This window comes from Panicum hallii, chromosome 8 (genome assembly GCF_002211085.1).
Source record: "Panicum hallii strain FIL2 chromosome 8, PHallii_v3.1, whole genome shotgun sequence".
NCBI classification, from domain to species: domain Eukaryota; kingdom Viridiplantae; phylum Streptophyta; class Magnoliopsida; order Poales; family Poaceae; genus Panicum; species Panicum hallii.
In genome coordinates this window covers 38,563,912-38,684,387 of record NC_038049.1, presented here as the reverse complement: position 1 = coordinate 38,684,387, position 120,476 = coordinate 38,563,912, and the positions used below count along the sequence as shown (strand labels likewise).

The window sequence follows — 120,476 nt, the reverse complement described above, 5'->3', positions numbered from 1 at the left end:
CAGCTCAGGGCTTGTAAGCAAGGTAATACTTTAAGTCTTTACCTTTGGCACAAAGGCTTGGGATGGTAGAGACGAAGATTTCTAGGCGAATTCTATTTTTGCTAGACAATTAGAAGTTTGCAAATTGCATGTTAATATGGCAAAAAAATTGCCCCGTTGATTTTGCATTAAGCGTGGTGGCACCACCATCTGCTTCTGTTTGGCGGAGCTTCGAAACTAGCATATCAAATAACTTGCAACTTTTGTTTGGCCTCTTATTGAGAGTATCATTAGAAATATATGTCAATCTAGAAGTGTACATCTAGATTAAGGTATCTGTCTAACAAAATTAGAGAAAAAAGTAGAAGCTCTACTGAAGACAGTACTATAATTAATTCAGAAGTGCCGGAAATTTTAAAGGTCGATGCATAGTAAATAGGCACTGAAAATTTCCATGAACGTGTGATCCGCCTCCAACTCAGTGTTCAGTTAACAGAGCAAATGTGTCAAAGAAAAGAATCTTATGACAGTAAAGATGAGTATGAAGAATCACCATACTAAGATGAAGAATCATAGATTATGTAAAAGAGAAATGTGATCCTGGATTCTTAAGATACCCAAAATCTTCATGTCCGTATATGTTGTAGCAAAGCAGACTATAGAAAAGCAGATCTGAAAATTCATCTGCGCAAAACAACAAGCAGGTGCAGGACATGGTCTGAGTCTCTGGACCTCTAGATGATCTCACCTTCGGTAGGTTTCAGACTTGCTTCCTGACAACTCTTTCACGTAAATGGCTCGCAATCATACATTGAGACAACAGGCTCGTCCATGCCACGCAAATGACACTTGTCAACACTGAACTAGAGAAGAGAGCAAACTAATGAACAGGCAGGCACACTCCATGAGTCTACCTCTACCGCCCAAATCCTCACGACTTTAGTTTCTTCTCTCCCTTGTGCATCCATTTGAGGGCTTTCCATCTTGAAAACTTCACGGTGTCAATTGGAGTAGGGCGCCGCCGGTCTCCACCATTGTCACCGCTGGCTAAGCACCGGTCGGAGCATCGGCTAAGAAGCATCAGCATGAGATCCCCTCATTTGCTAGAGTTGTTGCTGCCGTTCTCCAATTTGGACAATTCAATTCAGATATCTCTGGAAAAGAGTGATCCCGTGAAGAGAAATTAGGCACGGAAATTTGAAAATGCATCTAGATCCCTAGTAGATTTTGATGAATTGAATGACACCACGATTAAACAACTGATCATCTTATTGAGCATATGAGCAGGAATTGATTATCATATCAACAGAATATTTGTGGTAAAAGATATTGAAAAGTAAAAATAAAAAGACTCATATGACAAGACTTATGACTAGACTATGATTAAAGCGATGATACTGATAAGCAATGAATACTATATGGATTGAGTCACGTATTTTATGATAACTATTTATTCTCATATCCAAATAAAACTTGTTGACAAGATCATAGTACTAGAAGGAAATTTCTTGTGAAGAAATGGACAATCTATCAATAGAAGATATAAGTTGTAAAGAATTATAAAGAATGGATTTCATGGATGGTTTAATCGTGATACAAACTTCTATGGAGCTCTATGTGATGCAAGGATGAAGGGTTGGAATCTGGAATAGTATTTCGAGGGACTAAGCTTGAAGAAGAGCAATAGATTTGTGCCGAGGAACCAACGCTAGAGTGAAGAAATTTTCTTTGGATTCAACTTGAAAAATATTGGTCATATATGGTGTTCATATTAGCAAATACAAATCTTTTGTAAATTGCTTTGTGAAGGTGGTGATTTGAATTAGAAATGTAATTCATTCAAAGATGAAGGTTCAAGTCATTGGCTCAAGAAAGATGTGCTCAAAGTAAAAGAACAGAGTTGTTTGCACTCTTCTGGTTGAGTTTGATTAAGGCACGGGTTGGTACACTTTTGAGAAGCTCAAGTGTGGTTGAAATGTAATTCTACCTTGATCTTAAGTATAGGTAGCCGTACTATCAAGAGGGATGTATCATATTGTGTTTTGGTTTAGCCTTAGTGCTCAAGTAACGAAGTGAGTTGAGAGAGACACGAAAACCTCAAGTGCACATTGGTTAGAACTAACAGGGGCAATTCGGAAGTTCCGGGTTTTGCTACGTGGCATTAACAGCTAGTTGGTTTGAAAACTCGAAAGTTCTGGGTTGGTGAATCCGGAAGTTCCGAGTTCTAACGGTTACTAACGGCTAGTTTCTTGGACCCAGCTATTTATACCCTTAAACCCCCTCCTTGGTGGACTATTGTTCCAGGCACTGTTTAGTGCTTGCTGGTCGTTCTAAGAAAGTTTGGTAGCCTTGTTGAGCTCTCCCAACCTCTCTTTGTGAGATTGTGTGATTCTTGTAATATTCTTGAGTTGGGTTTGAGAGAGTGAATGCTTGAGAGCACTAAAGAGCACATCAAACCTTTAGCACTTGAGTTTGGTCGAAATCGTATGTTTCGCATTTGTTACTCTTGGAGCTTTGGCTCCTAGACGGCTAGCTGTTGCCCGATGAGCACAGTGAGCTTGTGTAGCACATGCAGTGAATCTCAGCTTCGGTAAAAGTCCTTGTGTTAATTGTCTTCGATATTATTTTATGGATTTGAGGAGCTCTTCATTGGACACTTGTGTTCTTGGAGAGATTGTTATAAGTGCAAGGACTGTGTGGATATGCTCCAGAAACTCCATTGAGCCTACTCTACATCTGGGATTTTAACTTGTATTCATCTACTCGCACTAGATTTATTGTGTTCACTTTACTCTGTGTAAATTCGGAAGTTCCGATTTGCAAAATTCGGAAGTTGCAAGTTCATCTACTATCCTGTTCTGTTCAGATTCGGATGTTTCGAATTTATAAACCCGGAAATTCCGTGTTTGGCAGACAGTGAATTTTATCCACTGCTTTGGAAGTAAAAGTTTGTAGATATGTGTATTCACCTCCTCTCTAGATGACATTACTTTCCTTTCAAAACTAAGGAGAGGAACGTAGGAAACAATCATACTTGTGGCGGAGCTCTTGTTGGGACGCGAAGAGGCCACAGATGCCGAGTTTTGGAGAGGAAGCTGAGTAGCCGATCCGGTCGCCGAGATCTTGCAAGTTGCGTTGCCGCCGGCGCCCAGCGACGCTCGCGCGTCTTTCGTGGCATTGATGGAGAAACGGTGAGGGGTGGTCCGTGGCATTAATGGAGGCGTAATTCTCCCTTGCCCGAGGAGCCCCGAAGCGTCACGAAAACTAGGACGGAAGCTTGTGCGGACGGCTTAGATTGACGTTGCCCGAGATCCAACGGACGTTGTTGCTTGGTGACGTGGTCCAATAAAGGTTGAGAAAGTTCACCGAATTTAGGTCTTTGAAGATTGGAATATGAAAACAGTGTCCCACTTCTGCATGTAAGTTTGTGACAGGGCAAAATATGTACCATGATTTGAGATCAGATAGAGAGTTGATCGGATAATCTCCAACAAAACAAAATAAAACAGGATGCAATTAAGTCCCAAAACCCAAATCCAAAGAGGCCCAATTCCTTATTGCCGAGTTCCCATAGTCCCATTTCGCAGCCCGCCAGCGGGGTAGTCGAACGGCAGCGGCCGCACGGTGTCGTTGAGCGGCGCGACGTGGCGGAACCCGTACGCGCGGAGCACCTGGTCGTCGGCGAACCCCAGCGCGCGGCGCATCCCGTCGTCGCAGCTCTCCCTCGAGTACATAGGGTTCCGCCCGCCGCTGCAGGGCTGGCAGCCCACGAAGTGCGTGATGAGCGGCCGCCGCCACCCCTCCTCCCCGCCGCCCGCGGGGCCCGGGACGGCGCCCCTCACCGCCGCGTTCCGCGCCGCCGCGTACCGCAGGTGCTCCCGCTCCGCGTGGCGCCGCCGGAGCCCCGGTGGCGCGCGCCGCTCCACGGCCTCGTACCGCGCCGCGACGCCGTCGAGCCGGCCCACGACGTCCATCCAGTAGCCCTGGAAGAAGTACTCGGTCTCGATGTAGGCCTTCTTCCCCAGCCCCTCCCAGTTGCTGAGCAGCAGCAGGTAGACGAGCGCCGACTGGTCGTCGCACCACGCGTCGTCGCCCTTGTCGCTGAGCGCGCCCCGGACCACCTCGCCCCACCGGGCGTGCTCCGGGTAGGCTGGCCCCATGCGCGCCCACTCGTCCATGAAGTCAAGCGACCACTGGCAGTTGCGGATGAGGAACACGCCGGCGTTGATGCCCAGCCACGACCTCCTCGCGATCTTGTCCGGCCAGCCGTAGGCGACGAAGTTGTGGCCGTCGTACCTGGTGGCGAGCGGGAGGGAGAAGTCCATGTCGGTGAAGACGGCGTCGGAGTCCACCCACCAGACCCACTCCGCTTCCGGGTGCGCGAGCATGGCGGCGCGCACGACGGGGATTTTGGCCCAGTAGCCCGTCATGGCCGGCTGCAGGACGTCCCGGTTGTACAGGAGCTCGATCCCGTGGAGGCGGCAGTAGTCGAGCTTGTTCTTGAGGAACCGCAGGAGGAGGTGGTCGCCCGCGTCGCCGGGGCACGGCTCCGGCTGCGACCCGGACACCATCACCACGCGCTCGGGAGCGCGCGAGAGCCTGCGCGACCGCAGCCACTCCGCGCGCTTGGCGTCCCACCCGGCGAGCCGGCGGCCGCCCACGGCCTCGTACGAGAGCTCCGGGTGGTCGTAGAACGTGCGCGGCCCGTCCTCCGGCCCGGGGACGGGGAAGGCCACCAGCAGGCTGCTGCTCCCGGGCGCGAGGACGGACGCCGAGCCCAGGAGCGCGAGCACGGCCGCGGCCGCCGCCACGCCGGCCGCGAACACGACCGCGTCGCGCGCGCGGCCCGCCAGCATCGGCGGCGGCGCGGGAAACGCGGAGACGCGGAGAGGCACGGCCATTACGCCGTGCCTGTCACCGTTCGCGGGGCGTGGGGCTTGCGCTCGACCGGCTCGCCGGTGTAGGGTGCGGGCAGGCCGCGCGCGCTCTTGCCCTGGGTACAAAGCTGGCGCCTTTCGCTGCACTCAGGGAGGAAAGTGACGCGGGCTGCGGGCAAGCTTGAGATCGGCGAAACCTGCCCGAGTCATTAGTTTTCTTCCTTTTTTTTGGTCTTCCTTTTCGGGGCTCGTACTGTGCAATGTGCAGCAGATGGTACGGCGGCAGTCAGTACTCAGCAGCCGACATCTCACACGACAAAAATAGCTATGAGGGCCCCGTTTAGATGCACTCCAAATTCTAAATTTTTACACTCTCTCTCCATCACATCAATTTTGGTACATATGCATGAAGCAGTAAATGTATGTAAAAAAATAACTAATTGCACAGTTTAATTGTACATCACGAGACGAATCTTTTGAGCCTAATTAGTCCATAATTAGATAAAATTTGTCAAATACAAACGAAAACGCTACAGTATCACTATTGCAACTTTGTTGCAATCTAAACAAGGCCGAGGTTACTCAAGAATACCGAGCCGAACTAATAAAGCAACGAACAAAGCCAGCGGTCTGCAAAGACGAAGACGAACCATGATGCTCGAGAGGACCTCTTGTGGCTACCCCCCCCAACTAAGGCCTCCACCATTGCAGTAGTTCAAGTAGCTAAACATCCATTTGAGCTTATCGAACCTACATACAATTCAACTAAAACCTAAATAAATTCATTTACATTGATATTATTTCTTTCACAGCTGGAAAAAACATAAAACCCGACAAAATTCTATAGCTGCCCATATGACTCACTCCTTTAATTTCACAGAAAGAATGAAGTGGCAATATGTACTTTTCATATAGTACGACTTTTCTTTCATATGGTGTGTCGGAGAAAGACGGTAGTCCGACGTCTAGGACGGATCTAGAGGTGGGTTGGATAAGCCATGGCCCACTCTAAGATTTTATCCAAAGACCATCACCTCTGGTTTCATATCTGTCTATATTTATTACTACTTGCACTAATTATTTTTCTATTTACATCAATTAATAATCGAATTAAGAGGGTGAAAAATGAGAAAATGCATTTTATAAAATTAGATTGACTTACTCACTAAAATACTAAAAAGTTATTCTATTTGATCATATAATTTGAAATCTTAGATTCGCCCGCTGCTCGCCTCCATCGCCACCCACCCACTCGCTCTCCGTGCAACGGTAAGCGTGCAATATTGTACAGGCCTAGGTAGGTCTCATAATATTCAGTCTGGTAAGCTCATCTCGCATCTGGAGCCTGACTAAACTAGCTGAACCGAGCGTTAGCTCACGTGCCCAGCCAGCGTTTGGTAAGCTAATTTTCTACCAAGCTTCTAGCTCGATATCCGCCCCAAAACGAGCGAGCATGGCGTGCAGTACACTCTTGCGACTGCCTGGGTGCACGCCGGTGTCGGCGCACGCAAGACGCGCCGAGGCCACCGCACGTTTTCGCTGCAGATTTGCAGGCTGGGTTAGCAGCCAGCAATTCAGAGAATAATCCTCTAGGACTCCGAAATATTTTTGTGCTTGCTTGGCCATTGAAACGAAGCAGCACCTACGCGGGTTTTGCGCTTGCTTATTTTTAATTTTTCCTGATAACTGGATTCCGGTAGACCAGGCGAAAGAAGCAGCCGGAGACGCGCATATTTTTGGTTTGAAGCGGGTTATTCTGAAGTAGTGGCGGATCTAAAGAGGGGCAAGAGCTCACTACTAGCGTGAATCAGTAAACGAAGTTGTACCGGAAGCATGAGAGCGAGACCCGTAACAGAAAGTACCAGTAATATGAGCGTTACTAGAAGTATGGGAGCGAGGTCCCTTCAGTAAACTTGCACGGATACCAGTCGTGAACCAGTACACGGAGTTGTACTGGAAGTATAGGAGCGAGGCCCTTCTAGTAACATAGAGTATTAGTCAGAAACTAGTAATACGAGCGTTACCCCTTCAGTAACGTAGAAGCCCCAGAGTACTAGTCGTAAACTAGTAATACGAGTGTTACTGTAAGTATGGGAGTGAGCCCCCTTCAGTAATATAGAGTACTAGTCATAAACCAGTAGTCCGAGCACTACTGGAAGGATAGGAGCGAGATCCCTTCAGTAAACTTGCACGTAGTACCAGTCGTGAACCTGTAAAACGAAGTAGTACTGGAAGTGTTGATCTTCAGGCGCCTACAGGAGACGATTCCTTGGGCGGGTCATGAGAATTCACATGTTGCCATACGAAAAGTCATGGTTGGCCCGAAGGAAGTGACGACGAGATCCTGCACATGGGGTTGAGCAGTTCCGTATATGACGCCACGTGAAGATGCCTTGATTGGCTAAGAATGAAAATGTCGTAGATGCTCGATATTCCAAGAGCTTGGGACCTCCTGGCCATCAGGGTAGTGTAAGCGGTACAACCTTGGTCCTGTAACCTTGTGCACGATGAAGGGTCCCTCCCATCGCGAATTAAACTTGTGCAGCCCGGTTTCATCCTGGATACGTCGAAGAACCATATCTCCAACGTTGAAAAAGCGTCATTGAACGTTCCGATCATGGTAACGACAGACTCCTTGTAAGTAGTGGGCCGACTGGAGCAAAATATTGTATCTGACTTCTTCTGCCGGGTCGAGTTCGAGTGTCTTGCGTCACCAGCCTCGCCTTCTTCGTACTGACGAGGTTGCCACATGACATCAGCCGGTAATATAGCTTCAGACCCGTAGATGAGAAAAAAAGGTGACTGTCCTATGGCTTTGCTTGATTGTGTGCGAAGGCCCCAGATTACTGACGAGATCCCGTTGATCCACTTGCCGCCCTTTTTGCTATGCTCGTCATAGAGTCTTTTCTTCAAGCCATCAAGAACTAAGCCGTTGGCGCGCTCAACCCGGCCGTTGGCCTGCAGGTGAGCCACGGAAACGTACTTGATCTTGATAGCACTATGTTCATAGAAATCTTAGAACTGATGCGAGTGGAAATTGGATCCCAGGTCCGTGATGATAGTGTTGGGGAAGCCGAATCGATGCAAGATGTCATAGATGAAGCTAACCACTCGATCTACAGAGAGTGTTGTGATTGGCTTGTACTTGATCCACTTCGTAAACTTGTCGATGGCCACCAACATGTGAGTAAAACCACCTGGTGCAGTTGTCAAAGGCCCTATCATATCCAGGCCCCTAGCATGCGAACGGCCATGAAGATGGTATGGTGATAAGGTTGTGAGCCAGGACATGGGGCTGTTTGCGGAAGAACTGGCAGTTTGTGCATCGGCGAACGAGTGCTTTGGCGTCTGCCAAAGCAGTCGGCCAGTAGAAACCAGATCTAAAAGCCTTGCCAACTAGTGTGCGAGAAGCAGCATGGTTCCCGCTCACGCCTTCATGAATTTACTGGAGTATTTCTCTACCTTCCTCCGTACGGACACACTTCATGAGTATGCCTGATGCTGATTCACACTTGCACAAATTATCCCCGACTAGAACGTACCCTTTGCTACACCTTAGGATGCATGTGGCCTCAGCACTTTTTGGGTCGACGCCGAGTGGTAGTTTGTGCTTCTGGATGTAGTTGATAAACGTCACCCACCAGTTGACCTCGATCATCAAGATCTCTCGGTCGGGTTCCATTGGACCCTGAGCGATGGTACTTGAATCTGGTGTCTTGATGGATGGGTGATGCAACTCGTGAACAAAAACTCCCGATGGGACGTTAGCTCGATTATAACCCAGTTTGGAGAGCACATCCGCTCCCACATTATTATCACGAATCACATGATGAATTTCCAGCCCTGAGAACTTGTTCTCGTCCCTGTCCGCCCTTATATAGTCTGGAGGGACAGGTTTACATGGAAGTCCTAGTCGGGTACAAGCCCAAGAGTCCTACCCGAGTACTTCTCGGATAGTTTCCTACCGTGTGCGACTAGTTTCACTACTGCACTATGAGTAGTTACAATAGATGTAGGGCATGGGCCATGTCCCATCCCGTATCCTAGGAGAAATATGCCATGTGTACAGTCCCTTGTACCTGGGTCTGACAATCCCCCGAGCTCTTCGTAGCCGAGCACTGCAAGTGTCCGAATACTTCTGAAGGCGTCTTCGAGTTCTCCCAAACTCCATCTTGAAGGTGTCCTCCGAGTACTTCCTTAACTGCGTCAAGGCTGTGGGGTGCTCATATCCCGAGTAGTCGTCCAGTCTTCTTTATATGGGGTGCAATTAAACTCGCACTCCATATGGAGTAGCCCCCGAGGCTTAGATTGACTCATAGAATCAGGCTGAGGGTCAATTTAATCTCGGGTCTTCTATCCTTATCTTCCAGCAGATTTGAAAAATAAGTCACTGATGACACTTGTCCCGCAGCCCCCGAGCCTTGAATCCAAATCCCCAAGTTTTGGAATAAAGGATCCAAAGAATCGTGGCATGCAATATATAACAGTAAAGATGTGATGGTGAACACGAGCAAATTGGTGTAGTAAATTTGAAAGACCTTTTTTTCAGGATGAATTCCCTGAAAAAATGGTTAAACAAATAACATCCCCAAAAAACACTCAAAGTTACCTCTCAAATCAAATTTTGTGCCCTGACCAATGACTAAATAAGTCCTCTAGGTAATAATTTGAACAAATCCCTTATTTCGGAATAAAATCCCTAAAATAATGGTTAATAAACATCTATCCAAGATAAATCTTAAAAAGCTTCTTGGATCGGTTATTGTCGAGTAGTTGTACAAAATCCAACATGTAAGCATGAGCGCTGTCCCTTGAGACACGCTGAGTGCCTTGTCCTATCAAGCCCCTGAGCCAAGAGCCAGATGATAGGCATAAAGTAGTCGTAGCAGAATGGTGGCGCTAGCCCCCGAGTCCAGTTATTGGGCAAGTAGCCGCTGAGTCTTGAATAGTCGATGAAGCCATCTAGTCGGAGTCGATCCCGTCTAGGATTGTAATCAAGATGAGTAGTTGAAGTAGTCGAACAGGTGTAGAACTAGTCGTAAACTATAGAACTAGTCGTAAACTAGTAATCCTCTTGCCGTGGGAGTGAGGCGCCTTCAATAACATAGTGTACAAGTCGAAAACAAGTAATATGTTACTGGAAATAAGGGAGCGAGGCCCTGAGCTTAGAAATCTTCGTCTCTACCATCCTAAGCCTTTGTGCCAAAGGTAAAGACTTAAAGTATTACCTTGCTTACAAGCCCTAAGCTGATTAATTATGTAGCCCAATCTCAACGAGAGTCGTAGAATGTTCTTTAATACCTATCTACCTTATTTGTACATCAATCAATCATGCGCTCCATCTGCACTTACATGAACTTACATTAGTCATCAGTTATGTCTAGAGAATAGCATGCAGCTGACAGGCGGCAGAGACTTTGGATGGATGATGGAGCCAAGTATCGGTGTTTTACCGCCACGCCCATCGAGAGATACTTCTGAGGTGGTGAGTTTATAGGTAGGGTGTTGCCGAGATCAGAAACTTGAAGGTTCAAAGGAACACAAGTTTTAGATTGGTTCGGGCCGCCGAGAGTGTAATACCCTACGTCCTGTGTGGTTTGTATTACCTTTGATGGTGATTGTCCCCGAGGGATCCCTGTTCGCCCTTATATAGTCTGGAGGGACAGGTTTACATGGAAGTCCTAGTCGGGTACAAGCCCAAGAGTCCTACCCGAATACTTCTTGGGTAGTTTCTTATCATGTCCGACTAGTTTCACTACTACACGAGTAGTCCTACTGCACTATGAGTAGTTACAACAGATGTACCGCGTGGACCATGTCCCATCCCGTATCCTAGGAAAAATATGCCACATGCACAGTTCCGTGTACCCGGATCTGACAAGCCCCAAGCTCTTCGAAGTCGAGTACTGTAGGCGTCCGAGTACTTCTGGAGGCGTCTTCGAGTTCTCCCGAACTTCATCCTAAAGGTGTCCTTCGAGTGCTTCCTTGGCTGCGTCAAGGCTGTGAGGTGTTCGTACCCCTAATAGTTGTCAAGTCTTCTTTTATATGGGGTGCGACAAAACTCGCACTCCATATGGAGTAGCCCCCGAGGCTTAGGTTGACTTGTAGAATCAGACTGAGGGTCAATTTAATTTTGAGTCTTCTCTCCTTATCTTCCAACAGATTTGAAAAATCAGTCGTTGATGACACGTGCCCCGCAGCCCCCAAGTCTTGAATCCAAATCCCCAAGGTTTGGAATAAAGGATCCAAAGAATCGTGGCAAGCAATATATGACAGTAAAGATTTGATGGTTAATATGGGCAAATCGGTTCAGTACTTTTGAAAACCTGTTGTTTTGGGATAAATTCCCTGAAAAAATAGTTAAACAAATAACTTCTCCAACAAATGCCTGAAATTACCTCTCAAATCAGTCTTTGTTCCCTGAGTCAATGACTAAATAGGACCTCTGGGCAATAATCTAAAAAAGCCCTTATTTCGGAAAAAAGAATCCCTGAAATAATGGTTAGCAATCATCTACCTAAGATAATTCTTAAAAAGCCTCTTCAATTGAGTATTTTCGAGTAGTTTTGCAGCGTCTATCGGTAAAGCATGAGAGCTGTCCCTAGCAGTCAGTGGCGCCAACCCCTGAGCCCAGGCATCGGCCAAGTAGCCGCTGAATCTTGAACGGTCAATGAAGCCATCAAGTCGGAGTCTATCCCGACTAGGGTTGTAGGCGAGATGAGTAGTCGAAATAGTCGAACTGGTGTAGAACTAGTTGTAAACTAGAAAACCCCTTACCATGGGAGCGAGGCCCCTTCAGCAAACTTGCGCGTAATACCAGTCGTAAACCAGTAAAACAGAGTTACATTGGAAGTATGAGCGCAAGAACCCTTCAGTAACATAAAATACTAGTCAGAAACTGGCTATCTATTACTAGAAGTATGAGAGCGAGGCCCTTTCAGCGAACTTGTGCATTTTACCAGTCAAAAACCGCTAAAACAGAGTTGTACTGAAAGTAGTGATCTCCAGGCACCGTCAGAAGATGCCTTGGTCGATTAAGGATAAAAACGATGTAGATGCTCAATATTCTAGGAATTAGGAACCTTCTGGCCAGCAGGGTACTGTAAATGATACGACCCAGGGCCGGTAGCCTTGTGCACGATGAAAGGTCCTTCCCATCGCAAGTTAAGCTTGTGTAACCCGATATCATCCTGGATTCATTAAAGAACCATATCTTCAACATTGAAAGAGCGTCGTTGAACGTTCTGATCATATGGTGATAATGTTATGAGCTGGGACATGAGGCTATTTGCCAAAGAACTGGCAGTCGGTACACCGGTGAATGAGTGCTTCGGCATCTGCCAAAGCAGTCGGCTAGTAGAAACCAGATCGAAAAGCCTTGCCGACCAGTGTGCGAGAAGCCGCGTGGTTCCCGCACACGCCTTCGTGAATCTCTTGGAGTATCTCTCTGCCCTCCTCCGTGCTGACAAACTTCATGAGTATGCCTGATGCTGATCCACGCTTGTATAGGTTACCCCCAACTAGAACGTACCCTTTACTGCACCTTAGGATGCGAGTAGCTTCAGTGCTTTTTGGGTCGACGCCAGGGGGTAGTTTGTGCTCCTGGATGTAGTCGATAAAGGCCACCCTCCAGTCGTCCTCGATCATCAAGACCTCTCCGTCAGGTTCCTTTGGACCCTAAGTGATGGAACTTGAGTCTGGTTCCTTTATGGAAGGGTGGTGCAACTCGTGAACGAAAACTCCCAGTGGGATGTTAGCTCAATCAGAACCCAGTTTGGAGAGCACATCCGCGCCCACATTGTTGTCGCGAATCACATGGTGGATATTCAACCCCCGAGAACTTGTTCTCGAGCTTGTGTATTTCCGTAACATACGCGTCCATGGTGTCCTTGTTGACGTCCCACTCCTTGTTGACTTGTTGAACCACTAGTAAGGAGTCACCATAGATAAGTAGTCGCTTAATGCCTAGGGAGACTGCCAGGCATAGCCCGTGCAATAATGCCTCGTACTCGGCTTCATTGTTGGAGACCTCGAATAGTATTTAGAACACGTATTTGAGTTGTTCTCATCTCGGACTGATCAAAAGTACTCCTGCACCACCGTCGCCGAGCTTGAGTGAACCATCTAAATACATGACCCAATGGTTTGGCTGGTTGGCTAGGGCTTCCACTTGGTTTTCTCGCTACTCCGCCATGGAATCGACTAGTGCCTATGACTTGATGACTGTTCGGGGCTTCAAGTTGAGGGTGAGGGCTCCCAGCTCCACGGCCCACTTGGAGATGTGCCTGGTGGTATCCCGATTATGGAGGATATCCGCTAATGGGAAGTCAGAGACCACCAAGATGTTGTATGCGTAAAAATAATGGTGAAGTTTCCTGGATGTGATGAGTACACCGTAGTTTAATTTTTGAATTTTCGAGTAACAAATCTTGGATTAAGAAAGGACTTCGCTGATGAAGTAGACTGGTCGCTGCACCCCAAAGGTGTGGCCTTCCTCCTGGCGTTCCACCACAATTGACGTACTTACAATGTTAGTAGTCGCGACGATGTAGAGTAGCAGGTTCTCGCCTGGTTGGACGGCCGTTAGGATAGGAGGCAACTATAGATGGTGCTTGAGGTCATGCGGCGCCTGCTTTGCCTCCTTGGTCCACTAGAACTTGTCGTGGCACTTGAGCAACTTGAAGAAGGGTAGTCCCCGTTCTCCGAGTCGGGAGATGAATCTGTTCAAGGCTGCCATGCAGCCTGTGAGCTTCTGGACATCCTTGATCATCTTTGGAGCATCTATGGCTATGATGGTGTTGATATTCTATGGGTTTGCTTCAATCCCTCGGTGACTAACAATGAAACCGAGTAGTTTTCCTTGTGGCAAGCCGAAGTCACACTTTGTAGGGTTAAGTTTCCATCAAAACTTCCGCAAGCTATTGAATTCTTCCTCGACATCAGTGATGAACTCATCGTGGGATCTGGTTTTGATGACCATGTCATCCATGTAAGCTTCAATGTTATGGTGTAGCTGGTCCACAAAGCACAGTTGGATGGCCCGTTGATAGGTGGCTCCTGCGTTCTTCAACCCAAATGATATTATAGTGTATGCTCCAAAGGGGGTGATGAACGCCATTTTGATATGATCTTCTTCCTTGAGGGCTATCTCATGGTAGCCCGAGTAGCAGTCAAGGAAGGAGATCAAGACGCAGCCAGCCGTAGAGTCGATGACTTGATCGATGCATGGGAGCGCGAAGGAGTCCTTCGGGCAGTGTTTATTGAGATTACTATAATCCACACACATCCTCCATTCATTATTTTTGTTTTCAAGACTAGTTCAGGGTTAGCTAACCACTCGGGGTAGTATACTTCTTTAATAAAACCAGACGCGAGTAGTTTTGCTAGCTCTTTCTTGATGGCCTCCTTCTTGTCGGGGGTGAAGCGTGGTAGTCGTTGCTTCTTCGGAGATCTCCATCTCTGAGTTGGTTAGCTTCTGCGCGACCGCGAGTACTTCTGCAGACGGCTCTGGCATGCGTGATGTCGTGGCGTTCTCAATCGCTTCCTGGATGCAGTCGTACGACTTCTTCAGATCGCCATGGAGTTTGAGTACGCCTGTCTTGCCTGGCATTTTAAGTAGCAGGTAGACATAGTGGGGCATGACCATGAATTTGGCTAGTGGCGGTCTGGCAAGGATGGCATGATATGACGAGTCGAAGTTCGCCACCTCAAACTTGATGTACTCGGTGTGGTAGTTATCTTTCATCCCAAAGGTGACTGGCAGGACTACTAACCCGAGTGTTGTAGCCGCGTTACCCGGGACAATGCCGTAGAAAGGAGCTCGGCTAGGAGTGAGCATCTTGAAGATGTCCAGGCCCATCTTCTTCAGAGTACTCGTGAAAAGCAGGTTGAGGCCGCTCCCATGATCGATAAGTACTCAGGTTAGCTGTTAGCCTGTCACGACAGGATCTAGAACGAGCGGAAATTTTCCCGACTCAGAGAAGCTGGTCCATTGATCATCCCTGGAGAAGGAGATCAGGACCTCACTGTATCTCAAAGGTCTTGACGTGGTTGTCGGTGTTTTACCAGCTGCCCACCGAGGGGTATACCCAAGGTGGTAAGTTTAGGTGAGGAGACGCCGAGATCAGGAGGAAAAAGAGGGGGTTAGGAAGACTGTCTTCTCGGGAAGAGAGTCTTTTCTCTAGTGAATGGCAGTCTTATTGACTATTCTTTTCTCTGCCTATGCTACAACCCCTACTACATTCTATTTGATTCTAGGGAATCCACCGCCAAGCTTCAACAGCTTGATACCCTCTAACAGAACTTCGCCCCCACTGTGGCAGAACCAACCTGAATTATACTGGCTCAAGTACGCTAGTCCTCCCTGTAGGGCTAACTCGTACTTCAAACAGTATAATACTATTGGTCTGTCGGGTAACGTCCCGATAAACCACCGAACTCAGGATCCAACAAGGTACCTCACACGAAGGTGAGTCCAGAGATACAATGCTAAAATAATTTACATCACAGGCAGTTTATATTACAAAAATATACAAAGTAACATTTGCTCTCACAGCGGAGAGATTATTACAAACACAAGTTCAGGTTTTTAGTCGAAGCAGCGGATTTAAAAAGCGTAGTCATTTAAACACGTCGTTGTTACAAATATTATGCCAGCCCTTAGCATAATATTACTCGGCGGAGTCTGTGTTGGCCGGGGACGGATCCCATTCCACGGACCAACCATCAGGCAAAGGATAAGGCCATGGTGTAATGAATGCTGGCTCATCAGAAGGGTTACCTGAAGTAAATCAACACAAGCAAGGCTGAGTATACTAATACTCAGCAAGACTTACCCGGAATTGGGTATATCTTAGCCCATGACTAAACTCATGCTGGCTTTTAGCTGTGGGTAGGGTTTTTAGCTGAAAAGCAATAAAGAGTAGATCCTTATTTTCAATTTTTTTAGCTTTCAGGTTCTAGTTGAATTAACCATTCTAGGTAAGCACCTATAACTATCCAAACATGGTAGAAACTTTACACAAACATCATCTTTGATAATCAAATAATTGCTCTTGTTACTCTATGTGATAAAGGGGATAAGCAGTCTCATACATCGTGAGAGGCGGACGATTCTGAATCGAGATTCAACCCTTGCAAGGTAAACCTAACACACACGCTTGGAATACCACAGGGTAATTCCGAAGCAACCGTTTGCCTTTCATTCCGACTCGTGGATCAGTGCCACCACAAGCGACTGCAGGTCATATGCACTACAAAAGTGCAGGACGTACGTCTGTAGCGCGACTACAAAACCCGTACTCCTGGTTGCCCAGCAACACATATGCCTACACGTCGAACAAAGTAACCAAAAGAAGCAAATACATGTGGTGGGTGGTATGTCCACTCCTCGGGCCGATCGGTTACTAGGCTTACCGCTTACCATATTTCACGGCATGTGGCTAGTACTTTCAAACGCTTAGCCACCGCTACCACACACTGCGACCTTAACAAATTCATCAACACAGACGGGGTATCATCTTGATCATGATACCTCATAAAACTCCCGTCCGGCATCCTTATAGTGATAACAGGAACGTAAATCATTACAATTCCTAAGTCGCGCGAGTGACAGGAAATCACTCGTCTTCTACCGGTCCTGTAAGCAGAGCAGCTAGTCGGACTCTATTTCTAGTGTTCAATACATTGGTTCCTAGAGTAATGCAACTATGTTTCCAAACAACTCCTAAGGACGTAATGCATAAAATGATACATAAATAGTATAGGTTGCAGTGTAATAAAGTAGGGGTTATGTCCGGGGCTTGCCTTCGCTGGTAGGGTTGAGGTTAGTCAAATTAGATTCTTCCGAACCTTGGTTCGGGGCTTCAGAGAAATCCGTAACAAAAGTCCCGGGGTCTCCCAAACAAACTTCTTCTTGTTCTGGGATCAGTTGATAATCCCCGTCAGCGAGAGTGGTCGAGTCTACATGAGATGCAAATTACAAGTTATAAAATGCCTTTACCTTTAGTTTACTTCCCGATAAAGTTGCAATCCAATATAAATAATCTTTTATTTTGATATATTTCCTAATTACTTTGTACTGGGCAGTCATTTATTGAGTACTAATAAATTTACTTAGATTCATTAAACAATAAATTTAGCTAGGTTAATTGTTCAATGAGTAGCATGGAGCAGCAAGTGGTGTGGTTCCCATTAACAATTATATTAAAAGTTCTATATATTATCTTTTCAAGTTATATGATTTTTAAGTTATCATCACCTCCAAAATCAAATATATAATATATAATTTAATTAACATCTAATTAAACAGAACATTAATATATTTTTCATGATTTTTGAATATATGAAAGTGTGTGCATTAATTATATTATGTAAACTACACATTATTTCTAACAATATTTATACAACAAGAAAATGTTACTGGAGTACAAGATTAATTATTTTTCTTCAATTCTACATGTTAAAAGAAAATTATTGGCACTGGTTTTACTATTTTATCATTTTTCTATGAATTACTATGTAATTCTTAAGTCTACAAACAATCAACTTTGACATTTAAATTAAGTCATTAATCCTTCAAAAACTGAAGTCGACCCTTAAAGCAAAGTTACAGATCTTTGTCTAAAGATTCCAACAAAATTTAGTTTACCATTTTATGATTTTTCCTTAAAGAGATATGTCATTTCTAAGTTGACAGCAAAAATTACATAAGGAAGTCCTTGGCTACTATTCCACTGAGTCTAGGGCTTTGCAAGAAACCCCCTGGGTTTCTTTTCCTTCTAACCCGAGGTCCTTGGCCGGGAACTCGAACAGAGCAAAGCGGTGACGGCCGTGTTCCGGCGACGGTGGTCGCCGGCGGCGAGGTCCAAGGGCAGGAATCGGGTCAGGAGCTTACTGCGGTCGTGTTGGGCTACGTGTCGTGGACGGGGATGGCCGGAACAGTGAAGTTCGACTTGAGCCCGAGGTGATGGCGGAGGGGTCACCGTCGACGGCGGAGCTCCGGTGGCGAACGTTGGCAACCGACCTGTGCAAAAGCTTCAGTGAGACACGGGGAAGGTGTGGGTACTGTCAATTGGATGAAGTCGTGCTGGATTAGAAGAGACCGTCGGAGACCGAGGCGGCGGCGGCGAAGAAGAACGCCGGCGAGCGTCGGGAAAGCACTGTGATGCACCAGAGGGTCAATGGATAGGTCGGACAGCTTCAGGGGGATGATGTGGTTCTGTTAAGGGTGATGTGGTGGCTCGGGAGGACCTGCAACGGGCTGCCCACGGTGGAGGCCGACGGCGGCGGCGGCGGCGGCGCTCGTCGAGGACCGGGCTCCAGTGGAAATTGGGGAGGATCAGGGGGTCGGCGAGCACGGGCAGGTCACGGGGAAGCTGATGCGAGCGTTGGCTGAGGCGGAGGAAGTCCGGTGTGAGCTGTCCACGGGCGGGTGGTGCACGGCCGGAGAGGAACGGGACGACGGCGACGGAATGCAACTCGGTCACTGGAAATTGGATGCTGGGGTTAGCAAAACAGCAAGTGGGTGTGGGTGTGGTGCTGCTGCGCGCGAGAGAGAGGGAGTTAAGGCACTGCAGCGAGCTGGCCACGACGGCGAGGAGGTGGCGGCCGGAGAGGGCTCGGGAACGTCGTGGCGTGCGGGGGAGAAGCCACCAGGGGAGAGGAAAGAAGTCGAGGCTGGGAGGGGAGGACGCGTGGGGAGTTGTGGCAGCTGGAGGTGGCGCTCGGGGCGCGGGATCGACGGCGAGCGGCGGTGGCAGGAGCGGCGCAGAGAGGGAAGCGGCGCGCGCCAGAGGAAGACGAAGCAGGGGCTGTCAGGAGGACTAGTTCGTAAATTCCAAGGAATTCAGGGACCCCACTGTAATCTAAATTTTTCCTACTGCTACAAAGGTCAAATGGAAAAGTGCTCAACATGAAAGTTGTAGAGAATTTTAAATCCTACAAGATTGCTTTAGGGTTCAAGTTCAGAATCTAAAAGAATATAGCTTTATTTTAAACTTTAGAGTGTCATTCAATTTGTTTTGTAATTCAAACCAATTGCTCTAATGCTTAGGGTCTTTTTGCAAATTTTCCTGCAGTAATCATGACTACTTCTTTTTGCACTTTAGTCCTTAGGTAAAACTGAGTTTTACTTTTATCTTTTACCACTTCACATGTAAATCCTTATATGTTTGTAATAATTACACAAAGGTCCTTAATTTTATATAAAGTCTATTTCCCTTAGTGTTTATTTAACTTTTGCTCTTTTCTTTTTGATAGTCAACTGAAATTTTGACACTTATGCACATTTTCACACATTTGCATATAAGAACTTATAAAATTCATAATTTACAAATATACCCCTATGCTTTGTACAACTTGTATACATTATCCTGCTTACATATATTGCACCTAAACTTAGTATCTAGTTATCTAACTACCTGGATATCACACCCACCATGCTCCGGTTCAACAACTATACAACTAGAGAATTGATTAAAATCGTACGTCTATCCCGTGCCTTTGAATTGCTTTCGAGGAACTACATCCGATGCCAGGCACCGCCATCCATTCTAGCTAGGATATCAAGGAACCCTATCTTCTTAATACCTTTTTTGAGAAAACCTAAAAGATACTAAACCTCAATTCCAAGAAATTATATCTTCTAGCAAGACATTCACCGAGCAAGCAGAAACCCTTTTGAAGGAAGCTATTAAGGAACAGCTTGAAAATACCTAATATGGAGTGACGATAAAGAGACCCTGCTATCTACAAATTCTATTTGTTCAATAGACCTTTGTCAATGGAAATACAATGCAATTAGATACAAAAAGGAAATAAAATGAGGACTTTTGTTGGATTGGCACGACATAAATGCAGCAAAAAAAATAGAACTCGAAGGTGCAAGGAACATAAGATTTAGACAGGTTCGGGCCGCGAGATGTGTAATACCCTACGTCCTGTATGGTGGTTTGTATTCCCTTAGGTGTTGATGTTGTGTTTTGGATGGGTCCCTGCTCCCCCTTATATATCCGGGAGGTCAGGGTTACAAGAATCCTAGTCCAATATTAGATAAGGAATCGTAACCGAATACAACTCAAATAGATTCCTTCTGTACCGACTAGTTTTATCTCCTATTCATATGGGATAAATAAGAGATAAATGAGGTAAATAAGAGATAAAATGGGCTTTATCTCTTAAGCCTGTTTAAACTACGTTATGTACACAGTCACGTGGCCCCGGGTCTGACAAGCCCCCGAGCTCTTCATAGCTGAGTACTGCAGGCTTCTCGAGTACTTTTGAAGTAGTCTTCGGCTTCTTTTGAAGTTCCATCTTGAAGTTCTTCTTCGAGTACTTACTTGGCTGCATCGAAGCTATGAGGTGCTCATGCCCCAAATTACTTCTTTGTATGGTGTTCGATTGAAAAATCGCACTCCATATGGAGTAGCCCTCGAGCTTTAGGTTGAATCGGAGAATCAAGCTGAGGGTCACATTAGTCTTGAATCTTCCTTACTTAATTTTTCAAATAAATTCAAAAAAATAAGTAGTCAATGCCACGTACCCCGCAGCCCCCGAGCCTTGAATCCAAATCTCTCAGGTTTGGAAAAAAGGATCCAAGAATTGTGGCATTGGAGTTACTCTGAAATCCCGAGAAAAACTCTTCGCCTTCTGCATAGTGAAATTAAGCCTCCCGCTGGTTTATTTAACCGCGCGGTGACTTAGGATTTATTTTGCACTCTCAGTCTTCATATAAGTCGTCTTCAAGTAGTTTTGTGGCGTCCAGCCCCCAAGCTTACAAGCCAGGAGAGCCGAAGGAGCCATGTCGAGTAGTGTGCACTGCCCAGCCCCGAGCCTGGGAACTAGCGGAACTGTGATGGCACGCCGTGCTGCTTGGAGGGTTGTTGCCGAAGCTTGATCTGAAAAAAGACAATGCATATATTATGTAGCATAATACAAAGATACCGAGTAGTACTCAGTAATAATGTGAAGACACCAAAATTTATTCGGTGTAAAAATTGCTGTGGTGAGCTCTTTTTTAGGCCATTTAAATCTCCTGAGCTGTCCACCTGTTACGTTTAAGCACCTGGTCCTATTTTAGCCGTTGCTCATAGCGTGTATGAGATCTTTGTCTCGTGTACGCGTAGAGGTGTTAGGCGTGACAAAAGATCCGAGGTTTCAAGGATTAAGGTATGTGCTACTCAAGTAGATTAGCGACCGTTAAGAGGAGACAATGAGCAGAAAGTAGTCGTCATGCGACAAAGAAGATGCGCAGTGCGCAAAAGTAGTAGAGATGTACACAGATAGGTAGTCGGTGAAGTGTAGCTTTGGAGGGATTCATGCCCGTCGAGAGGCGTACCCAAAAAGGTAGCCGATCCTGTGAAGAACAAGTCGTAAAAGGTATAAGTCACTTAGCTTGATTCGTGGACGCATGTCGATGAAGCTGTGGAGCTTGTTGATGGAGCTGTGATGATTTGTTCATGAAGCTCGACTAGTTGGAGTCGATTCCGACTAGTTTTCCAGTTGAGGCGAGTAGTCGAAGTAGTCGTTGGCGGGCCGCCGGTCGTCCTCGCGAAGTCGAGGTGCCCCACGGTGGGCGCCAGCACGGCCTTTTGGTGAACTGGAAAGATGCCATCGAGTTCGCCGGTGGATCTTCGATGCGCTTCCCTACCTAGCACGCCAACTGTCATTGTTTTACCGGCTGCCCACCGAGGGGTATACCCAAGGTGGTAAGTTTAGGTGAGGAGATGCGGAGATCAGGAACTCGAAGGTGCAAGGAACACAAGATTTAGACAGGTTCGGGCCGCGAGGTGCGTAATACCTGTCGGTACATACAGGCAGGGGTACCTCCTGCTAGGGTGTCCAGGCCCTTAGCGTATCACCATACGTGATCTCCCCCTCGCCCTCTGGGTGACGTGGCATACGGCCCGGACTGACAGCTGGGACCGTGGTCTCCGGACCCTCCCCGAGCTCTCTGAGGTCCGGGGCCTCCGCATGCCACGGAAGGCAAGGGAGCTCTCGGGTAGCCCCCGCAGACCCGGACTCCCCAGGGAGGTCCGGGGCCGCCGCGTGTGATGGCCGGACCATCACGGGCCTGACCGCTCCGACCGGCCTCGGGGGCCCGGACCCCCTCCCTCCGGGGAGGGGTCCGGTGCCGCCACGCGCCACCCCTGCGTAGGGAGCGGGGCTGGCCCTGCCACGTACGTGTGGCACGAGGCCCTTCGCGGGTCTCCAGCCCGCCTACCAGCATTTAATGCGGTACCTGGGCCGGGTGCCCCCAAGTCAAAAGGTGTGGCCTGCCCCTGACACACGGGGCAGGTAGGCTGAAACCAAGGTAAGCCCGCCTGTTTCCAAGGCGGTGCGTCGTATCACCGTTACTGTGCACAAGCGGCGTGCAGTCCCGTCACGGCGCGGCGCGCAGCGTGAAGATGGCCTGTAACAGGTGAGCTGAGGCGTGCGCTGCTACAGTGCGCGCGGAGGCAACGGTGCAGTGGGTCAGCACTGCCCCCACGCCTGTCACAATCGCACCCAACAGTGGCAGCACAGCACCACTGTTGGGTAACGCTGACAACGGTCACTGTGCCTGCAGGACAGCACACAACCACATCCAGGTTGTAGATACGCACGTTATCTTCCCAACCGTGAAGGCAGCGACAAGGGATTGGAGAGGGAGATCTCCATATCACATAGGGTAGGTCCCTGTAGGCCGGGCCCCACCTGTCGGGGTCCCGCACAGTGTAAGCACCTCCCTTGAACTATAAAAGGGAGAGTGTACTCGTTAGAAGACAAGTTTTTACATACACAAGCTCATGCAGCTTTCCATTCAGGCTTACACAGTCAATACAAGACCAAAGTGGACGTAGGGTTTTACGCTCCGGCGGCCCGAACCACTCTAAATCCTTGCGTCCTTCCTGCATTCATCCGCATATTGATCGAGCGCTCCTAAGTCTCCTCCAAACCCATCTTTAACTAGGATTAGGCGGGTGCTTTCCGCCACCCGGCTGGAGATTTCCTCCGACAATACCCTACGTCTTGTATGGTGGTTTGTATTCCCTTAGGTGTTGATGTTGTGTTTTGGATGGGTCCCTGCTCCCCCTTATATATCCGGGAGGTCAGGGTTACAAGAATCCTAGTCCAATATTAGATAAGGAATCGTAACCGAATACAACTCGAATAGATTCCTTCTGTACCGACTAGTTTTATCTCCTATTCATACGGGATAAATAAGAGATAAATGAGGTAAATAAGAGATAAAATGGGCTTCATCTCTTAAGCCTATTTAAACTACGTTATGTACACAGTCCCGTGGCCCCGGGTCTGATAGTGGCCGGCTCAACAGAGAGTATTTCATGCAGGGCCAACTTCTGCGCGCACTTGGAGGGGAATCTGCCGTCTCTGCCGAAGATGACATTAACGATGTTCTTCGGATCCTAAAAGTCTTGAGCCCCCGATTTGTCACCCTCCTCCCCGTCCTTCTGGTCCTTTCGCTTTCCTGCTTGAGGGAGGGGTGGTGCATTGAGCGCCTTGCGGATGGTGATGCACTCGAAGAGCGTGTGTCATGACTTCGGGTGTATCGGGCATTTTTTGTGCATGACTTTCTCGAATTGTGTGTCGTTGTTCCCCGACTTCTTGCCATGTGGATTGCGCTCAACATCCGCGACTTCTTGGTCTGGCTTGCACTTTTGGGTGTTCCCCGAGTGGTTCCGCTGGCTCTTGTCGAAGTGGCCGTTGCCATTGCCTTGCTAATCGTGGTTGTGCTTGGGGCAGTGGTCATTCTCCTCATCCTTCTGGTTAGCGCATGGTGCCATCATGTCACGGAGCTCCATGGTAGTAGTCGGGCGATTGTGTTCGAAGTCGTGGTGCGTGTGCTTCGAGATGAGCCCTTCTTGAAGCAGCGGATGACGTCTTCGTTGATGATGTTGGTGATGATGGCGCGCGTCTCAAAGAAACATCAGGTGTAAGACCTTAGGGTCTTGTTCATCTCTTGCTTCACATGGGATAGATCGTGGCGAGTACCCGCTCTGATCATGGATACTTGGAAGTTGTCGATGAAGGCCCGCTTGAGGTTCTCCCATGAGCCGATGGAGTTTGGCTTGAGGCTTTCAAGCCAAGTGAGAGGTGCGGACTCCAGAGCCACCGGCAAGTAGAGAGCTTTAGCGGAGTTGGATTCCCCTGAAACTTCAATAGCAATGGAGTAGCATCGAATCCACTGGCACGGGTCCTGCTTACCGTTGTACTTGGGGATTCCGACTGGTTTGAACTCCTTTGGATAGGACTTGTCGGTGATGTTGGAGGTGAAGGTGGGGAAGCGGTCGCTGTCGTCATCGTCGTGCCACCTGCTAGTACGGTCCCTTCTTCTTGCTTTGATAATATGCTGCACGTCATGGCCGTCGTTGAACTTCTGCCTGAGGTTGATCGTGGGAGCGTCGTGTAGGCTGGCCTTGAGTGGAGCTTAGCCTTGAGGCCTTGTGCCATGCTAGTTCCGAGGTTGACGACTAGATTGCTGTACTTCTTGTTCATTGTTGCCACACGTGGACAGGTGGCCCTCATTGTGCTGGCGGCTGTCGTTCCTCCGGTTCGCGGGGTTTCCTCCGAGGGTGCGACTGATCTACGTGATTTCACCATGGCGCTCAGACCTCGATGGCAGATTTCGAGTGGAAGACATTGGATGTTGCCCATCGAGTTGTACAAACGCACGCTGGGTCAGATACTGCAGCCATTGTATCTGAGGGTTGTGTGATAGTTGTTGAGGTAGTAGGGCTGCTTTTGTGATGGCACCAATCGGCGTATGGTACTCCCGATCCGCGACTGCTGCGAAAGCGTTGTTGAGATCCCTTTTGGTACATTGGGTCACGAGCGTGATTCTCCGTGTTCCGCCTGTGCTGGGCGCGCTTGGCATTCTTCACTCGCCAGATCCTTCGGTGCTCCTCATTCTCATCCTGGGGGGGCGTCAGCTGTGGGCTCGTCGGTGGAGACATCCGCGAGTTGCTCATTGTCGTACCCGGGGCCCAGCTCGTCATCCTCCGCGTTGCGAAGGGAGGCCATGTAGACTTGACGATCCAACGGGTTGTTAGCCGTAGGGCTGTACTCGAGTAGCGCTGTGCTACTATCTCCCTCTTCTGCGATTGGAGAGAGAGGTTTGCCCTCCTGGAAGGACAACTCCTGTGTGAAGACCACAAGGCGGGACTTGTAATCGAGTAGTTCGGTGGGCTCAAAGCCCTTCCAGTACACGAAACGGCTTTACGACATTGATGTTATGGTTAAAACCAGATGGCTGCCCAAAAATGATTCCGTGTGGCCATCGGGTTGCGAGTGGTTTTCAAGAGCGGGGGCCACCCGACGGGCGATGGCTCCCTCATCTCTAAGTCCTCCTCGGGACTGGCTTGAAGGTGTAGTATTGAACGACAAGTACTCTTCGTTGGAGTCCGAGTAGGTGTCAAAAACGCCCCCCCCCCCGACGAGCGGTGGCTCCCACATCCTTGGGCTTGAGTAGCAGATCTAAGTCTTCTTCCAAGTAGGAGAGGGACTTAGATTGTGTGGTCCCCTCAGATCGGTTTGAGTCCGATCCGACTAGTTTTGGGGCATCAAGAGTGGAAGTCGCGTCAAAAACGAACATCTTTTTGATCTGCAGGGCCAGATTAGGGAGCAGCAACTCGTCGAGGCCGCTGCTTCGAGTTGATGTAGAGGCCTTCGGTTCCCTGGAGTCGACTAGGTGGCTGTTGAAAGGACCCAAGCCGTTGGCGATGCAGATCCAGGAATCGAAGATGAAAGTTGTGCCCTTGTCGAGCATGGTGCTGGTGAAGTTGAACGATGCCATCGAATTCTACGGTGGATGCCCGATGAACACCCCTACCTGGTGCGCCAGCAGTCGGTGTTTTACCGCCACGCTCACCGAGGGATACCCCCGAGGTGGTGAGTTTGTATGTAGGGTGTCGCCAAGATCAGGAATTTGAAGGTGCAAGGAACACAAGGTTTAGACAGGTTCAAGCCGTCGAGAGTGTAATACACTACATCCTATGTGGTTTGTATTTCCTTAGGTGGTGATCGGGTGATCTCCTCTGTTTGGAGGGGGTCCCTATCCGCCCTTATATAGTTTTGGGGGCCAGGTTTACATGGAAGTCCTAGTCGGGTATAAGCCTAGGAGTCCTACCCGAGTACTTCTTAGGTAGTTTCCTACCGTGTCCAACTAGTTTCACTACTGCACGAGTAGTCCTACTGCACTAGGAGTAGTTACAACAAATATACGGCGTGGGCCATGTCTCATCCTGTATCCTATGAAAAGTATGCCACATGCACAGTCCCGTGTACCCGGGTCTGACAGGATGGCTTGAAAAAAAGACTCTATGATGAGAAAAGCAAAACGGGTGGCAAGTGGATCAACGAGATCTCGTCAGTAATCTGGGAGCTTCACACACAACCAAGCAAAGCCACAGGACAGTCACCTTTCTTCCTCATACACGGGTCTGAAGCTATACTACCTACTGACATCATGTGGAAGTCTCCTCGACCGGAGATGTATGAAGAAGGCAAGGCTGATAGTGCAAGACATCTCGAACTTTGACTCGGTAGAGGAAATCAGATGCAACGTCTTGCTCTAGTCAGCCCGCTACTTTCAATAACTCCATCGTTACCATGACCGGAATGTTCAACAACATTCTTTCAACGTTGGAGATATTGTCCTTCATCGCATCCAAGACAAAACCGGGCTGCACAAGCTTAATTCTCGATGGGAGGGACCCTTTCTCATGCACAAGGTTACAGGATCTGGATCGTATCACGTATAGTACCTTGATATCCAGGAGGTTCCAAACTCCTGGAATATCGAGCACCTACGGCGTTTATACCCTTAGCCAACTTGTATCCTAAGTTGTCAGTTGCGGCGTAGCATGGTCTACTGGAGGGGCATCACTCTCACACTTCTCGTACTACTCCGTTTACTAGTTCATGACTAGTACTACATAGAGTTTACTGAAGAGGCATCACTTCCATACTGCCAGTACTACTCCATCTACTGGTTTACGACTGGTACTACGTCGAGTTTACTGCATGAGCCTTACTCCCATACTCCCAGTACTACTCCGTCTACTAGTTTATGACTGGTACTACGTCGAGTTTACTGCATGGACCTTGCTCCCATACTCCTAGTACTACTCTGTCTACCAGTTCACAACTCGTACTACGTTGGCTTTACTGCATGGGCCTTGCTCCCATACTCCCAGTACTACTCCATCAACCGGTTCACGACTGGTACTACGTCGAGTTTACTGCATGAGCCTTGCTCCCATACTCTCAGTATTACTCCGTCTACTGGTTCACGACTCGTACTACGTTGAGTTTACTGCATGGGCTTTGCTCCCATACTCTCAGTACTACTCCCTCTACTGGTTCATGATTGGTACTACATAGAGTTTGCTGCATGCGCATCACTTCCATACAGCCAGTACTACTCCGTCTACTGGTTCACGACTGGTACTGTGTGGAGTCTACTATATGAGTCTTGCTCCCACGCTTCCAGTAACGGTCAACTTACTAGTTCTCGACTGGTACTCTATGTTACTGAATGGGCCACGGTCCCATGACACTGCTTTTATTAGTTTCTGACTATTTTTACGCGTGTTCGACTACTTCGACTACTCGACTCGCCTACAAAACTAGTCGGAATCGACTCCAACTAGTCGGCTTCATCGACAATTCAAGATCCAGCGGCAACTTGGCCAATGCCTAGGCTCAGGGGCTGGTGCCATTGACTACTAGGTGTAACTTGTGCGACTCATCTAGCTCCGAGGCTCGGGGGCTGGATACGACACGGCTCTCAGCGATGAAGATTTAATTTGAGCGGTAATTTAGGATGCTTTTTTGAGAAATTATTTATTTAACCATTTTTTCAGGGAACTTATCCCGAAAAAAGTGGTTTTCGAATTTCTGAACCAATTTGCTCATCTTAACCATCAAATTCTTACCGTCATATATTGCATGCCACGATCCTTTGGATCCTTTATTCCAAACCTTCGGGATTTAGATTCAAGGCTTGGGGGCTGCGGGATATGTGTCATTATCGACTTATTTTTCAAATCTTTTGGAAGATAAGGACAGACTGTCAGGGATAGATCCCCTGGGTACCGCAAGAAAGCTACCCGAGAGCTAAAAGAAGTCTGATTCCTACTAGGATTCCGCTGTAATCCTATTAGGACTCGTATGCTGTAATCCAATTGGGACTCCTACCTTGTAATCCTACTAGGAATCCCGCCCCCCGGGATATATAAAGAAGGGCAGGGGTACCTAGATAGGCAGAGCAACTAGAAGAGCAATTAGAGCCACCAAGAGGGAGAGATCCAACAGAGAGCCGCCTACAGGCAGCTCAACGCCCAAGCGCAGGGCGCAATATTCAACACCCCCAAACAGGACGTAGGGTATTACGCTACTCTAGCGGCCCGAACCTGTCTAAATCTGTGTCTTGTGTCCTTGCGTTCACCTTCAAGTTCCAGATCCGGTGATCCCTCACCAAATAAACACCTACCTTAGGGTATCCCTAGGTAGGCCGACGGTAAAAACACCGACAGTTGGCGCCCACCGTGGGGCCGATCGTCATGATCATTGGGCGAATTTGAAGGACTTCTTCATCAACATCAATCTACTCAAGGTGGCGGATTGCTACTTCGTGCATATGCATTGGCGGATCGATTCATCGAGTTCGAGATCGGATCCTTCGACGAACGGCAACATCGACGTTGACTACTCGGCTCGACTTCGCCTCGCGCTACAACGTTGATGCGCCGCGGCTGCCAACCTCGATGACCCGGTTCAGCTTCGGCTTGTGCCGCAATGTCCGCGCGCAGCAGCGACGAGTTCGACTGCTTCGACTCCGCCGACGACTACTTCGACTACTCGTCTCGACTAGAAACTAGTCGAGGGCGAGCATCACAGCAACGACTACATCAACTACTCGTTTCGACTTGAAAACTAGTCAGAATCGACTCCGGCTAGTCGAGCTTCATCAACAAACCGTCGCAGCTCCATCAACAAGCTCCACGGTTTCGTCGACATTCGTCCACGAATCAAGCTAAGTCACTTATACCTTTTCCGACTTGTTCTTCACAAGATCGGCTACCTTTGGGGGTACGCCTCTCAACGGGCATGAAAACCCTCAGGGGCTACACCATGATCGACTACTTGTCCGTGTACTACTCTCGATGGGCAATAAAACCCTCCAGAGCTACACTTCGTCGACTACTTTTGCGCACGGCGCATCCTCTTTGTCGCATGACGACCACTTTCTGCTCGTTGTCTCCTCTTAACGGTCGCTAATCTACTCGAGTAGCAAATGCCTTAATCCGTGAAGCCTCGAGTCCCCAGTCATGACCTAAGCGACCCGTCCTGTATGAGCGAAGGCAGGAGACCTAAGCGACTCTACATGATATGAGCGAAGGCAAGAGACCTAAGCGACTCGTACATGATATGAGCGAAGGCCATAAGACCTAAGCGACTCGTACATGCTATGGGCGAAGTCTAAACTGGGACCGGGTGAACCTAAAGGGTGGACTGCTCGGGAGATTTAAATGGCCTTCGCTCATACAGTAATAATGTGAAAAGACACCAAAATTTATTCGGTGTAAAATTTGCTGTGTCGAGCTACATAATGTATGCATTGTCTTTTTTCAGATCGAGCTTCGGCAACAACCCTTCAGGCAGCAAGGCGTGCCATCACGGTTCCGCCAGTTCCCAGGCTCGGGGGCTGGACGATGCACACTACTCGACATGGCTCCTTCGGCTCTCCTGGCTTGTAAGCTCGGGGGCTGGACGCCGCAAAACTACTCGAAGATGACTCATATGAAGACTGAGAGTGCAGAAGAAACCTTAAGTCACCACGCGGTTAAATAAACCAGCAGGAGGCGAAGAGTTTCACTGTGCAGAAGGCGAAGAGTAACACCAAAGCCACGATTCTTGGATCCTTTTTCCAAAGTTTAGATTTGGATTCAAGGCTCGGGGGCTGTGGGATATGTGGCATCGACTACTTATTTTTTCGAAAGTACTCGAAGAGTAAGCAAAGAAGACTCAAGACTAATTTGACCCTCAGCCTGATTCTTCGATTCAACCTAAGGCTCGATGGCTACTCCATATGGAGTGCGATTATTCATCGCACCCCATACAAAAGAAGGAATTCGAGGCATGAGCACCTCATAGCTTCGATGCAGCTAAAAGGGTACTCGAAGAGGAATTTCAAGATGGAGCTTCGAAAGAAGTCGAAGACTGCTTCAGAAGTACTCGAAGAGCCTGCAGTACTCAGCTACGAAGAGCTCGGGGGCTTGTCAGGGATAGATCCCCTGGGTACCGCAAGAAAGCTACCCGAGAGCTAAAAGAAGTCTGATTCCTACTAGGATTCCACTATAATCCTATTAGGACTCGTATGCTGTAATCCAATTGGGACTCCTACCTTGTAATCCTACTAGGAATCCCGCCCCCTGGGATATATAAAGAAGGGCAGGGGTACCTAGATAGGCAGAGCAACTAGAAGAGCAATTAGAGCCACCAAGAGGGAGAGATCCAACAGAGAGCCGCCTACAGGCAGCTCAACGCCCAAGCGCAGGGCGCAATATTCAACACCCCCAAACAGGACGTAGGGTATTACGCTACTCTAGCGGCCCGAACCTGTCTAAATCTGTGTCTTGTGTCCTTGCGTTCACCTTCAAGTTCCAGATCCGGTGATCCCTCACCAAATAAACACCTATCTTAGGGTATCCCTAGGTAGGCCGACGGTAAAAACACCGACACAGACGACTCAAGACTAAATTGACCCTCAGCCTGATCCTACAAGTCAATCTAAGGCTCGGAGGCTCCTCCACATGGAGTGTGAATTCAATCGCACCGCATATAAAAGAAGACTTGACAACTACTCGGAGCATGAGCACCTAACAGCCTCGATGCAGTCAAGGAAGTACTCGGAAGACACCTTGAAGATGGAGTTTGGGAGAACTTGAAGACGCATTCAGAAGTATTCGGAAGCCTACAGTACTCGACTATGAAGAGCTCGGAGGCTTATCAGACCCGGGCCCACGAGTCTACGCTCATGGCCTACATCTTATAGGATAAGGGGTGGGACATCGCTCATGCTCTACACTAGTTGTAACTACTTGTATAGTAGTAAAACTAGTCGGAGACAGTAGGAAACTAATTAAAAAGTACTCTGGTAGGACTCCTAGGCTCGTATCCGACTAGGACTTCAATTTAACCTCTCCCCTCAAACAATATAAGGGCGGGCAGGAACCCCCTCCGATCATCCGATCACCACCTAAGGCCATACAAACCACACAGGACATAGGGTATTACGCTCTCGGCGGCCTGAACCTGTCTAAACTTTGTGTTCCTTGCACCTTTGAGTTTCTGATCTCGGCGACACCCTACCTACAAACTCACCATCTCAGGGTATCCCTCGGTGGGCGTGGCGGTAAAACACCGATAGAGGTGGGCGAGTGGTTTGCTGCACCTCTCGTTCGACGTTGCCACACACTAACTACTGGTCCTGGTTGCGCTTGCGATTGTCATTCCTCCGATATCCGGGGCCTCCTCCAGAGGTGCGGCTAATCTGCGCAGTGTCACCATGGCGCTCAAATCTCGAGGGGATGTTCCGAGTGGAGGATACTAGGTGTTGCCCATCAAGTTGCACAAGCGCGCGTTGGGTTAGATACTGCAGCCTTTGTATTTGAGGGTTGGGTGGAATTATTGAGCTAGGAGCGCTGCTTCTGCAATGGTGCCAATCGGTGTACGATACTCCCGATCCGCAGCTGTTGCAAAAGCGTTATTGAGGTTCCTTTGGTGCATTAGGTTGCGAGCAAGATTTTCTGTGTTCTGCCTGTGCTGGGTGCGCTTGGTGTTCTTTATCCGTCGGATCCTTCTATGCTCCTCATTCTCTTCCTGGGGGCGTCCGTCGTACGCTCGTCGGCAGACACATCTGCGAGTAGTTCAGCGTCGTACTCGGGACCTAGCTCGTCATCATCCGTATTGTGAAGGGAAGCCATGTAGACTTGATGATCCGGTGAGTTGTCAGCCATATGGCTGTACTCGAGTAGCTCTGTGCTACCCTCTCTCTCTTCCGAGATGGGAGAGAGAGATTTGCCCTCCTGGAAGGGCAGTTCCTACGCGAAGGCCTCAAGGTGGGAGTCGTATTCGAGTAGCTCAGAGGGCTCTAAGCCCTTCCAGTACACAAAATGGCCTTGCGGCATAGATGTTATGGTCAAACCCAGATGACTACCCGAAAAGGATTCGGAGTGGACATCAGGTTGCAAGTGGTTGTCGAGAACGGGGGTCTCCCGACAAGCGGTGGCTCCCTCGTCCTCGAGTCCTCCTCGGCTCTGGCTTGAAGGTGTAGTACTAGTCGATGAGCACTCTTCGTTGGAGTCCGAGCAGTTGTCAGAAACGGGTGGCCCCTAACAGGCGGTGCCTCCCACATCCTCAAGCTTGAGCAAATGATTTAAATTCTCCTGCAAGTCGGAGAGGGACTCAGATTGTGTAGTCTCCTCAGATCGGTTTGAATTCGATCCGACTAGTTCTGGTGCAGCACGAGTTGAAGTCGCGTTAAAAACGGACATCTTTTCGATCTGCCGAACTAGATCGGGGAGCAGCAACTCGTCGAGGTTGTCTATAAACTCGTCGAGGTCGCTGCGTCGAGTTGGTGTAGAGGCCTCCAGCTTCCTGGAGTCGGCTAGGCGGCTGTTGAAGCCACCCAAGCCGTTAGCGACGCAGATCCAGGAGCCAAAGACGAAAGTTGTGCCCTCATCGAGTATGGTGCTGGTGAAGCTGAGAGATGCCATCGAGTTCTCCAGTGGATGCTTGATAAACACCCTTACCTGACGCACCAGCTGTCGGTGTTTTACCGCCACGCCCACCGAGGGATATCCCCAAGGTGGTGAGTTTGTATATAGGGTGTCGCTGAGATCAGGAACTCAAAGGTGCAAGGAACATAAAGTTTAGATAGGTTCGGGCCGCCGAGAGCGTAATACCCTACGTCATGTGTGGTTTGTATTATCTTAGATGGTGATCGGGTGATCTGATGATTGGAGGAGGTCCCTGTCCGCCCTTATATAGTCTGGAAGGATAGGGTTACATGAAAGTCCTAGTCGGATACGAGCCTAGGAGTCTTATTCGAGTCCTTTTCGGGTAGTTTTCTACTTTTTCTGACTAATTTTACCACTGTATGAGTAATTCTACTACGCTACGAGTAGTTACAACTAGTGTAGGGCGTGGGCCATATCCCACCCTTTATCCTGTAAGATGTAAGTCATGTGCGCAGTCCCGTGGGGCTAGATCTGACAGTACTAATTTCATATTTTTTTGATTTAAAATGAATTAATTTTGATTTTTTTAAATCTAATTAGAATTTTTCATTTAAAAAATACAAAACCACATTCAAAATTATCCTAAAGGCCAAATTTGCCAAGTTTTAACAGTTGGATGTCCTCTCTTATCTGGTTTTGTAGTTGAAAATTGAAAATCGGACTTTTATGATAGTTCAATTGTGTAAATCAGACTTTCCCCCGATAAGAAAGAGTGATTTTAGTGAATTTTTAAGATCTCGGCTACCATGTACTAACCATGGTAGCGACTCTCTAAATTTTTGCATTTGAATTTGGGCTCAGCATTTGTAACGGTTCAGAACTTGGGGAGAGCAGATTGATTTTTTTTTGTTGCGCCAATTTGGTTTGCGGGTTGTCACAATTTTGAGACGAGAACTGCATTTTCATCCTGTGATTGTAAAAGCTACGGTTCGCAATCGCAAGCTGAGACGAACATGAACTTTTAAAAGCCTCGGTGACTGCAAAAGCCTTTCTAAAATTTCAGTCGTTGAACCACCACCATGCATGACGCGGGCCGTGGCCGGAGAGCCGGCGACAGGCATGTGCGGCCGCTCGGCAAAGCCGCATATCCCGGCGCCTGCGTGCGTGCGCGTCCCTGCCGCCGTCGGTCGCTCTCCGCCGGACACCGGTTTACTGCCGCCGGCCGGCAACGCGCGGATCGACCGACGACGAGTCGGTGGGCGCGCGCGCGCCCGCACTTGGCCTTGGCCGACGTCGCCGCCGGCCTGGCCCCATCGCGGTGGCGCGCGTAGTCGATCGTCACGGGAGACGGGAGGGCAGCACGCGCCCGCGCCGATTGCATTTGAACATGTGCTCATTTGTAACAATTCAAATGTTCGGGGAGAGCGGATTTGCACCAATTTGGTTTGTGGATTGATACAATTTGAGATGAAAGACTGCATTTTTCATCTTGTGATTGTAAAAGCTACAGTTCACAATCTTAAGCTGAAACGAACCTGCACTAAAAAAGCCTCTATATTTAAATTTTGAGAAAAATCGTCTTTTTTTTTGAAAAAATGGATTCCAATGAAATAGTATAATCACTGCTGGATTTTTGGATTTTCCTGGAGACCAAGATGATGGCAAAAGGTCGAAGAGACACGATACCATTAGGGCCCAAATTGGCCCAATTCCTTCACCGCGAGTCCGCGCCGGTCATCTGTTGCGCGCGGCGGGGTAGTCGAACGGCAGCGGCAGCACGGTGTCGTTGAGCGGTGCGGCGTGCCGGAACCCGTACGCCCGGAGCACCTGGTTGTCGGCGAACCCCAGCGCGCGGCGCATCCCGCCGTCGCAGAGCTCCCTGGAGTACATCGGGTTCCGCCTGCCGCCGCACGGGTTGCACCCCGTGAAGTGCGTGACGAACGGCCGGCGCCACCCGCGCTGCCCGCCGCCGTCGGGGCCCGGGACGGCGGCCCGCACGGCCGCATTCCGCGCCGCCGCGTACGCCAGGTGCTCCCGCTCGGCGTGCCGGCGCCGGAGCCCCGGGCCGGCTGCCCGCTCCGCCGCCTCGTACCGCGCCGCGACTCCGTGGAGCTTGCCCACGATCTCCGCGAAGTAGCCCTGGAAGTAGTATTCGGTGCCGAGGTAGGTCTTGTCCCCCCACCGCTCCCGGTTGGCGAGGAGCAGGTACGCGAGCGCCGACTGGTCGCACGCCACGTCGGAGTCCCGGTCGCTGAGCGCCGCCTTGATCGTCCTCCCCCACGCTGCGTGGTCCGGGTAGGCGGGGCCCATGCGCGCCCACTCGTCCAGGAAGTCGAGCGACCACTGGCAGTTGCGGATGAGGAACACGCCGGCGTTGAGCCCCAGCCACCGCCTCCTCTCGTACACCTCCTTGGGCCAGCCGTAGAGGACGAGGTTGTAGGCGGCGTACTTGGCGAGCGGGAGGGAGAAGTCCATGTCGGTGAAGACGGCGTCGGCGTCGACCCACCAGACCCACTCCGCCTCCGGGTGCGCGAGCATGGCGGCGCGCACGGCGGGGATCTTGGCCCAGTACGCCGCCATGGACGGCTCCAGCAGCGCGTTGTTGTACAGGAGCTCGACCCCGTGGAGGCGGCAGTAGTCGACCTTGTTCTTGAGGAACCGCAGGAGGAGGTGGTCGCCCCCAGGTCCCCGGCACGGCTCCGGCTGCGACCCGCTCACCATCACCACGCGCTCCGGCCGGCGGCGCCCGCCGCCGCCGCCGAGCCCGCGCGACCGCAGCCACGCCGCGCGCTTGGCGTCCCACCCGGTGAGGCGGCGGCCGCCCACGGCCTCGTACGACAGCTCCGGGTCGTCGTAGAACGTGTGCGGCCCGTCCGCCGGGCCCGGGACAGGGAACGCGACGAGGCCGCGGCCGGGCGCGAGCGCGGACGACGCCGGGCCCAGGAGCGCGAGCGCCAGCACGGCCGCCGCCACGCCGGCCGCGAACACGAGCGCGTCGCGCGAGCGGCCAGCCGGCCTCGGTGGGGCCGCGCCCTTCTTGCCCTCGGCGGCCTCCGACGACGCGCCGCCGGCCATAGGAGGGGAGGAGAGGAGAGGAGCTAGCGCGGCGTGCGAGGGTGCGTGGCTCGGGAGTCGCGAGGAGGGGGAGTGGAGTGCGCGCGGGGAAAGCGCGAGGGGTACGGTGCAAGGCAAGTACGCGATTCCCGGCGATCGGTCACGTGAGGTGCTCGGCGCCGGCTCCGGTCTCGGCGCGCGACGCGGCTCGGGATCGGCGAAACAGTTGGTTGGCCGGAATTCTTTTATGTCCAGGACTAGGAGGCGGCCGGGATGCGATCCAGGAGTCGGTGCTGCATGCTGCTGCCGTTGAGAGCGAGGGAACTGCAGATTCGAGAAGGCATCGTGCACCTCCTTATCGGAGACCGGAAGCACTTTCAGGCTTGATGTGTCTAGTTTACTCTGCATTTGGGTGCAGCATATGCCATATGGTGTTGGGGGAATACACAAAGGTACATGCTGCATTCTTGACTTGGTATATAAAACTAGCACTCCCAACTCATTAAGCCACACATGCAAGCTGTTTTTTCTATGTAAAACGTCTTGTTGTTTCATTAAAAATTATCTTCTAAAAACATTAAAGTACTGGAGCTTGACTCCATTGCGCTGACATTTATGGATACCTATATTCATGGAGCTTTTCCTATCTTTTAGCGAACATGCCTAGACACGTATTTCATTAAAAGAGAAGCAGTAATAGTGTAATAGTGTAATACAGGATACAAATATCATGAACCGCGGTTCATAGCAAGAGAGATCCAAAAGGAGAAAAAAATGGAGCTCTCCCTATCATGGGCAACTTGGCATGGCACCTGCTAACAAAGATGAAAATATTTAGAAGGACGCACATTAAAAAAAGTGAGCACAACAATTACGAGAAAACTATAGGAGAGGCATGTGGAGTAGTAGTAATTCAGAACGACTGCTTCAACTCTACATAGAAAATTTTGAGTCTGAACCCAAATATTCCTTTTACCTAGAACAAAATAACACCGCCTTCTCATTTTTATTCATACCATGAGTCGAAGATAGTTCACAATTACAATGGTAATAGTACCTCTTTGCCTCCTTATTATAATATTATCTATGAAACAATTTTGATCTTCGCAAAAATAGGGAACAATATTTCTAGTCTTACATAAAAGCAACTGCAGAAGGAATTGGAAGCAGGCGCTTTACCTCTTTATCAGTAAGTGTAATGTGCAAAATAACACCAAGATCATAGAAAGAAACAAATGTGAAACTAAAGCTCAGTATGTCGATGCTCTTAATTTTTTCCCATAGAGCCGAAGTCCTTGGAGATGGGCAAAAAGGGCAAAGATACAGGAGCGGGACGTGAGGCACATTTATCAAGGTAAAAAAATGATCAAATCGAATCACACGGCATATATCCATTTGACATTGTCATTGTCATTGCTTTGCTGAGCCCACCCATATACTAGTAGAACTGGTAGCTGCGCCAAAACATACATTTTAATCTAAAAGTTTTGAAAGTGGTCTGTTTATATAGCGATTTCATTTTGTGAAGCACGTAGAACAAAACAGATGCTCATATATACACATGCATGCTCATCTTTATGAATATATGCATGCAACTCCTACCTCCTATAAGCACCCGCCATATCTTAAAATTGACGAAGTCATGATGCAAATATCAGCAAGAAACCGAACCACGTGAACAACTCTTAATTTTTTTTATTTACTAAAACAACGCTTAATTCACTATATAACAAAATAGTATAGACACAAAAAAGGAAAAGAAATGATCCAAACTCTACACGGGTTCTTTTGTATACTGCCGGTTACGGCCCACTGTAGCCCATCACACACCATGGGCTCGTTCCGTTTCCGTTCCGCCTCTCTCTTTTCTCTCTCGGAAACGCCGTCAGTGAGAACGCTCTCGTCTCTTCTTGTCTCGTCGCCCACGTGGGCTCGCCGTCGCCGCGAGCTCCACCTTCCCTCCCTCCCCACTCCACCATTCCAGCCCGAGCGCGATGTGGCGAGCGGCGGTGAGGCGGTGGACACCGCCGCTGCTGCGGCGTCTCTCGTCGGACGCCGCCGCCGCCTCCAAGGCGCCGCGGCAGCGGGTGGCGGCGCTGTGGGGGAACGGGGACTACGGGCGGTTGGGGCTGGGCGCGCTGGAGTCGCGGTGGAGCCCCGCGGCCTGCCCCTTCTTCCTTGCCCGCGCCGCGGACCCGCCCGCCTCCCTCGCCTGCGGCGGCGCGCACACCCTCTTCCTCACGGGTACGCCCCCGCTCGCCTCCTGCCTCCTCCTCTTCTCTTAACATCATCATCTACTCGTCTAGTAATTCGAGAGATCATGCTTGAGCTGATTCAGCGGCTTGGTTCAAGTAGTTAACTAATTGTGTTTACCCACAAGACTAACATTACTAGATATGTTATGCGCTTGATTTTGACCTTCTTGCCCTAAGCAGGCGTCATTGTAGTTGTATTAGGAATACACAATGTCTTGGGACCCTAATGCCTTGCTCTTCCAGCCTGAAATTAGCTTTTATGACTTAACGATCAATATTTATATGCTTGGAAAATTACTATTTTTTTCCAGTTTGTGTTGTAATTGCATCGTAATGCAGGAGATATTTGCCCTTGTGTTTTGGTGCAGAGAGCGGGCGTGTGTTCTCCACGGGTCTGAACGACTTTGGGCAGCTCGGGATAGGATCCTCTGTTACACATAGGCTGGTATGGCTTCTTTCCTTTTTTATTTTCATATGTTTGCGTTTACGTTGCCAATTACACATACGCTGGCATGCTTTACCGCCATTTCTTTGCTGGCTCTGGCGGATGCTTTGCCGCCGTCGTCGCGTTGGTGCTTCTCTTCAGGCGGATGCTTGGCCGCCTTGGTTGCTCTGGTCGGGTGGATTTTTTGCCACCTTTGACGTGTTGTAACTTTGTGCACCCTTGACGTTGTTGTATGTTGTAGCAGGTTCAGAGGTGTGGTCGTGTCTAGGTTTGTGGGCTGGTGTGTGTTCCCTCCCTGCTGTTCTTGCCGTTCTTGCTCTGTTGGGGTCGCCTGCCACTTGCTTGGTGATGTTTTGTAACCGCCTTAATAGCCTCTGTCTATTAAGGTCTGTAATGGTCGTATTGCTTTCCTCTTAATAAAATACGTGCTTAGGCACGTTCGCGAAAAACATTGCCAATTAACATAGATCCTTCTAGCTCTGGAGGGAAGAAAACGTAAAAGCTGCATGCATACAAATATGAACTGGAGAGGGGGCAATTATATATCCTAATTCATGTAATGAAACCATTCTACCATATGGCTATGTATTCCAGTGAAGTAATTTCGTTATTACCTCGGAGACACAGATATCAATCCTTGGAAGTAGGCAATATTTATCTAATTGGTCCTTGTCAGAACCACATTTTCCACCAGATGTTGGATACATTGGTCTTAAGAAACAAAGCAGACATAATTGGTTATTCACAACATTTATTGACCTTTTATTTATGTGAAATTCAGTAAGCTTTGGTTTTCCTATCTGTAATTTGAATGAATTCGATAGTTTTCGTGATAAGCTATGAACCCTATGAATCTGATTATTCCACATATTGTGTTCTTTTTTTTGTCAGTAGTAAATCAGTTCTTCTATTTGTCATGTAGGAGCCTGTCGAAGTTTCTGGATTTCATGAGAGAGTTGTAGAAATTTCAGCTGGCAACCATCATTCTTGTGCAATTACTGGTAAGAGAAAATAATCAGATTCTGTTATCTGCATAGTTTTATTTGCCAGAATAAGGTGAATTTATGAAGTCATAATAGAAGACAGAAAAGGATCTTCTATGTTACTATAAACTATTAGTGGAGCAAAGGACAGTTCAAGCTTCTCGGGTTTTAAGGGTGCATAATTGAGTGTTTTATTACTTCCTATTTGTGTGGTGCACACAATAATCTAGGTCTTGAGTGTTACATTTGTGCTGAACAAGCTCCTTTTTTATTGAGGAGAACTAGAAGAAGCTATTATAAATATTAGTGGACTATCCAGACCGTAAACTCATTTACGTGAAAGTAGCCTAAACATAGAAGTATGGGATGAAGGTAATAAATCTTTTTGGTCTTTCTGGTTGTTATTATACTGATATAATGCGGGGCCTTCTTGATGTGAAGCATATTGCCAGTTATCATGTAGGAAGGTACATGTGGGTAAGTTGCTGTAATCCTTCATTATAAGATTGTTGCTATGGTCCTTATTACTCTATTAGATATTGAAAGTAGATTTGATAAAACCAAAATTACATATTAGGTAGGCTGCATTTTCAAACGTAAAAGGCTATATGGAATGGTGCCCTCTCCCTATGCCTAAATTTGTACACTCACACCTTAAATGACATAAATATTGTCCATTTGCTCATGGAGTTGTAATACAATGTTCTGTAAAAGGTTTTGAATTATTTAATGTTATTGTCACTGAATGCTGCACTGTAGCTGTGTAGCATACAACACATTGCTCTATAATAACCTTTTATAGATATTTGAGTAAGTATAACATTAAAGAAATGTGATTACCACATCTTATATTAATGTACCAAATTGCTTTGTGCTGCACATGTGTGCATCTTAATAATTGTATTACCAAGTGCTTGACTATCTTGAACAGTGGATGGTAAACTCTTTGTTTGGGGCAGAAACTCAGGTGGCCAGCTTGGCCTTGGAAAAGGTAATTACACCATCCCCAATTCCCATTATTTACTTTCTTAATGCCACCTTGTCATGAAGGATTGATAGTTGAGTGTTCTAGTATATATACTTTGACACTATCAACAGCAACTTATTGACACTGATGACTGTGGGGTCACTTGGTCCCACAAAAAAAATCTAATAAAATCTCTATGTGAGGTTAGGGAATGTATAGCTCTTAGATATTGCTCAAGCATGGTTTCAACTCACCGTACATGGCTTTACATTATTTTGCATGGAGCATAATCCTTCTTCTATTAAGGTTTTCCTATTAATATGGTACTCACTACTCAGTTGTTCCATTAAGTTATATATTAACATCAGCTTTTATTTCTGAGGTGGAATTGTTTTTTCTTGACTTGGTTTAGGGGCAGGAAAAGTAGTTTCTACCCCGACGAAGGTTGATTGTTTGACTGACTTCAGAGTGAAAATGGTTGCTTTGGGATCAGAGCATTCAATTGCTGTTACAGGTGACTAAGAAATTGGTGTTTTACAGCAATTATATTTAAATGTTGCTACCTTCAAGATTGTAAATCTCTGTCATTTGCTTCTCAAGATGAAGGTGAAGTCTTAAGTTGGGGAGCTGCTGGTTCCGGTAGGCTCGGACATGGCCATCAATCTAGCATACTGGGATTCTCTTTGTCCTCAAGGTATGGTAATATTTGTTTCACAAACACTTAATCTGCAAAATACTTTTGTCATGGCACTGAATTGTGTATATACTCTATGTCACGGAAGAATTTATTGTCTTCTAATTAGAAGATAAAAAAATTAACCATGAGAGATGAAAATCTCTACTAAACGTTGGCATGCCTAAGAACACATGAGAGTCATGGGTATGATTTTAATAGGGATGGGCCTTGCAAGTATCTTAAGCTTGTGGCATATGAATTTGATGTGGCATATATGGGCATTGTCTTTGCTTTTCTTAAAATGAACAAGGTTGCCAGATGATGTAGTGTGAGCTTTGAGTAAAATGTTTGGTGGCAAATAGAAAGTTTCAAACTTGGAAGGCTTATGTCGGCTTTTAGGCTAAAATAGGTATCACAATTCTGAGAGTGTTTGCATTATACTCCCTTCGTCCTGAAATATAAGGCATTTTGATTTGTCCTAAGTCAAACTAGTCTAAGTTTGACCAAATTTATAGAGAAAAATATTAACATATAACACATCAAATAAGTAAATTATGAAAATATATTTCATAATGAATTTAACTATTCTCATTTGACTTTCAAAATATCATTACTCCTTTCTATAAACTTGGTCAAACTTAGTACAGTTTGACTTAGGACAAACCAAAATGCCTTTTATTTCAGGACGGAGGGAGTATGTGCTAAATTGTTACAAGGATGATAAATTGATATCTATATCCTCATTTGTGCAGTGAATATACTCCAAGGTTGATCAAAAACCTTGAAGGTATCAAGGTATTTGCTTTGAAACTCAATATGCCTCTTAATCAATAGTATTCGCTTGTTGTCATGTAGTGATTCTCTTCTCTTTCTGTTTTTTATATGCATTTGCTAGATTAAAAAGATAGCTGCAGGAATGTTGCACTCTGCTTGCATTGATGGTAAGCTTACAGAAAAGCAATAATCAAATTGTAAAAATCACTATTTCCCCATCTTATGATTCCCCTATGTCAAAATTGCAGAAAAAGGTACTTTGTTCATATTTGGGCAGAAGGCTGAGAAGGTGGTATCCAATCAGGGCACATTTGCATTTTTTTTAAACTGCCCTTATCGAAATATTTTTTTTATTCCCTTCATTTCCTACGATTTAACTAAAATTTTTAGGGATTTGGAAGATCAAATGAAGCATTCAGACCAGCTGTTGTTGAAGAGATACTGTTTGCAGAAGAAGTTGCTTGTGGAGGTTACCATACTTGTGCTGTAACAGGTATTGGGGTTTGATGCAGTCTTTGTTTTGTATAATGCTAAACTGTCAGTTTTCTAGTTGTGATTTTCCATACAATTTTGAAAGATTTAATGTGATGTTTTACAGATAATGGTGATCTGTACTCTTGGGGTTCAAATGAAAATGGCTGCCTTGGTCTGGGGTATTTCATCTACCGCATTTTCGAGAACTTTCCTACTTCAACTTGTATCCTACCTATTTCAATGTATATCCAACATCAAAATTGTATTCTTACATAATTCTCTCTCACCAGAAGTACGGATATGGTTCGGGCTCCAGAAATTTTGGAAAGCTCACTATTTAAGCTTCCTGTATCTAAGGTTTGTACTTCTGGTCACTTATGTCAAGCTTTTCTTTATAGCGCATCACTTAAAGATAATTCTTGTATTGATGCATCACTTTAAAGTTTTTTTTGTATATAGCTTATGTTGGATATTGTCATATTGACTCCTTGACAATTTGCCCTCTGTAGGTGTCTTGTGGTTGGAAGCACACTGCTGTAATTTCAGGTATCATAATTAAACCCCCCCCCCCCCCCCCCCCTTCACCAGTATGTTGGTTCTAATTGGTAGCAAATGCTGGTAAACAGATTTCTTTTTCTCGAGTCTTGGCAACTGTTCTCAATCAAGGTTCAATACATCGTTCGGTTTTTTGATATCTTGTAATTTGAAAACTTTGTGTTAAACGTTCTAGCGACAAGGATATAGAACAGTAGGCCAGGCTATACTTTGAACTTTGAAGTGACAAATACTTTTGAGTTGAATTCTTAATATAGTATAAGATACAGTATATCAGGTGCTTCCATGCTTGTCATTGCAATGCTGAGACTAAGCTCTAGCTATCTGTGCATACACACAAGCAAATGGGAAAACCTTTATTCTGTATATCCGTGCGCATAACTCAGACAGAGTCAGAGTAGCAATGTGCTATCTCTTGGTCAGTTCCTTTCGATCTATTTCAGTTAGACAAACATACTAGGAGCTCCTTCGGAAGAGAAGAATTGATCTAGGAACCTCTCAGATTTAGATCAAATTTGAACTACATCCCAAAGATTTGGATCCCAATCCCACCTTTTCCAAACAAGTCTTAAAGGTCATTTGCAGGTTGAATCAGATTAGCTATGCATCTTTAAAAATCAGTACTGTATTTTCTGAAATCCATAGTTCTAGTTCTAAAAGAGAGTGTGCATTAATTAAAAAATAGGGCTCTGGCAGGACTCTGGGTAGTGGCCTAAAAAGGTTTTTGGGGCATGAGCATGGAGTGAAGTTGGTTTTCTTTTCTTTTGCTCTGGCTTTTTAAGCTGAAATGGAAGAGAACTAGACAAGAGTACTTGTGTTATATATTGGATAATTGGAGTACTTGTTGAAAGAAGTTTCTTCTGGTTATATTTCATTGCGTAGTGTTTCTGTGCTCTGAGCATCTCAAAACATCCAGGTGATGATATTTACACCTGGGGTTGGGGAGGCGCTAATGGTACTTTTTTCGAAGAGGGTCATTCTTCTGGTGGACAACTGGTGAGTTACTTGCTGTCACTACAACTGCTTGTTCTTCATGATGATGCTGCACAGCATGCGTAATCCCCACTGAACATCAGTCACTCATATGTTCACATTGCCTTTCTACCAGGGACATGGAAACGACGTAGACTATTTTGAACCTATGATGGTGCCATTCAGCAAGAATGCAAGAGCGGTCCATGTATCATGTGGCTTCAATCATACTGGTGCAATTTATGAGTACTCCGAGGACTGACTGACGTGCCATCTGCAGACTGCAGAATGACATGTTGCAGATTAATTATCCAATCATACTAAGCACAGGTGTACAGAGGAACAGCAGAAATAAGCTAAGGTAATGGCTCTGCATCTATGTGAAGAGAATATAGAACAAAATGATAACACCTCTTGAGCGAGGGGGATGTAAATTGAACAGAATAAGAGATAAACTGGATGCCTTTTGTGATGCATCAGGGTTACAGCAGGTCAGTGTATAGTGTTCATTTATTTTGTGGATATGTATTATTTTTCCGGCTAATAAGGAATCCATTGCCTGAGATCTCACCACGCTGGTGTTGTACATGATGAGTTCTTGTCTATGTTTGCTGTGTTTCTATGTAAATGATATCTGAATAAGAATAGATCATGTTTGTACAGTTAAATATGTATATGTCCAACCGTTATTACCAGATGATTTATTGCCCCTCCCTTAGTCATCCTATGTTTAGTGTGTGGTGGCACGGAGATTTTCTTATATGAAAACAATACAAGACAAACATCCCCAAAAAAGGTTGCCCACGATTAAGGATGGCAACGGGTACGAAATACCCGCGTACCCGCGGATACTAAACCCGATGGGCGCGGGTATGGGTTTAGATTTGTGCCCGCGGGTACGGGCGCGGGTACAGATCTAAACCCGACGGATAGTTTGTAACGGATTTGAAAAATTAATACCCGAACCCGCAAACCCGCCAGACCCGCTGACATGTGGGCCCCGCATGTTTATATATATACACACATTTTAGGGTTTCGTCCGGCCATCCCGATTCCCAGGCTCCCAGCGACCCAGCCGCCAGCCGCCCCCGTCAGCCGCCCGCAGCCCCCGTCCGCCCCGCCGCTGCCCGCCCCCGTCCGCGCCCCGCCGCCGGCCGCCCGCCCGCCCCGCCGCCGGCCCCCGCCCGCCCACGTTTGCCCCGCCGCCGCCGCCCGCCCGCCCTCGTCCGCCCCACCGCCGGCCGTCCGCGCCCGCCCGCCCACGTCCGCCCCGCCGCCGCCGCCCGCCCGCCCTCGTCCGCCCTCGTCCGCCCCGCCCACGTCTGCCCCGCCGCCGCCGCCCGCCCGCCCCCGTCCGCCCCGCCGCCGGCCGCCCGCGCCCGCCCGCCCACGTCCGCCCCGCCGCCGCCGCCCACCCGCCTTCGTCCGCCCCGCCGCCGGCCGCCCCCGTCCGCCCTCGTCCGCCCCGCCCCCGTCTGCCCCGCCGCCGCCGCCCGCCCGCCCTCGTCCGCCCCGCCGCCGGCCGCCCCCGTCCGCCCTCGTCCGCCCCGCCCCGTCTGCCCCGCCGCCGCCGCCCGCCCGGTTATTTTGCGGAGGTGTTGAGGTAATGCACATTTGCTCCTAGAAACATGAACATTGTGTTGGAAAATGTCCAAATTTGATCTGCAGTTCAGAGTTCTCTTCTTTGACATGAAGAATGGTGCCACATAATTCCACACATTATAAGTCTAGTGCAATGGAGAAGTTGATGCACAATGAGACTGCGCAAACTCGGAACTAGATGGTCTAGGTCGATTACCTTTGAATGAGTAGAATTTGTATAAATTTTCAATTGTATATCGATCAAAACATAAACTGGCCACTGGCGGTGATGGCCGTCGCGGACGTGCATGAGTTCCTCCTCTCCACCATCGCGCTTGCGTAGGAGAGGAAGCAATTGAGAGAGGCACACATGGTAGATTGAGATAGACAGCATGAGTGGTTTGGTGGGGTATTTCTATTGGATTTTTGAAAATTCAAATGTATTCTTTTTATCAATTCATGCATCCATTTTAAGAACCGATTGAAGTAGCATGATACTCACAACTAATTCAACAAAACGAGACTGAATATGCATTTTTTTTATTTTTTAGATCAATGTTTTCAAACAACTAGTTATTTTAAAATATTGAACCATATTTTTTACAATGTACACCTAGATTTTGTAAATGTGTTGATAGGTGCAAGGTTAATCATTTTTTTGATTGTATCATTTCAACAATTGGGATTTACAATGTCAACATTTTGACATTACAATTTCAACATTTTGAATATGAAATGTTGAACATATGTTAAAAATTGTTGAGATATTCTCCATAAATGTTGAATTAAGCACTTAATTGTTTTTGAAAGGTAAACATTATGAAATATGAATTACTGAAAGTATTAGGGAAATGTGTGCAAAAGAGAGATGGACTAAAAAGAAGAAAGTAAGCCTAGGCTGGCCTTTCTCGCGCGCTGGGCCAAACTGGGCCTTCTACTCCTGCTTGCGGTGCTGGCTGGGCTGCTCGACGTGGAACCAAAGAACATCCGGCATTCCGGCGGCTCTTTCTTTCCTCTCACACGCCTTATCTGTCTGTCGGCCTTCTTCTCTCCTAGCGGCGACGACAGACACGGCGAGTGGCGCCGCCCTTGTCCTTCGTCAGGAGCTTCGCCGGCCGACAAGGGTATGTCCGCCCATTCGCTTCCCTTCGTTTACTGCTGCATGAAATCGAACACCCAAGTCCCTATTTGTTACCTATACTGGGTCCGCCCTTGCCTGTGGGCGGCGATGGAGGAAGGGTCTGGCGGCGGCACAGAATAGATGAATGGGGGACTCGACCTGTGTGCTTGCAAAACACTGAAGGGTAACTTTGGGTATCACAAAATCGTAGCTTTGGGCCAAAAATGGAAAGGAAAGAGGAAAGATGAAAAGCCAGAGTGGCATATAAGTGCAGTGATATCTTGCGGTGATGTGTAGCTAAATGACTGTTCTACCCGAATGACCAATGCTGCCGAAAAGGGTATCACATAATCCCCATGGAGGTTGGTTCGGCCATGATCAGCTTAGTGCAAAATGTGCAATTGGACCATCTATTCTGATTGAAAGGGATGATAGGGTAGGTTTAACAAGTAGAAACATTGGTGATGTTTGAAGTTTACATGATTCTTCTGTTATCCTGAAACACTGTCAAAACTCAAGATTTTCGTTCTTGTTCACACAGGTTTTGACTGGCACAATAGATTGCGATTCACGGAAGGCGCATTGGCCACAATGGCTCTAATGCTCCTCCGAGGGATGAGTACACCGATCTCATTTAGATCAAGTACAGGTTTATTCTTTACTGTTCTACGACCTCGATTGGCCCGCTTCACAACCAGGGTGGAGAGTGCACAAGCAACTGAGGCCAAAGCAGCAGCCAAATCAATTCAACTGGCGACCAAGGAGGCGTCCGAGCAGAAGTTACAAGGGTTTGAAGCGATCATTGGAATTGAGACCCATGTCCAACTCTCGACTGTCACAAAAGCATTTTGTTCTTGCCCGTACAACTATGGCTCCCAGCCCAATAGCACTATCTGCCCCACCTGCATGGGCCACCCAGGGACGCTGCCAGTTCTGAATGAGAAGGTCGTTGAGTGTGCCGTGAAGTTGGGCCTTGCTCTCAACTGTGAGATCTCAATGACATCCAAGTTTGATCGGAAGCAATATTTCTACCCAGACCTCCCCAAGGGGTACCAGATTTCCCAGTTTGACATTCCAATTGCCAAGAAGGGCTACGTTGATTTGGATCTTCCAGTGGAATTTGGTGGTGGACATAGGAAGTTTGGGATCACAAGGGTTCACATGGAAGAAGATGCTGGCAAGCTGCTTCATTCTGAATCCGGCAGTTACTCGCAGGTTTGCCTTGACTATTTTCTGTCAGAGATCTATACTCTTATCAGTTTTCATGATATTCTGATATGCTTATCATATTAGTCTGGCATAACAGCTATGAAACTGCAAAAATCAGTTTTCACATTTACCACAGTGTAAATGTTAAACTTCTAGATTAATTCATAGAACCATAAAATATATATTAAACATTTGAAATCAGTAAACAGCATTTGGATCTTAGGCAAGTGGAATCATTGCGTTGCTGAGAAAGCATTAAAGTTTGTTAGGACAGGAAAAAGCTTGATTTTGAGGGCAATTTCTTGTGTTTTTGCGAATAAAATCTTGCTAGCTGAGGAGAGCCAAATTGGCTCACAGTCAAGAGCAAACAAGCTCTATGGTGAGAACACTGATGGTAACCACTACTCATAATACAGGCAAACAATAATCCTTGCTTTTCGGGCTGTAGCTCAGATGGGCTAGCTGGGCATAGCCTCGGTAGACAAGCTAAGCAGTAAATAGAGACATTACATTCTTCCTGCAGACAAGAATTATTTGAAATTTTCAATCCTCTGGCGATAAACACATGCAATGGAATAAGGAATTAGATTTCTTGTAAGTATGATACATGGAAGGACATACATTGATGCAAATAAATAAACCTTAAGCACTGCTCTGGTATTTAAGGAATGTCAAGAGATAGTCAAAAGAAAAGAAAGCTAATTTGTCATCAAAGAATTACACATCGGATCATCACTTCGGTAACAACAACTTCATTTATTAATCTGTGGCTTCTACTCTGGCTGTCTAGGTTGACCTAAACAGGGCTGGTGTACCTTTGCTTGAAATTGTCTCGGAGCCAGACATGAGAACAGGGATAGAGGCTGCTGAATATGGTGCTGAGCTGCAAAGGATTGTTAGGTACCTCGGAGTGAGTAATGGTAATATGCAGGAAGGTTCCCTTCGTTGTGATGTGAATGTTTCTGTCCGACCTGTTGGACAGTCAGAATTCGGTACAAAGGTAATGCCCATATTTTTTGGAATTTCCCTTACTGATTGTTTTGCTACATTGTTTTGCTACATGACATTTGTTCAGTGTTACGACTTGCTGATTCATCAGTAAACTAAGTTATTATGTGCAGGCTAAATATAGTAGGGGCTACATTATCTGACTCCTGACAATTCTACCTTGTCTTTTCGTGATGGCTTGAATTTTCAACTGTGCAAAGAAAAAAAATCACATTGCATGCTAGTTATATTTGGGAATATACATAATTCAATGGTGGCATGTAATGCTAATTATACCCAGGAACCTGCATACTTGCAGTTCAGTGGTTTCTTAGTTCTTCCAGACTAGTACATGCCACACTATTTTAAGGGAAAATACAATAAATTGTGCTTTACTGTTTATCCACCATTATACATGGCATCACATTCTTTCAATTCTGACAGGTAGAAATAAAGAATATGAACTCATTTTCTGAGATCAATAGGGCAATCGATTATGAGATCTCCCGACAAATCCTGCTCCATAAAGAAGGCCAGGCTGATCAAATTGTGCAAGAAACCCGTTTATGGGATGAATCTTCTCAGGTTGCTGGCCCCAACCTTAACCTTTTCTTTCACTGGCCTTTTACTACCATTTTTAATTAATTGTTTTTGTCTACATCTTCAGAAAACTTTCACAATGCGAAAAAAGGAGGGACTTGCCGACTACAGATATTTTCCTGAGCCCGATCTTCCCGAAGTTGTTCTCACTACTGACTATATTGATGAAATCAGCAAGTCCATGCCGGAGCTTCCAGAAGCAAAACGTAGGCGTTATGAGAATATGGGACTTAGCATGCAAGATGTTCTGTTCCTTGCTAATGACGACAATGTATTTATCTTCTGCGTTATTTCCCCTTTCTTGTGCATGTGTGTGTCCAAAGATAGTTTAGAAGATCCCATTTAGGGTCTGCTCTTCAACTGGCTATCTAGTTGACAAGTTCTCTTTTGTCTGGATGTCACATATTTTCCTGGTGACCTAATTCCATGGACCTTCTTTTTATAATGCATAGGATCATACCAGAATTTTTTGTCCTAGAGAAGATAATACATTTTCTTTATTGTTGAGAATAGCTTCAGTAATCTTATCAGTCTAATACCTTCCCAGGTTGCTCACTTCTTTGATTCTACTCTTGAGCATGGTGCTGATGCAAAGCTGGCTTGCAACTGGATCATGGGTGACATTGCTGCTTATCTAAAAAATGAAAAGCTTTCCATTGATGAAACTAAATTAACACCTCTGGAGCTTTCTGAACTTATCGCATCCATCAAGAACGGAATTATCAGTGGGAAGATTGGCAAGGAGGTAACTTTGCTAAACGTCCTTGGTTTTTCTTTCTCCTGCTAATTTTGGGATCCATGTCTTCAGTGTCTTGGTTAGAGCCTGTAGAGTCTTCGACGATAATGTCTCTAAAAATCTGTCCTTGCAGATACTGGTTGAGCTCATTTCCAAAGGTGGCACAGTTAAGGGTGTGATAGAGGAGAAAGATTTGGTTCAGGTAACTGTTCTCACATTTGTTAATATTTTGGAAACATAGTAGTTTGTAAATCTAAAAGATACTGTGAATACACACCATCCTTCAGCATTGCCAATGGCGGCTTTCAACCTTTTCCTTTAATGATAGACAGGCGAAAAGACTGGGAAAAAACATTGGCATGCCCTTGTGTTTGACTTTTTTGTATTTTCTCATTTGTACATTCTTGTACTCTCATGAGAGTAGTTTGGGTGGGGGGCCCTCTACTCTAATATACTTGATGCCATTTATTTATTTTGATTTCTGGTTAGGTTTGATGTCACAAAAAAAAATTGTTACATGAAATGGCAGATAGCAGATCCAGCAGCAATCGAGGCAATGGTAGATAAAGTAATTGCTGACAATCCAAAGCAACTTGAGCAGTACCGTGCTGGGAAAACTAAGTTGCAAGGATTTTTTGCAGGCCAGGTTTGTCAATTTTGAACACTAGCATCTTTTTGACTCTGCAGCTTCAAAACCTGATCGGTGATCATATTGTTTCAATCGATTGCAGGTGATGAAAGCATCGAAGGGTAAGGCCAACCCTGTTTTGTTGAATAAAATCCTTGGAGAGAAGTTAAATGCCAATTAGTTCTTATTGCCCGCTACATGGATTAACGAGCACGAGATTCGGTGAAAACCCAGAAAATTATTTGCCGGCTAGGAAATCCCTTGTTTGGGTCTGGAAGTTGTTACCTCTACTCCATTAAATCAGAATGTGATTAGCGCTTTCGTTTCCTTGTGGATATTGTAAAAGTCCAGTTCACAATACGCATCTTTGTACTTGACTCGCTCATTTGAAAGGAAGCGTACCCGTTGCATCTTGTGCAAGCAGCAAACATAACTGAAGATTAAAATTGCATACGCTTTCCATGGATTTTGTACTGGTATTATTGACAATCTCCATCTTGGTTTATAATTTTCATCTGTAACATATAATAACTTTTTTATGGAACCAAAAAGTTGATAAATAGAATGATGACTTGAACTGTGAGAATGAAATCAAGTCACAAAATTAGGGGTGGTAAAGGGCCATAAAATTTGACCTAGATAATCTAAGGGTCGGATTCTAATCTTATACGATTTTGAGCTAAAAAGACTTTAATCTTATATAATTTTAAGTTAAAAATATATAATGATCAAGTTGGATCCGTTACGAGTTACCACCCCTGCGCACAATACTATAGCTGATTGATCGTGAGAAAGAAATTAAGGGCGCGTTTGGATGCAAGCCGATGCTTGCTAGGGCCGGAGCCAGGAATCAAACTTAAAAGGGCCGAACCAAGCCATATTAAATCAATAAATAATAAATTTATTTGTAACGGTGTATAGAATGTTGGCGTCAATAAAAGTTATGCCAGATATTTTTTCACACTAAACAACGGTCAGGATGCGGGCTCTAAACGACAAACACGAGAAGCTCAACTCTTCTGTACGCACTCATATAGAATGCACTGCCGCGTGACACAATTCCAAACAAGCCCGATAATAATTATGATTGTAGAATGTATAGTATGATAGAATACTTATTTATATTTATATTGTAATGTAGTATGGATAATTATATTTCACCGATGTCAACAGATGGTCAAAAGATGAATAAACTGACAGTGCTTTTTATAGTTTTAGCATTGCTTATTTATAAAAAAATAACTTATATGTCTGGTAAAATAGGATAAAAATCTAACCATGTTTGGTTCTAATGATTGGGAGTCCTAATTATTAAAAAAGAGGTCTAAATGATTCATGATTAGTCTAAATCAGTAACCTAGCTTATTTATCTGATCATTAGAGTGGGCCACCCTCCACCCCCGCCCCCCCCCCCCCAAAAAAAAAAGTGATGCTTGCCAAGCCAAATCTGGCCGTTGACCAGTACAGGTGAGCCCATTTGGATGGGTGCCAAATATTGGCCTGCTCATGCTCCCGCAGACTCAGACTCAAACTCGGGCGGCCGAAAGCACCACCAAATTTTGGCCGGCCAAAGCCATGGGCAGGGCCCCAAGTTCACACAATACTACCTGCAGCTGATTAATCGTAAGAGAAACAAATCAATTTCACACAATTCTACAGCTGATCGATCATGAGAAAGAAATCAAGTTCTCTCCATCTCAAATTATACATCATTTTATCTTTTCTAGTAAAACCAAAACAAGGTATAATTTGGAACGGATGAAAGGCCAAAATAACCTATAATTTGGAACGAAATATAGATCATTGCAGCAGCAGACAAAACAACAGCGGCTTACCATGTGATACACCAGAGAATCACTGATAAAATATGGCAATATTAAATAGAGTCAAGCACTGCTCAAATACTGGGTTAAATATGACAAAACACTTAGTCAATCATGTAAAATAAGAGGCAACTACCAAGCAATTATTGGGAAACAAAAGTTACACAGGACAGCTACATAACTGCATCACATCAGCAGCCCATCACAGCTAAGCTGTGGCAACTACTTCAAACTATATTTACATTTTACAACACAAGAACAGTCCTGTTAGTGCATACAATGAGGGACTAATCCTCGTTGTCGTAGTCCTCATCCTCATCAACCTGCACCGTCAGATGCCCAAAACCAGATGGACCAACACCAATGTTTGCAATGGTGGCATCTGGCATTGGCCAATCTGACTGATGGTCGGTATTCGCTTCTTCCACCTTAGATGCACCTGGCGCAGCTGCTGGTGGAGGAGCCTCTACTGGAGGTTGTGCACTTTGTGTTATGTTCTCATTGCTATGGTTGCTCTCTGGAACTGTCTCGTCTCCTGGTAAGGGTTCACCTTGTTCAGCAAACATGCTGCTCTCATCCTCAAATTGTACATAACCAACTTCCTTTCTCTTGGTTGGTGGCCGTCCTCGCCCCCTGCCTCGACCTCTCCCACGTCCTCTAGGGCTGATGTTTGCACTTCTTATGGCCTGAAAAGGCGAAGATCCATTACCACAGCCATTGTTATAACGATATTAATCATATGGGCTGTGGTGGTTGATGTAGCCATACCATTTTGCTGGATCTTGATTCATCATTCTCTGGGTCACTGCCATTTGACTTTCTGTAAAGTGAATTTCAAGCACTAATAAGGCACTTGTTGCAGTGAGTTATGAAGAGCTGATTAAACAACTGAATTTACCTTCTTCTAGGTAACCCTCTTTCATCCCCACAAGAGTCTGCACCACCAAGGTCTGGTACCTTGTTGACAACTTCAGTTAGGAAATCAAAAGAACTGTACCTCTTCACACATTGCTTCCTGAAGATCAAAAAGATAAACATAATTGTGAATATACTAATAGCTCAAAACCGAAACATCAAGCATATACTAATTGTGAATACAGAGATAAAGCTGAAACAAAATCTATCATGAAGAAACAGATGACATTATGAGCCACAATGTGACAAACATTTTTTTTTAAAAAAAAGAAGTTTGATGATCCATCTACATACATTTTAAAATGGAATTAACTTATGAGAATTCAAATAACCCACATTTGCCTATATGAGATGAGGGAAGTATCTGCTCAGTTTCAGTAGGATATCCTCTACAAATCTCCTTGAGCTCAATTCCCAGAAACCACACTATAGCACTTTGTACATTGTAAACAAATAGTATCGGTTTCCAAATTGGTTACCAAAACCAACCTGCTTTCATGTTCAAGATTCAGATCTTAGGATGTTATTTTGATGTGACACTTCCGCTGAAAGCGATCAGTCCATCGCTTCCTTCAGATGTCAGTCAAGAACATTAGTTGAGTCTAATTTGAGTACCTTATGTTTTCCCTATACAAATTAGTTGGCCATAGGCAGGGACCGACCAGTTCTCGAACCCCACCTACAGATATTATAAACATTAACTTAGATAACAGCTATTTTTAAACAGTGCACTTTTAAATCAATGAATTCCCACAAAACGACATATGCAGTGGTATGGAAAAGTGCCATAGTTATATGAGGCATGTGGTATATCCAATAAATTATCCGCCAAGTTATGGGCAATTTGTTCAATAACATAAACAAAGGTGTCCTCAAACAAGATCCTCAGGTCTACAGTGGAAGCCAGCCAAACTTCAACATGGTTAAAAACAAACAGATGGTGGAGCATATCTAAGGGAAAAGAAAACTTTCTCATCTTCACCAAGAAACGAAAAATGTACATGTTATAAAAATGAAGGGATAGGTAAACAGCACAGCCTATATCATACTTAAAAGTTCAAAATTATCAATGGCCACTGAAAGATTTTCAGACTCGAAGTCCCCAGACATGATAAATAATTGAATCAAACGATTCAATGAATATTATTAGACCAGTACCTAACCCCTTTACAAGATAGTCATTAATCTAAAGAAACATGGAGGGATACATAGAATACATCTTCAGTCTGTCAAAATCAAAATGTCTGGTGGTACTCACAGGTGGAATGAATTCAGAGTCTTTGCACCACTTTGAAGCGTAATTTCATAGGTCCGATCAATCAAATCTTGCAAAAACAATTCAAGAGCCCTTGCTGCATGTAAACAAAAAAAATTCAAAATGTCAGGAATTCAATCTATATGCTTCAACATGATTTCAACAACAATTTGCAGCATATCCAGAACAATAGACAGATGAAACATTGCCCAGAAACTCAGGAAATAAATTGATAATGCTGACCGCAAACTGCCGTAAACTTATAAGGTGACTCTTCTATAATTTATGTAGTAAGAATGAACCCAAAATCAGTTTGTGCATAAAATTGTTAGCCAGATGACCAGACCTCAGAGTATGAGATAAAGACCAACCTTTTTCATGTTTTATTGGTGTAGTAATACTAGATTATTGTGGTACAAGAATGCAGTTATGTAAATATCAAAGCACAATGATTCTTATGAAACTTACAAACTAAAACAGGCACCGCTAGTGCAATCTTGCCAACGTCTTCATCTGCTTGCATTATCTTTTTTATCCGAGCCTATCATAACAGAGAAAATAATTAGTTGATAACTTCACATATTAGAACTGTGTAAATATTCAAACATTCCTCAAAAGACCGTATGGTATGGAATTAGTGCACCTCATGCAATGAAAACAGTAAGGCAAATGCTCAAAATTATCTAAGAAAGATATCCCAACCTATTGTAATAAGCAGAGGCACCAAAAGGCAAAACCCATAACTTTCAGATATCAACACATTGATACAGACATCAAAGAAGTTGTTAAAATCACATTTTTTTCTCATGACAAATATAGCAAATGCTGCAATTCGCAAATATTAGCCAGGTAAATACAATAGATGAGGCTCGCTCCTGCAGCACAAAACATGAAACTATGTTGGCTTGGAGCTGTGTAGCTTGGAACTTCAACTATGTTGGCTCTATGAAAACATAAGAATGGGAGGATTCCAAGATTCAGAACCAACACAAAAACACAATGAAGTTTTCTGCATCAGCACTACACTGCAGGTCCCATAAATTGATGCTTGCATGTCCAGTTCAGGTGAACCTGGGACCAAGCATGCGAACAGAATATGACACCACTTATCATACCTTGGAAGCCAACCAATGGAGAGCATCAGAACCTATGGCACTGCAACCGAAGACTAGGTAGTTCCTTCTATCGTGAATTTGCGCCGAAAAGAACCAATTACTCATTAGCTATGGGCCAGTGCTAGACGTTTCTTCCCCTAACTAAACACCACAATTACGAGCGACCATCAAGAATATAAGAACAGAGGAGGTTGTCATCTCTGAAACATCCCTCCTACAGTAACATAATAAAACCCCTAGGTTGCACACGTCGGATCGGCAACCGCACAGGGTAATCACTCTGGCACCAGATCATATGTTGCGTGTATCCCAGCAATACATGGCCACATGACCCGGAAATCTAAAGACCAAACCACGGGAAGGAACAGTGGCACTACATCACGAATCTAGCCCACCCTATGCATCTAGGACGCCATGCGACAGAGCACAAACCTGCAGACGTGGAGATCACACCAGGTCGCCCCGTTCGCACGAGCTTCACACTCACCACAAGCCCAGAGCAGAGCTGATTCACTGGGCCGCGAGCCCCAACAAATTTCTCCATCCTTCCATCAACGCCAGCCCTCCCTCACCCCCCGCACAACACGAACAGAGAAGCGGCCGCAGAAATACCAAGCCGCCTTAGTTCATCGCCACCGAGACAGGCAGGTTTCGAAAAATGAAAATAAATAATAAAAATAATATGGGAAAAAAACCAAAACGAATTAATTTTCCCATGCGCGCGCGAGCGAGCACAGGAGCCGATCTGCGCCTTCGCCTCGCCTCGCCTCCCCGCACAGCCCAGCCAGCCCCCATCCCGCCCCACGAGAACAAAACAACGACGCCGCGAGTCAACGGCGGCCGCCGCCACCGGATCCCGCCCGCGGACACGAAGATCCGCACCGCGCGCGGCGGGGCAGATCGGATCACGCGCGCGCGCGCGCGCCAGGGGGTGCAGATCAGAGCCACAGACAGACGCACGGAGAGAGATAGGGAGAGAGGGAAGACACGAACCGCGGGGAACCGGGTGCCGAGCTTCTTCCGCATCTTCGCCGCCGCCGCCGCCGCCGCCGCCGCCTCGCCTCCGGCTCGACGGACGCTAACGCTATCGTAGTCTACTCTCTCTCTCTCTCTTAATTTTTTTCTGCTTTTTTTTGGGCGGCTTGGATGTCTTTTCTTCTTTTGGCGTCGCCCCGCTTTGACGGCGTCGCCCATCGCGAGGAGCCCGTGCTCGCAGCGTCGCGTCACGAAAGGCAGCCGGATTGGGCCGGGCTCCCACTGTCTGCACAAGACCAAATTTACTGGCCCGAGATGCCAGTCTTAGGGCTCAAAGGGGGCCTGCTGGAGACTCTACTAGGAGTTCGCGTACAATTGACAATATTGTGTTTTGAGCCATGGAACGCGAAGAAAAAAAATATCGACCTATCTCGCGTAAAAAAAAGATATTTTTTTGCGATTAAAAAAAGACATGTTTATCCATAGTTTTTTGCTACTTCAAATCAAAATAACACAAATTAAAACTTAAGCTCCAATGAAAAGATTACTAGCCAACAGCAGGTCAGCAAGATTCCATCCAAAATTACTCGTAAAAAAAAAGATTCCATCCAAAATTTCCGATAGGATTCACCGACTCATCCCAGTTTTAGAGAGGTTTTGAAGAAGCACCGCGATGCCAATCAGAACTTCAAAACAAGCAATAGCATGAAGCGCAAAGGGATTTCAATCCCTCATCTACAAAAGTTTATTTATATATCAGAACTAACAAATCAATACAGTACTTAATTACCACTAACTTAAAATGTTCTGCGACGCTTGTCTAGACGATCGCGAACAAGATGCTATGAGAGCAAATCTGACATTGTACATAACTACAAGAACAATCTGTTCCCTGATCTTTAACTGAAGCTGAAGCTAGCAAACGTTCCAATCACACACACATGAATAAACATGAGAAGACAGAGCTCCTGAACTGACTAAATCCAGGCATCCAAGGAACCCAGACTCGCCGAAGTCAACATGAAGCTGAACCTATGGTCAGAACTGATTCCACCTTATCTAGCGCAGGAATCAATTGCTGTCCTTTGCAGCATCTGCAAGTGTACAGGAGTGTTATTCAGAAGAAGGCATACAAAAATTATTTTCCTTGGTGTTCAGATGGCTGGCACACCAAGGGCATAAAAACAATTGAATGCCCAGAGGCAGTAACAAGCATCCAACTCAAGACTGCTAACTGCTGCGGTAGTGTATAGTAAACTTTTCATGTAAAAATGCAATAAACAGATTCAAAAAGCAAGGTCAGCAGCACATGAGCTACAAAAGTGTGTGCTGAATCAAATGTATTATGAATCTATGATAATCATATACAATCATATAGAAATTCTCAACCTGCTGGCCACTGTTAGAACATACAGATGTGAGTGTAATGGAACTATGCACAGCGAGCTCGCAAATAACCTGTTGCATTCTAAATTTATGAGTAACTAAAAGATAGTGTGTAGTTCTTTCAGTTTCCACCATTCCAAAATTGAGGATGATTTAATAGCTACTAGATGTTTCTGCAAAATGCCTCATGGAAACAGCCTTTCAGGATTTTTCACGATACCGTCCACCGATGGGATGAAGTTTTTCTTATTTCGGGAGCACACATTCACCATGTATGCAGATACTACAAAGGTCAGGTTCAAGAATATCTTCCAAATGAAGCAAGGCAACATAGGTGTGCTGCAGTGCATATAGCATCAGCCATCAAGGTTTTTTCTTTTGGGAGATTAAGACGACAAGATTACATCTAAAACCAGGCCAGCTGCTAGTGTGGAGCATAGAAAAATCTGTCTGGCGGCAAGAATAAAGAAATGCCCCAGCTGGTAATGAAGGCCCTTCATGTTTGTTACTTCTTCGATCCATTTTCAGGATCCAAACTTGTACAGAGATATGATGCGCTTTCACAAAAAAATATCATTGCAGTAGTAAGATCATCTCCAAGATAGCAAAAATGTTGAACTCCTTTTTGGGCAAGTTCGGTGCGTTCAACAGGGCGAGTCTAAGGGAAACTCCTTCCTAATTGTAGCTGGGGCTGAACTGGACTATAGTAATTTAAAGAAAACTACAGCATATACTTAAAAGTGCACTTATCTCAACATTAAATAACTTGTAAGGTGCTGAAAGCAAATCATGTAAAAAATGATTGAATCATACCATCGCCAGCTTCTGCATCATCATTATCACCTTTGTCTCCACCCTCTACATTCTCCTGATCATATTCATCATTGTCTTGCGCATCATCATCTTCATCATCATCACTATCAGCTTCAATTTTAGGTGGTGGTGGCAGGGGTATGAAATTTGATGTACTTCTCCGACGAGAACTAGTGATAATATTACTCATGTCTATGCCCTCAAGTTCCTTTGCTCTTTCTTTTCTTTTCTTCACTGCTTTGATTTCTGCCCATTTAACATTAAAAAGCATGTTAGAAAAAGAGGGATGAGCCCAACATGGTTCATTTTAATACCTTACAGAACCAACAACTTCTGTTATATTCGAAGTTTGAGAGCAAGGTAAAGGTTACTGGTACCGATACATCACTCAATTAAGTAAAAAACAAAAGGAAACATAAAACAGAAATTTCCCTAAATAATCTATTATTTAGCAAGAAAACACACCTTTTTCAGAAGGATTTTTTGACAATCCTTCCTTTTTAAGCATATCCTCTAACTCCTTTATCAAACAGGCCTCACGTTTGTGCTCAGGAGCTTGTTTGGCTTTCCGATACACAGTAGGTGGAATACTAAATTAAAGGAAACATATTAGTAAATTTATCATTCTAAAATCCATAATTCGATATGGTAAATCAAGTATAAGGTAGTACGTCATTCCACAAGACTTGATTATCGACTTCAGATGCTCTACATGTTTCCCGTAAGCTGGAGCCTGTTGTCGTTTTCTCTGCACACCGAAACATGAAGATATATGAGTAAGACACACCTGTTCACATGACAAGAAATTAAGTGTGACAAAAGTTCAAGCTGAAAACCTTGTTATCTTCCTCAGCAGATGAATGAGAATTATCCTCTTCTGCTGAGTTGCCACCCTGTTCATCAGCATTTCTATCTGAATCTCGTTTTGCAACCTTTTTAGACAGTTTCTTCTCATCTGCAACTTTTTTCTGCTTTTTGACGATTTTACCCTTTTCCGCCCTTTTCTTTCTTGGTCTTGTATCCTCATCACTGTCTTCCATCTCACTCTGGCTATTATTTAATTCAGAGCTATCTGAGTCTTCACGGGTTCTTTTTGAACCTTTACTTGTTTTTTGGTCAGTATCCATGGGAGGTCCCTTTTTACTTTTTTTCTTTGTCCCATTTGCAGGTTCTTGCAAAACCTGCCACACAGAAAAAGAAAAGAAACAGAACCAAATTTCATATCCTCGAATTAATAAATATAAAAAAGGTTCAAAGCACATTCAATTAAAGAAAATAGATGTTACTCATGCATATTTTAAACTGACCTTGTCTAATTCTGTAGTAATGAAGTTCTTGTAGGCATCTAAAGCTTTCTTCTGAAGCTTGAGATCTTCTTCCAAAGTACGGCGAACTCCTTGCAGAGTAAGAGTTCTGCATTTATTTCATTTTGTGAATACATACTGAAAAGCGAAATGCACAAAAGACAGGTAAATGGACATTGAGTAGAAAAAAAAGGGGCATTGGGTATACCCAAAAACATCATTAAATTCTCTTTTCTGTTTCAGCAGCCGTATTTTTATGATCCAAAATCTAGTGTCCAAACTTCAAACCACAACGAGTAAAATACAACACTAAATAAGAAAGCGCGGTCTAGGAAAATTTCTTAGAACAGAATACCCAAAGTATATACTAACAATACTCCTTGCTACTTCTCCAAATATTGAGCAGGATACGCAGCAACCATTCCAACCAAAATACTTACTCTGACCACTAAGCATTAACAGTTCTCTACTTATCATGCACTCGAGGGTGCAACATTGATCAATTATTTTCCAATAGTATTAGAAAAATATAGGATGATGAAAGTACAGTTGATGGTGTATCTCTACCCCTATAAATCCACCAGTTAAATCTTTGCTACGTCCACCTGACCAAATTGTTAGAATATAATTGTGACAGCCCATATTGGGCATGCGGTCTATTGGCCTTGTACATTGTAACCCTAGCCTATTAGGCTATATAATGAAGGTCACCCCCCCTGATTAGGGTGTGCGGTGTTTTCTACATGGTATCATCCCTAATTACCGATCCCTTCCTTCCGCTCGCTTCTCCTCTGCCCGTGCGCCCTCCTCCTCGTCGCACGCCACCGCACCGCCTGGCCGCCGTCCGGTAGCAGCGTCGCCCTTCCCGTCCGCCTGCTACGTCCGCGCCGCGCCCTACTGCCGCGCGTCTTGCTCCGTGCCGCTTCAGGTCGCCGCCCGGCCGCGCCGCTTCAGGTCGCCGCCTCCGCACCGTGCCCTACTGCCGCGCGTCTTGCTCCCCGCCGCTTCAAGTCGCCGCCCGGCCGCGCCGCTTCAGGTCGCCGCCCGGCCGCGCCGCTTCAGGTCGCGCGCCGCCATCTCGGTCGCGCGCCGCCGCTGCCGGGGAGCCACGCCGCCCCCGCCAGGAAGCCGCCTCCCCCCGTCCGATTGACTGCGCCATGACGTCCTCCACGACTTCCTCGGCCACGTCCGGCGTCCTGGGCTCCGGAACCGCCGGCGCTTTTGGGGACGGCGTTGCTCCACCCTTCTTCGCCGCCTACGCCTCCGTTAATGTGAAGCAGCATGTCCCGATCAACCTCAGCCTTGAGCGTCCCAACTACTCCAAGTGGAAGGCCTTCTTCACCGCCCTCTGCGGCAAGTACGGACTGCTCGGCCACATCGACGGCACGGCGGCCGTGCGCCCGGCTGACCCCTCGTGGTCTCAGCCCGACGCCTGCGTTCGCGGTTGGATGTACGACTCCATTGAAGACCCTGTCCTCGACCTCGCCATGGAGCCCGATCAGGATGCCCGCGCGCTGTACGTCTCCATCGAGGCGCTGTTCCAGGCAAACCAGGAGTCCCGCGCCGTCGTCCTCGAGCAGGAGTTCCACAACCTATCCCAAGGCGACCTCTCCGTCGACGCCTACGCCCAGCAGATGAAGCGCACCGCTGATGCGCTCCGGGAGGTCGGCCACAACATCTCCCCCGCGCAGCTCGTGCTCAACCTTCTGCGCGGCCTCAACTCCCGTTTCGTCACCACTGCCGACATCATCGCGAACACCTCGCCGCTCCCCGACTTCAAGTCTGCCACCAACATGCTCCGTGTCAAGGAACTCCGCCTCGGCACCGAGCACAAGGAGGCTTCGGCCTCAGCCCTCGTCGCCTCCACCGCCTCCTCCTGCACGTCGCCGTCCTGCCGGTCCACCTCCAACAGTGGGCACGGTGGCAAGGGCAAGGGGGGCAAGGGCAAGGGCGGTCGCGGTGGCAATGGTGGCAGCAGCAGTGGCAATGGCGGCGGTCGGCGCAACCAGCAGCAAGGCGGCGGACGACAGGCTCCCCCGCCGGCTGGTCCTTGGGTCTGTTACAATCCTTGGACTGGTCAGTGGGCTCCCCCGGGCGGCCAGTGGCCTCCTCGGCAGCAGCAGTGGACGCCACCCGCACCGCCTCCACAGCAGGCACACACTGCCTTTGCGCCAACGCAGTTCTCCGCCACGGGTGGTTCTCCAGGCTGGAACTCGGCCGGCCTGATCGCTGCCCTCAACCAGCTGGCGGTTCAGGAGTCTTCTCCCTGGGTAATGGACAGCGGAGCGACATCCCACATGTCCTCCAACGACGGTATACTTCTTTCCCATCTCCCGTCACCACCGTCCTCCATTACGGTCGGTAATGGGCAATCCATTCCTATTTTCCGTCGTGGCACATCTCTTTTACAAATAGCTGATCGTCCCTTTCATCTTGATAATGTACTTGTCGCTCCTCAGCTTACTCGTAACCTGTTATCTGTTCGACAGCTTACTCGCGACAATAACTGTTCCATTGAGTTTGACGCCTCTGGTTTTTCTGTTAAGGATCTCCAGACCAAGACGGTCCTCCTTCGGTGCAATAGCAATGGGGATCTCTACACCATTCCACATCGCATGCCTCCTCGCCGCCATGTCGCTGTTGTCTCCTCGGAGCTGTGGCATTCCCACCTTGGTCATCCAGCACCAGTCGTCATCCAGACTCTAAATAAACTTTCAGCTATTCGGTGTAATAAAGCAGCTCGCCACATTTGTCATGCCTGCCAGCTAGGCAAACATGCTAAGCTGCCTTTTGCTAGTTCAGCATCTAGTACCTCAGCACCATTTGAACTCGTCCATTGTGATGTCTGGACCTCTCCAGTTTTGAGTATTTCTGGCTATAAATATTATCTTGTGTTAGTTGATGATTTTACACATTATTGTTGGACGTTTCCCCTGCGCCAAAAATCTGAAGTTCATGAGCATATTGTTCAGTTTATTGCTTACGCTCACACACAATTCAGCTATATTGTGCGCTGTTTTCAGGCAGATAATGGCACGGAGTTCCTTAACAATGCCACTGCTACCTTCCTGGCTGGCCGCGGCATCCTTCTTCGCACCTCGTGCCCCTACACATCCGCCCAGAATGGCAAAGCTGAGCGGATGCTTCGCACACTGAACAATGCTGTTCGGACGCTTCTGATTCATGCCGCCATGCCTCCCTCTTACTGGGTCGAAGCGCTTTCCACCGCTGTGTTTCTTATCAACCGGCGGCCTTCATCGTCCATACATAACGGTATTCCTTATCATCTTCTTTATCGCAAGATGCCAGATTACTCACTCCTTCGAGTTTTTGGTTGTCTGTGCTATCCGAACATCAGTGCCACGACTCCCCACAAACTGTCTCCTCGCTCAGCAGCGTGTGTCTTCCTCGGTTACCCTCCTTCCCAGAAGGGCTACCGGTGTCTTGATCTTTCCACTCGCAAGATCATCATCTCTCGCCACGTTGTTTTTGATGAGACTCACTTTCCGTTTGCGGCTTCCAAGCCCCGACCGGATTCGTTTGATTTTTTGTTACAGGACATACTTCCCGTGCCTGCCCCGTCTACCTCAGACGCTCGGCACACGCGGGCCTCGGTCGTGCCGGCTTCATCTACCTCGGACGATGCCGGCGACCCTGTCGGGCTGGATCCGGCCATCCTGTGGCATGGTGCTGCCTACCAGCTGCCCCGGGAGGCTGCGCCTGTGCTGCCGGCTCCTGCACCACCTAGTGCCGGCACCGGCGCCCCGGCTCCTGACGCCGGGCCCCGACAGCGGTTCGGTCTTCACTACAGCCGTCGTCCGCGTCCAGCCCCAGCTCCACAACCGCAGCCGGAGGTTCCACAGGCCCTGGAGCCGCCGGCAGTGGTGCTCTCGGCTCCAGCACCGCAGGCGACAGCGCCCCGGTCTCCAGAGCCTCCTGTGCGGGAGACTCGTTCCCGGACGGGCTCCTTGCCGCCGCCCATGCAGCGGTACGGCTTCACTGCAGCAGCCTCCAGCCTGGCGTCGCCATTGCCAGGCAACACCCGCGCCGCGCTCGCCGATGCGAATTGGCGCGCGGCGATGACTGAAGAATACAAGGCGCTCGTTGATAATGGCACCTGGCGTCTCGTTCCTCGCCCGCCTCGTGCCAACGTCATCACCGGCAAGTGGGTCTTCAAGCACAAGTATCGTGCTGACGGCTCCCTGGCTCGCCATAAGGCCAGGTGGGTCGTTCGTGGTTTTTCGCAGCGGTACGGCATCGACTACGACGAGACGTTCAGCCCGGTTGTCAAACCGGCCACCATCCGGGTCATCCTCAGCATCGCCGCTTCTCGCTCCTGGCCGATCCATCAGCTGGACGTGAAGAACGCCTTTCTTCACGGCCATCTGAACGAGACGGTCTATTGTCAGCAGCCGCCCGGCTTCGTCGACCCAGCCGCTCCTGACCACGTCTGTCTCCTGCAAAAGTCCTTGTATGGGCTCAAGCAGGCGCCCCGGGCATGGCACAAGCGCTTCTCCGGCTTCGTCCAGCGGTCTGGCTTCACTGCGTCGACCTCCGACACGTCCCTGGCGCCGACGTCGCCTACTTGCTGCTCTACGTCGACGACATCATTCTGACAGCCTCGTCGACCAAGCTCCTTAGTCACATCATCGAGCTCCTTCATTCCGAGTTCGCCATGACAGATCTCGGGGATCTTCACCACTTCCTCGGGATCTCTTGTCACGCGTTCCTCTGACGGCCTCTTCCTCTCCCAGCATCAGTATGCTGCGGATCTGCTCCAGCGCGCCGGCATGGCTGAGTGTCACTCTACGGCGACCCCTGTAGACACTCATGCCAAGCTGTCAGCTACGGACGGCACCCCGGTGGCAGATGCCACTCAGTATCGCAGCCTCGCCGGAGCTCTACAGTACCTCACGCTGACTCGTCCGGACCTCGCCTATGCAGTTCAGCAGGTGTGCCTCTTCATGCATGACCCGCGAGAGCCTCATCTTGCGATGCTCAAGCGCGTCCTGCGGTATGTCAAGGGCACTCTCTCCACCGGACTTCACATCGGCACAGGCAGCATCACCAGCTTGACTGCCTACTCTGATGCCGATTGGGCGGGTTGTCCAAACTCTCGGCGCTCTACTTCAGGGTACTGTGTCTTCCTCGGCGACAACTTAGTCTCTTGGTCATCCAAACGACAGACTACGGTCTCTCGTTCGAGTGCGGAGGCCGAGTATCGTGCTGTTGCGCACGCTGTGGCTGAGACTTGTTGGCTTCGTCAGTTGCTCCAGGAGCTCCATGCACCCATTTCTTCGGCGACGATCGTCTACTGCGACAACGTCAGTGCTGTCTATATGACCGCCAACCCAGTTCATCATCGTCGCACGAAGCACATTGAGATAGATATTCACTTCGTCCGTGAGAAGGTTGCTTTGGGACAGGTCCGGGTGCTTCATGTCCCATCGTCTCATCAGTTCGCGGACATTATGACCAAAGGGTTACCTATACAGTTGTTCACTGACTTTAGGTCTAGTCTTTGTGTTCGTGACACTCCCGCTTAGACTGAGGGAGGGTGTTAGAATATAATTGTGACAGCCCATATTGGGCATGCGGCCCATTGGCCTTGTACATTGTAACCCTAGCCTATTAGGCTATATAATGAAGGTCACCCCCCCTGATTAGGGTGTGCGGTGTTTTCTACACAAATGTCCCCCACGGTGATGTTCTTTACTCCATCCACATCGAACTGTGCACCCAGAAATTCAACTCCCTCAGATTTAACTGTCCAGATCTCTCGCATGTTCTCTCTCCTTACTCGCTCAAATCGAACGGTTCATGTTATTTGGATCATCCCGCGTAACCCTGCGTTCACCTTCTCCTCCCACGGACGGACCCGAACTTTTTATCAAATGCGGTTTGCCACGGACCCGTCTCTCTCTCTTCTATCTCCCACTGCTGATCCAACCAGGGTGGCGGCCTGTGCTGCTCGAGAAGCGGAGCAGCGATGTGGGGCATGCAGCCCCAAGAAGCAGTGGCCGCCCATGAAGGATGAGGAGGACACGCCGAACATGGCCCCATCCCCAGGCGGATGACGCGTCGCCCCACTTCCACCTCCAGTTCGCCTGTGCAAGCTGTCGGCGGTGCCGCTGCGCGTGAGGGATTTATAGGCAGCAGGAGAGGCGGCGCCCATGGCAGTGATGCTGCAGGGGCCGCACTTGAGAGCGGCGACAACGTGGCTGGTTCGGATCCATGGGCGGCAACAACAGTGGTGGCGCGGCGGGGATGTTCGTGTACAGCGACATCTCTGCATCTCGATACATCCGCGCACACAAGCACCGGCACGAACATCTATCGGCTCCTCTATCTACGACCTGTCACCATCAACCATCGAGACCATCAAACCTGCAGGTTCACCATCACTGTCTCCTGCACCTTAGGTTTAATGAATCTGTGTTGCCGTTTTGCTTCTGTGCGCTGACTGACTGTAATATGTAATGCTCGATTCTCTGCTCCATTGTGCTGACAACATCAACTGCATAAGAGCGTTGTTCCTACAATTTCCATTGGTGGTAGAATCATGCACAACATGGTAGTCCTGTTTCCAAGTAAAGGAGCAGTCCTTTCTTTGTGTGTATGTTTATTTTTCATCCATCTATACGAACAGCATAGGTTCATTACAATTATAATGAGTACTGATTGCTTTCAACTTCGTTCTTTTCTCACTGAGCAATAACTATGGTCTTATATACAGTTTGATGCACTTGCTGTGGGAAGAGCATCATTTGACAAAAAAAAAATCCAAGAGCTACAGGTGGGTGTAAGATAAACCTGTTTAATTTATTTGAAGGATGTACATTAAGCTAACTCCTATAAATTATGTGTAAACTTCAAACATTAAGGCAAAGATTGAAGGCACGATGTTACTGGAGCTCAAGAACAACTATAGTTAAGCCGCTGGTAACATGCTTCTCGCCATTCTGAGTTCCTTCATTCAAGTAAAGTTCTTAGCGTTATATGGCTTAGTAATGATATGATGCATTTCATTGCTGCTACACAGGTGTTTTTAATGAATCAACAAACAATGTGTAAATTTGGAGAAGCCAGATTAGTATGCATGTAAGGTTGAATTAACTCCTTCCACAATACCTCAGTATACTACAGAAATCAAATTTCTCCAATTTGGTTTTCGATGGTCAGTTATTATTTTTCTTGTGATGTTTTGGCACAATAACTTTCTTTTGATCTTTTAGCCCTACATTTCTAGGTGTACAACATAAATAACTTGAAGATAACCATGGTCTTAAAAAATAGTACAATTTATTGGCATAATTTGATCTTATAGCTCATTATCTGATGAATTATTGTCCAATAGGATGGCTGTACAACATGGACTTCAGATCTACTGTTGCTAAAACAATACTTTGCATTGGCAAAGCAAGTGAACTATACCATAAATGTGATAGGTATTATTTTTGTCCATTACATGCATTTTCTCATTTTGTATTAGAGCTAACCGTTGTATAAACAATATTCTATCAATTGTATCATCTTAGCAAAGTGTAGGACTGGACCATGTTTAATAGTTCCTTTTCTTGTTTTTGGGTAGAACCTACTGGACGATGTATTGTTAGCAGTCAAAGAGTTTTTGCACCATCAGAGAAAATTTTAAGCAATATGGGCATTTGGCTTGCCAGTAAGATTGTCAATGTGGTCATGGTTGGTATTGTATATGATTTATGAAATATCTTCATAGTTTTATTCAACCCTTTTGTGTGCGAAGTGTTTATTGTAGTCATTTCCATTTCACTTAACTGCTTTGCAGACACTTGCAGCTCTACTTTATGAAATTAGCATGCTGTTTGATATTGCAGGAAAGAAACACCTTATCAATCTTGAATTTTGCTTAAGCTACCTATCTGACCCACTGTGTTTCACTCATTGCAGGCAAGCCAGTAAGTGAAATATTTCTGAGATTTGCTGAAACTTGCTTCATCAATCAATTTCCAAGGTCGTTCTGAATACACAATATATTGGAGAATTCAGATAAGTAATGCCACTTCATTATAGTTTTCTACTTTTTTCTAAGTATGGGGTGTAGTTCTTTGCAAGCTGCAAGGGGGTGCGATGGTTTTTGCTAATTCAGATACAAGTAAGGGAATCAGGATGAGGTCCTTGATTGTTCAATTCAAATGCACATAGATCTATGATACATTAATTACTCCCTAACTTTAGTGCTCAGATGTCTTAACATAAATAACCATGTGTGCAGAAAGCTAGAAACTAGATTCATCACCGAGCAAGCACAGAGACAATGATGGTGCATGGAGACAACAATGAATCACGAAGTTGAGTGGGCCTAGCTTGACATGAGGACATCTTGATTCTCAAAATGCAGAATTTGGCGCGTAAGAAAATTTACTTCTGAAAATATGCAAGCTCGTAGTACTATTTTTCTGTGTTTGGCAGTTAGTTAATTTGGAATTTAACCTTACATGGCCTTAATTGTATCTTACGATGGTATGTACTTGGTCTGTACCTTTCAATAAATGATATTTTCAGACAATGATTTAATCATGCATTATACTCACATGCAATAAGTTAGAGAAAAATATCACCATAGCGTTAGCACGGGCAATATATTAGTCTGTTAATATCATCTTCTTGTCCCAATGCTTCATACACATTAACTTGCAAAGTTGAAAAGTTTAATAAACTAAAACATGGTAACAATGGAGATATGTATCAACTTATGATAATCATACATTAGCAACAAGTAGTGGAGAAAACATACTCAGAATTCTTTCTAAAATAAGAAGCCCTCTTCTCAATGGCTCCTTTTATCATGTCTTCACTAATATCACTGCTGGAAGTTTTATCCTTTTCTCCCTCGGGATCTTTTCCTGTCTCACTGGATCTTACTACTTGATCATCAGCACTGGAGGATGTTTTTTTTGAAACAGGCGTTGGTTTAGCATCATCTGGCCCTTCTTTGGATAAATTGTCATCTTTTGCATCAGCGTCCTCTGATGCATTATCATTTGTGTTTTCATCATCAGATTCAGCAAAAACCTGTTATAATACTTGGCCAAAAACAAAAAGGGCAAGAGAAAGTGAGTGATACAGAAAGCAACTAACAAAAGAAGAAAAAGGACAAAAGATTGACGGAATCTTCCAAAACAAAAGGTAACAGGCTCCATCTGGGAATAGAACTGCCACTATATCAAATATAGATATATCATATATCCGGATAACCTTGGTCCCAGTTTTTAGAGAAAATGACGACATGAATTTTCAAAGCTCGTAAGTGCTAACTTTAAATGCAAAATCAGAGCCTGGAATTTAAGATTACATAACATTAGCTGTATAAGTGTAGTAACATCGTTCTAAAAACTACCACTACCCACCAGTTTCCCCTTAATTTTGAATTTACTGTGCAGAACATAATATGTCTGAGCACCATCCTATGCCTGCTAGTAGATAATGGTCTGCATATTTCTTAAAGGAAAAAGGATGGATTAAAGAATTTTGCTGTCAGCAGTTGGCATAAATAAACAAATCACTTGGAACACGAACACAGTGGGTTTGGATAAATAGTCTAATAGAGGGGGTAGTAAACTATATTATATACTTCCAAATTCATCTGGTTCCATCAGAGGACTCAAAAACTGAATAGATTGAATACTTATGTACAGGCCCCAACAATTTTTTATCAGAATATTTTCATCTTGTTAAAAAAACCATTTGGTAAATCTGTAGAATTAAGAAGTATGCACAATGCTCAGTTATAGTTTTTCCCACATTTTTAGAAAAAAGAAAGATCATCTAAGAGTATGAAAATTTGTATGTATAGAAAAACCATCGCAACACTTTAAAAGGAATACCTCTGTAAACCGCTGAACATACCTTGTCTACACATTGCTTTATGAACTTTTTGTGTGCATCAAGTGAATATGTCTCCAAACCTAGGTCCTTCTCCAGTGCTCTCCTGACGCCTTCAAGGGTCAAGGAGCTGAAAAAGAAAATCTCTTGTGTAAGTGTAACACTCCTCTTTGTTAAAGCTGAAAAAGTTCAAATCCAATATCCCTCTCTACTCTGAAATTGACTCTTAGTACAAAATCAACATTAAGCCATATCACCTCTAAAGCTATAGCCAGCAGATCATACTCAAAAAAATATTAACCATCAGACTTGATCTATGTGACAGCCTGACAGGGTTTTCAGGTAGACACCCAAATGGTGGAAGTTTTTAAAAACACGCGTCCTGTCATGAAAACATGAAAAAGCACCCTTTCAGCCTTTTGTGAAAAGGCATGTTTATATGGCACCTTTAATATTTTACTTCAGTTAGTGATTGAACTTCTTAAGACTAAATATACCGTGAAAGGACAACATGTTTCTATATATGACACTCTTAGAAAATTATATAAATACATAAGAATTGTTCAAAGATGGTAGGAAAAATTCCACTAATTCTCCCACAGAAAAACATCATTGAGCGTTAGTAGTAATGAAAGAAGAAATATTATATCCTCCTCCTCTTACTCTTGCTCAGATTCACGCAGGAGCCATCACACCAAGCCCTCAAGGAAAGGCACAAGACAAGGTACTACACCAAGTATTGATCACCCCACACAAAACAACAACGCCCTCTGTTTCAAAAGGCAGCACCTCGGCACCAGGCGGAGCAGCATTGCGTCGCGTAGCACCTAGGTGTTTTTTCACCAAGAATGGTTTAAGATTTCATCTATGTATGGAAGTTTGACTAATTGGACATGGAGATAAATATGGCCAAGGAACAGTTATGAATGCATGATAACGTCAGATTTTTTTGGTTTCAATATTCCAATTTTTCTTTACTTAACTATAATTATAGCCATCTGCAAAATTACAAGTGCCTAGGCAATGCCGTCACCTAGGCAGAGCCTGACAGTCTAGCACTTTTTGAAACACTGACAACACTCAACATTAAAATCATTGCCTCCCTGTGAAGAACTGAAATGCAGATTCAGGACAACACAAAAGCAATCAGCGTAAATTGAAGACAAAGGGTAAAAATCCCAACTTGGGTTCTACTGGAAAACAGGATAACTTCTCAATCACGGCATATCTGGGATTACAACAGGCAGGCCATTGTATATAAATACACCTTGACAGTGCAGTAATCAAGTTTAACAGACGAAACGACAAAATTGAAGGAAAGAATGAGCTGGACACAACAATAAAAATGGAAAACAACTTCACGCCACAGCATAACGGCCCACCAACTGCCGCCATCAGGTTCCTATAAACGAATCAGTACGAAGAAATCTCTGACGTCTAGGAGTTGCCGGCTGCTGCTGAGACCCGCACCGCCCATTGAGAAGACCCTGGTTCAGGATTCATCACCACCTCTTGTCGCTCGACTTCTCCTCCTACCCACCCGGCCACCACGACAGCATAATAAGAAACCCCGCCCGCCCCACTACTCCAAAAGCTCAAAACCCTCCCCCAGTGCACGAACATCCGATGCAAACAACGCCCGACCAACCGAGAAGGGCAGCAATTCCAGACGCCAGCGGCAGCCGCGGCACGGACCTGAGCCCTAGGCCGCGCAAAACCCTAGGGGGGGGGACAGGACGGGCGCACCAGCCCGAGGAGGCGGAGTAAGGGGAGGGAGGTGTGCTCACTCGGCCTGCTTCTTGAAGTCGGGGACCCGGGCGCGCATGGCCTTCTCGATCTCCGCCTCCCTCTCGCGCGCCGCCCCAGCGGTGGCGTCGGCGGCGTCTCCCATGCGGTGCCCCGGGGGTGGCCGCCGCTTGCTGCTGCTGGCTGCTTCTGCCCCCGTCGCTCGTGCTCGGCTGTCGGCTCTGCCGTTTTCGGTCTCGCCGCAGAAGGAATGGAACACGCCGAGCACGGCTGCCGGGTGATTTGAGGTGTCGTGAGCGTTACGTTGGGCTGGGCCGGGCCCCCACCCAACGCGACGCTGAGTGTTAGAATGGTGGGCCGGGCCCCAGCGCCCTCCATCCCCCGGCGTATATGTATCTGGGCCTATCCTTGCCGGTTAATTACACCAGCTTGCCACTGGATATATTGTGGCGGGCACGAGCCCCCCTCGCCTCATCCTGCGCCACCACCCCCCCCCCCCGGCGGCGGCGACGACTCTACCTGACCTGGCCTGCGGCCGCCCGCTTTCCCAGCCAGCACGCCATCCAGCCGCCGTCGCCATAGCCGTTGTCCCTCTCTGATCGTCGGGTCTCGGCCAGATCCGGGGGCACCGGGCTCCGCAGAGGCCCTAGATTGCGTCGCGTGGGATGCCGCGCGACTTGTCGCGGTCGCGGTCGCCGCCGCGCCGGCGCCGGCGGTCGCCGTCCCCCGCGCGGTACCACGGCCGGAGGGGGCGCAGGGACCGAAGCCCGAGCCCCGTCCGTAGCAGATCCCCCTATCGCCCCGCGTATAGGTGACCTCAGCTACCCTGTCGCACCACCACAGAAATCTGGCGACTCTTTTTTATTTATTTATTTTAGGTCGTACTGTAAAAAAACATGAGGCGATGCTAATCCGCTTATGGAATTTTTGTACTGTATAGTTTATTTGATGGAAATGGGACGTGCGCTTCTGCTTATACTTATTGGATCTATCAATTGTTGTTTGAGCTAGCTAGTGTGGTAGTATGTTGTGGTATACCATATTTCAATAAATTATGTTTATGAAAATGTGCGATGTTGATGATGCTTGAGAACGATACAGATTTCCAAGGAAAAAAATTACTCCGGTTTCCTTTGCTGCACAGAGTGGAAATCAGCATGTAATGAGCAGATGATGCTTAGATGTAGTTATGCCATGTTTTGCTTTACTTGCCTGTACGGACTAACAAGAGTTGCTTTCGTAAAAAGCATGGAATCCACAAAGATTTTACTCTGTGCTGTATTGCTGTGGAATGCTCCACCCCCAAAGGTTATTGTAACAGTGTCTGAGGTAACTGCTTCGCCCGCATTTTAGGGCTTCAGGAGCTGACGGTAATTCCTTGTTTAATGCTGTTATGCCCCTAGTTTTATCCTCACAGTGCTAATCTTTGTACTGCAGAAGGAGGAGCCCTTCACATTCCCCAAGAAGGCGCAAGAGCCGTTCTCCGTCTCCTAGGAGGCGCAAGAGTCGGTCTCCATCACAAAAGCGTTACGGAAGAAAGAGAAGTCCGAGTGTCACTAGCTCTCCAATCACCGCATCTCAAAGTTCCCACCTTGGGTTGGCGGAGAATAAGAATGCTACTGATAAGCAAAGGCTAGAAGAAGAAAAGAAAAGGTGGGAAGTATCTGCTTTGCTACATAGTCCAGATTATTCCTTCTACAGACCAAACTATTAACTGCTACACCATTTCCTGTACCTCTTCTGCGATGTTGATAATGAATTTTGTACTAATTAGCTGCTGTTTGCACCAGAGTATATTTCAAGGTCAGCTCTATTTGACAATCTGCCTATCTATTTTTCAGAGTACATCTGCTGCCGTTTTATTATTGCACTTTCAAAGTAATAATGAAAAAAAACTACTTGAGAAAATGAGAATATGAATATTGGATGTGGGTCACTTTGGTTTTATAAAACAATTGCAATTCCAAATTTTGAATTCTGTAGGAGTTCCTGCTTTGCTAGAAATTGTGGCTTTCAGTGTAGCTAGCTCCAAAGAAATCATCAGTGGTGGACCTAATGAATTGTAACTTTCCTGTCAAAAAAGAGCATTGGAAATAAGTTGTCTGTTCTCAAAAATAATGTGTTGGATGTAACAAAATAGTTTGCAACTCTGTCCGCAAATTTAAGCTGTTTCTGAGTAAGATAGTATTTTGCCATGTGGTATGTACATGTCCTTTTTACTGTCTACTTTGATTGCTGTTAAAAGGTATTTGTGGAGTTTGTTTTCAATTTGAGTTTGTTGTGTTGAATTAGTATCTGTGTTCCAAGAATTAATTAGAACATTCCTATTTATTCCAGGAAGTTGATTTCGAACATTTTCTTTAACAGTGCTCAATAGAATTTTGTGAAAGAAATAAAAGAAGGGTATGTGCAAAGTTTAACTGGTACCATTGATTAAAATCTGTAGCGGGTTATAGTAGCTATCCTACTCATGACCTGGGAAATTTTGTATTAGTTTTTTGTCTAAGCCGAAATCTACAGTAAAACTACTGCATAATTTTTTTTAGTGACTATATATTTGAGCAGAGATAAGTTGTTGCCAGGATTACATCATATGTTGCTTGGAAAGAAATCTTTTGATCGCAGCTATTCAGTTACGTTTGCTTTTGTCATGTAGCTGAACTATTTTTTTGTAGGAAATAATCTCATATGTCTGTTTATGTTTATTTGAATGCCAATGGAGCGGCTGCTATATATGTTCCGTTGTGTTTTGGGTATAAAAGTTACTTAGTATTAGTATTTAGTACACTTTAGTGCCCTTTCTTCTTGGCTTCACTTACTGTGTGTTAAACTTCACTGTGAAGACAATGTCATTTTAGCTAGGCCGTAGTACAATAGTTTGAGAATGTCTAAGTTGGTTTGATCACTGCATTGTAATGATATTTTTAGAAGGTAAGTAGACCAAAAAGGCTGCATTACAACGATCTACTGTGGTGTCATCTCAGTTCACTTCTTTCTTGTGTTCTAAATCTATAATGCAGTGAGATTTAGCTTGTTTCTGTTAAATTTAAGCCATAGTGATAACCTGTCGTTTCAAAGTGTCCAAAAATTATTCTTGCTGTTGCAGTTCCACTACTAAGTAGTATTGTGCAATATATTGTATAATTGCTTTGAAGTTCGAACATTGACTTTGATTGGGCATGTAGCGTGCAAGAATATTCTTTAGCTGGAATATTGAAATGCTTCATGATAAGCTCTAAAACTGCCACAAGTTACTTGACATTCTTCTCTACAGGCTTTACCGAAGGAAGCTACTGCTATAGTTCCACTTGTTATATTTGATGATGCAATTGGTGATCCTTTATCTACTCTTGACCAGTTTTGATAATTCGTTTTTGGATCTGGAACGTACTAGAGGTATGCCTGAAAATGCATTAGCTTGTAGTCAAAACTATGCTGATGAAAGGCATAGTAGATCATAGATAGTGTTAAAATTTTAAATCATGTGCTCTGTTTGGCTGCTTTTTTGGCCTCTAAGAGTTAAATAAAATCGGCATTGGCCATGCCTTTCCCTAGTTCATCTCATTAACTTGCTATATCACCTGCAGGCGACAAAAAGAAGTTGAACTGAGACTATTAGAGGAGGAAACGGCAAAAAGAGTTGAGCAGGCTATTAGGAAAAAAGTTGAGGAGAGTTTGAATTGTGAGGAAATTAAGCATGAAATACAACGGCGAATTGAGGAAGGGCGAAAAAGGATATTTGAGGAGGTAGCGATCCAGATTGAGAAAGAAAAGGAGGCAGCTTTAAATGAAGCCAGGCAGAAAGCGGTAAGCGAAGTTTAGCCATATGTTTTTCTCCGGCCTTTCTTTATGTTACGTAATTATAAGAGTTACTTTGCCATTTTGTTTTGAACGGTACATGGAACTTCGAATAGTCTTGTTATGTTCCTGCTGCTAGATTGCTATGTTCTTGTTGCAACACGATGCAGAGACCCAGCTAAGGGCATTTATTCACTGGGGTTTTGTGAATGCAGGAACGAGAAAAACAGGAGCGGGAGGAGCAAGAGAAGAAGCTTGAAGAAGAACGAAAGAAAGCCGAAGAGGCATTGATGAAAGAAGCGATGGAACAGCAGCAGAAAGAGCTAGAGCGGTATCAGGAGCTAGAGAGGCTTCAGAAAGAAAGGGAGGAGGCCATGAAGCGGAAACAGATGGAGGAAGAGCAGCACAGGCAGAACCAGATGAAGCTGCTGGGCAAGAACAAGTCGCGGCCAAAGCTGTCGTTCGCTCTTGGAATGAAGTAGCATCTGGTTCACCATAGTGAAACTAGCATTTTAATTTATCTGTAACCGTGAATCTGTGTATGAAACCGCCCATGTGTTCCGCAGACAATTGCAATGTGTTAATTGTTCTTGATCTGCTGCGTGAGGTGTGCGTCTCAATACTGTCGTGGTGCATCATATTCTTCAGCCACTCCTTTTCTGTTTCGTTGAACGTTGCGTAGGGACAAAACCGCTACCATATTTGGTATTAAGGGTATAGCTGTATAGTTGACTGACGGCATTTAAGTACTTGAAATACAGAAGATCGTATGATGTGTAAAAAGTTCGTAGAAATTTTGCATTTCACCACACATATACAGGGATTTTAACCCTGCATTCTCAGTGTTTCGTTAGCGAATCACAAATAAGCCCTACACACGATCAAAGAAAAACTGATTTGCTAAATGATGTTAAAATATTCATGAAATGAGAATTTGATTTCAAAATGGTATTGGGGAAGAAGCACAACAAAAATCCACTAGTTTGGCTAGATTTCTTATGGCATGACTCATAAGTGCATGACACATTGACACGGCAAAATTCCTATTAAAAAAACACAACCAAATCCGATCAACAATATCGTAAGCCATATAATCAAATGTTATTTTACATAAATAAATTTAATTCTCAAGGTGCAAAGAGTTTTCAAAGGGTTCTCAAAAATTCGAGATAGATCTAATTAGACTTTTTTTTCCTTTTTTACGAATTTTATGTTTTTTCCACTATGGCATTTTTTTCCACGATGGAATATAGAGCGGACTAGTTAAAAAAAGAAAATCCTATTTAGGATAATAATTGGATAATAGAGCCTCTACCCTGTCAACGGATAGCGAGAGAACAAAATCTTGGACATGTCTACAAGGGAGAGTGTTTTGGGCTCAAGTTTTTGTTAGTCAATACTCTCAATTATTATAATAGGCATCTCTTTTGTCTTCCTTCCAATCATAATCTTCCTCCTCTTAGCTATGAACTTCTCTACTATGGTCACATTGCCTCGTCCACGAACTCTAGTCTCTTGCGAGTTGCAACTCTCATCACCATTCACCAGCGGTGCACAATAATTTATCTAATTTTGCCATTATATCTAATTTGTCTAATTTTACCTTAGCCATGACCATCCTCCTCCATCCCGATCGTTGGCACCAAGCCACACCCATCAACCAAATAGTCAAATACCACTATCAAGGTAGTTTACCCTTATGACCTCCCTCTAATCAAATGAAATCCAAATGCCAAAAAAAAACTTTATCTGAGAAGCTTTTATCCAGAAGAGGGGAGAAGAGCAGAATTTCATCTCTGAGAGAAATATGAGTAGTGTTTGTATATCTGTTGAAATATAATTGTTTAAACCTCTATCTTATCCAAAATAAGCACAGAACATTTCAAGTAAATGAAGTCTGGAATTCTACCAAGGAGGAAAGGAAGAAAGAGAGCCAGCCAGCCAGGCTCCACTGCCCAGTGTGCATTCCTCTCACTGCAGATGGGTCCCACGCCAACTCGGGCGAGGTTAGCCACGGAAGTGGGGTCCGCAACCTCAGCACGCGCAAACACTCGCTTTCCCAAGCAAGCGAGCAGCTTTTCGCACTGCGCACTCCACACTCCCATCCCCACGCCAGCCACGCCGCGCCGGCGAGCAAACCAATCCAGCAATGCCGGCGGCCGATCCCCCCGCCGCCGCGGACGCGGCGTCCGATGAAGGCGCGCCTGCCCGCGCACCCACGCCGCGGCCTCCGCCCCGCCCCCTCTCGCTCGCCTCCGCCCTCCCCTTCTGGTTCTACCTCGCCGCCGCCGTCTCCCTCGTCGCGCTCCTCCTCCCCCGCATCTCCCCTGGCTCCTCCTCTCCCGCGCCTCTCCCACCCCTCCTCCGCGGGCACCTCGCCTCCGGCAGCGTCCTCAAGCTCGATCCAGCCCCCGGCCTCTTCGCCGTGACCTCCCGCCCCGGCGGCGGCGGCCCCGCGCCCCGCGTCCTCATCCTCCCGGGCCTCGCCGCGGGATCCTTCTCCTTCCGCCGCGTCCTCTCCTCGCTCTCCTCCCGCGGCGTCCTCTCCGCGGCGCTCGACCTCCCCGGCCAGGGCCTCTCCCCAGCGCCGCCCGCCGCGCCCGCGCCCGCGCGGACGAGCGTTCTCCGGGAGATCATGGACCGCGGCGTCTTCCACGCCTTCGAGCACCTCGTCCAGACCGGCGAGGTCCCGTACCAAGAGGAACCGGCTGCCCCGCCGGCGCCGTCCCCGCACGCGCCCGCCGAGGCGGCTGCAGCCGTCGCCCGAGCCGTGGAGGCTCTCGGCGTGGCTCCCGTCCACCTTGTGCTCCACGACTCCGCGCTCGCGGCCGGGGCCGCGTTCGCGTCGGCCAATCCGGGAGCCGTCCGGAGCATGACGCTGATCGACGCCACCGTGGCCCTGCCGGCGTTTCCGGCTGCGGTGTTCGATGTGCCCGTGCTTGGTAGACTTGTGCTGCGTGTGCCGGCGCTGTTCCGTGGTTTGGTGCGGCTGTGCTGCGCGCGGGGGTTGGGGGCCGAGGAGGCGGAGGCACACCGGGCGGCGATGCAGGGGGAGGGGAGGACACAAGGGGTGATTGAGGCTTGGAAGGCGATGAATCACAGCTTTCAGCTGGGGGAATGGAGGGGTTCTTCAGACGAGGTGAGACGGCTGCCGATGATGGTGCTATGGTCAGGTTCTTGGTCAGATATGTGGATTGATGAGGGGAAGAAAGTGGTTGCTGCATTGCCGGATGCCAAATTTGTCTACCATTCGGGTGGCCGATGGCCTCAGGTCAGTTTGATGATTTAAGCTTAGTTTGAATTGAGCATTGAACAAAATTTAGGAGATGATCAACATTGGGCACTTCATAGTCCAGACTCCGCATCTGACTGATCTGCCCCTAGACTGATCTTCCCCATCCTGTTATGAATTTTCAGTGAAATTTCTTTAAGACATTTCTTTTAGTAACATTTGTGATGTGATGATCGGTGAAAGATGCCAATCATTCTAAGAATAGGTGGTACTTGTCAGTAGTGAATCTCAAGCAATCATTGCTAATTTGGTGTTTGCCATCTCAGTATAACATAAAGTGCCAAGGTGAGATGATGATTTTGTTATTTTCGTTCCTTTGCTCAGGAGGATGTCTCGGAGGAAATATCAGGGCTGATAGCAGATTTTGTGACCTCTTCTGAAGAAGCATCAGGTGGTCGAATCGAGTAGCCTGTTATATGACATCCTATGAGTTCACAGCCATGGTCAAGGATCAAGATCTTGGATTTGAAAATGCCTTGTGTGCATACATATGGCCCATTCAAACAAGAAGATGACTCTTCCTCAGACAATTTGGTAGCTCCTGCTGCTAGCATGAAACACTTACCTAAGGGCGGACATCATGTTCATGTACTATATCTTCTTTAAAGGATAGTTTAACAGATGCACCCATAGAGCTCTTGGGTTGATTTTGAAGTTGATGCAGTGATGAGTATTATTAATTAAGGCTTTTTTTCAGAAGAGTTTCTGCTTGCGGCATCTGTACTGAGTTTCTGACTTATACCGGCTTTGTTGCTAAATTGGTACCGATCCTTGCTGTCTTGCTTGAGTAGTTGAGTTGTAAAATGGTGTGGGGTGGGGTGCAGACTCATGCTAGTGTTCAATTTTTTTTATCAAACATGTCCTATTCTAGTAATGTATTCATTTAAGCAGTACTTTGAAGACATTATATTTTGTGCAATTGTTTCCTGAGGTGCATTCATTCATGCAATGATTGTTCCTATGAAATTCCTGCCATATTCTTTTGCTCCAACAAGACCTAGGTCTGAGCTACAATTTTGAGGTCTTGAGCTGTGCCCATTCTGGGATTTAAATTCCCAGGTGCCTTGAAAATGGTTTGGTTCTGCTTTTCATTTTATGTGTGCACTCCCCCTTGAAATCACAATGCCAAGCTTGAAAGCTATACCATAACCTTCATTAACACGGCTAACAATTTATTTCACTAAATTGATTTCCTACCAAATGAATTATCACATGGAATTACATCAAGATTTATGTCGAGCCTGTGGCGATTGCCCTTCTTGATGTGTATTCCTAGGAAACAGAAGCTCATGTATTTGTTTCTCTGCGCTGAATTCTGAAGTGGCCTGCAGTTCAAAAGGTTCAGGAATCAGAACCACATGAAAACGCAATGCAAATAGCCAAATACCTTCTTTTCAGTCAACATTTGTTTTCAAGTGGTTGTTTTAAGAATCCAGTTTCAGTGTTATATTTTTTTGAGAACATGCTAAATGTCAATGTGTATTTACTGATGCTGATGTAAGTGGGTTCATATATTCAGAATGTGAGAAGCAGCACAGACCTTTGTTGGGAAAGCAAATCTCAATGTCTGAACTTGAGTTCCTGAACACACTCTCAAGTCAAATCCAAGGCAGTCCACTCCAATCACCGCTGCTTCCTGCATAGTATAACCAGGCAGTGTTTTCAGTACTAAGTTGAGAGAGATGTGCTTCAATTCCCTAATGTCCAGTCTTGAAAGGGGGTGATGCAATCATCCCGAAGAAACCTTACCTCTACTTGAATGGCCTTGCACCTCCAGCATAGCGATTTCAGAGCCTGTGCGATCTTGTCTCCACCAGCTCTCAGGCGCGATATTATGTTCGGTGCGGAATGCGCAATGATGTCTGGCCTAGCTTTGCGGTATTCTTCGATCTTTACCTTTGGCTACAGGTAGAGACTTTAAACTATGATCAGCAAATGCATAATACCAGTACTAAAGTTTGGTAACAACTCATATTGTGAAGTTAGAATTATGGAGGAGTGCTAGAAGTACATGCCTCGGTTCCATATGCCGTGATCAACTCAATGCTGAGGACCTCAACCTTGAAGAAGGTGGCACCGCTCTCCTTTTTATCTTTCTGTGCCTCATCACCTGCATTAAATTTAGAAACTTGTAAGAATCACCGTAGTTTTGTAAAATGTGGATATCTGCTGAATATAATGTTGAATTCCAGGTTTATTGCGGTCTCTACTTGATAAATGCTTGGCAACCATGGTGCTCTCTTCAGCAAAGGCAGGCCTCAGCTGACCCTCAACAACAAGGCTTGCAGGTGGCCGGTCCAGCCAGTCTATATTAGACTTGGTTGCAGTCTGGAATGGAATTAAGAGAATTGTTGGCAACAGAACATGGTAATACATATACAAATTACATATACCAAACCAAAATCATGTACCTCTACAATCATCCTTGCAAAGTACAATGGATGGCACGAATTCACGGTCTCGAGGTTGGACCAGCTTGGTAGATCGTCATCTTCATCGTCCTCACCATCATCATCGTCTTCATCATCAACAGCAAACACACCCTCCTGCACATTTTCAGACATGTAGGTTGATCATCAACCCCTCTAGAGTTCGGACAGGTAAAGTCAGCAGCTTGAGAATTATTTTCACCACGTCGTTGAAGTCATCGTCAAAATCACTTTCCTCATCGTCCTCCGAGCCGTCATCATCCTCATCGTCATCGTCATCTTCTTGCGCAAAATCTGTGGCGGAGGCCGCTGCAAGATCCAGGTCGGCAAAGACCTGTGTGTTATCCAACCCAATGATGACATGCTGCATCCATGAACCAACAACATGAACCGGTCGGCTCATCAGACTGACAAATTCATGAAGTGATGGAACAGGGGATGGAGGAAATTGGATGAACAGAGCCGTCACCGCGATCTTGTCCTCGCCCATGATGCTCTCCAGCAGCGCGTCCTCGTTGTCGACCTCGAAGTAGATATCTGAGAGGCAACAAGCAGCTTCAAGAGGGAAGACCAGAGCGTGCACCAAACCAACAAGTTACAGGAGCTGCCAGCTGCATTGCGTCAGCCGTGGAGCTCGGTTGGCGATGGCGTACCTCCGTTCTCGTCGGTGAGGTAGGGGAACTCCGGCAGGATGATCCGCTCGTGGACGCCGTCGCCGACGAGCGTGGAGATCATCACCGTCGCCTTGTTGTTCACCTGCACGGGCACGCGCTGATTCCCTTAGCATTTCTTGGTCAGCGATTGAGTGAAAACAGAGCCAGACTGCCAGAGAAAGCGGTCTGGGTGCTGCCATCAGGTGGCGACCTCGACGATTGTGCGGGCAGACTCGGCGTCGGTCAGGTGGGCCGGCTCCCCGTCGTCCAGCTTCGCCGCCTCGGGAATGTCCTCGAACGGGTGGTACCGGCCCCTCGCCGGCAGCTCGTCCATGTGGTCCGGCGCCGACGCGACGGCCCTGCACCAGCCAACAGCCATCCCATCAGTCACCTGGCGGCTCCACCACCAAGGCTCTGCCCGCGCGCGATCAGGACATAACGTACCGGCAATGGCGGACGCGGCCGCCCCGGCGCGCGCGCCCATTGCCCCACCAGGCGTGGCAGCGGCAGCGGGAGGGGAGGCTCTGGCACCGGAGCGAGGGACCCGGGCTGGCGGTGGCTCGCCTCCTCGCGAGGGCGAGGCTAGGAGCGCGGCGGGCGGAGGGGAAGGGGGAGCACGAGGGGTCCGGCGCTGCAGCGGTGGCAGCCGCCGGCAGCATGGTATACCATGGAAAGGGAGGCGCGGCGGAGATAGTATGTTTAGATAGTTTTGGGTGGCGCGGGCGCCGGCCTCTCGCTCCCTATCCCAAAAACCGGAGCTGACGCGAATAATGCTCGAGGATGACGACGGGCCGGGGGGCATCTTCTTCGTGAGGTCTCGATGGGCTGCGGGTTGCGTGGGCTGATAGTGTGTGGGTTACGACTTACGACTTGCAGGTGGCAGCCTAGTCGATTGTATAGAACATTTTTTTTACTATACTACTGTCTTTCAAAAATGGAAAAAAATAAAGATTGTATGGAGTGCATTGACTTTGAAGGTCAATACATTTCACTTGATGCACATCAAGCTCCCACTACCACCAACACATGTGTATTCATATACCCCGAACAATAAAAACTTAAAAGTAGTAATGTAAAACATATGCTTGTATGTTACTATAACTAGTTACGGCAAGTTCTAGCCAGAACATGTGGAGACTAGATTTGTAAACGTCTTGTAGAATAAAGTGTCATTTCACTATTTAGATGGATCCACGAGCAATCTATTTTTATCTCTCATGTTTTCCATCATCCTTATGCTCTTTGGATTTCACCAAACTTATCCTCTTCGAGCCCAATATCACCGCCCGCCTCCTTTTATATAGTCAAGGCGGTTCTATCTCACCTCCTTACTCCCAGAGTGCTCCTCGGTACAATCATATTATCCTCAAGATTATTATCCACTCCAACTCTGAATTCTTTCACCACCACTTTGAAGACGGCAAATCCGAACATCACCTTTTTAGTCTCACTCACTTGGTTGCGTCCCACACTTTTGTCTAGCTCGTTACATGAAGGGCTCTACAAAATCGACATGCTAGTCATATAGAGGTCTTGTAACCGGTTGTGACAAGATCAAACTCTCTCTCTCTTCTTACTCTTTCATCCACATTAATTTTTGACGAATCATCTTGGCTTCGATTCAGGCTGAGATCTTGATTTTATTTCGCTTTTTCTTATGATTGCGTTTTTGACCAATAATTAATTTTATAATTAGATCGATATATCTGAGTAACAAATGATTAGTTTTCTTATTTCCCCAAATTTGAAACGTATCCAGCAAAAGAGGAATCATCGAAGGTGAAGCAAATAATTACCGTAGCAGTAGCCCGGAAAGAACACATGCGTACAACAAACTTAAATGTGATCCTACGGTAAATCCTGTTCCGATTCCAAAATTCAAACTTGATTTCAAATTCTGAAATGTCTGAGTAGTAAAACCCGAATTGAAGGAGCAGCTAGATCCAAAACCCAGTCGAAAGCTCCATACCTCTCTGCTCATAAATGCTGTAAGCTTGCAGATTCTAGAATTTATTATAAATAAAGAAAGGAAAAAAGAAATCCGCATCCCCCACTCGTCCGTGCGTGAGTGCGTGCCACCCGGCCCAATCCCATCCGTCCCCTCGCCTCCCCCCGCTCCCACACACGAATCCACCCACCCCGCCGCCGCCGCCGCGATGGACGCCGGCGAGGCGTCGGAGCTCCAGGCGCGGCTGGCCGCGGCCGTGCACGCGCTCAACCACGACGCGGACCCCTCCGCGCGCCTCGCCGCCAACCAGTGGCTCCTCGCGCTGCAGCGCTCGCCGCAGGGGTGGGCGGTGGCCACCGCGCTCCTGGCCGCGCCGGACCCGCCCCCGCCCGCCGACCTCCTCTTCTTCGCCGCGCAGATGCTCCGCCGGAAGATCCAGGCCCCCGGCCCCGCGCTCCCCGGGGCCGGCCTGGCGCCGCAGCTGCTCGACGCGCTGCTCCTCGCCGCGCGGCGGTTCTGCGCCACCCCGGCCCCGCGCCAGCTGCTCACGCAGATCTGCCTGGCCCTCTCCGCGCTCGCGCTCCGCGCCGAGGGCGGCGTCGACGGCCTCTTCGCGCGGTTGCCGCACCTGCCTGCGCCCGCGGTGCTGGAGCTGCTCACCGTGCTCCCCGAGGAGGCCGCGCAGGACCAAGCCGGCGACACGGGGGTCGACGCCGCCGCGCGGTGCCGGTTCACGCGCGAGCTGCTCGCCCACGCGCCCGCGGTGCTCGAGTTCCTTCACTCTCAGTCAGAGAAGGTGCCTGCCAACGACGACGGGGTGCCCCTCCACGAGCGCAACCGCAGAATCCTTCGGTGCCTACTGAGCTGGGTACGTATACGCGCACTGCCCTCTCCTTTGCTCCGTGATCAGCAGCGTTCTGCTCTAGCTCGCTCGACTGCTGACATAAAACCAATGGCATAGGTCCGCGTGGGATGCTTCTCGGAGACGCCGGCCACCACGCTTGCCACACACCCACTTCTCACGTTCGCGTTCAACTCGCTGCAGGTGCCAAAAATGCAGCCTCCGCTTCCTTATAAGCAATGAAAAGTGTACTTTGAGGAATTACTTGTGCACTCAGCTGCTCACACGCTGTTTTGTTGCTTTGTGGCTAATGAAGGTGCCCTTCTCGTTTGATGTGTCCATAGAGGTTATGACTGAGCTTGTTAGCCAGCACCAAGTAAGTTCAATTCTTCTGCATTCTGATTCGTGCTACTTTGTTGCTTACTGCGTTGGTCCAATCAAATCATCTACTAACATCTACTGTTCAGTTTTTGTATGAAGTAGTAGTTGAGCTGTATTTTGTTACCCAAAATGGTTTATTCCTAGAACTTCTTTGAACTTACATTCTGCAATGTTCAGAGCTTCAGTTAGACAGTGAGGTCTATTCGCCTTGGATATCTATGTGTCGTGAAGTTTAATACAGGAAGTGTTGCTATGAGTAAATTCCTGTTCTCTATCTTCTTTCTACACGCAGAGGGGGCATACCCTGTTTCAAATTTCACAAAATAGAACCCAAGAAGTCACAGGTCCAGGTCTTAGAATTATACATTCCAGAGTATATGTAGGAATAGGAACAAGTACATGCTGGCCTAGCTCAAATGCATATAAATCATCTACTGAATAACTAGGAAAACTGCAATGAGAACTAAAGTACATAGCTCATTGACCATGTCCTTGGTCAAACTTTGGCAGTATAATTGTCCCACGAATTCCTCTGGCAGTCATTGTCTCCTTAAGCACTACCCAAACTTTAGTGTTTCGTTTATCTTCTGCCCTGGGTGTCCAACACAAAAATCCATCCTCACTGTTACTGGTCATGAGTCTTGGCACATCAAGCTGCATCACTTCAAAGTTTGAGTAGTTTTCCTCCGAATCATCTGCATATATATATTGTTATTTCATTATTCTTTGACAATATGCGATAAATCTTCTCTATATAAAGCTCTGATCTTGGATATGCCAATATATATGAGTTTTATTTCTTTCACATTCATTAATTAATGCAATTTGGTGGGATGAGAAACTTTAGTGCTATGATATGAAGTACGCATTTCTCTTTCTTATTCCACTGTCTGATGATGTGTATTGAATTGACCTGTTTAGGGGTCATCTTCTTTATCATGCGATGATAAGTACCATAAATAGAATCCTTAACTGGCAACAGCTTCTGTTTCCATTTTTTTCCCTTGATTTTTTTTGGGTATCCTAACAACTACAAGCTGTTTTCAACTTATAATAAAGTTTTTGATTCATTTTGCTGTCTGGTCGCAGGAGTTACCTGAGGCCTTTCTAAGTAAGATGCCTTATATAAGGGAAGTTCTTCTCCTACCGGCTCTAGCCAACAGAAGTGAGAAGATCATTGCTGGTCTTGCTTGTTTGATGTGTGAAGTTGGCCAAGCAGTAAGATTTGTTTCATTATACTTTAGTATGATGTCTTTCAGTATCTAAATTATAAGAAAAATCCTAATACGTCAATAGTGTGTTCGAATGGATATCTGACTTTTCGTAGAGTTAGTGGAAAGTGATAACTAATAATTGGCTGTTTCAAGGTAAGAGGAAAAGACTAACTAAAACACACTAATGCAATGTTCTAGTGCTCTGTTATCTCTAATGCTCCTAGAATTAGCACAAGGGCTGAAAGTGACGACTTCTAATATGAAATGACGTATTACCATTTAACGCATTTTTCTTTTCCTCGTGAGCTTGAATCTGGTGAACACAACCTGATAGCTGTTCAACTTTCTTAGGCACCTGCTTTGGTTGCAGAAGGGGGTAGCCAAGCACTTGCTCTCGCCGATGCACTTTTGAGGTCAATTTATTGCACTGTTTATGTGGTACTTTTCCTTGAGTTTTAATGTTTACTTTGAAGGCTTTCAAATAATGTCATACTGGAGTTCATTTCATTTTACCATTTTGCTGAAGTGCTCTTCCTCCTTTGCAGATGTGTTGCTTTTACTAGTGAAGATTGGGAAATTGCAGATTCGACCTTGCAATTTTGGTAATGACGCTTTCCTTTCCCCCCTTCATTTTCATGCATGACAATACCCTCCTTTACAATATTAAATAACAATTAGCTGATGCTCTCTGGGAGCAAATTGTGCTCTTCTTTTCTTGATTTGTATGGAGGTGTTGTTGGTCTTTTGTCTGTGCGTACTAATGTAGGATGGGGTGGATTGGTGACTGGTTACCATCTCCTATGTTGTTGTTGGGGTCTAGTATAGGCCTAGGTTTGGCAGAGGGATTTGATCTTCAACTGGAGTTCTGACAAACTTCTCGAAAGCTGTGTTTCCTTGCTAGTTTGTGGCCCATATTACTTAAAAGCTGTGTCTGACAGCTTTGTTGACCATTTCAACTTTTCTCATGTGATATTTCACTAATCTCAATTCCATTGTGGTTAACACCTGTATAATATTTGCTATGACTATTATTGATATAAGGTGCATGTAAGTGTGTAAATTGGAACATCTTCCCTATTATTCTACTGAAATGAAGTTGAATTCTTGGCATTAATGTGCATGTTTGGGATATAACTAATTGTATTTTTATGTTGAAACTCTGCAGGTGCAGTTTGGCACATTTTATTCTTGGTACTGATGTAAAGACAGCCAAAAGAAATGCATCGCAAGAGTTGTTTTTGCCTGTGTTTTCATCACTGCTGGACGCTCTTTTATTTCGTGCACAGGTTTGTCTGTTTTACTTTAACTTTATGTTTTGCTCATTTTGTGTGAGTAGCTATCGTCATCCAACCTGACTCTCCTGATTAAGACATAATACTAGTATTATTGCATATTAATCTGATCTCTCATAAGTTGCATATTTAACTTATTTTTCATAATCAAGTAGGCATCTGAAGCTCATTATCTTACAAATTCACCCTTTGGTTTATATCATACTTCATGTATTGTATTTCCCTTCATTTTACTAAATCAGCAATTGCACATTGAACTTTTTCTTGTATATCTAATTGTAAGAACAGGATTTTTGAACCCAGTTGTCTCTTATGCCTTGACATTCTGCCAATTTATAGATTGACACTGATGAGCATGGCACTGATGGAGCACCTTGCATACCTGATGGACTAGCACAGTTCAGAATGAATTTGGAGGAGCTCCTAGTTGATATTTGTTTGCTTCTAGGTGCCCCTGCATATATGAACAACGTATGTGGTGTTTGCTGAAAGATTGCCTATGACCCATTGCTAGCACACATCTGATTACATGTTTATGGTTTAACAAATGTTCTAACATGCTTCTTTCCTTTTGAACTCTATTTAGGATAAGTATGGTGTAAGAACACTAATAGCAATTTTGTGTATGTATCCAAGAAATGGCCATCGTTTACAAAAAGTGCGCAGTCCTTTTCATGGTAGATTTCAGGAATAACTGACATAACAAATGTGAGTTAAAAGGGAAAAAAAGTTGCATGACTTAATATTTTTAAGAATGAAGAGAGACTTGGTTGCTAAAGATAATCTATTCAGGTCAGTTGCTAAAAAAACTTGACACCTTTATGCCCATTATGTATTTTATTTATGTTTGATTTTGTTATGTCATGGTCATGACGTACAGCTCTTATTATTGATAACTGATATCATTTTAAACCTTTCATGTCAACGATTAATTTGCCATTTTTCTTCTGCACATTCAATGAGGCTATTGTGCTTAAAACTATGTGTTCTACTTGTATGTTGTATTATATTCAGCTCTTTTCTCGTGGTTGGGACTTCTCAAGCCAATCAGTTCCTTGGAAGGAGGTGGAAGTTAAGATGTATGCACTTAGCATGGTAAGTTTATACCACTTGGTAAAAATTGCTAATTACTGTCATAAGATGCAAATAACATTTGAATCTCACGGCTGATACTAAGTTTGTTGCTGTTTATGTGCTTATTCTCAGAATTCTGTATCTGATCACTTCCTGCTAGACCTTCTTTTAGATTGTTTGATATTATTTCCATCTCTGAAAGAAGCTTATATCACTTAACATCAAGCTGGCACTTCAAACTTTTGTGGGAACTTGTTGCATTTCAGAGGGTTCAATGGATTGTGTAATATCAATTTAAATGGGCCATAAGTAAAATCCATCCTATAATTGTTTTGGAACCAATCAAGAGGATGGTTTCCTACTTTTGGAGTGAATGACGTTATGTGTGTTTTGCATGCTTCAATTCTGTAACATTCATGTTCTGAAAGTTCTAACTTCTTCCCTCCCTCATTTTGCTATTGCTTAAACATGGGCATATCTTTGTATGTTTGGATACAAATCATATAAACATGTCAGGGAGAGCGTGTTTGATCTATATGCACAAAAACTGTTGAATTTCAGGTTGCTGACACAATTTTACAAGATGAAAGCCCATTCGATTTTTCGATGATAATGCATTTTGTGAACATTCTGTCCAGCAGAACTCCAGTTGAACTGAATGGAAGTTTATTCATGGTAGGACATCCTCAATATGCTTCCAGAGTTTTTTTAGTTATCTATCAGATTTTTTCTTTATTTTTAATTTGTGAAGCTAATTTTTTTTCTGTATTTCCCTAAATGTCAAGGTATACAAATCTTTTGGTGATGTAATTGGTTCTTACTCAAAGTGGCTATCGTCTTCTCAAAGTAACATTAAACCCTTACTGTAAGTATTTTGAATGTTTATGAAGATTAAAGATTCTATTTATTCAGTATGGCTGTTTAATATGTTTTTTTATCATTATGTTCAGCCTATTTTGTGCATCAGGAATTTCAAAATCTGTATCATCAAATGCTTGCTCCTTAGCCTTGCGCAAACTTTGCGAGGATGCTTCTTCATTCATCCACGAACCTCAGAATCTTGAAATTCTTTTCTGGATTAGTGAGGTAACACTCTCTCTTCTACTTTACCAAATTCATTCGACCATGATATTCTAGATGGTAGCGGTCATAACTAAAGAGAATATATGATGGCACTTTACCTATATCAAATTATATTCTGACATGTCAACTTAGTATTAAAAAGGTTGCTGAAAATATTTCATTGATTCTACCGTCATGTATCCTTCCTTTCTAAGACATGATCATAGGGAACATTGTTACTTAGGTATGAACCAGTAGGCTGCAGGAGAATTCTCTTGGGGGCTGTTTGTTCTTTTTTTTGCAGAGGATACAAATATACTGTGTACATGACTGGACATGGTAAACTAAATAAATATCGTCAAAAACATGTTTATCTAGAAAGGAAGCTGGTTTTGATTTTGCTATGCTCGCTATAGGATAAACTATTTGCATTAGTTACTTCTTTGGCTGCTGATGTCATAACTCATAGGTGCTCATACGTAATGTTTAGCTCTTTCAAGTATACCTTGATAAATCTTCTTTTCGGCATTGTATGCAATGTAATATTTAAGAACAGTGTTCTTATAGGGCATGGATAAAGGGAACCTGCGGCTAGAGGATGAGGAAGAGATAATTAGTGCAATTACACATGCTCTAAGTTCTGTTCATGACAAAGAGTTGAGGAAAAGTTCGCTGGCCAGGTTACTTTGTTCCAGCTACTCAGCAGTGGAAAAGATTGTATGCTCTCTTTACCTAGTGTAGCCGCTCTTCCAAAATCCATATGTGAACTGTTATTGACTGACATCATCTGCAATTTTTTCCTTCCATTGCCCAGATTGACATAGACAGAGATAACTCACTAAGGCAAAATCCAGCTACTTATACACAATCCTTAGACCTTGCTGTCCGTGGTCTTTACAGGTACATTAATAGTTTTTGCATTCTTTCATGTGGGTTGTGTGCGCTGTACTTCTTTTATCTCTTCTTAACTCAATGATAGGCAGCTGTCCTGCGTACTCGAGAAAAAAGTTTGATGTTTCTTTTTCTTTGAGGATTGCTTGACATGCTATTAGCAATCGATGGGATTTTTCATGTCTCACTGTCGTGCCAGAATCTTACAACTAGTTTGTTCTATTCTTCCTTTTCTTTTGTGTGCCTAAGGCATATCAATAAATAGTCTGCTATTACATTTTTGCTATTCACATGTTGGTCAAGATACTGGAAGTTTGATGTTATCTACAATATAAGAAATTATATCTTTTACAGGATGAGTGCTCTGTTTGGTCATTTATCTACACCAATTACATCTGGCCTGGTTGACGATGATATAATTTTAGTTCTTCTTGGAATATTTTGGCCACTCCTTGAAAAGCTTTTCCGATCTTCTCATATGGAGAATGTTAGTTTATCTGCAGCTGTATGTCGTTCTCTTTCTTCAGCTATACATACTTGTGGTAAGTTAAATGGATTTCTAAACTGAGAAATTTGAAGCTGTATAGCAAATGCATCAGTTATCTGATTTGGCATCTGTATTTTACAGGACAGCACTTTCATGTCTTGTTACCCAAAGTTCTGGAGTGCTTATCTACAAATTTCTTGCGGTTTCAAAGGCATGACTGCTTCTTGAGAACATGTAAGAAGCTATACTCTTATGCACAACTAAATTTTGCTTGCCAAAATTCAATTCAAAATAAAATGTTCTCTATACTTCGTCATAAATAAGGTTAATACTTGATAATGATGTGATCAAGAGGTTTGGCTGCTGCTGTTATTTTAAACATGTGCAAATACATAAGAGCTTATCTTGCATTAAACTCATTTTATATCTCTTAGTTAGAGCATTTGGGAACACCTAACTGCCTTAGCTATGCACTTTTGATATCTCTTAGTTAGAGCATTTGGGAACACTTAACTGCCTTAGCTATGCACTGTTGATATACTTCGGTACCACATATTGTTTTCTGAACTAGCTCATATAATCATAGTTATACATATTCTGATATCCATGGAACAATTCTATATACTATACGTCATCTTGTTTCAATTAAATTGTGGACTCTACTTGACCTCATTCAAATTTTCAGCTGCCAACGTTATCGAAGAATTTGGTCACAAGGAAGAATTTGGGGCTTTATGTGTTAGGACTTTTGAAACACTTAGCTCCGCATCATCAATATCGACTCTTAGTTCTTCTTATATGTGTGATCAAGAACCTGATCTACTTGAAGCCTATACCTACTTTACATCTATGTTTATCCGCTGCTGTCCAAAGGTTCTTATTTTTTCTCATGTTCAATATCTATATTTGTAAAGTATTTGAGCTCAGTACCTTGGCATGATATGGATTGGCATATTTGTGTATTCTCATGTTCTTTGTTGAATGCATAAATAATCAGGAAGCCCTTGTTGCATCTAGCTCGCTGCTTGAGCTATCGCTTCAAAAGGCAGCTGTATGCTCTACAGCAATGCACCGAGGAGCAGCACTTGCAGCAATGTCATATATGTCATGTGAGTGCTATCTGTTCACTTTTATGTATTGTTCTCTGCATTAACTGCATGTGTTTCTATTCACCTCATTCTTTGAATACATACAATGGGTAAACTTTTATCTGGAAAAGATGGAATTGAAGTGAAAACATATGTCAGAAAAAATATGAGCTCCTAAAACCCATTGGCCTGCTTGACTTTACATCTATGATATTTTTCTTTACCTGATAAGATGGATCTTAATACACAACAAAATACTCACACTGGTCTTTTCTGAATGGCATTTTTCACTTGTGCATGCTTACTAAAGAGAATATAATATAACTGTATATGCCTATGATATTTCTCTCTTTTAATCTTGCTACTGATTAAAGTCATTTGTCTTGGAAGTTGAGCGAACAAACAGATTGGGCCTTGTAGTCTCGCACAGCTTTAGCATCAACTAGTTAAAGTAGGTGCCATTCAAAGGAGAACCATTTTCTTACTTTCCATTTTTAAGCATCATTAACAGACGAACACAATATAGAAGGGAGTTAGTGTTTTCACTGCAGATGCATGGATGTAATTTCAGCTAGTTTCTGGATAACAAAAGGCAGTTTGTGTGGCAAAACCTTGCATCAGTTCATTAGGCTTGGTGAGTTCTGTATGGAATTACGACCGTTTAACATGCTTACTAAAGGCCTTTCTATAGCACCAGAGCAAGTTGGTGGCAAAGTGTCATGATTTTTCTTGTTTGCTTTCCTAAGTGTTTATTTTATTTATTTATTTATTATTTTTTTTGGGGGGGGGGGGTGTGGTGTGGTGTTAAAGTCTATCTGTCCTTGCTGACCATTTTATGCTAATATTAGGTGAACATTGTCATACAGATACCTTATATACTACTATCTCCGTTCCAAATTATAGGTCGTTTTAGCTTTTCTAGATATACGGCGTTTGCTTTGCACCTGTCTAGATACATAGCAAATACTATGTGTCTAGAAAAGCCAACACGACCTATAATTTGGAATGGAGGGAGTATAACCTGCCACCGCGTCATTCATCAGCTCAAGCTATTGCACTTAACCCCTGTTGTTGCATTCACATGATCATTTCCAACTAAATAATTCCAAAGTTACATGCCATCTGCAGGTTTTCTTGAGGTTGTTCTTGCTGCTGTGCTAGAATCTCCAGAGTGCATCCCTAATGGATCACCTGGTGTGGCCCTAATTCAAATCTTGGCTCGCTGTGGTGAAGGTCTATTGTCTAATGTACTTTATGCTCTACTTGGTGTATCAGCCTTGTCAAGGGTGGGTGCAATTTGGAGAACAATTTCATAGTACTTGTTACTATTGGTTAGCATATGTTTTTTCGGGATACTCAACACTCTGTTATGTGAGACATCTGAACTAAGCTAGTGCATTGTACCTGTGTATGTAAGCCTTTTAGTAAGCTCTTGATCTCATCTGAGTTTTGCTAGCATACCAATGGTGATGATACTATTTTATACCATTGCACCAAGTTTGCTCTTGTTGTCTTATTTGTTCTACTTATGGGGTAAATTATTTGACTAAATAGATCTCACAGAATATTCACACCACTGTTTCCATGCAGGTGCATAAATCTGCCACAATATTGCAACATCTGGCGGCATTGTGCAGTTTCTGTGAAAGAACAACATGGAAGGCTGTTCTTAATTGGAGTTCTCTTTGTGGGTGGCTACAATCAACGGTATTCGTTTTGCCACTGCTTTAATTGTGATTGTTCCGGACCTAGACACTCAAATAAGGCCAATATATTCTTTTATTTGTCTTTATTTAAGCTCTCAACTATGTTTTGAGTTTGCAATTATCGACCTGAGGTGTCTAAATCCACCATTTAACTTTCAGAAGCATGAGATGTGTTATCATGTACAAGCAAATTGATTAAAGGAGTAGCAATGCTTTGATGGTCATATTCTTAGTAACTGTCTGGCATAACTTCTTCTGTTATTGAACTTGAAACATGGAAGCTGTACTAAAAACATATATTGAAAATCATTGAGACATACCCTTCATTTGATTGCATGAAAATCCTATGCCAGATCTGGATTCGCAGATGTAGAGAGATTTGGCAGTTATTCATTCTCCTATCCAACATCTATCCTCGAAAGTTACTGTCTTGTATTGTCTGACTTGTTTCCAATCTTGTTTAGGTGAAATCATTGCCGTCAGAGTATCTAAAGCAAGGGGAAGCTGAAATGATAATTCCATTGTGGCTGAAGGTGCTCGAGGATGCAGGTTCTGACTATCTTCACAGTAGGACTGGTGATAATATCATAAACCATCAAGGATACATGCAAGGGAAGGGTGGTAGAACACTTAAACGCATAATCAGGGATTTTGCTGAAAGCCATCGAAATGCCCCAACCCCCTGTCCTTCATAATATGCGGATGGAACTGAATTCATCAGTCCTGATGGTGGAGGACGTGGTTTGTGTTGATCCTCGGGTTTGACATCCATATACAAATCTTTAAGCAGGGAATGGGCTACTTATTCCAATGACCTGGCTGGGACTTGGGAGTTTTGTCTTCCTTTGTATAGCAAGTGACCTGTGGGCAAAAGGTGGAGCAAGTTGTCAAACCAGGCTACTCTGAACGAACCGGGAGCCCCATGGACCTATATGTTTAATGGCCCTTCTCAAGGTTGGAATTTACATGCCACGGTCCAAAGTTTTGTTTCTCCATGGTCCATGAGGGGCATGTCGGAACGTTTGGGTATACTGGATACAGAGAGAAGGCGGAGAGGTGAATGCCTTAGCTGTATATATCATCATTCTTTCGCAATTAGTGCGATGTACAAAACATTCTTCTTTGTTCATACTCATCTTTTGAGCTTACATGGGCAAATTTTTGGTGGCATTTGATACGATTGTTATCATGCCAAGTTAATTTTGAATGTATGTATATATTTATTACTTCATCGGCGACGGCCCTGCGACTTAAAATTGCACTCACTGGCCTTGAGGGTCATTTATTGCCCCGGTCCTTCCAGGACGAAAGGTATAAGAGCGTCTGGAGATATCTCAAGCAGATTATTCATCTCTCTTTTTAATATTTTTAAAAATATCTCTTTAATAATGGGAGGTGTTCTAACAGATTACTAATTACATCGTCAATGCTAAAATATTTTTGATGATTGTTAAAATACATTTTTCTTTTGCTCAAATGTAGGGGCTCCTCTCTCTATTTTATCAATTTAGTAATTTGCTACAACACTGCTTACTAAAAATATAAAAAGTATTATTGGTGATGGAGAGAAAATATATAGAGATGAGTACTCTACTGGAGATGCTTAGAAAACGCAGTCCAAGATGACAATCATACATTTTTTTTTAAAAAAATGGATGCAGCCTAAATGCAGGTTGTATGGCGTCGACCTGGTCTGGTCATGTCTGTGAAGCACATTATCGGTCATATCAAGTGCAGTTTATAAAATTATCGGCAGAACTTTTAATTTGCACCTTTGGAGTTTGGACCTAAGTAGCCTAGGCAACAAAGGCGAGCACACACCTTGAAAAGCACAGGCTTGGCTAGATTATGCTCTCACATGTGGCTTTAACCTAGCTAGGAAGCCACTGCCCACTGCTAGGTTTCACAAGCAAAGATCACTAAGGACAAGGCGAGAAGCATGTTCGGCGCTTCCTTTCTTAAAGTTGTCAAACAATTGCTTAATTTCAAGAGCTTTTTTAGGGTATTATGAAAAGTACCATGCAAATATCTACAGCTTATAACGGTCTATTTGTAATGCAGAATTCCAGGAACGTAGGAATAGAACACCCTAACCTCTGTATCCTACGGAAAAAAGAAACATAAGAGGTTGCAAGAATAGTTTTGGATGGAATACATGAGAGAGAGAGAGAGAGAGAGAGAGAGAGAGAGAGAGAGAGAGAGAGAGGTGTTTTACTGATGTTATAGGCTTTCTATGAGGTTTTATCTCTTGGTAGAGTTTTCTACAGAATCCCTATGAAACAAGCCATTTCATCGCCTCATCGGAATGTCATAAGATTTGTGTCCTTTGTTCCAAAGGGCTTCGTGGGAAAAAATTTCTTGTAGATTCTAATCCTCCAAATTCCTCTACTTTGTTCCCAAAAGTACTAAAAAAGAAGATTCCTCATGACAAATTTTGCACCTCATTGGAAAAAGGAGGCATATATCATTAGTAAACAATATAGACTATAAAAATCTTTGAATTTTTAATTCAAAATATATTTACTTATTCCAAGTCTAACATCGGTGAAACTTCTTTAGTTTTGACCGTGGATGTGTAAAATGTCATAGAAATCATTGAGAACATCAAACTGGTGGTGTTGTTAGATGTATCACGAAGTATATTTTCTTAATATATAATTGTGGTATTTGAAATTATATACTTTACAGAGAACGCTATTGACTGTATTTCAGTGTCGTCCTAAATGATTTTTATTTTGCGGATCAGTGGGAATTGACAACAAGAAGGTAGGGCTTGGAAAAGACAGAAATCCTTTTTCCCGAACTTCCCTGGCTTTCAGGCTAATCACACTCCAATCACTGTCACATTTCATCTCCATCCCGTTCTTTATTCAAAATTTTGACAATTTCTAACTCTTTAACTATATCCACAATGACCCAAAGTTAAACAACAAAGAGATGTCCTGTAATCCCTCCTGATCCGGGATTAACCTGACAAGCTCTCAAAGGAATGGGAACATTGGGACGACGTGCATGCGAAGGCACTTGTGCCCCTCTCACCGGGTTGCCTATACGTGCATCTACCTATCAGCCTGTGCAATCCAAGTGTTCTTGTCAGCTTCCACACAATCGATCAGTGCATACATGATACATCTACAGCTAGAAGCAGATAGGTTTCAGTAACACCGGCCGATCGAATTGGTCCAATCCACAACATGTGGGTGGTGGACATGCACAAGGCGCTCGACGTCGCTGATCTGCCGGCGACGGTGGACAAATGGCCGCGGCACTCCATCTTCCGCGTGCCGCCGCGCTTCCGGGCCGTCCACGGCGGCGTCTACAAGCCGCAGACGGTGGCGCTCGGCCCCTTCCACCACGGCGACCCGGACCTCGCCCCCATGGAGCCGCACAAGCGCAGGGCCGTCGCGCACCTGCTCCGGCTCGCCGCGGCCGTGGAGGCGGCGGCCGCGGACCTGGAGGACGCGTACGAGGGGCTCGGCGCTGAGTGGCGCGGCGAGGTGAACCGGGGCGCGTTCCTGGAGATGATGGTCGCCGACGGCTGCTTCCTGCTGGAAGTGATGCGGCGGCGCTCCGACGACTACGCGTCATGCGACCCCGTCTTGAGCCGGCACGCCGCCGGGCACATCGCGCCGTTCGTGCAGCGCGACATGCTCATGATCGAGAACCAGCTGCCGCTACTCCTGCTGCACACGATCGCCGACGTCGAGGGTGGAGGAGCTCGGTGAGTGTTAGAGCTCGCCGGTGCACTGATCACCTTGATCGCCGGCGAGGTCCTATGGTTGAACACAAACGCACACAACTCACGCGAACACTTGGAACACAGATCTCGTTTTGGTGCTGCGCACAACCAGCAGCTTTTCTGACTCTATTTCTCTGAATATAAAGACTCTATGCAGAACGTGGCCAATGGCCACGCGAGAAGCTCGCCATGCCCGTCTCATCGTGTGCCATCCCACACGTCGAAGCATCCGAGGTTACTCACTCGCTACCTACAAGTCCGCTCATGGCGTGAACGTGCACACCTCAGAGCTTACAGGACGTGCATGCCTAACAAACTAACAGACATGCTCAGAATTTTAAGAACTAGACATAGCCTAAGCTAAGATAGGCGCTCAAGAGTTATTTCGACAAATCTCCTCCTAAGTCTTGATGCGCCCACCCACTGAAGAGATTGAAGGCCAATCTTCATGCAAAGCTCATTGAACTTCTTGCCCAAGGCTTTGCGAGAATATCCCCAAGCTGCTCCTCTGTTCTGATGAACTTCACCTCAATTTGACCTGAATTTGCATACTCCCGGATCAAATGAAATCTCGTGTCTATATATTTGGACCGGTCGTGATGCACTGGATTTTTGACCAACAAAATGGTGGATTTGTTGTCCACCCTTAGCAATGGCCTGCTTGTCCCTGAATTCTTGATCTCAGTCAGCAGCCTTGCTAACCAAACTGCTTGACAGGCAGTAGTGGCAGCAGCTATGTACTCCGCTTCACAGCTTGATAGTGCCACCACCTTCTGCTTTGCTGACTGCCAACTGATCGGACTCCTCCCAAGGAAGAAAAGGATTCCAGAAGTGCTCTTTCTCCCATCTATATCGCCAGCCATATCACTGTCGCTGTATCCCAAGAGTTCATCACTCCCTCCATTCCCCCTTGCATAGAACAGGCCCCAGTTTCTTGTCCCAGCTATATATCTCAAAATTTGCTTCACAGCTGCAAGATGCTCCTCATGGGGCTCCTCCATAAATCTACTCATGTACCCTACTGAAAAAGCCAGGTCGGGTCGAGTATTAACTAGGTACCTTAAGCTTCCAATCAAACTTCTGTATTCAGTTGCATTCACCTGAGGACTGTTGCTTTCCTTGCTCAGCTTTGTCTTTACCTGCATTGGCACTTCGCAAGAGTTACAATCCTCCATACCACTTTTCTCAAGAATTTTTTCTGCATAGCTCCTCTGAAATAAGCTGATCCCAGCTGCTTCCTGTCTAACTTCAATGCCCAGATAATAAGAAAGCAACCCAAGGTCACTCATTTTGAACACCTTAGTCATCTCGGCCTTGAACTTCTGGATGCTGCTGCTGCTAGGGCCAGTAATCACCAGATCATCCACATAGACACCTACAACCAGCCTCTCAATGCCTCCTCCTCGGCAGTAAATGGCATGTTCAGATGGGCATTTTATGAACCCCAAGACACCCAATTGTTTATCCAATTTTTGATTCCATGCACGAGGAGCTTGATGTAGACCATACAGAGCTTTGTGAAGTTTATATACCTTGTGTTCCTGCCCGGGCTGAGCAAACCCAGGTGCTTGCTGCACGTACACCTCCTCCTGAAGATCGCCGTTCAGGAACGCCGTCTTGACGTCCATGTGGTGTACTTGCCATCCCTCCTGTGCTGCTAATGCCAGAAGTAGCCACACAGCTTCCATGCATGCCACGGGTGCAAACACCTCATCGTAGTCGATCCCGTGGCGTTGTGCGTACCTCTTGACAACGAGCCATGCCTTATGCTGCACCACAACTCCATGCTCGTTTCTCTTGACCTTGAACACCCATTTGAGCCCAATGGCGCGCCGGCCAGGGGGTAGCTCGGTGAGCGTCCAGGTGCGGTTCTCCTTGATGGCACGCAGCTCCTCCTCCATCGCTCGGTGCCAGCATGGGTCCTGCTCGGCCTGGGCGAGTGACCCAGGTTCCTCGGCGCTCACAGCGAAGAGCTGCTCGCCGCCCAGATCACGCACGGCGTAGCTAGGTGGTGTCGCAGTGCCGATCACGTTGTCCATCGTGCGAAATCGAAGCGGCGCTTCGTCGTCGTGGTCGGCGTCCAGCTCCTCGTCCATCTCAGTCGGGGGCGTGGCGAATTGTACAGGTGGTGAAGCCACCCCCGCCGCTGCAGGCATCGGCAGTGGTGTTCCTGGCTCCATTCCGCCATCTGATGTAGCAGGTGCCACATCCTCCGTGCTTTCTTGTCCCGGCACCACCCTGTGCTAGACAGTGAAAGTGTCGTCGCTGCCGTGATTTGCACCAGTGCTGGTCTCGCCGCCTCCTGACCACTCCCACTGCGCTGCCTCGTCGAACACCACGTCGCGTGTGATGTGCACGCGCTTCGCCACCGGATCATAGGCCCGATATGCCTTGGACCCGCGCTCATACCCAACGAAGATCATCTTGTGGCCGCGATCTTCCATCTTCTTCAGGTGCGGCGCCGTGTTCTTGACGTACACGATGCAACCGAAGGTCTTCAAATGGTGCACCGCCGGCTTCTTCCCGTACCATGTCTCGAATGGAGTCTTGCCTTCCACAGTTTTCGTCGGCGCCTGGTTTAGGAGTTACACGGCAGTGTTCACCGCCTCCCCCCAAAACCAGGCCGGCAGCCCCTTTGCCTTGAGTAGACTGCGCGTGGTGCCAACCACCATCGCATTTTGGTGCTCGACGATGCCGTTCTGCTGTGGGGAGTATGGCGCCACCAGTTGCCGGTGCACGCCATCCGCCGCGCAGTACTCCATGAATTCCTTGGACGTGAACTCGCCGCCGCGATCCGTCCGGAGCGCCAGCAGCTTGCAGCTGGACTCCGCCTCCGCGCGCACCTGGAACTCCTTGATGGCAGCTGTTGGCAGCTGCTGCTCGATCCTTGGACGGCAGCAGGATCAGTCACATGTACCAGCTCTGATCATCGACAAGCAGCAGGAAGTAGGCATTGCCGCTTGGTGTTGCCGGCGTCACGGGGCCGCACAGATCGCCATGAACCAGCTCTAGAGCACGTTCCACTCGCCACTGTGCATAGTCCAAGAATGCCGTGCGCCGCTGCTTGCCGGCGAGGCATGCCTTGCAGAGCTGGTTCACCTGCTCGATAGCTGGCAGTCTGCGAACGAGCTCCTCGCGTGCCATCTTCCTCAGTGCCGGCATGTTGATGTGGTCGAGCCTAGCATGCCACCGCCAAGCACTCTCCTCGCCACGCGCTGCCAGGCACATCGGCCGTGCCACGTCGACGTTGAGCATGTACAGTCGATTGCCTGCGCGCGGAATCCTTGCCAGCAGACGCCCCCCAGGCTCTCGAATCTCCATGCCGCCGCGCCGGAGGTGGATGTCGTAGTTGGCCTCCTCCAACTGGCCGAGGCTCACGATGTTCGCCATGAGCCGCGGGATGTAGTAGACGCCGGTGATGGAGCGGTGCTCACCGTTCTTGCACGAGAAGAGGATTGTGCCGCGCCCCTCAATTTCCGCCATGGAGTCGTCGCCGAATCGCACCGTCCCGCACACCACCGTGTCTAGATCCGCGAATGCCGCCCGGGACCCCGTCATGTGGTTCGTGGCCCCAGTGTCGCAGATCCAAGACTTGGAGTCGCGCTCCTCCTTGGCGTCGAGCTGCACGAACACCTTCTCCTCCCGCAGATCGACTCTCCCGTCGGAGCTCGCCACGCTGCTGCTTGCTGGTGAGGCACGCCTCGCAGAGCTGGTCCACCTGCTTAATAGCCGGCAGTCTGCGAACAAGCTCCTCACGCGCCATCTTCCTCAGCGCCGGCATGTTGATGTGGTCGAGCTTGGCATGCCACCGCCAGGCACTCTCCTCGCCGCGCGCTTCCAGGCACACCGGCCATGCCACGTCAATGTTGAGCATGTACAGTCGATTGCTTGCGCGCGGAATCCTTGCCAGCAGACGCCCCCCGGGCTCTCGAATCTCCATGCCGCCGCGTCGGAGGTGGATGTCGTAGTTGGCCGCCTCCAACTGGCCGAGGCTCACGATGTTCGCCGTGAGCCGCGGGATGTAGTAGATGCCGGTGAAGGAGCGGTGCTCACCGTTCTTGCACGAGAAGAGGACCATGCCGCACCCCTCGATTTCCACCACGGAGTCATCGCCGAATCACACCGTCCCGCACACCATCGTGTCTAGATCCACGAATGCCGCCTGAGACCCCATCATGTGGTTCGTTGCCCCAGTGTCGTAGATCCAGGACTTGGAGTCACTCTCCTCCTTGGCGTCGAGCTGCACGAACACCTTCTCCTCCTGCAGATCAACTCTCCCGCCGGAGCTCGCCACCGACAGCTGCCACGCCGGCGCCTTGGACGTGCCAGAGCCCACAACATGTGGAGGTGGAGAGCATGAGCGCGCTGGGGATGATGCGCGCGGCGTGGCTGGAGACACTGGTGGCGGCGGCGTCGTGGATCTCGCCAACGAAGATGACCCGCATCGGACCGCTGGCATGGCCCTAAGCAGCATGAGCATCTCCTCCTCCTAGGCCACATTTGCTTGCTCCTTCTTGGGCTTGGACCTGCAGTCACGAGCCCAATGGCTTGTCTTGCCACACTTCCTGCATTGGTTCCGACCCACCTTGCCGATGCCGTTTCCTAGCCCAGAGGAAGAAGACGAGCCTGTGTCACCCCCACGTCCTCTGCCGCGTCCGCTTTTCCCGCCATGCTGGCTGGATCCGCCGCTCCTGCCATCGGCCGATGGCTTCTCTGCCTCATGCTGCTTCCACTTCGCCTCCCAAGCCTCCTCCGATAGGTACAACTTGCCATTGTGGTGGACCGACGGCGGCGGCGCCTCCAGCTCCTCCTCAGCTGCCTTCAACCGTCCCGTCGCCTCCTCCAGCGTGAGCGTGGACACGCCGGCATGCTCCGCAGGAATTTGCCCACCACCGTGGGCTCATCCAGAGTCACGCCGAGTGTCGCCAGCTGCGCCACCATGCCGCTCAACTGCAGAGAGTAGTCCTCCACATTCTCGTCCTCGCGCGACGTCGCCAAATCGAACTGCCAGCGCAGGTGTTGCGCCGTCGACTTCCTCAGGCGCTCATCGCCAACGCGCATGGTCATGATGGCATCCCATGCTGCGTTGGCCATCTCCTTGTTGGCGATGGTTGCCACCATCTCCGCCGGGACCGCGCTCGCCAGAACATCAAGTGCCATCATGTCCTCCTGCGGATCGACGCCACCTCGATCAACCGCCGCCCAGAGCGCCCGCGCCTTGAGCTTAACCGTCATCAACGCAGCCCGGTCGGAGTAGTTGGTCTTGGTGAGCGCGGGGTAGCTAGTCCCACCGCCCACCTCGTGAATTACCCGCTGCACGACGGTGCCGCTGGAGCCACCAGCGTTTCTGCCGCCGTTGCCACCATTGTTGGTGTCGGTGCTCGGCGGTGGTTGAGACATGGCGAACTCAACCGCCCGATCGAGATTCCACCGCCAGTACCTCACGATGATGGACTCCTAGCTCGTAACCTAGCTCTGATACCACGTGTTAGAGCTCGCCGGTGCACTGATCACCTTGAACGCTGGCGAGGTCTTGTGGTTGAACACAAATGCACACAACTCACGCGAACACTTGGAACACGATCTCGTTTTGGTGCTGCGCACAACCAGCAGTTTTTCTGACTCTATTTCTCTGAATATAAAGACTCTATACAGAACGTGGCCAATGGCCACGCGAGAAGCTCGCCATGCCCGTCTCATCGTGTGCCATCCCACACGTTGAAGCATTCGAGGTTACTCACTCGCTACAAGTCCGCTCATGGCGTGAACATGCACACCTTAGAGCTTACAGGACGCGCATGCCTAACAAACTAACAGACATGCTCATAATTTTAAGAACTAGACATAGCCTAAGCTAAGACAGGCGCTCAAGAGTTATTTCGACAGTGAGTGCTCGCTGCGCACAAGCATCGTTGTCTATCAATGCCGTGCTACAATCACGATGGATACTACTAACAAAGCTTTGCGCATTCCATGCCATGCCATGGAATTGCTGGACAGAGCGAGTCTTCCATCAACAGGGAGGTCCTCAAGTTCTTGGGTGTGGACTATGCAGGCCGCGCCGCTGGGTCGGGTCCAGGGCTGACTGGACTCCACCCTCTCGACCTCTACTGCCGAAGCCTCCTCAGCAACCTCCATCACCACAAGAGGCAAGCGCCGTACCCCAGCAGCAGCGTCGGCGTGGTTGCCCGCGCCGCGCAGCGCTCGGCGTAGACGTAGGAAGGCAGAAAACATAGTTGGTGTTTTGTTTGGCAGGTGCCATATACGGGCGCGTATAGGAGGAGGTCTACGAGCTTGCGAAAAGTGGCAGCCAATTAAATCTGAGTAGGAGAGTCTTTGCTTGTTTGCTAAGTACACGTGCAAGAGCACGAGGTCTGAATATGAATCTGTAGCTCGTAGGTCTGGCCGGTCATGTACTCAGGACTGTATAAGCAAGAGTATGTAATAGGATTTTGCAAGGTAAGAAATAGAGAACAAGAAAAAAGGCTAAGCTGTCGTGGCCTCGGAAATCTTTGTGTTCTTGTGTTTCATGTGTTCATGTGTGTTAGATCCTGGTGAAAGGCCAACAGTGATATCAAAGCCGAAGGTCAGAAAATCTAGAATATCTCTGGGGTCATATGGTGATGGGGGAGCCTGTGAATGTCTCCAGAAGGTCGCACGGGTTGTGTGTGGCTAGAGAGTTGGACTCGGCGTCTGATAGAACGTCTTTTGGAAGATCACAGGGGTTGCTTGTATGGAAGAGTTGGGCCTGATGTGTGACGGGGGAGATTGTTAGATTAGTCCCACATCGGAAATTGATGGTGGTGAGCACACCATATAACATGGGTGCAGCCCTCACCCATAAGACTAATCTTTTGAGTTGAGTTAGACCCAAGATCTTGGTTGTTGTGGGCTTCGGTAGATCTGGAGCTGGTAGAGCGCCGACTCATAGGTATATCGGGTCATGTCGAATTCTGTTGCACACTTTTGGAGGCAGGCGTCCGGTTCCGCCCTAGCTCCGGCTTTGTCGTTCGAGGCGCTGCACGGTGCCACGGGCAACGACGTGACAACGTTCGTGCTGTTCATGAGGGATATGGTCGACTCCCTGGGTGACATGGCGCTGCTGGCCAGGGAAGGGATCCTCTGGCATGACCTCGCCGGCGGGGAGCCTATTCAACGGCTGACCCAGGGACGTGGCCAAGACCTGGGAGAGCAGGCTGTGCGCCGTCGCCTAGGCGATCGTCGCACTCACCGTCTCCATCTTCCTCCTCATCGCCGATGTCATGCAGACCGCGTATAACGTCATGAGTTCAAATAGTGGTACCCTGCCTCAAATAACTATACCAGGCTATAGCGAAAGCTATAGCGGAGACTTAGAACCTTGTGCACAGTGGTCATAAAGCACAAGGCCATGGCCAGCCCACGGTTATCATCGTGCCTTTGCCGGACTGATCCGTAGCGCGGCACGTAGTGCCAGCCTGGCTTGGCAACACTTCATAAATATTGAAAATCCCACCATCTACCGTAATTTTCTACCCTCACCCCCTCCTCATGACCCCACCCCATGGCGCTGCTCCGACCCCACCCTCTCCCTCCAAGCCGCCCCCACCCCGCCCATCCATCCCTCTCACTGTGAGCTGCCCTTGCCCCATGGCCGCCCGCCCTTTTACCCCTCTTCCTCCACGCAGCCCCCGCTCCATGGCTAATTGTCCCTCCCTACATGGATTCAATTCTGTGGGCCGCCACTCCCCTGAGTCCCGCCGCTCTACTACCGGATTCCGTGTCTTACTTGTTCATGTGGCAGCGGCGAGGTAGCTTGTAGACCTGGTGCTCGTGAAGAACAACAAACTCTCATCTGTTGATCTATTGGAATGATTGTTGCTTGGTTATGTAATATTTTCGTTGGTCCGTGAACAATGTTGTACTTGTGTTATGAACTGTGTACAATGAGGCCGTGCCGACATGGCACATTAGTAGGTTTGCGCTGCTGGGCTTTTATAGGCTGTTGGACTAGGCTTCATAGATTGTACGATTCATAGAGTTTCTATCACACGGAAGGTGGATAGGAAACCCCCCCTCCCTCCCCTCTCCCCGCAGTGATGCTTCATGGATAAGCGAGACATGAATTAAAATGTGCCATGTCTCTTGCTCTTGTCTTCTCTGTATTCAGTGTGGTTAACTCATAACTTCACCTAGTCTCTCAGTTCTCCGTTCCCAGGTCTCCTGCTTTGGCCTAGAACCTCTAGCCATTGACCATCACCTTGACTCAATTTGTCATCATATTATAAAACAATTAAGATACATGCATGTTGTTCTCAACATCTCCAACCCAATATTTAACAATATATATCTAGTTCCTCGATGAGTGGTGAATATAGGATTTCAAGCTAAGGTGGCCCAATGAAATAATTTTTTAAAATTATTTAGGGAATAGATCAATTTAATCTTATAAAGTTTTAGTTTATCATTTTTCACCTTCTCAATTTGAGTATCAATTGTTATAGATAATAAAAATAATAATTAGTAACAACAAGTTTAAAGGTGTTGCTCGCAATAAAATCAAGAGGGTGGAGGTTGTTGGGCCGAATCTTAGGATGGGCCGGGTGGGCCCACCCCGGCCCACCCCCTAGATCCGCCCATAAATCGCATATGGTTCGTCCTCAAATGATCATGGTTCCTCAAACATAATAAGGTCCATGATCACAGATATGTAAACTATGACAAATCTAGTCATATGGTTCCTCAAAGAAGAAGTACGCAAATATCACCTCGTCTTGGGATGAGACTCGCCTGCAGTAGCGGCTCTTGCAATTAATTAATTAAGTCACTAACTTGTGGGTCTCGTCTTGTAATCCTGATGGCTGGAAAGTATACCTACACTTCTGTCGCATTGTCACCTTCACTGAAATTCCCGTTTGCTTCTTGGTCAGCACGCTGTCTTCATCACCTCCCATGCTTCTTGTCATGCATGTCCATATGCATGGCGAGGGTCACCTTAGGCAGAACTCCCTTCTACTACCAAGATATATAGGGTCTGATTTTAAGCATTTTTGGAATTGGAAGACATGTTTTTATCTGATTTTGTAGATAAGTGTAGGGAATTAAACTGATCTGCATGATACTAAGAGTTAATCATGCACGAGGAACCAAAAATAGATCGACTTTTTGATCACACAAACGTCTAGCTCGTGGTAAATGCAAGAAGAGAACATACATGTAAACGTGTCATTACTTAGCACATCAATCATTTGAGTGCCAAGGGACATATCAGATATGGCTGTAAATTAAAACTAACTTTCAAATTCGTGTATTACTAGCAGGCTTCGGTTGCAGCATTGTTCTAAGAAAAGATATGATCAGAGAAGCTACAGGATGCTAAGCTTCTCATGGAGGATAGGTATAAAGGTATAGTGGCTATAATAATGTGTTGCGCGTTCACAATGTGTACAAGTTTATATATACTCCTACGTCCTAAATTATTAGTCGTTTTAACTTTTCTAGATTTATAGACTTTGCTATGCACCTAGATATAAATATATATAGATGCATAGTAAAAATTATGTATAAAAAAATTAAAGTGACTAATAATTTAGGATAAGTATACAACTCAGCAGGTAGTGCGGCACATGAATGATTGCATGCTCCTTTCGGTAAAGCCTAGATGCTCAGTAGAACCTTTGAACCTTTCTCTTTAATCTAGGCACGGGTAACCTGATACGTGTCGTGTACATGCAAAAGAAAACGCATGTGATGCGTGTGCAGCTAGATGCCAAGCTGCCAAGGACTTAAGGCAGCTTGAGGCAGCTAGCTGGTAGCTAGGTTTTTCTGTAGCGAAATCGAGTTGGACAATATGTGGGTGGAATCCATGGAGAAGAAGCTGGACGGCGCCGAGCCGGTGGGGACGAAGGAGAAGTGGAAGCGGCACTCCATCTTCCGCGTGCCGCACCAGTTCAAGGCGGTCCACGGCAAGGTGTTCGCGCCGCAGACGGTGGCCCTGGGCCCCTTCCACCACCACGACGCCGCCCTGCGCCCCATGGAGGAGCACAAGCTCAGGGCCGTCCGGCGCCTGCTCCGGCGAGCCGGCGACAGGCCGCTGCGCGAGCTCGCCGCCGCCGTGGGGGACATGGCCGAGGAGCTGGAGGACGCGTACGCGGGGCTGGGCGCCGAGTGGCGCGGCGGGAACAGGGGCAGGTTCCTGGAGATGATGGTCGCGGACGGCTGCTTCCTGCTGGAGGTGATGCGGAGGAAGTTCAAGGACTACGACCCGGAGGACCCTGTGTTCGGCGAGCACGCCGGGAAGCACATCGCGGCGTTCGTGCAGCGGGACATGCTCATGATCGAGAACCAGCTGCCGCTGGCCCTGCTCCGGAGGATCGTCGCCGTCGAGAGCGGAAAACTTCCGGTGAGCAGCACATACATATCATCCTCGCTGCACATTCCTTCCATATACCGCTGCATGCTATTTAATTTAACCTTATTGAACTTGCATGTGGATTGTGATTGCCAGGACGAGCGTTCGATCAACAACCTAGTGGCCGAGTTCCTCTGCGAGGACGGTTGGTGTGCCACCGAGGTAGGTTCGCGACTCGGGCTTCACCCTCTCGACGTCTACCGCCGGAGCCTTCTCCGGCCTTGGCCGTTGCCGTCCAGACAAGAGGGGCAGAGAACCTACTGTTGCTTTCCGACAATAGGGGGAGCAGCAAGGGCCTGTCAGCAGCATTGCAGTTCTTGTTGTCTTCCAACAAGATCAGAGACAGGAGCAGCGCCGCCGTCGCCCCGCTCCCGTGGCGCACCCACAGCGGCGTCGGCGTCGCGCCCCCCACCTCTGCCCCCGCGCTCGGCGCAGAGGCTCTGGGAAGCGGGCATCCGGTTCAGGCGCAGCGAGACGCGCCTCCTCGACGACATCCGCTTCGACAGGTGCACGCGCAGGCTGAGGATGCCCAAGATCATCCTGGACGACTCCACCGAGTACAAGTTCAGCAACCTGATGGCGTTCGAGGCGCTGCACGCCGGCGCCGGGAGCGGCGGCGTGACGGCGTTCGTGCTGTTCCTGAGGGACATGGTCGACTCCGCGGGCGACGTGGCGGCGCTGCGCGAGGGCGGGGTCCTCGACCACGACCTCGCCGGCAGCGACTGGGCCGTGGTCAGGCTGGTCAACCGCCTGAGCAGGGACGTGGCCAAGTTCAGCGACAGCTACCTGTGCTGCGTCCGCCGTGAGGTTGAGGACTACTGCAACGGCGACAAGTGGCGCGTCTTCGTCTTCAATTCGTGGGCCAAGCTCAAGGGCACCTACCTGTCGAGCCCCTGGGCGTTCATCGCCCTCGTCGTCACCATCTGGCTCGTCGGCACCGACATGACCCAGACGCTGTACGCCGTCGAGACCTACGAGCGTGAATATGGAGGAAACGCCACCAAGAGCCCCTGACCGGTCGTGTGCATTGACGGATCGAGGACGTGCTACAGTGTTGCAAGTTGAAATTGCAGTGATCTTCTTGTCTCTCCTGTTGTGTACACGTAGAGCGTGTATGTGGATGCGTGCATGTTGTGTCGTCGCTTGTGTCATGTCGCATCATGTAGCTACATACGCATCCCTTGGTCCTGTTACTTGAGCTATAGCTAGGGTTTCCTTTGGAACGTGCTTTCTGTTTATGACAGTAATACAGAGAAGATTCGCCCCTGCATAGAAGGGTACGTAGACTTCTATGATTTGGGCAGACGTGATAGTAATCGTATTAGGTATGATGCCATTTTCAGCCATGAATAAAGTTACCGTCGGTATTTCTTCAATTTCAGCTCTATCTGGCACATGCTTGCAAACTTAAAAATATGTTACATAAACTTCAAAAATTCAAAGAACCGAGGAGCTAGCTACATGTACAGCTCAGCTTCTCACGGGACGGAAGATGTTGGTATAAAGGTAGCAGCTATAGAATAGCGACATCCTCAACTTCATATACACCACACGACGCGCGCATTCTCCTTTCGGTAAAGCCTTATCGATTAGCCTCGGCAACAAGGCAAGTACTAAGCCTCCTCGATCTGTCACTGCACATGCCTTTCAGCTTAATTACTGAATGAGGCTTGCCCTAACCTTTCTCTTTAACCTAGGCAGGCGTTATCTGATCGATACGTGTCCTATATGCAAAAGATCATGCACGTGATGCACGTGCAGCAAGCTAGAGGTCGGCGCCGTGAGTCAAGGCGCCGAGCTAACACTGCTCGGCGCCTTAGGTCATGGCGCCGAGCTATTTGCGTTGCATCGGATGTGGTGGTGATATGGCGCTGATATGGATAATATCTCGGCGCCATGGATCACGGCGCTGAGGTCAGCGGCATAAATCTCGACGCTTCTTTTGTGGATCTCAGCACTGAACTAAGTCTCCTACAGATTTTGGCATAAAAATACAAGAAATATTGTTCCGTGTTTCGTAAAGCAATGCGTCTGTTGTGTAGCTGGTTAGGGTACTTGGTTTTAGGTCTGGAGAGCTGGGTTCGAGCCCCAGCACTGGATGTGTTTTTGCATCATTTTTGATTGAATTTTTTTATCACGACTACGAAATCCCGTCAGACGCTCGCCGCATTAAGCGAGCATACAAGAAATCTACGTTTTGTTATTAAGCAATATTAGTTTAAGTGCCTGCAGAAAAAACTAAAAAATATAAAAAGAAATTAAAAAAACTGCTTACACCAAAATTGGAACCTGAAGCCTAGAACAGAGCGTCTTCACCAACTAGACTAAAATATAGTTGTTGCACGTTTTATTGGTAGTGTTGTTTTTATTCTTGTAGTATGTCCTATGCTAAAATATAAAGATTACTGGTTCGGCGCCGACCTTGGCGTCGAGATCTACGACAGCCGAGGTATTGTCCATGTCAGCATCATATCAGCGCCATATCCGATGCAACGCAAAGCAGTTCAGCGCCATGATCTATGGCGCCGACAGCGTTAGCTCGGCGCCGTGAGTCATCGCACCGACCCTCAGGGTTCAAAGTTGAGTTTACTTCGTCCAGGAATTTAAATGTGATTTTTAAAGAAAAAAGCCAAATTGCAGAAAGTACGGCGTACCAGGAACAAACTTTGTCACCGCCGCCGGATCGTTTTCTTTGTCATCTACTTGGCCTACTCACCGCCTAGCTGACATGTACTTGCATGCAGCAGTCTTGTGCATGCAATATAATCGAGTTGGAATCTAGTAGAACACCTTGTCTCTGCTCTCCTTTTAATTTATTTATTTTGCTGAAATGTTGAAATCATGACCTCAGTAAACTTAATAGTATCGAATACTCCGAATCCCTCGAGTCAACGATAATTTTTAACATGTTTGCAAACCATTATAATTTATTATTGAAGTGCTACTAGTTTCAAAAGGAACATTCAGAGTTGGTCTGTAACGTGGGTACTTGATCAGTACCCTTCGTACTCGCAGGCTCGTATGCAGCTCTTGCGCCGCCCAGAAGGCCAGCGAAACCAAAGCCCCAGTCAGCTCGGGCAAGTTGCCTCTTCTGATGACCAGATTAAGCCCCTTAATCTCCACCTACCGGAAGGCCACACAGCTCCTCTGCCCGCTAATTAGGTCGCTCGCATCAGCTAACTGCGCCGGTGACGCCGCCGCCGGCCGGCCGGCCGGCCTACCTGATCAATTGCAGCCTCCCCCGCTTAGCCGCTTCCGGGACATATAAGCATGTGGCCTACGCTCAGACACGCGCGCTCTAACCGTTTCCTAGTGCGTCCACGACCACGCTTGCCGTTACGATGGTGCGGAGCAGCGCGGTGGCATCCGAAGATGAGATGTCCTTACAATCACTATCGCGACTCGATATAGTTATGTCTGAAATTTATATTGCATTTGTAAGAACTATGAAAAAAAAATGCAAAACATAGTTACACTGCTATGCACCAATTTCTAGTCAAAATTCTAATTTCTACTACATTGCTATAATTTACAATAAAATTCAGCGAGAACAAAAAATTCCAAAAAATTCCTGCAAAACCTTTCACCACTAATTTCCATCAAGTTGTTAACTTTATATTTTCTAACCAGTTGACACACCCGGTTTTAAGAAGAAACTAGATGCATCTCATATGTGCGTCAGGATCAAGTTCACACACATATGATAGACGATACAAGTGTATATACGAAACAATATCATAACGAGAAAGAGAGTGTTAAAGTATTTTATTATATGACCGAAAGTCTTAATCTTAAACAAATAAATGAACGTCTTTAACTAGCAGCGGAACTTCATGACTAGAAAACATACGCCTAGAACTCCTCGAAGTCTTCAGGGAACTCTAGACAATTATTTTATTCTGAGCAGCATTGATTTTAATAAAGCAAGCGTGAGTACACTTATAGTTTGTACTCAGCAAGTGGAGTAAATTATATGACATGCAAGGCCAATTTCAAGGAATAGCTAACATGGTTTGACTGCGATAAGCACTTTTATTTGGTCAAATTTTATTTAGCAAATATTAACTAAATGTAAGTATATACCATAAACCCTTAAGTAAATAAAAGAGATAAGTACTAACAACATAAATAAAGAACATCAATTTAGATCATCTTCAAATTCAATTATCATGTAAGGGTTCAAGCTGCTCTCAACCGTGAGCACGGCGCTGATATTTCAGTTTTCACTCTGTAGGAGTTGTGCACTTTACCCACAACTCGTGTTTCCCTTGATGCCCAGGTTTGCAAGGCCCTTAAACATTTCCGAGGTGAGTGGCAGGGATTCACTGCGAGACCTTTACAAAGGGAATAACTTATGACAATCCGCTAAGGTTTTAAGTCAAAGCGGTCATAAGTCTCCCTAACGAAGAAGACGCCTTAACTAGGATCATATTATAACCTCAAGAGGATCGAGCTATACCCTGACTATGCAACCCCTCTTGCCCTTGTGGTAAGATTTTATTAAGCTAAAGTTTCTAATTAATTAGGCAAGACTAGAGCCATGTAGTATCGTGGCTGCACTATTTTTTTGGGTGGTTCTCCATGTTCCAATTAAAATAATAATCTTATAATTATCACCATAAAATATTTCAGAACATGAAATAAAATAAGTGTAGCATCGTTTCTGGTTAACCAACCATAGTCTAAGTATATGAGCAACTAGCATAGCTACAATATCAAGTAAAACAACTTAGGTTTAATCAAGAAAGTACAATAGAAACTAGGCATATCCTTAGTTTAGGATCCATCAAATTATATACTCATGCATGCATATAAAGTAAATGTGTGTATATTGAGAATTATTGGGACCGGAATATGATCAAGGACCACTTGTCTTCCTCAAAGAACTGCTACTTCTCATGGGCGTCTTCAGAGCCTTGGTCTTGCGGATCCTCAAACTGCGCACTGTCTATCATATCACACAAGTACATACAGGCAAAAAAAGTAAAATAAATAAGGAATAGTACACCACACAATGTAAACAGAATAAAACAAGGTTATAAAGCTACTGTACACGTCGCAAGGATTATGTGAGAGCGAGAATCGATGAAAACGGAGTTAAAACGGAGAAGTTATGGCTAAAACAAGATTTCAGAGGTTTATTTGTAAAAAAATTGAAACTAAAAGGGCTCTGAACGAATAAACCGAGGGCTAAAATATAAATAAATCTTAAACTCGAGGCTTAGATTGAAAACTGAGGGGTTAGGGACGGCGGGTTGGATTTTGTAAAAGCGTAGGGATTCAAATAGAAGAAAAAGGGTCTTTTTATAAATATTTTCAACTAGACAGGAGTGCTGGTTGATTCTAATGAAACCAAGGGTCTCTTTTGCAAACTTGCCTAGGGTTCAGCCGGTATGAGTTGGATTGACCCGAACTAGATCGGATCTGGGCGGTCCGATCTCGATGGCATGGCTGCGGGCGGCTGGGGTGGCTCGGCAGCAACGCGGGCGCCGCTGGCGGCGGCGGCGGGCTCACCGGAGAATCGTGTAAGCGTGATTCCAGCCATAGTTTTGGCTTGGGTTTGGCCTAAGGGAGAGAGAGAGAGCAAGGTGGGGAACGCGCTAGCGGGGTCGAGATGACGGGTTGGTGCGGCGGCGGGTGTGCGCGGTGGCGAGGTGTCCCGGTGGCGCTCCGGCGACCAATCGGACGCACGAGGAAGCAAGAAAGAGAGGAAGAAGGGGGCCGACGAGTTGCTCATCGCGTAGAGAAGCTTCGGTGGTGGTTTGTCGTCGAGGAGAGGCGGCGGAACGGCGGTGCGACAGAGAACTCGAGCTTGGCGAAGGCGGCGGCGCGGCTAGGGTTGCGGCGAAGGCAATGGCGGCTGCATCGCAGGTTGAAGGTAGGTCAAGGGGGTCCTAGCGGCTGCTTGTATAGGGGCGGCCGAGAGTCCTTGGTGTGTGAGCCAAGGCGTGCGCGGCAGCGTGCACCGGCCAGACTCGGGCTCGAGTTCGAGCCTAGCTTGAGGTGGGGGACGGATGTAACACTCTAATTTTTAAACTAGAAGTATAAAATAAATTTTGTTAGGTCTTGTTTAAAATTCATAGGGTCTCATTTAAATTCCTTTGAATTTACGACATTTACCTTTACTTAATAGTATTTATTTTATCTATAAAAATAAATATAAGGAAACATAGGGTTTGTGCATTTCATGCCTCATTGCATTGTTTTATTGATTGCTTTTCATTTGAATTTAAACTTCAAATTCAAATTCAAATGCATTTGGATAGCATTTAAATTCCCTCTCTTTTTCCTATTTGGCCGGCCCACTTTCTTTCTTCCTTCTTCTCTTTCTTTCCTCCCCTTACGGCCCAGCCCACGGCCTCCCTCTCTCCTTCTCTCCCTTCCCTTCCGCACGCGGCCCACCAGCCGTTCGCCCCGGCCCACCAGCCCGCACGCGCACCCCCTCCCTCTTTCTTTCTCTCGCACTGACAGGCGGGGCCTGCCTGTCAGGCCCTTCGTCCTCCCCCTCACCGGATCCGGACTCGAACCCGAGTCCGGCTCGCCCCCTCCCCCGCGCCGTCCCCACCGCAATCCGCCTCGGGCCCGCACGCCAACGTGCCCGCGGCCCTCCTATAAGTATCGCCCGTGCCCTAGGGTTTTTCCCCTCAAGCCGCAGCCCTAAACCCTAGCAACCGGAGCTCACTCCGCCGCCGTCATTGCCAACCTCGGGAGCTCGCCGCGCCGCCGCTCCTTTGCTCCCCGCTGATGAATGAGTGCACCAGAAGCTTCACGGGGTGGTGAGGACACTCGGGCGCTGCTCTTTTCCCTCTCTCCCGCTTCCCCCGTGCCTGTACGACGCTCACCGAAGGTTCCTCGCCGTCGGCCGCCGCCTACGCCCGCCATCTCACCCTCTTAACCCCCCCAATTGGGTTCTCAAACACGCGGGCTATCTTCTGGTCCAGATCCGAGCCAAAACCGTGGCCGGGAATGCGTTATCACGTTTCTCCGGTGAAGCCCCGCCGCACGCCGCCGTCTGAGCCGCCGCCGGCGTTCCCCCGCCGCCGCTCCGCGCCGTCCCCCGCGTCCCCACCCTTAGATCCAGATCCAACTGTACAGATCCATTTCAACCCAAGTCAAACAGATCTAATAACGGTCAACCCATGGTCTTTTTGCAGTTTAGCCCTTAAGTTTTTTGGAAATCAACTCGCAGTCCATGTTAGTTCAAAAGTATTCACGAATAGATCCTTTTTCTTCTGATTAGTCCCCTAACTTTTTCAAATATAGAACCCGCAGTCCTAGGTCCTTCTGTTTTACAATCTAACCCCTAGGTCTATGGTTTAATTATGATCTAGCCCTCGATTTCTTCTGTTAGAGCCCTTCTAGTTTTAAATCTTTCACAATTAAGCCCCTGGAATCATGTTTTAGCCCTAATTTCTCCGTTTTAACTCCATTTTCATCGATTCTTGCGCTCTCGCGATCCTTATGACATATGCAGTTGTTTTTCTACATTATTTTGTTCTAATTATATTGATTGGTGTACTATTTCTTATTTATTTTATGTGTTTGCTTGTATGTACTTGTGTGCTATGATAGACGATACGCAGTTCGAGGGTCCGCAAGAGCCGAACTTTGAAGAAGTTTCTGAGCAGCAGCAGTTTGCTAACAAAGGCAAGTGATCCTTGATCATATTTCAGTTCTAATAACATTACACTTATACACTTTTACTTTATATGCATGCATGTGTCTAGAATATGATGGATCCCAAGTTAAGGATATGCCTAGTTTCATTTGAACTTTTTTGATTAAACTTGGGTTATTTATATTTATGTAGTAGTTACGCTAGTTATTTTACTTAGATCTTGGTTGGATAATCTGGATATCATGTTTCTCTGGTTTACTCATATTCTGGAATATTTTATTGGTGATAAATAAGATTATTGAATTAATTGGAACATGGAGAACCACCTTGAAAAACAGTACAACCACTATACTACATGGCTCTGGTCTTGGCTAATTAATTAGAAACTTTAGCTTATGATGATTTTACCAAAATGGCAAGAGGGGTTGCATCGTCGGGGTATAGCTCGGTCCTCTTGAGGGTGTGATATGATCCTAGGTAAGGCGTCTGCCTCATTAAAGAGATTATGACCGCTTTGACTTGAAACCTTAGCAATTGTCATAAATTACGGAATCTTTATAAAGGCCTCGTAGTGAATCCCTGCCACTCACCTTGGAAGTGTTTAAGAGCTTTGTAAACCCGGGCATCAAGGGAAATATAAGTTGTGGGTAAAGTGTACAACCTCTGCACAGTGAAAACTGATATATCAGCCGTGCTCATGGTTAAGAGCGGCTTGGACCCTCACATGATAACTAAACTTAAAGATGATCTAAATTGCTGGTTCTTGTTTATTTATCTCTATGTTATGGATTGATTCACCTCAGATAGTTTGGTTAAGGGTTGGTATACACTTACACTTAGCTAATGCTTGCTTAACTAAAACTTGACCAACTAAAAATGCTTATCGCAGTCAAACCATGTCAGCTTTTTCTTGATCATAGCCTTGCATGTCATATAATTTATCCCACTTGCTGAGTACCAACTATAAGTGTATTCACACTTGCTTTATTACAAATAATGCTACTCAGAACAAGATAATTGCCCGATGTTCCCCGAAAATTTTGAAGAATACTAGGCGTATGTCTCCCAGTCATCTGCCTGTGAAGTTGGAAGTCCGCTGCTATTTATCAACGCTTATTTATTTGTTTAAGATTAAGACTGTCGGTCATGTAATAAAGTACTACTATACTCTATTTCGTTAATGCATTGTTTTGGATATTTGCTTGTGACGTCTACTGTATGTGCGGAACTTGATCCTGACGCACATGTAGGATGCATTCGGTTACCTTTTTCAAACCGGCTGTGACAATGGACCCGACGGGTGGGGCCCACCTGGTAGCGAGGGAGAGGGGAGAGAGATGCCGGGTTGGGCCTGAAAAGGAGCTGGGCCATGGAAGGAAGGAAGAAAAGGGAGAGGGAGATTTGGGCTGGGCCAAAAGAGAGGAGAGGAAGGGAAAAAGAGAAAGGGGGTTGAAACAAAAGAGAACAAGCAAATTCATTTGAATTTAAACTGGAGAATTTAAATTTAACTGAAGGTAAATAATAAAATAATGCAATGTGATATGAAATGCACAAAACCTATGTGACCTTATATTTCTTTTTATGGCTAGGTACTTTATTTAATTCACAATATTTGTTCTAAACTAAAAAAATTGAATAAAACCCTTATGGATCCTGCAAATAATGTAGCAAAAACTTATTTAGGTTTCTAAATTAAAAATTTGGGGGTTACACCAATAAAGATAGAAGAGAAAAAGAAAAAGAAACTCACTTTACACTAATGAGCGCACAAAGGGGATGGGAGGCAGCGGTGTGGGAGTAGGGCGACATGGAGGACGAGGAGGGCGGCGACATAGAGGATGAGGATGGTGGCGTGAAGGAGGCGGCGGCGCATAGGAGGAGGGCTGGGTGGCGCAGAGGAGGGGCAGCATTCAAAAGTTTTTTGGCAGAGTTTTCCTTTGGCATGCGTGAAGATAGCTTCACTCCCGCACAGGGAGGTTACAGGTTTTTATATATCTAAAAATATTTTTAATTTTTATTATGCACTATAAAAATTATTTAAACTACAAAAAGTAGAAAATTAGTTCAACATTATTGAAACTTGTGCATAACAATTTTTTATGTAGTGTATTGTAAAAAATGTGTTTGTTGGATATGAGCAGAACTATAGTTGTAGTTTGTATAAACTTCAAAGTTTCACTTAAATTATATTAAATAGTGTGAGAGATGTACCCATCTATGAATAATGTATAATCTAATCTTTGTGAAATATTTCAAATTTTTTATGTCAAAGTTATGCACCTATAAAAGGAATTCATACCAATGTATAGAATTTTTAGATGATGTTTAGAAGTTATTAACATTATTTGCAATGAAGATGTAATTTTGAGTTTTGATGGTAAATAATAAACATTTGGAATTACTTACACTAAGAACACAAAAATTTATGTAAATCATAGAAAATAATAAACAATTCAAAATTTATTGAAACTTGTATACAACATTTTTTATGCAGTATGTTACGTTGAGGATACGAGTAAAACTTTTAGTATTTTCACTAAAAAATAAAAAATAAATCTTCTTTTCTATGGGCGGATCGATTTGCAAGCGTGGTTCATGGTCTGAGCCACCCTGGTAATCCTTGTATTTGGGAGCAGTCTATATTTCGGTCCTTCCGAATAAATCATGGTGATTTTTAAGAGCGGTTCACCCTGCGGTCCGTCTCTAGAAATCCATTTATAGGGACAGGTCAGACGCTACAGTATCCATCGTTAATATTTAATATAGGTGAATTTCTTAACCGTCTTTAAGGTGCTCCTACAAATGATTTGTGTAGTAGTGATGTCTCCTCCGTTTGGTCTCTCTCATTCTTTTATTCTTGTTTTTGCTGAAATGTTGAAACCATCGCCTTTAGTTATTAACTAACAACTACTCGCATTGGTTAGAAAAAAACAAATTAAAAGGGAACATTGAAACTTGATCTGTATCATGCGTACTAGACTAGGACTTGCACCTCTTCGGTCGCCTGGAAGGCCAAACCAAATCCGAAAGGCGAACATCGACCTCGTCAGTTCGGGGCTTGGGGAAGTTGCCTCTTCTGACGAGACGAGATTAAGCCCCCGTAATCTCCACCCAAAGGCCACAAAGCTCCGCCGCTAATTAATTTAGACCGCTCACATCAGCTAACTGCGCCGATGACGTCGCCGCCGCCGGCCGGCCGGCCTACCAGATCAACTGCAGCCTCCCCCGGCTAGCCGCTTCCGAGAAACATAAGCATGCGGCCTACGCTCGGACACGCGCGCGCTCTAACCGTTTCATAATGCGTCCGCGGCCACGCATGCCCTTCCAATGGCGCGGAGCAGCGCGGTGGCATCCGCGGAGATGCGATGCCCTTACGTAGCGGCGCAGCATCCAAGGCATGCAAACCAAGCTAAGGTCACCGGTGTGCGCTTTCAGTTGGGGGTCGGTGCTGGGTGTGTCTGTCCATGTCATTCTGCACATCCTAAAGTTTTGGGTTTAATATTTGTGCCAAGTGGTACGGCGTCGAGCTCGACCGATCATGCCTTAGGTTGTTGTAGCCAATGGCTATGGTTGGAGTTCTACTAGCTTCAACAGTTTAGGGTCTGTTTGGGTTCGAGGGTTAATTTTTAGCCCTCAGAATTGGATATCAAATAGGAGAACTAAATATAGGCTAATTGTGGGCTAATTTACATAGACGATGACTAATTGCTGGCTAAAGCCATTAGCCCTAGTTAGCCCATGTTCACCTATTACATCTGGGATTAATTTTTAGTGCCTCACTTTTAATTAGCCCATTGAAACAAATTCTCAACCTGCTGAGGCTATCGTAAAGCAATCCTTGACCTTTGTAATCTGTTGGTCACTGGTCGAGCTTTATCTAGGACGTCTGGGATCAATAGCCAACAATTGTGTTCCTTTTGAAGTTTTTTTATAAAAAAACACGCTTTCGATGTTGCCAATCGAAATAAATAAACTATTAATCAAGGATATAGAAAGGTCTAACTTCATGCTTTTATTTGTAGACGTCACATGTTATCGTATAGACAAAATAACGCCACATTCGCGCAAATATCAATGCTTTTGCGAACTGCGTGGGATTTTTGTCGAGGTGTACATGTACCTAACAAAGTAGGGTTTTATATTTGCTGGGCTAAATATTTTGTTTTCCCCATTTGGGGTACGAGACAGAAAAGTGTGCTGATATGTGTTACGACGTAATTGATAACTTATATTTGCTCATGTCAAGTTGAGGCATCTAATAACTTTCATGTCTATCCCACAGGCTTAAGCGTAGAAAGCTATAGCCTTCGTCACACCACCTTCCTTGTTGGTATTGGGGTACGTCGCTAGCCTGAACTTTCTCAAACAAACTTTGGTTTTTGTGAGTGTCCTGATGCATAGCAATATGTAGCCAAAAGCTGAAGACGAATACGAGGAGGCCAAACTATATTGGATTACATATATATAGACAGATGCCCATGTTATTCCGACCATCTTTTTTCACTCTTTTAAGATAAGAAGATACGGACATATGATGAAATATTTTAAGGTACGAGGAAAATTGAACCTATAAAGACTATAGTCGCATATTTAAATATGGGGTGCACTATAAAAAAATAATTTGTAGCAACGCTTTTTCATAGCGGCGGGTCAAAATATAACCTGTTCCTACAAAAGGAGCGGGAGTACTGTAGCAGCTGACCCTCCCCTGAAATTCATCTTTAGCAGCGGGTGGCGCCTTCACCCGCCCCTGAAAATA

The 120,476-nt window shown here is 46.5% G+C and overlaps 11 protein-coding genes across 16 annotated transcripts; 6 read left to right on the top strand and 5 right to left on the bottom strand.

The window, feature by feature from the left end:
* Positions 1-3,357: 3,357 nt before the first annotated feature.
* Positions 3,358-4,880, bottom strand: LOC112903784 (probable glycosyltransferase 6). Its single transcript, XM_025972990.1, has one exon. It carries the CDS (start codon positions 4,878-4,880, stop codon positions 3,534-3,536), a length of 1,347 nt encoding a protein of 448 aa, XP_025828775.1. The 3' UTR covers positions 3,358-3,533.
* Positions 4,881-34,031: 29,151 nt separating this feature from the next.
* LOC112903783 (probable glycosyltransferase 6) lies at positions 34,032-35,677 on the bottom strand. The gene has a single exon (XM_025972989.1). It carries the CDS (start codon positions 35,675-35,677, stop codon positions 34,337-34,339), a length of 1,341 nt encoding a protein of 446 aa, XP_025828774.1. The 3' UTR covers positions 34,032-34,336.
* Positions 35,678-37,563: 1,886 nt separating this feature from the next.
* Positions 37,564-44,348, top strand: LOC112902869 (ultraviolet-B receptor UVR8). The gene is made up of 15 exons (XM_025972053.1): positions 37,564-37,900; positions 38,280-38,356; positions 39,279-39,357; positions 40,271-40,330; positions 40,719-40,820; positions 40,907-41,000; positions 41,735-41,777; positions 41,878-41,923; positions 42,005-42,045; positions 42,147-42,249; positions 42,355-42,409; positions 42,521-42,587; positions 42,740-42,776; positions 43,702-43,781; positions 43,894-44,348. Exons 1-15 carry the CDS (start codon positions 37,651-37,653, stop codon positions 44,017-44,019), a joined length of 1,260 nt encoding a protein of 419 aa, XP_025827838.1. The 5' UTR covers positions 37,564-37,650; the 3' UTR covers positions 44,020-44,348.
* An 878-nt stretch (positions 44,349-45,226) lies between these two features.
* Positions 45,227-51,080, top strand: LOC112902465 (glutamyl-tRNA(Gln) amidotransferase subunit B, chloroplastic/mitochondrial). 3 transcript variants are annotated; one of them, XM_025971561.1, is made up of 9 exons: positions 45,227-45,360; positions 47,000-47,673; positions 48,458-48,667; positions 49,099-49,239; positions 49,322-49,525; positions 49,802-49,999; positions 50,124-50,192; positions 50,520-50,636; positions 50,722-51,080. In XM_025971561.1, exons 2-9 carry the CDS (start codon positions 47,050-47,052, stop codon positions 50,797-50,799), a joined length of 1,641 nt encoding a protein of 546 aa, XP_025827346.1. In that variant the 5' UTR covers positions 45,227-45,360; positions 47,000-47,049; the 3' UTR covers positions 50,800-51,080. The 3 variants fall into 3 exon arrangements, with proteins under 3 accessions (XP_025827346.1, XP_025827344.1, XP_025827343.1); XM_025971559.1 differs by lacking the exon at positions 45,227-45,360 and adding an exon at positions 45,394-46,462; XM_025971558.1 differs by lacking the exon at positions 45,227-45,360 and adding an exon at positions 46,527-46,894.
* A 1,392-nt stretch (positions 51,081-52,472) lies between these two features.
* LOC112903171 (dr1-associated corepressor-like) lies at positions 52,473-56,983 on the bottom strand. 2 transcript variants are annotated; one of them, XM_025972391.1, is made up of 6 exons: positions 56,720-56,983; positions 55,080-55,152; positions 54,615-54,708; positions 53,340-53,456; positions 53,210-53,261; positions 52,473-53,127 (listed from the first exon to the last, which is right to left on the bottom strand). In XM_025972391.1, the coding sequence occupies exons 1-6, from the start codon at positions 56,918-56,920 to the stop codon at positions 52,729-52,731; spliced, it is 936 nt and encodes a 311-aa protein (XP_025828176.1). In that variant the 5' UTR covers positions 56,921-56,983; the 3' UTR covers positions 52,473-52,728. The 2 variants fall into 2 exon arrangements, with proteins under 2 accessions (XP_025828176.1, XP_025828177.1); XM_025972392.1 differs by lacking the exon at positions 56,720-56,983 and adding an exon at positions 56,159-56,664.
* Positions 56,984-57,407: 424 nt separating this feature from the next.
* LOC112902418 (protein starmaker) lies at positions 57,408-72,083 on the bottom strand. Its single transcript, XM_025971488.1, has 9 exons — positions 71,856-72,083; positions 70,093-70,198; positions 68,981-69,258; positions 60,208-60,313; positions 59,737-60,081; positions 59,572-59,648; positions 59,366-59,490; positions 58,901-59,146; positions 57,408-57,795 (listed from the first exon to the last, which is right to left on the bottom strand). Exons 1-9 carry the CDS (start codon positions 71,957-71,959, stop codon positions 57,773-57,775), a joined length of 1,410 nt encoding a protein of 469 aa, XP_025827273.1. The 5' UTR covers positions 71,960-72,083; the 3' UTR covers positions 57,408-57,772.
* Positions 72,084-72,309: 226 nt separating this feature from the next.
* On the top strand, positions 72,310-76,213 carry LOC112902469 (uncharacterized protein At1g10890). Its single transcript, XM_025971565.1, has 4 exons — positions 72,310-72,625; positions 73,252-73,467; positions 75,402-75,621; positions 75,828-76,213. Exons 1-4 carry the CDS (start codon positions 72,480-72,482, stop codon positions 76,092-76,094), a joined length of 849 nt encoding a protein of 282 aa, XP_025827350.1. The 5' UTR covers positions 72,310-72,479; the 3' UTR covers positions 76,095-76,213.
* A 1,459-nt stretch (positions 76,214-77,672) lies between these two features.
* LOC112903512 (protein AUXIN RESPONSE 4) lies at positions 77,673-79,834 on the top strand. The gene is made up of 2 exons (XM_025972777.1): positions 77,673-78,883; positions 79,229-79,834. The coding sequence occupies exons 1-2, from the start codon at positions 77,762-77,764 to the stop codon at positions 79,310-79,312; spliced, it is 1,206 nt and encodes a 401-aa protein (XP_025828562.1). The 5' UTR covers positions 77,673-77,761; the 3' UTR covers positions 79,313-79,834.
* Positions 79,835-80,027: 193 nt separating this feature from the next.
* Positions 80,028-82,747, bottom strand: LOC112903511 (uncharacterized protein At3g49140-like). The gene is made up of 11 exons (XM_025972776.1): positions 82,431-82,747; positions 82,198-82,345; positions 81,987-82,089; positions 81,803-81,870; positions 81,536-81,697; positions 81,316-81,450; positions 81,115-81,232; positions 80,920-81,014; positions 80,654-80,806; positions 80,445-80,540; positions 80,028-80,229 (listed from the first exon to the last, which is right to left on the bottom strand). Exons 1-11 carry the CDS (start codon positions 82,643-82,645, stop codon positions 80,128-80,130), a joined length of 1,395 nt encoding a protein of 464 aa, XP_025828561.1. The 5' UTR covers positions 82,646-82,747; the 3' UTR covers positions 80,028-80,127.
* Positions 82,748-84,028: 1,281 nt separating this feature from the next.
* LOC112902537 (importin-13) lies at positions 84,029-95,201 on the top strand. Of its 3 annotated transcripts, none has more exons than XR_003230599.1 (21): positions 84,029-84,802; positions 84,896-84,979; positions 85,092-85,151; positions 86,246-86,374; positions 86,722-86,783; positions 86,916-86,972; positions 87,536-87,656; positions 88,002-88,133; positions 88,677-88,757; positions 89,298-89,411; positions 89,522-89,601; positions 89,687-89,822; positions 90,366-90,515; positions 90,613-90,698; positions 91,044-91,231; positions 91,318-91,410; positions 91,862-92,049; positions 92,174-92,285; positions 93,376-93,550; positions 93,855-93,971; positions 94,435-94,769. XR_003230599.1 is itself a non-coding variant. In XM_025971658.1 (21 exons), the coding sequence occupies exons 1-21, from the start codon at positions 84,143-84,145 to the stop codon at positions 94,663-94,665; spliced, it is 3,039 nt and encodes a 1,012-aa protein (XP_025827443.1). In that variant the 5' UTR covers positions 84,032-84,142; the 3' UTR covers positions 94,666-95,201. The 3 variants fall into 3 exon arrangements, 1 of the variants encoding a protein (XP_025827443.1); XM_025971658.1 differs by having other exon boundaries at positions 84,032-84,802; positions 93,393-93,550; positions 94,435-95,201; XR_003230600.1 differs by lacking the exon at positions 93,376-93,550 and having other exon boundaries at positions 94,435-94,466.
* A 12,352-nt stretch (positions 95,202-107,553) lies between these two features.
* On the top strand, positions 107,554-109,113 carry LOC112903782 (UPF0481 protein At3g47200-like). Its single transcript, XM_025972988.1, has 2 exons — positions 107,554-108,090; positions 108,196-109,113. Exons 1-2 carry the CDS (start codon positions 107,554-107,556, stop codon positions 109,111-109,113), a joined length of 1,455 nt encoding a protein of 484 aa, XP_025828773.1.
* Positions 109,114-120,476: the final 11,363 nt, after the last annotated feature.

Coding starts and splice junctions, on each gene's coding strand:
- LOC112902418 (XM_025971488.1), bottom strand. CDS start 71,959: ATGGGAGACGCCGCCGACGCCACCGCTGGGGCGGCGCGCGAGAGGGAG. Junction 70,199..71,855: donor GACTTCAAGAAGCAGGCCGA/GTGAGCACACCT, acceptor TTTCTTTTTCAG/CTCCTTGACCCTTGAAGGCG. Junction 57,796..58,900: donor TGATGCAGAAGCTGGCGATG/GTATGATTCAAT, acceptor GTACACTTGCAG/ATGCTGCAAAGGACAGCAAT.
- LOC112902869 (XM_025972053.1), top strand. CDS start 37,651: ATGTGGCGAGCGGCGGTGAGGCGGTGGACACCGCCGCTGCTGCGGCGT. Junction 37,901..38,279: donor GCACACCCTCTTCCTCACGG/GTACGCCCCCGC, acceptor GTTTTGGTGCAG/AGAGCGGGCGTGTGTTCTCC. Junction 39,358..40,270: donor TCATTCTTGTGCAATTACTG/GTAAGAGAAAAT, acceptor TATCTTGAACAG/TGGATGGTAAACTCTTTGTT.
- LOC112902469 (XM_025971565.1), top strand. CDS start 72,480: ATGCCGCGCGACTTGTCGCGGTCGCGGTCGCCGCCGCGCCGGCGCCGG. Junction 72,626..73,251: donor CCCTATCGCCCCGCGTATAG/GTGACCTCAGCT, acceptor TTTGTACTGCAG/AAGGAGGAGCCCTTCACATT. Junction 73,468..75,401: donor CTAGAAGAAGAAAAGAAAAG/GTGGGAAGTATC, acceptor TATCACCTGCAG/GCGACAAAAAGAAGTTGAAC.
- LOC112903511 (XM_025972776.1), bottom strand. CDS start 82,645: ATGCTGCCGGCGGCTGCCACCGCTGCAGCGCCGGACCCCTCGTGCTCC. Junction 81,871..81,986: donor CCTCACCGACGAGAACGGAG/GTACGCCATCGC, acceptor GTTGCCTCTCAG/ATATCTACTTCGAGGTCGAC. Junction 81,451..81,535: donor ACGATGACTTCAACGACGTG/GTGAAAATAATT, acceptor GAAAATGTGCAG/GAGGGTGTGTTTGCTGTTGA.
- LOC112903783 (XM_025972989.1), bottom strand. CDS start 35,677: ATGGCCGGCGGCGCGTCGTCGGAGGCCGCCGAGGGCAAGAAGGGCGCG.
- LOC112902537 (XM_025971658.1), top strand. CDS start 84,143: ATGGACGCCGGCGAGGCGTCGGAGCTCCAGGCGCGGCTGGCCGCGGCC. Junction 86,784..86,915: donor CTCGCCGATGCACTTTTGAG/GTCAATTTATTG, acceptor CCTCCTTTGCAG/ATGTGTTGCTTTTACTAGTG. Junction 92,286..93,392: donor AGCAATGTCATATATGTCAT/GTGAGTGCTATC, acceptor TGCCATCTGCAG/GTTTTCTTGAGGTTGTTCTT.
- LOC112903512 (XM_025972777.1), top strand. CDS start 77,762: ATGCCGGCGGCCGATCCCCCCGCCGCCGCGGACGCGGCGTCCGATGAA. Junction 78,884..79,228: donor CGGGTGGCCGATGGCCTCAG/GTCAGTTTGATG, acceptor TCCTTTGCTCAG/GAGGATGTCTCGGAGGAAAT.
- LOC112902465 (XM_025971561.1), top strand. CDS start 47,050: ATGGCTCTAATGCTCCTCCGAGGGATGAGTACACCGATCTCATTTAGA. Junction 47,674..48,457: donor AATCCGGCAGTTACTCGCAG/GTTTGCCTTGAC, acceptor CTGGCTGTCTAG/GTTGACCTAAACAGGGCTGG. Junction 50,637..50,721: donor AAGGATTTTTTGCAGGCCAG/GTTTGTCAATTT, acceptor AATCGATTGCAG/GTGATGAAAGCATCGAAGGG.
- LOC112903784 (XM_025972990.1), bottom strand. CDS start 4,880: ATGGCCGTGCCTCTCCGCGTCTCCGCGTTTCCCGCGCCGCCGCCGATG.
- LOC112903171 (XM_025972391.1), bottom strand. CDS start 56,920: ATGGGCGACGCCGTCAAAGCGGGGCGACGCCAAAAGAAGAAAAGACAT. Junction 55,153..56,719: donor TCGGCACCCGGTTCCCCGCG/GTTCGTGTCTTC, acceptor CTGTTATGATAG/GCTCGGATAAAAAAGATAAT. Junction 53,128..53,209: donor AATCAAGATCCAGCAAAATG/GTATGGCTACAT, acceptor TCGCCTTTTCAG/GCCATAAGAAGTGCAAACAT.
- LOC112903782 (XM_025972988.1), top strand. CDS start 107,554: ATGGAGAAGAAGCTGGACGGCGCCGAGCCGGTGGGGACGAAGGAGAAG. Junction 108,091..108,195: donor TCGAGAGCGGAAAACTTCCG/GTGAGCAGCACA, acceptor TGTGATTGCCAG/GACGAGCGTTCGATCAACAA.